The sequence below is a fragment of the Spea bombifrons genome, chromosome 5, assembly GCF_027358695.1.
Source record: "Spea bombifrons isolate aSpeBom1 chromosome 5, aSpeBom1.2.pri, whole genome shotgun sequence".
NCBI classification, from domain to species: Eukaryota; Metazoa; Chordata; class Amphibia; order Anura; family Pelobatidae; genus Spea; species Spea bombifrons.
This window is the reverse complement of record NC_071091.1, coordinates 69,441,843-69,545,440: the sequence shown is the minus strand read 5'-3', so window position 1 is coordinate 69,545,440 and position 103,598 is coordinate 69,441,843. Positions and strand designations below refer to the sequence as shown.

The 103,598-nt window shown below is 39.1% G+C and overlaps 3 protein-coding genes across 5 annotated transcripts; 2 read left to right on the top strand and 1 right to left on the bottom strand.

Moving 5' to 3' along the window:
• The first annotated feature begins 2,531 nt into the window (after positions 1–2,531).
• LOC128497171 (Y+L amino acid transporter 2-like) lies at positions 2,532–16,719 on the top strand. The gene is made up of 10 exons (XM_053467100.1): positions 2,532–2,689; positions 3,411–3,904; positions 5,119–5,244; positions 6,126–6,270; positions 8,271–8,394; positions 10,696–10,799; positions 13,426–13,522; positions 14,255–14,404; positions 14,522–14,705; positions 16,584–16,719. The coding sequence occupies exons 2-10, from the start codon at positions 3,445–3,447 to the stop codon at positions 16,661–16,663; spliced, it is 1,470 nt and encodes a 489-aa protein (XP_053323075.1). The 5' UTR covers positions 2,532–2,689; positions 3,411–3,444; the 3' UTR covers positions 16,664–16,719.
• Positions 16,720–33,457: 16,738 nt separating this feature from the next.
• Positions 33,458–89,930, top strand: RIPOR2 (RHO family interacting cell polarization regulator 2). 3 transcript variants are annotated; one of them, XM_053466708.1, is made up of 23 exons: positions 33,458–33,608; positions 57,151–57,277; positions 59,518–59,673; positions 60,381–60,459; positions 60,797–60,820; positions 64,693–64,746; positions 69,334–69,483; positions 70,270–70,333; positions 71,268–71,311; positions 71,837–71,962; positions 72,241–72,389; positions 72,637–72,766; positions 73,209–73,355; positions 74,590–75,252; positions 78,566–78,744; positions 81,179–81,347; positions 81,906–82,041; positions 82,726–82,887; positions 83,406–83,564; positions 85,034–85,236; positions 85,949–86,032; positions 88,371–88,461; positions 89,525–89,930. In XM_053466708.1, exons 1-23 carry the CDS (start codon positions 33,545–33,547, stop codon positions 89,623–89,625), a joined length of 3,261 nt encoding a protein of 1,086 aa, XP_053322683.1. In that variant the 5' UTR covers positions 33,458–33,544; the 3' UTR covers positions 89,626–89,930. The 3 variants fall into 3 exon arrangements, with proteins under 3 accessions (XP_053322683.1, XP_053322686.1, XP_053322684.1); XM_053466709.1 differs by lacking the exon at positions 33,458–33,608 and adding an exon at positions 43,526–43,779; XM_053466711.1 differs by lacking the exon at positions 73,209–73,355 and having other exon boundaries at positions 33,460–33,608.
• An 8,540-nt stretch (positions 89,931–98,470) lies between these two features.
• On the bottom strand, positions 98,471–103,174 carry GMNN (geminin DNA replication inhibitor). The gene is made up of 7 exons (XM_053466306.1): positions 103,070–103,174; positions 102,199–102,262; positions 100,707–100,802; positions 100,156–100,294; positions 99,606–99,688; positions 99,329–99,439; positions 98,471–99,007 (listed from the first exon to the last, which is right to left on the bottom strand). Exons 2-7 carry the CDS (start codon positions 102,253–102,255, stop codon positions 98,789–98,791), a joined length of 705 nt encoding a protein of 234 aa, XP_053322281.1. The 5' UTR covers positions 102,256–102,262; positions 103,070–103,174; the 3' UTR covers positions 98,471–98,788.
• Between the last annotated feature and the right edge of the window lie 424 nt (positions 103,175–103,598).

Sequence of the window (103,598 nt, the reverse complement as noted above, 5' to 3'; positions counted from 1 at the left end):
TTATATTAAGGGTACAATCACAAAAAAATATTAAAGTTTGTCTTTTATTTTATTTTTTCTATTATACAGATAATAAGCCATGACTACATCTTCATATCCATATGCATTCTCATGGCTTTTTGACTTCTTTGCCCCTTTGTCAAGCATGTGTTCAATCTGTTACAGTCATTCATAGCCACACATTTTTCACAATGAGGGAAACATCTCTGTGTTCGGCTGGGCTATTTCTGTCAGGCCGAGATTGTGTTACACTAGCGTTATCGTGATATACTACTACTACCAGATCTTTTTTCCCTACTAGTACCAAAACGAGGAGAGATCTGATAGACGTGTCGACTGAAACTAGATCTGTACTCCAAAGATGCAGGGATTCTTTGAAACCAGCTGCTGCATCCCAAACATAAATATAAATAACTTTAGTTTAGTAGTTTAGTTTAGAAAGCGGGACTTTCTTAAGATGTAGGTGTTTAAATAACTGACCATATTAATGCAAAACGTCTGCTATTTATTGTCCTATTTTTTTTGCTACCACAGCTTTGATCTCTGTTTAAGGACAGCCAGATTTTTTTATTTTTTCAATTTCATTTTAATTCCATTTTATAATATAATATGCCAAAGCACGCTAATAACTTACTTGGCAAAAGAATGAGGTGGCTCAATAAATTCCCTTGTATTTGTTATAGCAAGCAAAACACAAAAAAACTAAATTTATTTGTATTGTTTGTATATTAGTAGTGGCTCCAAAGTGAGCACCGTTACATCATAGGGGGTTTAAATGTTCAAACTTCTGTTTTCTTTTGTTTGTTTTTTCCCATTAACTATGGATGATATTGGTGAAGAAAATAATGCATAAAATATGTGAAAATGGCCATAATGGAATTCCCTAGGACTAGGTAATCTGCTTCACAGAAAGATATAGTTTTATTTAGCGGCTTTGAGATCTGTGAGTCCTATTAAAGGAATTGGAACTGGAAAAATTTGGTTTTAAAAAAAAAAAGTCGTTTTTAAATATATTTTGAAAGTAAATAATGGAGAATATAGATGAATGTGGGTTCAAATGAAACAAAAAGTAAAACAAAAAATATATAATTTGTGCGGGTACGCTAAATGACAAAGAGAGAAACTACAGTTGGACAAGGACATAGGAAAAATTTTGAAAATCCTGTTTAAAGTACTTAAAACAAAGCACTTTAATATGAGTTCTTTTTTTCACAACACTGGAGTGTCCCTTAAATGAGTTGAGCAAAGAACAAAACCTCCTAAACCATGATTGTAATTAAAAAGCATAGAAGGTTACATTGTATCAGTTGTGCCATCTAGTGGAAATTGAGATAAACGATTGATATGTTTACTTTGAGAGTTTAGCAAACTAATGTCAAGAATAATCTAATTCACATTACATGCTTTGTAGAGGATTTCTGCAATTATAAGTTGTTTGTTAAATAAAAGCAAAAATATGAAGGTGCAAGCCTGGGGTTAGTGGCCCCAGGGTGCAGTATTTCTTTGACACCCCCACCCCTGTAACTAACATGCACACATACAAACATGCAAATTCACTCTAACACCCACTTACTCATTTTACACTTACACATACATAATTACATACACACATTGTTTCTCCTACTTCCCCTCCCAGGCCCTACTAACCCTAGGCTCACCCCTGACACTCCAACAACATAAGCCCTCACATACTCATGCTGACACACACACAGACACACTGGCGTAACTACAGGGGTCCCTGCACCCCCTTGTCCCTGTCTCCTCATACCAATTCAAAATCATTTAGAAAGGGCCTTTCCAAACTTCTCCTTTCTTCTTACTTCGGTCTTCTTTCTTTGTCCGCTTCTCCCTGGTATCATCTCTGTGAACCAGACCTTCCTGAGCACTTCTGGGTGGGGTGGGGCCTCCGGGCACACCATCTTCTCAGATTGGAGGAACATGGGAATAGCTGTCCATGTGGTGTGCACCGTAGCCCCGTCCTTTTGTAGAGGTACTCCAAGACGCCAGAATAAGGCTTGGTTGCAGAGTCTCTGAGTTCACTGGAATCAGTCAGCCCAAACTCTGAACATAATTGTGATTACCTGATTGACTAGGTCCCACGTTTCAAAAGACTTGCTGATATCTATGAAGCTGGTGAGGACAACTATTTATAGTATTTGAATATGTATGAATGATGCACTATAAAAAAACTCAAGATTGGCCCCAGGGGAGGTGGGCTACCAGGAAATTTCCCAGTGTTCTGGTAGGCCAGTCTGGCTCTACTAACCGTTTGTGTGCACATAAATCTCATACACTTTTACTTTTGGTATCTCATATCACATTTATTGGGTTACAAGTTAAGCCATCTTGGTGCAAAGAGCATTTGCCACATAAACCATTTATAAGCTGCTGCCGTTGACCAAATAATTTAGCACTTTAACCTCTACTTTCATTTTTTTCTTAATTTAGGATATAGTGGAATAGTACAGCGTACATAGCAAATGTGCAGGGCGACCATACTCATTGAGTTTGTATTTTGCAACGCTTAACAAATAGGACAAAGGTTGATCATGCAGGATGCACGTGGGGTTGTGGACACAGAACCATCTCTAATATAATTGCGGTCATTGCAATTTTATTTTCATCAATGTGTTCCTCTGCGTAAAAGGAAGCAGCATCCATAGACATAGCAAAGGCATATCCTGGAGCAGTAAGTATTATTGACATTGAAACGTCTCACTTCTTGCAGATGTGTAGTCATTGTTTACTTGTTTAGTAGTTAAGTGAAATTTTGTTATATGTTCGATTATCCTTAGTTTATGTGTTTATGTGTATAACAGTTAATAAAAAGGTCTAAAGGATAAATTAAAATCACTTTATTGGCCAACATTTTAATTTAAATGTAGAAGATATGAAGATAATAACAGCTTAATATGGATTGATACAAATGTATCAATCCATATTTTTATAAAATGATGATCAATGGGCATCCTTACTTTAAGTTGTACGTAGGCTGCTTGTGCAAGCATGTCAATGTACATGGACAATGCTTGGATCACTCATCTGCATGTTCCTCAGTATACTCTTGACATGTCTTCTTGTGTGCTTGTCATCTTAACAAAACATGGGTGAATAGGGAATATGGTCACCATATGTTGTGTAAATCCGAGTGAGAAAGACCTTATAGGAATCCCTTTAGACCCATAATCCACAAAGCAAATGGGCAATCTGCCCACAGCTGTTATATATAATATTTATTAATATTATTATCATTATTATTATTATCTTTTAGTTATATAGCAGCAACAATTTAAGCATTGCATATAGTCAAAGGGTCTGACAAAACTAGATACATTCTATAAAGAGGGCCTTGCTCTCAAGCTTATAATCAATATATCAATGTGTCATTTTATACCATTCATTGTTTTCAGGTCTTCTCTTTATTGCTCTAAATAAAAAGGAAGGATGTTCAAAAGAAAAACGAAAGACAATATGGATGACGCCTCAAGTAACACTGTGGAGCTTAAAAAGGAAATCTCCCTTCTGCATGGTGTGAGCTTGGTGGTAGGAAACACCATTGGTGCCGGAATATTTGTGTCACCAAAAGGAGTCCTCATGTACAGTGGTTCATATGGATTATCTCTCATTATATGGGTTGTAGGTGGAATATTTTCAGTAATCGGAGCTCTCTGTTATGCTGAACTAGGGACAACCATCACTAAATCAGGTGCCAGCTACATCTATATAATGGAATCATTTGGAGGATTTTTAGCTTTCTTAAACCTATGGACCAACATGTTAATTATCTATCCTGCAAGTCAGGCTATATTGGCTGTTACATTTGCCAACTACTTAGTTGAACCGTTTTTCCCTACCTGTCATCTGCCGCAGACAGCCGTGTACCTGCTTGCAGTGATATGTGTGGGTGAGTATCTTTTCTATGCTATAAATTAAACTATATTATATATCTGTCAAGTTGGCCTTTGCATTTTTTTTAAAATGAACTTGACAAGTTACCAATTCTAGGTATGCTATGGGAAAATATGTAGTAATATTAGAGTTTCTAAGCTGTGACACAACAAGGATTGTCACCAAGATTCAATCCAAAGTTGGGTTAACCATTGACTCCGATACCTAATGTCCAGTGGGGAAAGCAGGAGCAACATATATTTATCCCCTGCTCTCTTGCTGGCCATCTGTTAAATCACATCATGGAGTTGGCCCCAAAAGAGAAAAGAGCGGGCCCCAAAGGAGAAAGGATCAAAGGAAAAGGAAAACATACAGTAACATGCTTATACACACAGCAGAATACTTACACATACTAACATATGTACTTACACATACTGCAACATACTAACATATGTTCACACACAATAACATACTTATACACAGTAACATACTAACAAATACTACACACATAAACTAAAATACATACACACACCATAACGTACTTACACATAGTAATTGACTGACATACTTACACACTCATACTAATATATTACACACACACACACAGTAACATACTTATACAGGTTAACAAACTTACATACATATACTAAAATACACACACATGTACAGTAACATATTTACACAGACTTACATCATTACACACACATAGTAACATACTACCAGGAAGGGGTAGGGTGGTGCCAGAACTTCTGCTCCCTCAAGGTCACACGCTATGTCTGAGCTCTGGGAAATTACATCATATCCTGGCACTCAGACTTGCTTCGGCCTGAAGAACGTGGCCCGAAGCATCAGCCTAGCAGTACACCCTGGAGGGGTGAAGTTGGTGTTGGGGCTCACGGGGGCCTCCTTTACACCAGTGTTTGTACTACTGTGGGGTCATGTGATTCATGTTACGTGACTCCACTTGGTGCTTCAGTTTCCAGGCACCTGGGTGCTGTCCACCCACAACACCTGGCTCTGTGCAACCCTGCAGCCAAGTGACCTGTTGTTTGTGCCACATATTGAAAATGTACTTTGTGTACTGAACTGTAATATTGGTCTATTGAAAAACATATTTTATCTAATTCATGGAAATACAATCATTCTGCACTTTAACATACGAGTAAAACATTTAAATCCACTGCTTCACTGTAATATAACAGCATTGCTTTTAATATTTGCCAAATTCAGTTTTTCTGACAGCTGTGAATTGCGCAAAGGTAAAATGGGGAGCATCTCTGCAAGTGGCAGCGACGTTTGCCAAAGTGCTAGCGCTGGTCATTATCATTATTACTGGAGTTGTTAGACTGTGCCAAGGTAAATAATGACAACCAGATTAATGCATTCTTTGCTTGTAGCTTGTGTAAATGTTTTGTTATCATTCTTTGCTTGTAGCTTCTGTAAATGTTTTGTTATCATTCTTTGCTTGTAGCTTCTGTAGATGTTTTGTTACGCTACTCTTTCTTTTTAATAGACTTTTCTGCTGTCTCTTTTAAAATACCTGTGACCCAAGATCATGCGCACTCTAAATAACCCCGCAGAAAGATGCTTCATGCTTATGTCATCAACATTCCTGGAAACCTCCTGGCGTAGGCTACCTGGAGCGCTCCCTCCTCTGGGGGAGTGGCTTCATGAAGGGGCAGGGATAACTACACATAGGGGAGGGGATGACCCCAGACAGACGTTAGTGGTTGGAGGCTGGGATTGTCCCTGGCGAGATGATGACAAGGGTGATGGGAGTTGTAGCTCTTAAAAGTAGATGCACCAGAAGTGGAAAAAGACTGCCTTACTTGTGGGTGTGTGTATTTTCAATCTATATGTTTCTTTAGCATGATTATAGAATTCAACCCCTTCTTGTGAATGCCTACACTGTGTTATGTTGTGTGCTGTCGCCTGCATGAGCTCCGTCTACATGTACATACAACCATATTGACTGGGTACATCCTCCCACTGCGAAAAAAGGTGCAACAACTCTCAAAGGGTTAACGTATATAAACCCAAATTAAATACATATATATATAAATATATATATACGCTCAGCCTTTGAATATTTTGTATGTAAATATTTAGCCTTGATAAATGTTGCCGATCTGCAATATATATATATATATATATATATATATATAATCACACTAATTGGCTATTGTTCATAATGTATTTGACAAGGGTATTGTACTGAATAAATTATGCGCTTTCAGGTAATACACATAATTTGGAAAAGTCTTTTGAAGGCTCCAAGCTGAATTTGGGATCTTTGACGATGTCTTTCTATTCTGCTTTGTATTCTTTTTCTGGCTGGGATGCCTTAAATTATGTAACAGAAGAAATGAAAAACCCTAAAAGGTACAGTACCAATTTGTGCACTCAATTTTTTGTACAACATTTTTCCTAATAATATTGAATTTAATAAAACAATTATTCATTCAAGAAATATAGGTGTCTATAATAACAAAATAACATACATTTAACGCATCGTGTGGGAAAAACGCGGGATGGGTTCTCAAGTTATACAGCGATTACAACTAATAGCAAATTCATATAAACAGAAGCAGGATAAATATTCACAAAAAAACTAATTCTCCATCACCAAAAAGCTTTCCTGGAAATTTAGGGAAAACATTTGGTTTTGGTGAGTATATATAAAAGTTGGATACTAAAACAAGAACTAAGTTTATACAACAGTCCACACGAAAGAAGGAGACAGGACTAAACTAAATATGTCATCGTGACTATACAGGTTCAGGAGGGAAGAATATATCTTTGACAAAGAACATACCTCTGCAAGAAGTGATAGTATAGATTTAAAGACCACAGTATATTAAATAATAAAAATTAATAATAATTTTTATTATAATAATAATTAAAATTGGACCATTCAAATGTTTGTTTTCTTGCATTCACCAAGTGCTGCGGTGACAAATTAAAAAAACATAATATTGATCAGGTGACTTACTCTTGATCTAGTGAACTCTCACAGTACAAAGTTTAACCGCTTAACAAATTTACTTTGAACAAAATTGAGATACCGTAAATTTATACTCAATCCTTGCTCATCAGTGGACAGTGACATTTTGATTGCATCATAAAACACTTACCGTTTTAAAATTCCAAACGCTACTAGAATTTAAATAAGTGGATTATTTTTAATTATATTTGCTGTCATCTGATAAATGAGTTGTACAGTTTTGTAATCTGATTAAAAAGAAAGTTTTATTTATCGATTTATATGATGTGCTTTATCAAGTAGCGCTAGAACTCATCAAAGATTCTAGCAGATGGGTTGCGCAAACATGAACATGTTGGTTACGTACCAGAGTGCCTTAACAATTACTGAATTCCCCTTATGTGCCAATATAGTCAACTCAATATCTGTGCATTATACTTAGTACATGTTCAGTAACATGAAACAGAAAAGTCTCGTATAGAGTCATTAAGTACAGAAGTCCATCAATATTACAGCTTCTTGGGCAAGTCAGGGAACATCAAAGGATCTTCCCAACCAGCTCATGCACCCCACTGCCCACAAAAGCAGGACAGTTCGAAAGGACAGTGGGACAGTGCCCAAAGATTGGGACTGCCCTATGGAGAACGAGACAGATGGGAATTACGTGTTGCTGCAGCATCAGTGTAGCCTCCTATTACCCCCTAATACACTGAAAACATCCAGAAGCAAACCCCTCTTCTAATTCTGTGCCAGAATGCCTTAACATTTGTTAATCTTATTAACTAACTTTTTAATGTCAGTTTCAATGTTGATGTTAAGTTTTGCATTCCCTCTTGTAATAGCGCTTCAGAATCTACAGGCACTCTAAATAACATGTAATGTAGAATAAAATGTAAAAGTGCTATATCTTACAGCTTCCACGAGGTGGCGGTATTACATACAACATCAATAGCACACAAGTCAATCATTCCATATAGCAAAAAGATTCATGCTATAAAGTAGTTAAACATGTTATGGACAAAAATATTTACAAAAAAAGAAGCAAATTTAATGTAAATGTAAATATGTCTCATACTGATTAAAACTTGTATGTTCTGCAGCAACAAATACAAGGATATCAATCACTGCACTAAATCACTGCAGGGGTGTAAGTACCAGGGACACGGAAAAAAGTTACAAAGTTCTAACATAGTCAGAAAATCAGGGGCTTTAAGTTCCCCGTCTAACAGGGTCAGTGCTGCCATATTCTTGGAGCCATAAGCCTGCTTCAGCATTAAAATTGTCAAACAGGTTGAAGTCTCTAATAGCACTGAAAGTTGTTCAGATTGATTTAACATCCCTTCCAATGAGAGGTCACAGCTACATGCTGCTAAAGAGATGCATTCTTCTTCTTTTTCAGGAATCTTCCATTATCAATGGTCATTTCTATGCCTTTGGTAACAGTGATCTATGTCATGACCAACGTTGCATACTACACTGAATTAGATTTGAATACTATCATGGATAGCAGTGCTGTAGCTGTGGTAAGATTTTATTTGTACAATATTCTACATCATCCTATTTTTCATGGTACCTTTTGGTTCATGTGTCTTTGGTACTGGTATATGTGTGATATCATAATAATATGTAGGTAGGGGCTAGGGTGACCACATGTCCCACATCTGCTTGATTATAAGTCAACCCTGATTATAAAACGACCCCCCTAAATTTGAATATTAATTTAGGGAAAAAAAGAAAAAGCCTGAATATAGGACTACCCTATAACAAAAAAGTTTTATTAGTAAATATTCACGTGTATACTATTTTTCATAAAAACTATGATTAAGAAAAATGAGCTTTTTATTTTTATTTCCTTTTATTTGTCAACCTGCCCCCCAGATATGCATTATACCCCCTTATATGCCTATCTGCCTTCCTGATATGCCACTCTGCCCCAAATATGCCTTATACCCCCTATATGTCACTCTGCCCCCAGATATGCCTTTTAACCCCTATATGCCACTCTGCCCCCCAGAAATCCGGATCTTAGTCTTATAATCTTGTCTTATAATTGAGAAAATACAGTACTTAAAGGGAGTCATCGTGATAAAGGAAGTTAGTTTATTTAAAAGAAGAAATACTACCACAAGAGGGTATAGTCTTAAGATGCACGGAATAGCCTTACAGCAGAAGCGGTAGATGTTAATACAGTGAAGCGGTTTAACCAAGCATAGGATAGGCATAAGGCTAAGCTAAAAATAAGATACATTGGACAGATTGGATGGATGGGCCCAATGGTTCTTTTCTGCCGTCACTTTCTGTGTTTCTAACACCGATATTCACTGTGGTCTTTCAATCAGAACTCAAAAAAAGTTAACTCTATTTTGGAGCGTCTGCAAGGCGTTATACAGACGCTAAGTGAGACTCAGCAGGTTCTGAAGACCCTTTGAAATGTATATATAGGGATATATTTTTATACTTACTACAGCTCAGCAATTGAACTAAGATTAGAGTTTAGTAACAAGTGAGAATTGTCTAGTTTTTACCTGGTTACACAAAACCCTCAAACCATTAGACTGTAAAATGTATTCTGGAAAGCCATGCTATGTAACTATGCCTCTTTTCATAAAGTAGCTATTTTTCACGTGTTCATTGAACCTTACCGTCCCCAGTTCCAGAATATGGCCTTGTTTCAGCATTGTCCTTTCTCTGAAATACGATGCCCTCCGGTACTTCCATGAATCCTTTTATATATTTGAAAGCATCCATTGTAACCATCTCTCCCCTCTAATTTTTACATATGAATTTCTTTGCATCCTATCACAGAAAACCAGTAGCATGTAATTATTACTTGTCTTTTTGTGAGACCTGATCAGTTGACTTAGGTCAGCAGTGAGTTCAAACTAACAACTCTGAGTCAGACTTTTCCTTCAACACTTAAAGGTCCTGTCCCACTTAGACAAAACATTAAGCGAGCTCTCTAGGGCATTAAGCAAATAAACTTTAGCAGATCTGCCTCTTTCTTCTGCATGTCTAACAAAAAAATGCAGAAACTTTTTAGAATCTTTTCCAATTTTTATGGGAACCGACCTCTATGGCAACAAGCTTTCAGTGTTGCCTGTGATATGGAAAGGTGCAGGGAGTGGTGGGACTGTCCTTAGAAATGGGCAAGTACAGAAGTTGGTAGGATAGGACGCATGGTCACCCACCGCCTTTCCCAAATAGCTAGCTTCGCAAGGAGGCTTCTTGGGAGCTCAATTGATTGTTCAGCTTCTTGGGCCAGTCAGAGGATCTCCCCAAGTGGCCTATGAAGAATCAGGAAGGTGGGGCAGCTACCTGGGACATGAAATCCAGGACTCTTGGGATGTATGTAAATGATATATATGAACACTGATGCTTTGCTAGCATCCATGCGATTGCCTACTTCTTCATTGACTTAATTGAGATACTATGTATACTAACACTTCCAGGCAGCGAGGAGCAAGACGGAAATGAGACCGTAACTAAAGCAAAAGTACTCCAGTAACTATAGCAAAATGGACTCCAACATGCATTACAAAATAAACCGGATTGGGACCGGTATTAGTAGTTATGGGTTACACTATGAAAAGCAGAGCTCATTATTAGCAGCTCCACACATAGCAATCAAAAAAAGCAACCACACTAGCTTTATATACTAATTTTGCTAATGGGGAAGGTAGGAAAGTGATGTGGACATGGTGGTCCGGACAGGTCTTCCACTGGGTTTTTACTTGATTCTAAAATCCATTGTGGTCAATGTTTCCCCTTGGAATTAACGTATGAAGTACGACCATAACATTTATTTTTGTATTTTTGTTTTATAGACTTTTGCAGAAAAAGTTCTTGGATACATAAAGTGGTTTATCCCTATATCTGTAGCTATATCATGTTGTGGGGGACTGAATTCAGTTGTCATTTCTTCATCAAGGTAAATCTAATTTATCTATGTAACTGTAAGGCACATGATGAATATATAATTAATTTATTTGGTGCATGCAGTCTGCAATCATTAATCTCCTTTATTTACATCTTTATTTACTGTGAAACACAAGTTATTTCATTCCATATCTTGCCTTGGGATACATTTGAAAGCGACTATCAAGAATTTTGAGATTATATCCCACGCTATTGTTGCATTACAGATATTGCTTAACAGACAATTGGGTCATATGATAAATAAATGTTTATCTCAGTACTTATACATACTATATCATTAACATGGAACATTTGCCTAGGGTCCACTATCAATAAAAGCCTTTCAGAACTTCTGGAAAGATGCTGCTGGCAGTTGCCTGTTTTTATTTACTTTTTTTAATTAACGTGTGCCCTGCTTTGTTTGTCTTCTTTTTTTTTTGTTTAATTTGAGATGATAAAAAGGAAGGCCAATTATGAAATAATTTGTCTAGGGTTAACCGGTGTACATTCAACCTACCTGAGAAACATAAAGGTGTCTTTTACTAATCCCTAACCTCAACACCAGTGCCAAGTAGGGCCATCATCCTGGGGGGAAAGAGAATACACCTGTTTGGGGCTCAGCCTTAGAGGGTCTACTCAGCCTCATGCTGTTATACTCCCTTTACATCCATACCATGAATACTGATGGGAGCCAAGGGCAGCCTCATTAATAATTGTGGCCCTTTTGAAAGTACAAAGTGCATTTTGGGACACATTTTGTGGTATGGGCCATGACAGAGGTAGTAAATTGATACAGGACCCAAATAATTCTGATGGTAGCCCCAGTGCCAAGGGTGGAAGTGCTCAATTAATTCACCATGTGTTTCCATGAGTTTAATCCATACTAATCTTTTAATGGGGACGTAACACAGCAGGACAACTAGCAAGTCACTTGTGCCACCAAAGCTGCTGTCTTTGTGAGGATTATGGAGAAGCAAAGGAGAGGTGGCAAAGAACATACCTAGGAACTCTCCAGAAGAAGCATTGTCTCCCCATATCTCCGGATCACTCTCCACCCAATTCCCCTCCTAATCCCATACAATTCTCTGCTGTTTGAGATTAGCTCGGCCCTTTGTATGCCCAACCTTGCTCACCCCAGAAGAGAGAAGATAGCCTAAACTCTGAAATCTCCTGGTATGGCAAAGAACCTTTTTGGGCTGGCCTTTGAAACCTCTTACTGAATGATCCGTGATAAACGTATTCATCTCATTGGTATTTTCAGCCCAAATTGGCTGTTAGAGAATAAACAGCATTAGGATCGTTTTTTTGGCTTAGTAGCGTCCGACGAGAAAAGCCTTAGACCAAGCATTCTGTGTCTATCATCTTCCTTTGATTATATGATGAGTATTACTAAATGTTAAAGAAGAACTACAAGCTTGGTGGTATTTCTAATGCAACTAGAGGTTGTGAATATGTTCTCTTTCAATACCCAGGACCCAGTTACAAACAGCAAGTCAAACAAATATGATTTAACACCCCTGTTCCTTTAAAATGTTATTACTTGTTGAAAGGATAATTTTCATTGTTACATAAGATTGTTTTAACAAAAATGTGAGTGATGACCTTGCCCTAGAATTGTATTAGCATTTCCTGCAGGCATTCTGTCAATTGTCAAAATGCATTTATTAAAGGCAACATGCTTTAATCTGCATTAATTAATTAATCATTGGACTGTGTGAGTGTAGATTAAAAAAAACTGTACATATTAAGGTCCACTAATGTTTCCAGATTAATTTGATTCATAATTCATGACCTTAGTATTCTTTATAGACTTTGCAGAATTTTTTTAGGCTGGCTGCATATCCCATTCGTTTGTTTCATTGCCACATAGTTGCTTTGGGAAAAAAAGTCCATGATGTTCAACTCTTTTAGGATTTTCCTTTTCCTGTTGATCCACATGAAGACAAACAAAACTCCCCACAAGCTATGTGTTCCAAAAAAAGTTGGAAAAACATTCTTGTCTACTGTGCACACCACAATCCAGACCAGTCTAAGTTCCTCAAGCATGGCCAGTCTGGCTTGTACTGTCCCACATGTAGAGGCAGAGCTCAATGGGGCAGAGTAACACAATGTTATGTGACCCGGTGGTAGAAATGCAGACAGACTCGGGCTTTAAATGTTAATTATTTGGGGGGCACTCAGCTTTACGTGGCTGCAAATCAGTTAGTTATAGTGGGAATCCAAAGTGACTGTTACTTCCTAGTGCATGTAAAGAGACGTTTTTTTGACCCATCAACAATTAATGCATATTAAAGTCTTGCTAAATCACTAGAGTTCCGTAACTGCAGCACATCATCCTCTCCAATGTCCGCATTTCACATCAATCAAATTCAGCAGGAGAGCATTCTGCACATGCGTATTGTTAGATCCCCAGGAAATCTCATATGAGCCAACACTGGAGCTGGCTGGCAGTGAGTATCCTATACATTTCCGAAATGCGTTCCATTAAACCCTCTAGGCATTTACCTACAAAGATGTTGGTTATAAGGTAACATTCAGCTACCATATACCTTTCTTTATCTCTGTTTCAAAAAAAGTCTTCATATGCCAATGTTTAGTAACGTGAATAAATGTACACACTTCCTTTTTTCCTATTCCAGGTTGTTTTTTGTAGCCTCACGAGAAGGACAGCTGCCAGACTTTCTATGCATGATCCATATATCTAGATTCACTCCTATTCCTGCTCTACTGTTCAATGTAAGCAATAACAAAAGCTAGAGTTTGCAGGTATGTTTGCAGGAGAGTTGCAGTCTCAACCCGCCATTCTTCATTATACATAAAGAAGGGCCAACCATGAGAAGCTGGCTCTGCATAATGCATAGTTGGTTATGTGAAAAGACTTGATAAATCTTACTGATTTAGCTGCGTATAATACAGACCCAACTGAACTCCTCTTGCAGGAGAAGTTATCTGGGGTTGGCAAATTGAAGCCAACTGTCCTGCAAACCACAAAAACTCTAGTGAACTTTAGTGAATAAGCCACTTAGTGTAAACTGAACATCCCATACATCAACACAAACCAAAAGGTATATGGGCTTTCAAAATAACAATACACAAATCCTTCTTTTTATTATAGTTAAATGTGTCATTTGCTGAGTATATAGTGAATAAGAAAAAATGATAATACAGTTACATGGCAGCATTCCAGACATAATGGTTTGTACTTATTAGATGTTGCGTACATGCTCTTAACACCGCCATGTATGAAACTGTTTAAAGTAAATTGTGCCGTCTTTTGAAAGGTGTTATGTATCTGTAATTTTCTAAGATTACGTGTTATTTTAATCCATTATTTCTAAGTAGGGAATTGTTCATCATGAAGAATAAAATAATACCCTTTAGAGTATTAGCTCATAGGCAATGTGAAAACATAAGTGTTATTGTGCTTTTGTATGTCACTAACATAGCCAACTTTTTGTTATGGTACAGGGACTAATGGCACTAATATTCCTGTGCGTGGAAGACGTGTTTCAGCTTATAGATTACTTCAGCTTCAGCTACTGGTTGTTTATTGGTTTGTCAGTTGGCAGCCAAATATACTTAAGGATCAAACGACCAGACATCCCCAGACCTGTAAAGGTAAACCACTCAACCTTTATTGTATGTCATGCTAATGATAGTCCATTCATGTTAATTGCAAACATTTTATTAAATTCTGCTTTCTACACTTAAAATAATTTTTATGTTTCATTGTAGCTGAGCCTCTTTTTTCCCGTCGTGTACTGCCTTTGTAGCCTGTGTCTGGTCATCGTTCCTCTCTACAGTGATCCAATTGATTCCTTGGTTGGCATTGCAGTAGTGCTCTCTGGGGCACCTGTATATTACATTTGCCTTTATCTCCCCCCTGAAAAACAACCATCTTTTGTAAGAAAATGTCTCGGTAAGAATTTTGTGTATAAGATCACTGTTTTACATGTCTAAGCATTGTCTGCTTCTAACGGTTATTTCTTCTAACTGTATATTTATTTGGCATTCCATTTCTGGATTGGCATCCACAAAAATGAACTGTACTAATGCTTGTGTTTGTATAGACAAGGGTATAACATGGTTCTTATGAATTGTATCATATACAGATGTCTTCATGGAAACCATAAATTGACATTATTAATAAAGAACTTTAATAGATTCATTAGTATTGAAACAGGAACTCCAGTTATGAAGTACCACCAAGAGAAATGTCACTTTGGCAGCCGAATAAAAATGGTCAATTTAGCTCTAGACTCCATAACCTTCATAACCTGATCACTCATCCTGAAACCCTACTCTAGAGTTAATAAGTAAATAATATATTCCGTGAGCTCAACTGTATAGATATCATCCTCCTGCTTACACATGAAAATTGTGTCTCAGTCTTCATGCTCGGTGCCAGATTTGAAGTCTGACAAATACAGAACTGCCATTAAGTAGCTTAAGAATAGGTAGCTAGGTAGTGTCAGTGTTGGGTGCAATTAAAACAGTACAACGTTGTTTCGAGAAGAGTAAAATAGGAGGAGCGTGTGAAAAGGCGAAATTAAATAGAGACAACATTATGGGATTAGAGATGGTTGAGAGGGGCATAATCTCCCAGGAGCTGAACCAGGGCCATACCAGAACCTGCCTTATTTTACTGAGCCCACAATATGTGGACTCCAGAGACACGGGTCTCGTAAGCAGTCCCGGTTAAGAAAGCTTGGGGTTGTTGCTTCCTCTACCACTGAGTGGTGACTTTAGATATATATACATATATGCACAATAAGCTTCTGCTGCAGGAAGAGCTTGGTGACCATGTATAATGTTGAGTTAAATAAGTGAGATTTCTGCAATGTCTCCTCACTGTGTAAAGTATTAATTATGCAGGCCCAGCTGAGCCCTTCTTATTAGAGAAATTTCTCAGTGTTGCCCCTTCGTACTAAATAGTAAAGTGAGGGAGTGGAAAGCACACCTTTCCTAACAACTCTCTCTGTAATAAATGGACCCTTTTATACGAGTCCCCCAACTGCTGTCTCCATTTTACCTTCTATTCATGTGGTATGTATTTAAACTCCCAATCCCTAGTCTGTCATTCCCTTGCTTATACGACTCCCAATCTGTCCTAAAATCTTTGACTCTTTGTTAGCCAGGTATTTCATCCAACTAAAGGCAATCTTCTCTGCTACCAAAACAATTATAATAATTTTCTTCTCCAAACATGTAAATGAGCACCCCGCTCGACACATTTTCTACGGAACTGTCCAGATCACTACAGCTAGAAAATATTGCATTTGGAATAATGCTGCCTCTACTGTTCCACAAATTTTAAAAGTACAAAAGTGAACGAGAAGTTTCCTGAAATGTCACATAAGTCATGACATCATCAGCAGGCATGTGACGTGCACATTTTTCAGAAAGAGCTAATTTTGTTTCCTAGCTCTTGAGATTCATCTCTGATGACACGGGGCAAGGTATCGCTAGTAGCTTTGAAATGTTTGTATTAATATATTTCAAGTACTTGGGGGTCACTTTGCTAGACGCACAAAGTAAAAAGCAACAGTAAAGAAGATGGGATCAATTGTATGCTGAATATATAATAAAACTACTGAAAGCTTTTTATGACTGTTGATTAAAGCTAGTCGCATGAGAGATCTGCCATAAAAAACAAGTCATTTGGAAGATATTTATAGGACACCATCAAAACAGTTAAATATAGTATTTTATGAAAATGTTTACAGGTGTGTCATTTGACTGTGTTTATGTTCATGAATTTTGTGTTTATTGTTTTCTTTACATCTTTTTTCTGCAGCATTCATCTCACTGTACACCCAGAAGATTTTTATGTGTTGCGCTGTACAGTCAACAGAAGAAGAGATGAAGTTAAAATAGCAAGCTGTTAGAAATTGTTTATTGTCATATTTAACATTAAAAGCCTTTCTGCACAACATGCAGTTTATTTTTTTTAAAAAAATTTGCATTTTAAAATAATACAATTTCAAAGAAATGGTCTGTTCTATTATACCCTCAAAACCCGGGAAAAGCTGCATTAAGTATGCGTTAATGTGTAATGCTTTGACAGGATATGCAAGCTTCATCCAGGGCCCTAGGCAATGGAATAGGTTGTCTTGTTGTTAATTCCTTTATAACTCTCCCAGTTCTATATAGGATGTACTATACAAGTATTGAAAAGATTAGTATGAATCCAGATGTGTTGTATTTCATTTCCTCTTCCTGTCTTGCTGCCATTCCATTGAACGTTAGATTCAGGGCTGGTGCAAGGATTTTTGCCAGCCTAGGCAAAACATAATTTTGCCGCCCCCTGGCTCCACCCCCACAACCCCTCCCATTCTGCCACACCCACATATACCCCACCTCTTTTAATGCTTGTTACTTAGCCTATAGGTGGTGCCGGCCCTGCCCATATGGTCCTCCGAACTGGCTGACTCTCTCCCACTCCTCCCCATAGTGTACATAGCAGACAGTGCAGGCTGCAACCGCGAGCCGCGGTCATTCAGTAAGCGCGGCTCGCGGCTGCAGCCTGCACTGTCTGCGCAGCTGACTGCCTCCCATCAAGTGACAGCGAAAGTTCAAAGGTTTTGACATTTGTTTACATTTGTTTATCAGAGATTTGTACGAATGCACAGTGTAGGCAAAATTTGTTAAAATTAAAGTTTGTAGGTATCCAAATGCACAAATCTACTGGCCGCAATATGTAAAATGTAGGATATGTCAGTAATCAATGTCCTTCTGCGAGTTTCTACATCCCACATACTGCTCGGTAATGCTAGACATGTGTTGGTCAGTAATATAAAAAGTTTACAGTTTGTGCCCTGCATAAAATTGCTCTTGAGGTCCTTAACAGACACTGTAAGGTTCTTTGATGTTATTCAACCTCATTACTCCGACAGCTTCACATAAAAATTATTTTGTTTGAAAATATTAAAAGAATATTCCCTGGGGGAAAAAGAAAATGTTTTTCAGTGTTTTAAAATGTGAAATAGATGTCCACAACAATACTTGTCAGTATAACATTTAACCGAACAGAATTTGTTCAAATAAATGGTGACAACGCTGTCAGCTGGTGTGTGGGCTTGTTTTGGAAAGAACTGAGCGATGTTTATATAACAGATTTTAAACAGAGGAGAGTATGAGAAAATAGAACAGCCACAGTACAAAGTAATAAAGACACAGTGATTTACTGCAGCACTGGCCCACTTTCATAGAGGCGGACCATATATAATATGATGTACTAAATTTACAGAAGAAAGAAGAAAAAACAATGGCCTCAATTACTTAGCACAATTATCAACAACAAAACGCACATGTACAGTCATTTATAAAATACTAAATATGAGACGTCAAAGACACTCCTACATCCATAAGTACTCGATTGTGGCACGGCACAAACAATAATGGATATTTTGATACAGGTACATAGTACATAATGCCAACAAGATGAAAAAATCCAGAAAAAGTTAAATCGCTGATAGATTGTGGAATTGCAGATGGAATTGTAGCTATGACACCCTGGGATGCAGGGATAGGCGAAAAGTGGGGAAAGGGTTACAACAAAAGCTTAATTGTTTAGTCTTTGAGCAAGCTGATGACCAACTTGCAACATTCTAGGACATTAACCTGTTCCCAAAGTAGTTTTTACAGAACACATTAACCCTCAGGCTTCCATGCGATTTCCTAGAAAAAAAAGTCCATACAAAACTGGGTGGTAGGAGGAAGAGACATAACTTGGCTGCACACTGCCCTAGACCTTACCCCCTAGGAATAATCTCTATGACCACTGTCTACCATAATGTGTTTCAAGATATGAAGGAAAACGGTCACTTTGGAGGCTCTGCAGTTTAGGCACAGAGCTTCACAGTGTGTATGGGCTGGTTACAAGTGAGATCTCTGATCTCCCCAGCTGGCTCAAGGAGCATTGGCGGCCCGCAAGCATGAAGGCCCAGTTATGTGGCAGAGGCCTAGGCGAAGAATATACCACTGGTTAGGAGAGGAACTACTTCTCCAAAAAGACATTGAGATTATTTTCCCCGAAGAAATCTAGTGATGTCTCCTCTGCACGATGCACTATGTATCTGTTTCTCCAGACTCCTAGCATTCATGAATATTCTTAGGAAAGGCCTCCCTGAATGACCTTCCGTGCCGTGTCCTTGTTTCTATTTGTCAGACTGCTTGATGCAAAATTATTCCATCTGCTGTATACTGTCTTTCCCCAGGTGAAAAGCAAGAAAAGGTTGCACCTGGGGTTCTCTGTTGAGTCCCACACGTAGCCGCACAAAGGAGGATCTCAGCAAAGTTGGTATATAGGACACTCCTTTGCCTCAAATGTACATGACTATGTACTTTACTCAACTTTGAAGCCCTATATGAAGTAGAAAACACTTCTGATGATGGTTCAACTGACTGTAGCCTATAGGGCCACACCTGGGCCATGTACTCCAGCACTGGAAGAATCTTGTTGCGTAGAACCCCAAGTATTTCGGTAAAATCTGTAGCTATGAAGAAGTGCAGCATGTCAGAAGGTTCCAATGCCTGAAAAGCATGGTCTCTTACTTCCCTCAGTTGACCTTTGCACCTTAATCTATAGTTAAATGCCATATGGCGATGCATAATTCATAAAAGTCAAACTGGCCTTCCAACCTTTTGATACAACTTCTTGAGATGTGATTTGAGAATTGTGTTTGCCTTAGTTAATTAAATAATAGGACATAGGCAGGAGTGTCTTTAATAATAATGGGGCTCTTGACATACCTCCCCTTGTGCCCACTCAACCTAGTCATACATTAAATGACCAAAAGTATATGGACAATCACATCTACATGAGCTTGTTGGACATCCCATTCCAAAACCATGGGCATTAATATGACGTTTATGGAGAGCCCCCTTCACACCCTTTGCAGCTATAACAGCCTTCACTCTTTTAGGAAGGTTTTCCACAAGATTTTGGAGTATGTGTATGACAATGTGTGCACATTCACCCAATAGAGAATTTGTAAGGTCAGGCACTGAGGTTGGAAGAGCCTGGCTCGCAATCACCATTCCGATACATCCCAAAAGTGGTCAATGGGGTTAAGGTCGGGGCTCTGCGCAGGCCTCTCAAGTTCCTCCGCACTAAACTTGTCACATTATTTCTTTATGGACCTGCTTTATGTTACCATTAACATTAGCCTTCACTGGAACTAAGGGGCCTAGCCCAAAACCTGAAAAACAGCCCCAGACCATTATCCCTTCTCCACCAAACTTTATAGTAGGCACTATGCATTCTGATAGGTAGCGTTCTCTTGGCATCTGCCAAACCCAGATTTGTCCACTCCGGAGAGCGGTCACAACCGCCACTGCAAGAGATTTTGCCACTTGCAAGATGGCAGTGCGTCCTTTAAAAAAATAAGTTTCCAAGAGGGTCTCTCCAGACATGTTGAATACAGGTACTGCATTTAACCATGCAAGTATGGAGCCCAGCTTTCTAATCACAATGTGATTAGTAAAATATTAAAAAAATTATAAAAAATGAAATGGAAATATGGAAAAAATAAAAATAGCTAAAAAAAATAAAAAATGTGGTAACATTTAAAAATAATTATGCAGGGGAACCATCCAGTCTAGCAAAATGTAAAAAAAAGTCCAAAAATAATGAAATAAATAAAATTTTAAAATAAAGTTTATTATTATGTGCAAGTGCTACAATTAGCGCTGACGTCAGTGTGCAGTCCTGGCCGCGTCCCACAAGGGAAGGCTCCGGGTAGCCGGAGCCGAGAAGTTTCCAGGTGTGCCAAAAACGTGCAAAAAAAAAGCAATAAAACATAAAAACATTGCAATGAGTAAAAAAGTTTTCAAATAAAATTTAGATAAATTAGATGATATGGTATCTGAACAATAAATAACGTGTGGGAACACGAAAAGGGTGAGAAGAAAATTACAGCTAAACACTAGCACCGCAAAAATGTTAAAACAAACAGCCTTGGTCACAAAAAAAACAACCTGGCCCTTAAGGGGTTAAAATCACCTAGCCCTTCAGTATGACCCATTCCACTCTAAATGTTTTCTATGGAGATGTGCTTAAAAGTATACACCTGTTCGCAATATGTGTGGCTGAAACACCTAAACTCAATAATTGGGAGGGATGTCCAGGTACTTTTGGTCAAATGGTGTACCTGCTGAAGCGCAATGGAGATTGGCTAATTCCTCCTCTGTGCATCACAATGCTTTGGGATATGATATCAGCAGGTGGTGCACAGGCGTTGAAGACCCTGGTGGCCATTGGGGGACACAAATGACAGATGATAAGGGCCCTTAGTTTAAGCCTGGGCCCAGGACAGCTTCACATTTTGTCCTGTGTTCAGGACGACGACATCATTCCTTTAAACTCATGCTCATAAAACATGCACAATGCAGGGCAGCAAATATTTGAATGCTGAGTTACAGGACACATTTTTCATAGACATCCCTAACAAAGGTAAACGTCGCCCACCTGCTAGGTTTTAAGCAAACTACTGTATATAATACGGTATATAATAAAAAGTAGAATCCTTAGTATTGTGTCCTATAAAACAGTGGGCCCTAACACCATCCTTTGAGGGCCACAAATAAGGATAGTTCTCTTCATATTACAGGTAATTGTGTAGTCCTTAAGGAAGTGTCTGGTTGTGTAAAGAAAATGTTTTTCAAATAGTTAAATTTATACTAGCGAAAGCGAAAGGAGAATTTGGATATTGAAATTCCAGAACTGCTGGAAGACAGCTTGTCCCAGGTGATAACAAGTTCTCCTACAGGCTTGTTAAAAGGCTTTTTAATTTATAAATCCACTTTTCACACAAACGTGCATTTGTCAAAGAAATTGATTCCGACCTAAAATATCTAATTTTTAAATATAACTATTGCGTCTAAAGAATATGTTTAATTTCCAAGAAAAAAGAAATTCTGCAATAATATTAAACTTACTGCAAAAAATACTATACAAATGATCCCTATATATATATTATATATATATGTAACACTATAAATGTGTGCCTTCAGGGCCACACACCTGTTTTTCATATGCATCAGAGGATTGGTAGACAGAATCGTTTAATATTAATTAACATGAATGATTAATGGAGCAAACGCAACAATGCTTTAGGAAAGTCACAGTGTCTAAGTGAATTGCGTGTATACGTTCTCTTTAACTCAGCAAAATTTAGACACTTTTATATCAAGGAATTTGTGCCTGAAATTGTTTTTTTTTAGTCTCTTTTTCTGGTAACAAGGCTTAATTACTAGCCCCTGATGGAAGAAATGACTCTCCCTCTACTTGCATAAAACATTTATGACACACAGAGAAAGAGACCTGGGGAAGAATATAACTATGGAGATAAAATAAGTGACGGGCAGAGAATAATTCTTGGAAACAATATTTGATTTTTGGTTTTGGTTTGCAGTTTTTTAAAGCCATGGATGATTTTTTTAGTTAAAATATTTTTATTTTTTTTTGCAAATGTTTTGTTAGTGGATATTTTACGACATCATGGGTGTTACTTCTAGACTGCGCTGGATTCGAAACCGACTGTGGCGAACAAAACGCAGGCACATCAACCGTAAGCAATTTTTATTTCTATATAAAAGGTTGCCGAGATCAATTGGTTGAAACGATGTATTTCTTTGGAGCATAGTTTGTTTCGAATTATGGTACTGCTGAGTATACAGTATACGCAGAACTAAAATTAACCCTTTAGAGCCATTCAGTGGCTGATGATTAGAAAAGAAAATATGTTATACCGAGGCTTCTACCAAAATATATATTTATAAACTACCGGCTTAGAAATATAATCATGGTTGAATTCTATATCTGTATAGCCTGAGCGTGACTATAAACCCCATAAAACTGTATATTCTTTGGGGTGATTTATTCACAATATCATTTTATATGCTTTTCTAGTTATACATCATGTGGATGCACATTAGCAAATGTTATGTGAGTCTCTTATGTTTTAAGTACATGGTAACATGGTACAGCTGCCAGCAGTCCCTAATTTCTCAGGGCAGTCCCAAGTTCAATTAATAGTGACTCCAATCCACTGTGAGAACAGTTTGGTTATGCCAGGGTTGGCAAACTTAACCATGAATCCAGCATATTTTTGATTTAAAATTTGAATCGTCCATTAGTGTTCTACCATTTTAATTAAGTTGTCTTCACTGAAGCAGAGATCTGTTTAAAAAAAAATGCTTCCCTCATTAGGACCTCACTTACCCATAATCTGGGTGACATAAATTAAAGCCATATTATTCTGGGTCTAGTTGCGTAGGATGCCAGAAACTCTAGGACAGGTCTTGGTATCATGCGGGTCAATAGAGAACAATTTTTGTCAGTACCCTTACTTTCATTGGTATGAAAAAAACTGGGTGTATTAAACAGGAAATGTAATATTTATGTAAAATCAAAATGCTTCCATAATCAAACTTGTGTCGATTTAATCCATAGCCCTCGTGTTATGTGAAAACAATATGGTAATGGATACCTGTGGTCTGCAAAGTAGAATTCTTGTCAAAGCTCATTAATAATTTCAGAAGCAAGGCTTCTAGAACAGTTTTTCATTTCAAACTCTACGCTGTAACTCTCTTAACACGATTATCTTTGTCTGCAGGTCCTTATCGCCTTGAAACTAGTTCTGCTTTACCAGGACACCTACTTCATGTTTAAATCACCTTGATTACAAGCAAAATATGTAATCTCAGTTATTGCCTAAATTATTAACTGCCCGCTATTCCAAAAATCTGTATAGGGCAAAATTAACAGTGATATATGTGAGAGCTATATATACATTTGTTAAGCTTGTGATGTCATGTGACTTAATATGTCATGGGTATATGGATTTTATTTTTATTATTTTAGTGACTTTGGAAGTTCTGCTATGACTTTTTCAGTTTCAATTTGTGTACGGCTTTGTAAATTATCCTCCCCAGACGGAAAGCCGGTGTGATTTCAGATGCTAACTCAATCACCAAGGAAATTTAAAAGTTTACGCTTTTTTGGACCTTCGTTAGATTTGCTTCCGCACAATGTATAGTTAAGTCAACAAGATCAGTAAATCTCCCCCACTAGGCGTTTAGCAGGGCCAGCTCAGTCCAATAATTCTAATCTGCAATTTCGGCGCAGGAAGCAAATTTCACGCAAGTAGAATGAAGCACCTTATTAAACAAATAAAGAAACATTTCTGATGACCATTTCCTTTTCCTGGGAGCAGCTATTTAAATTACTTGCTAATCTTTAATTTAATGAGGTATAAAATGATGCACCAGGAAGAACACAAATTCTGAAATACACGATTAGATTAAAATTAAAATATTAGACTGACTCCGTACTTCTATTGGCACCATATTTAATAGAGGATAACACGATCAACATGCCATTTAATTTTCTACATTAACTGTAGCGAGTAGTCTTGGTTTTTTATGAGCAATTAACACTTGGTTCATCTATGGTAAACGCAAAACCCTAACTCTTGTTCATCCTTGTATAAACCATGTGAGGCTCCGAACATGCTTGCATAATTAGAGAATTTATGCAGATTTTTAATGGTTTCGTTTTCATGTGCTCATAATACCCTGTGAACGGTTTTTAAGGTGGCCGAGCGATGAATCTTGCATTTATTGTCAATGATGGCAGAATCATACTGTGCTACTCTTAATAAGGGGTTCCAAAGTGGACCTCCTGGAGGCCAACCAAAAAACCCTCCAAAAACTCATTTTATTTTTCTTCTGTCATTCCCACGGGAGAGCCATGTTCCCAGGCTCACAACCCTGCTATGGAAGGATGGGGGGAGCCTTTTTTCTGCCCCTTGTTAGGTCGTTTTGAGACCATGCATCTACCTGGGAACAGTTTGAAAGGATCTCTATTTCAACCTGGGCAGGCTGTGCAGTCATCCTGTGCGGTGTTACATGTACCAGTGGCTAGCAGGGAGACATGGACATCCTATTCAGGCTTGTGTTGATAGGTTACATAGGTTATGGGACACACCAGGTGAGGTGTTGATGTAATGATTTCCCTAACACAATCCCAATTTTAAATAATCTACAACCATAATATTTGTTTACCTCTTCATAGAAGGCAATTAAATTAGTCTCACATGATCTGTCCTCCTTAAACCCTTGTTGACTCTTACTAATGATGAACATCCATGGGGGGATCTGCGGGGGCGAGAAAGACAGCTTTATGCCTCTAATTTCAAGGAGGAGGCAAGGTCGCGTATTGTTGCGTTGAGTGATCTTGCGGTACTACCGGTAGTGCAGCAGCTGACACTGCATGCAAGGTGCACTAAGGACAGGCTGATGCTTCACAAAGTAAGATAGATGTTAGTGTGTGTCTGGGTATATTACTGTGTCTGCTGGCCATTTGAACACTCCTCCCTCTGACCAGGGATCATCTCTACCCAGGAACCTATCCAACTTCCCCTTGACTGGATGGGAGCTCATTTGGTTAAAAAAAAAAAAAAAAAAGTCTACACACCCCTGCTAAAATGTCAAGTTCTTGTGATTTTAAAGAATGAGACAAAGATAAATCATGTCATAACGTTTTCTGCCTTTAATGTGACCTATAACGTGAACAATTCAATTGCAAAACAACTGAAATCTTTGATGGGGGGGGCTCACAATGACCTGGTTGCATAACCGTGCACACCCTTAAACTAATACTTTGTTGAAGCACCTTTTGATTTTATTACATCAATCAGTCTTTTTGGGTAGGAGTCTATTAGTATGGCACATTTTGAAGTGGCAATATATGCCCACTCTTCTTTGCAAAAGCGCTCCAAATCTGTCAGATTGCGAGGACATCTCCTGTGGCTGGGCCATTCCAAAATGTTAATTTTCTTCTGGTGAAGCCATGCTTTTGTGGATTTGGATGTGTGTCGTTGTCATGCTGAAAGGTGAACTTGTGCCAGAATTGTCTGTCTGGTGTTTAGAAATGTCCATTATTCCCTCCACCCTGACTATGGCAGCCCACCCCAAGCATCAGGCAGAACTCATGTTGGGGTGAAAAACAAAGAACACTTTATTGTGAAAACACACAGCCTTATATCCAAACTCAGATTAGGACATCATCACAAACAATACCCCACCCGGACAGCCCGGCGCCACAATCAGGCCTCCAAGCACAGCAATGCCCATATAACCTAAATTGTTGTTTTTGGGGTGATCTCAAGGTGCTCCATCTCCCAACCACCCTTCATCTGAGCCCCACCACCAGTGGTATATTTGTGCAAAAGCATGCTCTGGTGGGGCCAGGGGCATCTGAGATATTTAGGGTTCAAAGTCCTCTGCAGCCCTGGTTCAGTGAGAGCCAGTATTTGCTAGAAATTCCTGCAGTTCCTTTATGTTCCAGTTCTTGGTAGTGTCTCTGTTGTGCAATATTGTCTCCACTTGATGATGACTTTCTTCACTATGTTCCATGGTATATCTAAAGCTTTGGAAATTCTTTTGTACCCTTCTCCCGACTGATATCTTTCAACAATGATATCCCTCTGATGCTTTGGAAGCTCTCTGCGGACCATGGCTTTTGCTCTGAGGTGCAACTAAGCAAATGTCGGGTAAATCCTACTAGAACAGCTGAACTTTATTTGTGATTAGTCAGTCACTTTAAATGATAGCAGGTGTGTAATGACCATACCTGGGAACTCTCCGGGTTTGACCCAGAGATTGCCGTGTGAAGCACCGCTTCTCCGCTTGACACGCCCCACTTTAAATTTTTTCCCTTTAAATAGGGGTGTTTCACGTTGCCGTCATTGGGAACTCCCACCGATGTCATGGGACCCCGCCCCCTGATGTCAGTGGCCCGTCCTGGCCGCGTCCCGCAAGGGAAAGATCTGGTTAGCCGGAGCCCAGAAATTCACAGGTATGGTAATGTTTTAACATGAGTTTGAATGTGATTGGTTCATTCTGAACACAGCCCCAGTTGCACACTTATGCAACCAGGTTATTGTGAGGGGTTTTTTTTGTTTTTTTTTTTACCCCTCAAAGATTTCAGCTTGTTTGGCAATTGATTTATTCACATTATAGGTCACATTAACGATGGAAAAAGTTTTGACACTATTTATTTTTGTCTCATTCTTTAAAATCACAATAACCTGGCATCTTAACAGGGGTGTGTAGACTTTTTATATCCACTGTATTGATGTATCAGATATGCTGACTGTCTGTGCTTGTGTGCCTGTTGGTGTCAGTGTGACTGAATGTGTTTTTGTTTGCATAAGTGTCTACAGTTTATATGTGCGTATGTGTTGGTGTAAGTCTCTAGGGTCCTGGGTATGTTGGTGTATGAGTATGGGTGCATGTGTTTTTGTGCCCCTCCCGAGGTCAGGCTCTGGATCCACCACTGCTCACAACTCATGTCGGTTTTTAGTTCTGTAACTACCTGGCTAAAGATTTTTGGCCCTTCTTGAACATTTGTACCTCTTCTGCTTTACACTAGTCTTCTGGCAACATTTAAGATCAAAAGCATTGGTCTAGTTATGTAAGTTCTTGAACTATCCAGAGAAGTATACCATCTGGTCCTGCGGCTATTTTAAATGTATTTAGCAGTTTTATATCCTTGTTTTGTGTCAGCCAGCCACGTGATTCCTGCAAGCATTTTGTAATTTGTATACCTTGAATTAAAACTTCTGCCTTCTCCTTATTTTCAATAACCGACTTGCCAATTTCAGACTTGAATGTGCCGGCAGTTTACTTCCATATTTTTATTTTTTTGTCATTGTGCATTTAAAATAAATTGGGAGTTTGTCTTTTTTCTTGAAGTCTCTCATTATCTACTTTAGCCATTCTAATTGCCCTTCTGTAAATTTTGTTAGCATTTTGTATGCTGTTGATCTTTGATTTTATATACTTTAAATGCCTTTTTTGTCTTAATTTTAGACTGTTCTACAAAGCCACGTGGCTTTAATTTGTTAAATGCTTATCATTAGCCTGTTTTAAGCCTTTGTGACCCCAGAAAAAGTAAAAAAAATGTATTAACTATCACCATCCCAGAAAGTGCGAGATGACTACTCCTATAGCAGGTAAACGAATGAACGAAACATTGGGCAGTTTTTGCATTTCAATCTTCGTTTGTTTCATCGGAACCCTCCTTGTTGTAGATTCATACGAATGCACAAGAGAGACAATTTTCGTTCAAAACATGTTCATACGAATCATAATGCACAAGTTTAATTACATGATCTACAAAAAAATAACAAGCCATGTTTTGGAACTGCCTTCTGCCTTTCGAGATTTATTATTTTGCCTCTTGATACGCTAGGTTACGGAGTCAGTACGGATGGTTCTATGTTCTCATTTATGTCCATAAAGATATTGTATACAAAATATGGATGTTACTGTGGGCTTATTTTATTAATGGGGTCTATCTCCTTTTCTGTGATTTGCAGATTAATATATTTCTATTTTACACTTTTTGCATTGCTATGCAGACCACAATTAAAGGGGCAGTCATGCACAATTCTTCTTCCCTTTTTTCCCCCAGTAACTTTCCTATGTTGTTTTTCTAACATTTTAGTAAAATGTTTTTTTTTTAATCCTTTTTATACACTTGCCAAAACTTAAAAGAATAAATGGAATTCTTTTGGGAATCATTTTGTTTTCTATTTCATGCATAATCCTAAAAACTAACAAAACAAGTCAAAGGTCATATTTGAAGGCTGGATTTTCCCAGAAATGTGTTTCTTTAAACTCCATGGTGATTTGGGAAAGCCCCACATCATGAATATAAGAGATATCCTTGTTTGTATAATATTTGTACTTTTGGGTACAATGTGTTTTATGGGATTTGTGATTTTATACAACATAATAAGTATATAGTGGGAGGCATGTACTGTAAGAATAATTAAAGTTCTGTTTAATAATTCTCATACAAGGAGGTCCGTGTCTAGACTCTCACCTTTACATTTTGGGTAGGCCCCAAGAGCTCCCCAAACGGTTAAGTACAAAACAAACTTGATTTCTGTGTGTGTAAATAAGTGTTGCCTTTCATTTCAGTAATGAGGTGTCCAAACAAACTTCTTGCCCCTTTTTATACGTTTCTAAACAAAGTTCAAGGTGGAGTTCTTCTTGTGGTGGTTATCACATCAACCACAGATTCCGTTCTCAGGCACTGTTTTGTGGTTTTCTTGAAAGCAGAAGTAAACCCTTCTGCCAGTTAGTCTTGTAAATAAAAATGAAGGATCATGTTAGAGTGACCTCTAATTTATTTCTTCGCAAAATCCAGTTTACTTTTCTTCAACATCAAATCAGTGATGTCTTCAGGAATTGCATTTTAATAGTGCACAAGTGACCACATACAAAAATGGAGGAATTTTAACCTGATATGGACACAGATGGGGTGTCACTTGGTTCATTAATTCAACCACAAGTGTTGAAAAGCCTCGTCCCAGCTCCTCTGCATATACAGAGATGTAGCGCTCCAGGCAAGGTGGTAGCCATAGTGTTTCTAATACTTCCTATACACTGTACTTCTGCATCTTAACGCCCTCTTGATTACAACCATCTCTTCTCTCTGATGTCTTATAACTCTCATGTGTTTCCCTTTTTTCCCCTTAACTAAACTATAACTGATAAAAGAAAATACCATATGAACAATTTAAAAATGTATATTCTGACAAAATATAATTGGACCTTACAGAGGTTAACTCGTTTAATACTGTTGTCTTTTAATTTTTCTCACTTCCTTACTTTTTACTATTCACCCTTTCTTCCTTTTTAACCCCCTCAATTTTTGGGTTCCTAATAATAATGCCATCAATCCCACTGCAATCTGCACAGCATTGGACATCCTTCTGGTACTCATGACGGATTATAGGTGGGTCCATTGTAAAAAAAAAAAAAAAAAAAAAAAAAAAAAAAAAAAATAAAAATGGAAGGAACCCCCCCCCCTCAAGAAAGACAAGCCCAGGATATTAAGAGTAAGGGCTGCACGACTGGGCCTGTATTAACAATAAGCATGCTGGATAGGATTTAGGGGTCATCTAGGGGACACCCTATGGAGTTAGTTCCTTGTCCTGTGGGGTGGGGTTTTGGAGTGTCTATTTAGGGGACCCTCTTTTCCCGCCTCTGGTCAGATACTATCTACCAGCGTTATATAGCAGTGATCTGTTATAAAGCTGTGAATCCCCACCCTCCCTCCCCGATTAATTCACCTTTCTTTGTCTGACCGTGGTTTATGGCTGAATTTTAGAGATAGGTATGGGATGTTTACAATTGGCTGTTATGCCAATATTTATGTTTCCTTTACATTTCTCCACGGGTTCAGTCCCTGGGAGAATTTTGGAAAGTTAGGGTGTTCCGACCCAGCGGTTCCCGTTGGTATTTGGCGGGATATCCCTACAAAATGTTATTTTACAAGGGTTATGGTTTTATATGTTAATCAATGTATACCTATCTCACATTTCTTAAAATTATTTCTTGCACTTTTGTTACAGTAATAAAGCGCTGTGGCCTTACACTTTCCAACGACCTCATGTCTCCTGTGTTTTTATTGATGTATTTCGCTGCATGTTAATATATAGTGCCCGAGTCAAGAAACCAAAAACACTATCCATTAACTTCAAAGTAAAAGCATACTGTGGGTGCAGTTTGTTACAGGCTCCTGATACTTCGTCCTTTTCTTTACTAAAGGTGCATATTGGCGGCATAAGTACAATGAAACCAGATCATCTGGCAGAAGCAGTGAGCAGTCAGACCCTGTTCCTGCAACAAGATATCCCAGCTTTCCCTAGCTGCACTATTATTACTAGCTGCATTATTATAAGGCCTCTAAGGAAAATGAGTGAAGGCTGAAAAAACAGATTTTGCACAATCCTAGAGAATCTGTGGTAGATGACTCGTATCTGACTGTTCTGATTTTTATCTCCTCTTTGGTACAGGTTGGTTCTTATATACTCTAATTGTCTCCTATTACAAAATATAGCCTTTCCTCTCTTAGTTCAAGACCATTTAAGCCTTTCCAGATTTTTTTTGTTCCTATGTTCCTTTAACTCATTTGAGACTCCTCCCACCTTCTTAAGATGCTGAACACTTCTCTATTTTTGCTTTCCAATGTTAGGACCAAATGACGGACAAAATTAACTTTAATTTCTTCCTTTTGGAATTGGAAAGTTGGCTTTCACCACCTCGCTTTCCTTTCACCTGCTTCCATAGGACACTAGAATCAAATTGTCTGTCTCTGGGCAGTGTAGCAGCATTTGCAGTTTTAACTGGCTGGTATCAATAAAGGCTGCAATCGATTGCAAAACCCTTGCACACTTTTTCCTTTTTTTTGTCTTTATACTGTATATTCACTTTTGTAAGAGGATTTGTGAAATGTTCTATGGTTAGAAGCATTGGTACATCTGTAATTAGAGGATGTGCTATGCTAAGGATATCCGCCCTCATTGATATGCACTTTGATTTTCTGCAGAAGTTGAAAGCTGATAGTTGATCATTGATAATGTATTTTCTTACTTGGTACTTGACCTGAGTCTGTGTCTCAGTTTCATACAATCTTTCTTTTGTCATTGAAATCACTTTAGGAAACTGCATTTGTCGTGTGTGTGTGTGTGTGTGATCTAGCTCTACTATCGTACTGGACAAACTCCTTATCATACTATCTCCGGCAAAGAATGAAATGGCTCGGTCTTATTCGCCCCGAGGGGGGCCTCTTAGTAATGAAAGTCTATATGGGAAATTTTTCCCTCGTATGCGCTGGACTTTATTGGTATTACCATAATTGAGCAGGGAAAGTCACCAAAATGTCCCATGACTGTTTCCAGTGGTCTGCTAATAAAGTATGGCTTCCATGGAACAGGTGTCTGTGCTGATGGCAGTGGCTAGAAATTGCTAACTTTACTATTTAGCTCAGGTTACAGGGGAAATGCATTGTCTGTGGATGTCAAATCTGTTCCCAGTGCCTAACTACACCTATGCAGACTCATTATAATAATCTTTTATTTATATAGCGCCAACAATTTATGCAGAGCTTAATACAATACATATATTATAGGGCTATGACAAGACGAGAATTGACGGACTAAGACAAGCCAATACATTAGGTGAAGAAGGCCCTGCTCGCAAGCTTACAATCTAGAGTTAATAACTCTCCAGGCTTGACCTGGACTCGCTTGGTCCCTTTGCTCCTTCTCCAGGTAGGATAAAAAGACTTTGACCACCTAGATAAGTAAACTAGTCATGACGCCCCCTTTTATTAGATCACAGTAGAGTCACCAGAAATATTCAAAATGTAAATCCATTTCTGAACTTGAACATGCCGTACTTACTGTAAGTGAGAGCAAAATCAGAAATCACATTCCATACTTCCAAGGTTTTGCAAGCAATCATGTCAAGATCAGGTTTTAATTTCTAACTTTTAAATGTTTAAATTAGCATCAATGTAGTGTAAGATGAGAGGTTTTCTTCTACTTGAGCTGATGTGTTAATTAGTGAAAGTTTTCAAAAAAGGGTTTTATCTCTACTTCCTAGAGGTTCCACCTGAATCAACAGATATACATGTACATTTAAAGACTAAATGAATGGTGCACAACTACAGTCCTCGAGGGCCACCATTATTGCACATCCCAGTATGTGCCCCTTGAAAAAACATAGTTGAATATTGAAATTTGCTAGATATAACTTAGTGAATAAACCCCAATATGTCTATTACTTGTGCATTTTATTGACAACTTTTAGACAGCTGATGATTCAGAAATGGTGGCTTCAGATAACAATACACAGAGTATGGCAATTTATCTATATTAGTGATCAGAGTGCTGGGTTTGTCCACTGTAATTGGGTCAATGTTAAAATGTATTTCTTCTCCCACCAAGAAAAGATAATTTCCATATTTGTTGGAGGCAACAGTGGGCTGCTATGGGCTCTACTGATGCTCTATAAATGCAATGTAATGTCTGATTATCTCTTTTTTTCCATTTCCCCAGAACATGTGATAGCTGAGTTGCTCTCACTGTAAGGTGTGTTGTTTTAACTAGAAAACTTTCTCTGTTTCGAGGAACTTTTTTTCCTTTCATCTAATACTGATGTCTTAACTTCCTTGCATATGCGCTTTGATCAAAAAAGTTAAAACATGGAAACAGAATGTAAGTGCTGCGCATATTGGCTATGTAATTCATTGAAAATTGTAATCATCAGGAGTTACTCCAGGTCCAGTTACTGCTAATTCATTTTTATCCTGAGTCTATACAAAAAAAAAATGGCCCCATTAGAATAGTTTGCAACCTGTTCGTCCAGGGATTCTATTCTGCTAAAACTGCACAGGATATAGCTACAGTTTAATCCACAATACAATATATTTTTTTTTTTTAATGTAAGGTGCAAATGTTTAACCTGGCGTACAGACAGACATCCAAATTAAGATTTACACTTGGACAGAATTAATGAATATGGTAACTTTCTGGATGAGCACCACCGATATAAAGGACTTCCAGTTGGTACAGAATAGGTGACCTAGAAGTAATAGAAAAGGAACTGCTGATTCTGCTCGGTGGGAAGGAGAATATTGATTTACTTAATTTGTTAACCATGAGTGAAGACTTTCCACAATAGACCATTCCCTTTTGTATTGTGACATGTAACCGGCACAGTTAGTCATTACCACAAAAGACATAAAAAAAAAAAAAAAGAAGCTTCCTCCATGAGCCCGTTATCAGAAGTGATACGGATGTTGCCGCAGTCAGGAAGCCAGATGAAACACGCGTCCCTGCTGTATGTGTGAGCATTTTCCACTGAAGGTGCACCTGTGAGCTTCAGAAAATGATGTCTCCTGACGAAGACGATCACAGTCTCCAAGAAGAAGCAGATGATGTCTTTAGTGAAGGTAAACAGTCTACACACAGTCTTGCAAACAAAAACAGTAACTAGATTTTTTTTTTATTTAACATTTTTACAGGTTTCCTTTTATTAAATACATATTTGTTTTTAGAACATGTGTATGTGTATATGTATGTATATCAGGGCTGGTTTGGGGGGGGCACTAGCAGTCACTACAGATAATGCCCCTAATGTGTAGAAGTAATTAAGCACGCGAAGAATATGCAGATGATGTCTATTGGCATTCTAAAGGTATAAAAAGAAAAACTGCATCTCAAAAGGGATATTATAACATTATATAAATATATGCAGGGCCAATATAACGAGCCCGTCAGCGACCTGTTCATTAACAGAACTGTACAAAGAACAAGAGGTCACCCTCTGAGACTGGAAGAGCGCAGGTTTCATAGATGACAAAGGAAGGGATTCTTTACAGTAAGGGCAATAAAGGTATGGAAGTCACTGCCAAGGGAGGTGGTGTTATCAAATACATTATATGCCTTCAAAAGGGGTCTGGATATTTTTTTTTATTTTTTTTTTTAGAAAGGCATGACATACAGGGATATAAATAGAATTAATATTTTAGAGACATCCAGTTGCCTTTTGGAGTCAAGAAGGAATTTTCCCCCTGATGGCAGAATTCGAAGTAGCTTAATTAGGGCTTTGTTTTTTGCCTTCTTTTGGATGACGAGTAGAAAGGTTAGGTAGAAGGGTTGAACTTGATGGACTTAAGTATTTTTCAACCACATTTCCTTATTTACTATATAACTATGTGTGGAGCGACAAAAAGGGCTTCTTGCGTGAAGTGCTTATCTGGCCAAGGACTGTCCCTGTATATGTTAAAGCTTCCAATATGTATTGCTCATTTTTTGATTTATGATTAATATATAAGTTTATTTTGTTTTTGGGGGGTTTAAAAAAAAAAATACTCATTCAGGCAGCTCTTATGAGTGTGTCCAGTAATTGTCTGTAAATGTACACTGGTTGGGTGTGGCTGTCTTTTTTTTTAACCACAGCGGTTTAGGTTTTAATGTTTTCACCCACAAAGCTGTGACATTGCATTTTGTGTTGCTATTTTAGCAGAACAATAAATAGTTGTCATTGTACAGTTATATTAAGACAACAATTTACTATACAGAGCCTGCTCAGAAGATTTATTCCCTCGTCCCAACACACGTCTTATGTGATGTGTGTCAGGGCTTTGTGACCCGTCAGGGGAGCTTAACTGGCCTGGTCGGAAGCACTTTGGTCAATTAACTTGGGTTCAATCAGCCATGTTTTCACTAACCTTTCATAAACCATAATTTTTATATGCCCTAGATAGTAGTAGCAGAATTTGAAACCGGCCCCAGAAACAGATATCATTTTTAAAAGTGAATACCCTGGAGAAATTCCATAGGTTATTATTGTGACACTTCTGATGCTTGCTATTTTATGACCAAACTTTGTGGTAACTTGTTTTATGTCCATGTTAACACAAACTTTGTTATTGTAGCGGACTTCCAGGATATATGCAAGTAAATTATTATTATTATTATTTTTTTTTTTTAAAACCTCAATTCTGTAGCATCCCACATTCATAGGTATGTCATGTAATTGAGATATTACTAGGTCAATGTTGGAACATACACCATGCTTTTTTAGGTTAGGAACGGATTGTGAAGTCACATTTGAGTGTAGTAGTCCCATATTTTCATTTCTAGAAACGTATAAATGCCTTAAAAAAAAAAGTACAAAAACATGTCCCACATGCATTGATATGTCATGTTTGGAGTCTGTATAGATTCAAAGTTGCACACAAGTTTTCACAGATTGTGGGGCCATCTCATATTTGGTGCTGTGAATTGGCTCAATATTTCAATTTAATCCTGTAAAGCATTTTTGAAAACTAAATCTGAACCTGTTCATCCTTATGATGGGGTATCACTATATGAGTTATTACTATTCGTTAAACCCTTCCCACACAGTCTCCTCCGGTGGGATCTTTCGTTGCCCATGGACTGGCCGATTTCTGTTGGTAAAGCAATGTTTGGGGTTTTGTTAAGTAAGGGGATGATTTTTATATAAGTTTTACCTAACTGATGCTTTCTGTTAGAAGACAGTATTATTGTTGCATAAATCTCAGCAGAATTTCTTATTAATTTGTGGGTTTTCTGAAACAGGACAGGAGAAAATGGGATTTTAGGTGCAATATGATTTTGCCCAGAAAAGGAATTTGTGCCATGGACCAGGGGCGTAACTAGAAACCTCAGGGCCCCGGTGCGAGAATCTGTTAAGGGCCCCCCCACCCCATCTATCCCTTTCTCACTATCTACCCTCTCCCTCCCTACCCCCTTTCTCACGATCTACCCTCTCCCTCCCTACCCCCTTCTCACAGTCTCCCCTTTCCCTCCCTACCCCCCTTCTCACGATCTACCCTCTCCCCCCCTTCTCACGATCTACCCACTCCCTCCCTACCCCCCTTTTGTAGGTCACTTACCGTCAACTCCTGTGTTGGGAGCGTCAGGCGTTTGTCTCGAGTGCTGGTGCTTCACTGCTGAGCGCCGGCTTATGACGTCATATGCCGGCGCTCAGTGTGAAGCGCCGGCACCCGAGACAAACGCCTCACGCTCCCAACACTGCACTCTGAGCGCTGAGGCAGGCGACGGCGGGGAGCAAATGCATCCTGGATTTCTGTCAGTCAGGGGGGCCCAAGAGTTGCCCAAACGACCGCTCGGCACCCCTTGGGCCCCCCTGACTGGCAGAACTCCAGAGCCCGGTCGCAGTCGCGACCCCGGTAGTTCCGCCACTGCCATGGACACTATGGTGAACCATGTGGTGGTTCTGCAGCCAGGTATTGGGTAGTGCACATCTGCTGCTCCCCAAGCAAATCCCCCTTAACCCCTTCGCAACCAAGGAAGCAGGGGATACATCACAATAAATCCTATAGGACAAAGGCCGTATCCCATACGTCGCATGCTTTTTGCACCAGCAGGGCTAAATCCATCCTGGTGAATGGGAAATCGGCCTTGTGTTCTGCCATTATACTTTCCCTCCAGTGACATCACAGGGGAATCTCCATGATATGACAGATCCTCGTGTGGTCTGTAGACGCCACAATTGGTTCACCTTCCTAAATATCTCACTGAATGATCACAGCGTCAGTTCTGTCACTGTGCCTGCATGTATGCTGCAGCCCTATGTCTGAGCTGATTGCTGTGTAGGGAACCATAACAGATGATGTCACCAGAGACATCACAGGGGTTCCCCTGTGCTAATGGAGGTCCCTAGGGTCACAAAAGACCCCAAAGTAAAAGCTTCATTTCCAGTGCAGTCCCTTGCTGGTGGTACCTGATTTGCTTACTCCATGTAATGTAGAGACGTTAATTTTAAGATTGTCTTTACAGCTTGTCCAGCAATACTTTGTCCCAAATCTTGTAGCTATGTCCATGAATTATTACCTGTCAAAAGGTTTGTTTCATTAACCAGTAAATAGATCTTTTAAGTTAAATTTAAGCAAAGAATGAGCCCTAGAAATAGAAAGGGGGCACAGATGTTTTAATGCGTGATTGATGGCCCCTTTCAAAAATGGTGTGTAGGAGGCATGTAAATGTGTTTTTAAGCTTAATGTTCCCATTAATGCATACGCTGTTATGTGAAGTACTTGTTAGCTTATTCTAGCTTTGCAAATGTAAGTGATAAGTTTAATGTATGCAAGTTGGCAAACCAAAGATAAGGGGCCTTTGTAAATAGCAGAAGGGAAGATTACAATTTGGGGGCAATTAGCAGGTTTCCTGCTTTTGTTTTTCATACACTTAGCACCATCCCCCACTCACATATCTAATTTGGAGAGACAATAGGGCAATGATGCCTAAATTCATGAGCATCTATAGTTGGTCTGCAGATTTGGGCCTGTTAGTATGAGCGATACGATGCCGCATTATTTGATAAAACCATCCTTTCATTAATGCAGTTGTCTGTGTGAGTCAAGTTTCTGATATTTGCATTTTGGTGTTTACAGCCACTGCATATGTATATAAACTTTTTTTTTTTTATCCTGTCCGTGGAACAAAAAAGTTGAAATTGATTCTTACACGGATTTTTTTCCCCTCCTTCTCCTGTTTACTACATGTTATTCCTGAAAACCAGACAGTGATTAAGGAGGGATGTGGGATTGTTGTAAATCAACCAAGTAACCAAACTGGATTGATAATTGGGTTCAATTTCACTAGACGCACCCAAGCATGATTATTGGTAGCCCTGTTGAATCTGAATATGAATTAAATAGAACCTGTCTTCGAAAGTGAAGTAGGCTTAAAGGTCTCAAAAAGCGGCAGATGATTCAGCGATCTAAAGAAATTCAAGAACAGATGACAGTCATTGGCATCCATCAGTCTGGAAAGGGTTACAATGCCATTTCTAAGGCTTTGGCGAACCATAGTGAGAGCTATTATCGACAAATGGAGAAAACTTGATTGAAACAGAGATCCAAGGCAAAAAACCAAGGCTGACCAAAATGAACACACAGGCTTGTGTCACGTTTGCCAAAAACATCTTGATGACCCCAAAGATGATGATTTTGTGGACTGATTTTGTTCTGTTACATCAGAAAAATCTTTTTCTCTATATGCTAATATTTGTGCTCCTTTCACATTTTCTTTATATTCAAAGGGTTTTCTAGGGCATACAAACTAATTCTTTAACTCCACAAGATGTCTACTGTAACTGGAGATTTCTCTTGAGGCCCCGGCTGTATTTCAGAGTCTTTGGAGTGATGACCTCTTCAATGGATTCATCTGTGAATATTTAAGGCTTATACACACAGCCACACCTCGCCGTCTGCATGAGGCCACGGGGTGGCATTAAAAATAAATGGCTCTTCGTGCACTTGTTTTTGTAATATGAGAACCGGTCCATGGTGTCTATTCTCACCATGATCAGCCTTTGTGATCAGTGTTGGCCTAGTAAACTCTTCTCTTCTGTAAGAAGTTTGTGCAGGTTTTAAAGATTTTCTGTGTGTGTCATAAACACACAAAGTAAAGCCGAATGCCATGCATGGTTCTATCCGGTTAAGTTGGCGTAGAGGCGTTGCTAGGCACCAGTTTGGAATCTATAGCTCCATAGGGAAAATTGAATACATAGAGGATTCGTGAGGAGATGCCATACCCATAAGGATGAAGTACTCTTTCACATGCAAATCCATTTAATATGGCTAATACCACAATGAGGAAGCACCGTGCGACAATTACAGCTTATATTAACATGCTGGTCCTTCGTATTTATGTGGGGGAAACATGTATTTTGTACATCATGCCGGCTAATTGTCCCTGGGATCCACAAAAAAAACTGTTAACCAGAGCATGCAACATAAACCTATAGTATTTGCAGCTTTGTATAAATTGCCATTTTATATTCCGCTAAATGGGATTTGCAGAAAGATGCTTTAGAGGGTTACTGATTTAAAGGGAAATCCCACTCAAAACAAGAATGCGTATTAACCCCTTAAGGAGCTGTTTTTTGTTTCTCATTTTTGTACTTTTTTGACAATGGCTATTCTTAATGTTTCTGCTGCGCTCATGTTTAGCTGTAGTCTTATTCTTTCTCATTAACTGAACCAACACAAATTACGGTATATATATTTTTTTCATGGCAAGATGGACTTTCTTTTACATACTATTTTAATCATATCATCGAATTTACTATATAAAGTTGAAAAATCTTTTGCTCATCTACAAAAGTAATAAAAAAACATCTGGTAAATAATATTTGTCCTGAGTTTAGAAATACCCACTGTTTTTATGTTTTAGTTTTGCAAGTTATAGGGAATTAAGTACAAGTTACATATTGCGATTTCAAAAGTTTTGGGGGTGTTTTTTCCACCCTGAACCTTGTAACCCTGACCCCATGTCCTATTTGGGACACGTTTGATGCCAGCCAATTTAATTTACCATAATCATTCCATGTATTTCTGAAAATTACGACACCCCAGGGTATTTCAAATGCTTGTAACGCTTTCTGTCAGGATTTTTGGGATGATTCGGCACCAAGGTTTGGACATAAAAGTAATTATTTCCCCTCATCTATGAATGTGACATCAATGGAACATTATTTTTTTGAATTTTTTTTATATTTTAGTTGGGCTCCATTGACCTGCATGGTGATTGCAGTAACTTTTGCTGGAGTTGTTTGTGTGCGTGATTTTTTTAATGCTTTTTAAGCTCATTCAAACCCACGAGGTGCCAGGTATGTCGTCAAGGGGTTAAAGTATTCTGTGAATACTTCAGGAGAAAAAAAGAATAAAGCATCTGAGCTAGAAGCTCCAGCTGCTCGCTGGTCTGAGAAATACTATCACTGATTGGCTGCCTGAAGCAGCCAGTCAGTGGCAGGAGTGTGTTCACATTGAAATGAGAGGAGTGCTTGCTGCGCGTTCAGCAGCGTTCACCGAGGCAGCGTGTGAGTTGACTGTAGGCAAGTTTATCACATGCATATTGACCGATCTCCTGCAAGCCAAAATGGCTGGGGTTTGGGAAATGGGCAAATGCTTTTCTGCAGAAAGTGTACATGGTGACTTGAGTGTCCCTGGGTGTAATACCCATTATACCATAGGCCACACAGGTGGTGGGTAAGGATTTGAGATCCATAAATCACGTGATATATAGATTAATAAGTGTATTGTGTAAAAATTCAGTTACTTTCAACATTCTGGTGGGTTGCAGTTTATAAGAAATGTTTGTACAAAAACAGTAAAGGCTGCTGTGCAGTATCTGGGATACATTGGTGGAATGTTGAAAATCAGTAGAAGAAATGTAGTTATTTTTCCTGTCAGTATATAAAAAAAAAATAAACCAGAGACACAAGTGAGGTAGAAGCTGCAACCCTACAGCTGCCTTCCTCCGTGGTTCCTTTAATCATATACAACGAAGGTAGCTCTACAAAGTCACCTGCTAAAATGTAGATACTTTACAAAACTGTGTAGGTTGTACTTGAATACCACCTTGTCATTGCAGAAATTCAGTGTAAATTATCTGGGACCTAACTAGTTTAATATACTGTTACTACAGTGTCTAAGGACATCTGTTTCAAGCTATCTGAGCAGGGAGAATGATGTCCCTGTAAATAATAAAGACAAAACTGTTATCGTATCCACTCCAGTTGTCTCGAACCCAAGCCTTGGAAAAAATGAAGACCAGTTAGTGCACCATTTCCCATGCCTATGAACTGGAGAGGCTACTCCTACTCCCATTGCCAATTATTTTCCTTCGATTCAGCATCAATAGCCGTTCAAGTAAATGGTTGCTAATGAATGGAAGTTACTGCAAGATCATGTTGACCTCACTGAAAAAAGCCCCCTCACCCCCAAAAATACGTTTCTTTGATACTTCTTTTGTTTTGTTTTTTTGTAGTGACATGAATATACTCGTTACTTAGGCGGTTGTTTTGGGGCAAAAAACTTGACATTTTATAAAGGCAATCATAATGTAAGAACTCCTAATTTTACCAGTGAAAGCTAATTTGAGATTAAATTCTTACAAAACAATATGCTAATAAGAACAAAATTTATATAAAAACCTTTTATGTAAATAGTAACTAAAATGTTTGCAAGAGTATAGGCTCTTAACGTAAAGGGTAGACATAAACCCACTATTAATACATTAATAGACCTGAAAGCCTAATAACGACTTAAAATTGAGTAAAGACGCACTGTGGTAGGTTTGAAAATAGAATAGTGGAATTGCTGGAGGCAGAAGTTATTCCCTAGAATAATTAAAAGGGATAAAAGTGCTTGCCCATAAGTGATATTAAATTTTTATTTCATTTTTTGCACTTGTTACGCTTACATCATTTGTGCCCTGCTTGAAAATGCCACAGCAGATTGCACTTGAATAGAGTGAATAATTTATAGGTAGCGCTATAACAACAACTGCACAATGGCAGCTTTTATGCCTGTCTAATTATGGAACGAACGACGGTGCATTATCTGGCATTTTCCACTGAATTAGCAAAACAAGATACACAGGGAGCGAGAGAGAGAGAAAAAAAACTTGGTCTCCCAATAGCAGACATGATCTCAGTATAATTTAATGCTTTGGAAGATCAGTATGGGACTTGGCATGGACAGGATGTTTGTTTAGAACTATCGAGCGTGTTTCATGGCTTTAGAAATACATTAGTGTAGCTTGATGCCCTTTATTGTCCTATGGAAATACAGACTATGTGCATCAAGGGCTCTTTTTAATTTTTTCCAGTTGGTCCTATATGGCGGATTAACAAGGTTGCCCACTTATGTTGGGCTTTTCGTGTACGCAGCTATGTGTTTACCTTTAAAGGGACACTCTAGCCATCACATGCACTTCAATGCATATGGTCGTAGTGTCCTCTTTAAATTAACAGTGTTTCCCTTGCGGATGTATGATTTATCAGAATATCCCATCCCCAGCTCTTTGGCTTGCTGGGGATGCATTTTTGGGCAAAACATAAACAAATTGCAGGAAATGGAGGGGGCGGTGTGCTGCAGATGTTGTTTTTTGTTTTTATGGCTAACATGCATATTAAAATAGTTACAAAGTACTTACATTTTCATTAGTGAGGCTGTATGGGACATTGGTGTCCCTTTTAGCGAGGAATAAAGAAGAATACCGGTTATAGCTATTTGGAATGTAGAGGATGTTATAGAATCCCGTTATCTAGTAAGAATCACATCTCTAGTAAAGCTTACACCGTACAGGCAATAGATCCACTCTGATCTGATAACATGAAATAATAATCATGTGAACATGTCAAATCTGGAACTGCCTAAAAGTAACTGCGCGCTTTAACTTAGCAGTCCACTTTTGCAAATCTTTAAAAGTAAAACTGCACTGTACCCTAAAAAGTTGGCACCGTTTAAAAATTATATTAGACAACCTGGGAAGGATTAAAGTGAATGACATGGGGTCATTTGAAGAATATTGCTGAATAATGGCCCAAAATGTTCCGACCTGGTACACAGAAATCAAATATGATGCTTTTTCTTTTTTCTGGACCTTAGTTGGTCCTTGTTTAATGCTCGAGATATGCTTATAACTAACCCATGCATGTTTTAAATTCCCTTAACTGTTTCTTCAAGGAGTTTACTCCAAGCATCTAACACCCTTTCAGTGAAGAAATTCAGTATCGCATTACATCTAAACCTCTGACCTTCTAATTTTAGACTATGGCCTCTTATCTTGGCACGTCTCCTCTTCTAAGATATACTTCCTTCCTGCCAATCCCTTTATTTTAAATGGTTCTGTGCTGTTTTTCTTCCTAGTTACGCATGTCACCAGTCATTGCTAATCAATTTTATTCTATAAACATTGCAGGGTTATTAGAAGCTAATATCTCTTTCTCCACATAGGGGTCTCCAATACTATACGCAAAGCAATTTCTTTTAATGGCCCACCACTGCTTTTATCCATACCGTATGTACGCGTTACATAGTAAATGCTGTAAAATAACACTTCATCTCTGAAATCTGTCCTGAATTTCTCAGTGGCTAACCTTTCATCGCTTTTATATTAGGAACATCTGTTGCTTATGATCTCATCATAACGCTTAATGTGTGGTCACAATCAGAAATTTTAATTTCAATTATGTACTGTGAAAAGCAGGCTAGCATCGTCGTGTATGGCCGCAAGGGACGCTTGAGTGGGAAAACAAAAGATCCAATGTTTTGGAAAGCTAACACCTACGTCCGAGTACTGACTGGGTCCTTGGAAATTTATGTTCAAGCAGGCAAGCGCTGCAACTTTTTGTTAGAGGTATGAGCAGATTTTTTTTTTTTTTAAATCAAAGCGTTGCTCTCCTTGTTGCCCCTGAAGGGTTAATCAGCACACATCTACTGGCAAGTGAGGGTCTCAGACTTCCCTAAGTTGTGATGACACCAGTCAGGCGGAGGCCCAGCCTCTCTTCTCACCCCCTCCTCCTTTCCTCCTGCTCTCTCTCTCTGTCTCTCAATATAGTATCTCCGGCTAGCAGTGTGGGTTATACCAGCCACTGAACACAAGCTGCTGACTGATCTCTTTTTTTGGCTCGAATGCAAAAATTAAGCCCCGGCAGCCCAGGCATGTTGGAGGTCTAATCCGCTACAATGGCTATAGACTGGCTGGAATGAAGCTTTGTTGATAAGCGTAAAACTACACTGCTAAACAGGGCTATCTGCGTCCACCGGCACACTGCAGGTAAGGCGAAGCCCACTGTGTTAGCGGATGTCCTGTCATTTCTGCATGATACAGTGTAGCGTTTGTTAGCCAATAGGATCACTGAAAGAAAACCCAAAACATGAGTGAGATTAGGTGGCATTGGTTGCATGTAACTTTTATTAGATCATAGGAAGCCATGTATCCTTGTATGATTGGGGCAGAAGTGGTAAATCACTGGATACATCATGCTTTCTTTTTCATTGACGGTTTCTTTTTTTTTCTTTTTTCATATTTTTGTCATTGTATATAAAAATTTTGGTTAGAATGCTTGGTGATGGATTACAAAGTCAGTTTGTTTTTGGAGAGACATATATTATAAAAAAAAATTGAATGTTTGGTACATTCTGCTTTGTGACTTCACAGTTCTTCCAATTAACCATTCCAAATTTCTATTTTTCTGTATGGTTCTACACGAATAACGGATCTAACAGAGGCGGTATGCGCTTCATTTGCGTGTCTCTCTTGAGACCCTGAATCTAGTTACTGTGGTACTTATTAGGTCCGTTTCTACTTCCTATGAAATGAATGGAAATAATTTTAACTTTTTATTTTGATTGTATATAAAGATTTGTTTTTATGCATTAGTTGAATTTTGTTAATGGATTTTTAAGGTAGACAGCTGGTATATATATAAATACAATTTATTTATATAATATATATGTATCTATATATCTATATAGATATAGATAGATATATATATATATATATATATATATATATATAATATATATAATATATATGTATGTATATATATAATCTCATGTGGCGTTATTGCAAATCCATTGAATGACTAAGCAACCAAGGACATACTTTGTGTTTTAAAACCAAGAACATGGATGCTGTCATAAAAAAAACAAAAAACATGGAATTCTGTGTTACAGAACTCACCCCTTTATTTGGGTCATAATGATCACCCCCCCCTCCCCCTGTAATGAAGCATATCCAATCTGACTTCGCTGTCCACAAATATGACAGGCTGTTTGGATAATGCTAAATACATTGCTCGATGATGCACAATGTTAATTGTTTGTTTACTAATTAGAGAAATCTTAAAGCTCTGGTACCCCCTTCCTCTAATCAAGAGATAAAGTTTGCAAGCAACCATATCTCAAAATGCATCAAACATCATCTCTAAATATGCGTACAATGATATCGGCCATTGGATCCGTGTAAAAATGCTGGGCTTTATGTGCAGGGTGGGCATCAAAGGTAGATGGTTCATCAATATGTGTCCAGCAGTGCCAGGAGAGGCTTTGCCGCCCTAGTGTTTGATGGGTTAACTAAAATGTTTCCTTAGTCTTCAGGGTCAGGCTTTATGGCAGCTCGCAAGGATGTGCCTTGTGATGGCCAGAAGCAAAGGCAGTTTATATTTTGAGGTTTGCATCACCAGATTTTGTGTTTTGACTTTTGCGTGTATTAGTAATATAAAAGGTTTATTATGGACAGAGGGGCGAAAGTACTAAGCTGTATTAAAGTTGGCTTCTATGTAAGTACATAATATACCTGTAACTGAAGGTGCGCTGCCGTAGCGGGTACTTGTGCTTTAATGTATGGATATTGGTGGCATGTTTCAGAAGGAACATTAGGTGAGCCAGTGGGGGACCGGTGACCGGCTCAGAGGAGCAAGAGCGACCTTGCACTCCAAATCTCATGGTGCCCTTCCAGTTTTGCAACAATGCATAAAACAATTTGCATCTTTTGGGACTAAACCGTTTGCTTTTTAAAATGACCTTCTTGCTTTGCATACCGGTCTTTGAGCTGTGTAACTGTGGAATGAGGCAGGTCTCTGCTTCTTTATAGATGATGTAATCTCTGCCTCCTTGTGGGCTGCTTAAACTTCAGTGATCTGGTATGATGTAATATCCTTGCACTGCCAGGAACATAAAAACTAAATCTATAAAGAGTTTGAGTTGTGCAGTCAGATCCATGTACTCTGATGCTTTTGTTATTTGTGCCTCAAATATCAGCTGTGATTTATTTGCAATATATAGCTGTCTCAACACTCAACACACAAATGGAAAAGCCTCCCAAGGGAAGTGGTAGAGGCTAATACAGTGAGGGAATTTAACATGCGTGGGTAGGCACAAATCTATTCCAAATCTAAGATGGGACCAAGAACTGATTATGGTCTTTATATCTGGAAAAATGGGCAAACTATTTGGGCCGAATTACCCGCAGCTAGTGGTTTTAGAGTGTAGAGATCATCCAGTAGGATGGTCCCTCATACTATCTCCCTGCACACTGTGTCTGACTGATCCAGTGTACAGGAAGTGACATCACATTCACTTCCTGCATGCTAGATTGGTCTGCACACAGCAAGGAGGAAGAGATACTCACCAGATAAGTGGTGTGGGCAGGGGCACAGGCAGGCTGTTTGGGGGCACTGACAAGCTGTTTGGGACAAAGATTGTGCAGATAATGGTGGCACTCACAAGCCTTGTGGGCAATGCTGGCACTGTGGGACATCATGCTTGATAAAGTCGAGGGCCATAGGGCAATTTTCCCACCGGGGCTCTGTGGGTTTTTTTTTTTGTTTTTTTTTACATGCCATTATTGAAAACGCTCACCGTTTTTATGAATCATTTCTTTTTCTTTTCCCTTGAATAATTGTTGCCATGGCATAGATTCTTCCCTTTAAGGCCTGTGTATTTAGGTAGCATTTTATCCTACAACATAAGCTCTTTTTCCTTGACATACATTCATTCTCCATTATCTATAGGTTCATATGGCAGGATATATTCATGAATCAGTTATGATTCATACCGAGTTTGTTTCCTCCAGTACATCACACAATCCGTTGTTATGTTTTCAAGCATTATTCCTGCTATCAACTTCAATCCTACCTGCATGCTTGACTCATACATTCTGTGCCACCTATTAGTGTCATGTTTTGCAGTTTAGTTCACTTATCAGCTGTGAATTCCTATTCTAGCATGTGAGTTTGTGGCAATATCATGCTGTTGATATAACTTCGCTCCAGCATGAATGAAGGTATTTATGAAGAGTTATAGTAGAGTGGACAGGGCTATATCTTCATCCATCATGGAGATCAGCATCAACATTGTACGAGGCTCTATGTACTTTTAAGATTGCGTTTTAGCAGATGTTCAGACGTTTTGGAACAGATTGTCCTCTTTGGAAAGAAAAAAAAAAAAAAAAAACCTCTGGGAACACTTGGGCAGAGTGCCAAAGCACCTATAAACGGAAAATGTGTGTAGAATTTGCAGAAATCATGTCTATGTCTTTAGTTAATCTTGCCATTTTTCCATAAATCCCAGCATTGTGGGGCATACAGGTGACCATAGTCCCAAAGAGAGAAAGAAAGAAAAAGAAAAAAGGATGAGTCCAGCTCCATCATATTTACGTTTGGCCCCTTGGTACCATTCTCAGCGAGTGGCATTAGGTGGCCGTTCTCTAGATACAATGTTGTGTCTTTATTCTTCCCATTATAATAAATGGCTTAACATCGCTCGTGGGGTTGTTTGTAGTTGACCCTAATTGGTGCTTCTTCAGAACTTTATCTTGGAGTTGTTTTGATAGCTCCTTGGTCTTCATTGTCCTGTTTGTTTATGTATACTCTCTAACAATCCCTTGGTAACACACTAATTGTACACAGGTGGACTCATTAGACTAATTACATGGGTTCTGAAGGCGTTTACACCGAAGCTTATTTAAGGACATCACAGCAAAGGTAGTGAATATATGCTTGCTCACATCTTCATGTATTATGTAACAAGTACATGAGCACTTTTGAGTGAAAGCAATAATGCTTAAACAAACTTTTATAATTTTTATGCTCGCTTTCTTGTAGTACTTTGTGGTTGTCCTTTTATCGGTAGCTTTGAGAAGAAACAGGCCTATAATAGATTCCATCTGTTGGCTCAGTGAAAGGTACCTAAGACTTTCTAAGGGTGTATCCTATGGAACTTTTTAATACATTTTGTTCTCGAAGATTCAAGGCACTATTGCATCCAGACAGCTTTAAAAAGAAAAGGGTGTGATTAAACATAGCGATTTTTTGTTGTAATGTTGTAGAAACGGTCATTGCTGTCTTACAGATGTATGAATAATGCCATTGTACAGGTCCACGGCATATGATGGTGCTATATATAAAACCATAATAGTCTTAATGTTCAGCAAAATCTAGCCAAGTGGCTGTACTTCAGGTGTAACCTTTTGTCGCGGTTGCCCCCCAACCCCTTTAGCTATGGATGTAATAGGCGTATGCGGTAATGAATGTAATAAAATGGCAAGGCATATGATTACGTGCGTCTTAGCTCAGAGCAGCACTTTTAATCTGAACTAAAGGTTGCCTCACTAGGGCCATCCATCTTGACCCAATTTGCTTCTTTATTGCTAGCCACTAACATAGTCCACCCCTTATAGAAGCTAAAATGTTCCACACTTTTTTTTTTTAAATAAGTAAAAAATAAAGCTGTCAATCATTAAAACATTTTGCTGCTCTAACGAATGGCACCCTAGGTGTCCTGAGCTTTTAAGAAGTGTTTGTGTTAATTACCTTGTACCTACTGCCACTCAGCTGTAAGATGGATCGGTAATGCACGCTGTTGGCATCAATTAAGATGTAGCGTGCAGATTGGCACGTATATCTATGTAATCATTCCATCTATTCATGTAGAGAAAGAGGGGTAAGTAACTGCATATAATACATCACTCTAATCGCATGCGTCAAAGCACTCGCACACTCTCTTGCGTTGAGCGGAATTGTTTTTTTTTTTCCTCTGCGTAGGTTGCAGAATTTTATTAGCAGCTGTTACGCAAGAACATTAGTGTATGAAAGCAACATGTTTTCTGTGGAAAATGGGCATCTTGTGTTCAATGCATAGAGATGAGCACAACAATATGATTATAATAGGTACTTTAGCTTCAATTGCAATAGCATTTTTGTTCCCTTCTCACTGAGCAAAGATTAGTTAATGATGTCATTGCCTTTAATGTATTATAGGGTGTTTGCATCGCCGACATACGTATATAGCATGTGCTGTGTGAAGGTGTTAAAGCACATGTAAAGGAATAACAATCCCGGCATGTTATGGTGGCCAAAGCATCTTTGTTAACATTATCCAGCAACTTGGCCTCTTATTCTGAAGGCGAATGTTTCATAATTATCATCTTGGCACTTCTAGGATCAGGTGGGCGGTTGAGAAGAACATGTAATTTACTTGCATATTGGGCTTTTGTTTTGCATGTTGGGGTTTCTTTTCTTGTTTCAGTGAGAAACTATATTGGTCTCGGGACTGACAGAACTGCTGGGGATGCAAATTGTATTTATTAACCCCTTAATGACAAAGCCCGTACATGTACGGGCTCAAAATGCATTGTTTTCAATGAGTGTTGGGACCGCCCATTGTCCTTAAGGGGTTAACAAAGTAGTTTTTCTGGGGGAGATGCTTCTTTTGCATGTGTGATTAAGTCCTTGAAATTTCTTGAACGTAACCTCACAGACTGACCTCAGTGTTATGTAGGGCCAGCTCCATCCTCCTTGAGTGTGAAACTTGTCTGGGTTTCATGACGCTCAATGAAATCGAGATAAAACTGCAATAAAGCCTTCTAATGCTCATGTGCGTCCGCAGTGCCACAGCGCTGGCTGCAATAGAGATCAATGTCTCGGCACAGATCTCTTCTACATACGTCTCCAATTCTCCCTTGCAGTCCTACAGTTCCTGCATGATGACAGCAGATGGATAAGATGTTGTGCAGTTCAGTGACTGCAAGATTTTTTGGCAAGTTGTCTGCCTGCCTCAGCCTCACCACCAAACTCTGGACAACAAGCACTGTAGGGTAGTATGGTTTTTGTTGTTTACTTCAGCTTCTTAAAGAACGATGGGGAAACGATGATGGAGAACATGTGGATGTGGCTACTGGTGGTGGTGGCAGGGCTTAAAGATGAGAGGGGTATAGATAATGTTGGAGGCATGAAGATGATGAGGTGTGTGAGGCTGAGTATATGATGCGTATGATCAGTGGAAAGTTTGTCAGTGTGGTTAATAGGGGTCAGTTTGTGTCCGTGTGGAGAAGCATGGTAAGCATGAGTGTCAAAATACTGGTGTTGGGGAATTAGAGGGTGTCTTAAGACTGCCCACATGTGATTTAGTCGGACGCCTTATTAATACTTGGAAAAGCTTTATTGACACATTACCTGGAAACTCTTCTGATTTCACTTCTCCAGGTAGACCCAAATCCTCTGAGTTGCAGGAGTGGGGTCCTGACTCGCCCCACTCGCTGCCCATTTCTCTTTTAAATAGGGGTGTTAGCATGATGTCATTGGGAAGGTCCTGGGCGCATCGCGCAAGGGTAGGCTCTGGGTAGCCGGAGCCCCCATGTTCCCAGGTATGCACATTAGATAGCCTAATTCATAACCAAACCAGAAGTCTTCCAATACACAGAAGGGTACAGTCTACAGGTAGTGCAAGGAGGGATGCTTATAAAAGCTTCACGAGACGCGAATAATGATCACACATGCAACTCCACAAGGGATATTAAAATGACAAGCTGACCCAACAGCTGACCCAAATAATTATAATACATCTATACTGCTGTATGACCACTATAATTAACATATAAGTACATTGTACCATATCACACCTAATTAGATTTGCCATGTATAGTACCATGTGCAATAAGGGTCGCCAGTGTAAGAAAGGTGGATACGAATAAAGTGAGGGGGCTATGATGTATGATGAATGTGGTAGGGCCATGATGAACAAAAATAAAGCACTAGGGCTTAGGACCCCACAGTTATGTGCCACTCGTACAAAAATAGCACTGTGGGGTTTATAAAGCCAAGCCTGGACAAGAAAACCTAAATTGTTGGGTGCATAGCCCTGAAACTAATAAAACACCTCCTATTTTCACACCAAGCTGCCAAACAATTGCAGGAAACGCTCCCGTTGAAATCTGTGGAAGTACTTTCTGAGCATCCCCCTCCTTGGGTGATATTTTATTTCTGCCATTCAGGGATACACTATGCCGGCTGCGGCTTGCGCTGAGTCGGTGTGAAGGAGGGACTCAGAAGAGGCTTCTCCACTCTCAGGCAATCGGAAGAGACTTCTCAACTCTCCTGAGACCTCCTTCACTCAGACTTTTCATTGAGGCTGCCCGGGACATGTGGTCACCCTCCCCATATCTCGCTGGCAACGAGTATCCCATGTGCCTGCGGGCTGCAGTAGCGTGTGCGTGTGAACGCATTACCTGCAACCGAAGTAGTTTGAGTGTGAAGCAGGAGACATCAGTGGGAAAAAGGACTTTTATATACATTAAGGTGCATATGGTGGTTGGAATGTCCCTTTAAATTTTGCTACCTTTTCTACAAGTATTTATTTCCGAACAGTTACTCTGTGATCGTTCTAATTTAACTGAAACCGACTTATGAGAAACTTTTAAACTATATGGCAAGGCCCCATGAACAAAAGCGTTCTGTATTATAAAAATGTTCCCATGATGATATTGCCCATGAAATGGGTCATGTGTTTTACATTATTCAATCAAGTTGAGATTGTGACATGAAAAGGTTGGCCACCACGTCATGTCATCTCTGCGGCGCTTTATTCTGTATGGGAGTTTACGTATGGTTTATGTGAACGTCGGACCTAATCATCATGGTTATCACATCCTCCTCGGGCTTGGCAAGTGCAGAGTGCCAGGAAGGGACTTTGTATGCCTTTCAGAATACTTCTGCGCAGGAGTCCATTTTAGAAGTTGGCATCGGTGTCCTTTCCAAGTCCACCTTTTTTGTTTGACCGGCCTACTTGCCTTTTAAAATGTATTTTCCCTTTAAACACAAAACCTGGCACAATTACCCTAACAGCTTAGTTCCTTCACAGAGGAAGGAACAAATTGAAACTGACAATTCCTTGGAACGGGTGGAAGGCTTGAAGCGCACACAGTTTTCTGGCAGCCATTTAAAGCCTCTGAAATACAAGTGCCCAGTGCGGGCTGAAGCTGGCAGTGAATTTGACGGAGAGAGTCGTTCACCTAATCAACATTGCCCAGTATTGACGAGCAAGCCGTTATTCCCATTTAACAAGCGCAGTTTGGGCCTCCAAGCCAGTGACCTTTTTGAGGTCCCTAATTTAGCAGCCCTTTTCCGCAGCAGAAAGTCACATTTGGCAGCGTTACTGTAAGGCTTTGTCAAAATCAATTTAATTTTCATTGTCTGTTTCTGCACGGTGTGTGAAACCAAGTGTACCGACTGCTTGTAACACTGAGCATAAATGTGTATGATGAAAAAGTTTTCTTAAGGCATGTTTTACCTGAATCTTTTGGGTTAAAATGCAGCGCAGTCCCAATGATTCAGGTCCTTGGTAAGCAATATAGCTGTGAAAAATTAGATGGGACTCTAACTTGGGGTACTTTGGCGATCAAGCAATATATGACCATATGGTGTGACAGAATCCCCAATATTATGCCTTAGTTGATACATGCCTTTTATGCTTTTTAGCTTGTGAGCGCCCCTACTTTGTATTTTTTTATACTTGGGTTACCACAGATTGAAATCTTTTCACATTCCGCTATAATGTATGTTTGTGACACAATAAATGGAGTTTTATATACTGCAGGACAATTTTTGATGGTACAGCAAAGCCACTTTGTTTTGATGTATTATTATTATTACTACCATTTTATTTATATAGAGCCAACGGTTTACTCAGTGCAGCTTACAATGAGTGTATTCAAAAGGGAATGACTAGACTAGACAGACAAACCAATCCATTAGGTTATACTAAAGTCCGTCCTGTCATGATTCACTTTAGTATGAGACTATGAGGTCATGTCGTTCTACGATCAGCAGGAACATTCCTTTGGTTGCCATGGGAAACGTTGCACCAACCCATTTTTTCCACATAAAACCTGGCAGTGTGTTTTAAAAATGTTAAGTAGGAAGAGTGTATGGTGGAGTGGAGTTACCTAAAAATCCTTACCCTTATGTGTGCATCTGGAACATATTCAAGGATCCTGGTGTCCAGTGGCAAAGCGTGGCTCTGTGGCGACATCATATTTTATCAAAGAGCCTTAATTTTAAAATACCCTTTTTAAGGAAATGATGTTGAGGTTGTTGAATTTTCATCCCTTTATCTGATGGTAAAGAACACACAGTTGCCTATTCTGTTAAGTAGTGCACCACTGTTTAACGGGGCACTCCAGCCACCCTATGCTAGCATGTGAGAGCTGAGAAGCCCCTTGAAGTTTCCGTTCCGTATTCATTTGCCCCTGTGACTGCCTCCCGGTGAACACGTCTCCTAGCACGTGATATATTTACCAGCAGACCGATCCACCACTGGCTGAACACTGCCGGTGGGGGATCTATTGAGACTCTGCGTACATTTTGTTGAAAGATGTCCCACTGGTTTCAATTAAAGCTTGAAGCAGCCAATCAATGGCAAGATTAGTCAGACCATGGATGAGGCGGGCATCTGCAGTTGAAGAGCTGCAGCTTCTACCTTGGGGGAAACTGCTTAATTTTGTTTTATATATATATTTTTTTATCTTAATGCCTGAAAAATGCATATTGAAGTACTTTTAAGTTAAAAAAAAAAAAAAAAATAAGCATTCTTCTTTTGCGGGGATTACAGAGAAAGTAATCTGTTCCATTTTAAGAGACCCACACACATGTTCCGAAGCCTGGCTGTGACATACAAAACTCTGAATTCTTTGCTTTGACAAAAATGCTTGGTCTGTTTCCTCTGGCAACCGTATCCATAGCAACGAGGTTATCAGCAAACACAATATCAACTACATTAAATTGCTGTCATTTACTGGGTTCTTAGAGGATTTTGTCAGTTTTGTTAGCTTCAGAGCAGGTAAGAACATTAAGCAGACTATGTATTTTTACGACTGTGAGATTTGTCCAGTATACCGGGCATAAGACCACCTGTTTGGACCTTAAACAGCCCAGGAAGGTGTTGACCTCCATCTTTTCTGTGGACACCAGTCATACCTAAGAAGATACAGACATTGTATATACAACCATTGTATATATGATTTTTTTTTGGGGGGGGGGTGTACTGCTGATTATATCGCTTTTTACGATGTTTTGCATTAATAAAGGATGTTATTAAGCCTTTAGTGAAAAATAGATCAGAAACCATTTTGATTGTGAGTACTGTATATTAATGCATGTTTGAGGGGAACAGGCTTTGAAAAGTAGCTTTTCAGTAGAAAAAAATAAATAAATAACTAGTCATGTTGGAATTCCAGGTCTTGCTGTGTTTGGGATTTAGAAGCTCGGTTGCTAGCAAAATCCTAACTGTTGTAGTCTGGGGTCTGATAAGCAACTCGGTAACTGACAGAACAGGCAGGTGTGCCTTGAGTGACTGGCAGCCATCGCGATGTTAGCACAGATTAGTACAGAGTTAGCACACCTTTCTCAAAGTAAAACATTGTCACATCCAAACCCAACTCGATAACTCCAATATGAGGTCTCGGCTGTGTGTAACCATGGAAACCAAGCCTGGCAGCATACGGATAAGTACTCGGAATTACAAGAGGGAGAGTGGGGGGGAGCAACAATTAGAAGGAATACATATATATATAAATTCATGTCTAGTATGGTACCTCATTTCCAGGACCTAAATGTGAGTGGTGTGTATAAAGGTATCATTCAGCTTGTTAAAGTAGATCTGTTACTTTTCAGTTAACGGTTCTGCATACTTAATAAACATTTAACATTTAGCATGGGGATTGCATTAAAGTAGCGCAGTTCCAAAAAACCCTTTTCACACATGAGGATTATTCACTAAAGGGAGTTGTCGTTTTAACTCCGTGGCTTTATTATACATTATGAAGTCCTGTTCCCAATAAATTGCTGCTGCCAAGAGTTTGGCTGGCCCTGTATAATGCAGAGTTGAATCAGTGGGACCATCCTGTCTTGTCTAAAATGCATCTACCAGAAGATGATGTGTGGACATAATGGATCCAGTCATCATGTAAATGCTGGATCATGTCCTGTTGCTCTACGCACCCTGTTGGCAATATGTGATGTGATGTTGAATATGATCTATACTGGCCCAAAAGCAGAGCCCAGTTTATAGAGGTCTATACATGGACCCAAGAATGTCCCTTCATTGGTGCATCATTGATCGATATGTCGGAAACTACTTTATAGTCATCATTATTAATATCGCAGGTATTACAGGTAATGCGGCTGAGCTTATTTTCTTCTAAAATAAAATATTTCTTACAACTAATCTTATTGATGCGCCAGCCTGTACCACAATTTGTTAATCTCCGTAGTTTTTATTCTTCAAATGTGAATATAAATTGAGTTGGCTCTTGTAGGGTGTGATTAATATGGTGTAGCAGTTGCTACCATGGAAACCTTTTTCTCCTGGCACACACAATTTCATACGGAAAAGAGGCAATCATTGAAACGAACGCTCAAAAGAACACTTTTTCCCTTTGCTTTTTTTTTACCCTGTGGTTTGTGTTCCACATTTAACAGATTAATTGCCGAGGAGGAGACTGCAGAGCTTTTCAGCTGAATTCCTCCTCTGCAGTGTTCTGGAGAAAACTAGGATCATGTAATCTAAAATAGAATTAAAGGGGAAGTCCCACATTTTTTAATCTTGTGAATATCCTGTAATTTTAAAATATCGTGTCATTGACTGCAAAGCTATATTCTTATACCAGCCTGCAGTCCGTGTAAGTTAGTGGTGCGTTGAAGTGGGTCAAGAGGTTTCTTGAACAAAATGTTACATGAGATTCCTTCAGATATAGCGGATTATTACAGCTACTATGCCGTTTAAGATTTTTTTTTTAAATTGACCCGAAATAGTGACCATACGGTACGAAAACATGCTATAAAATGCATCTTGCACAGAAAAAAATATTCTTTAATGCAGCTCTGCTGTGTGACCTCCGTTAACAGGAAATCTGGTCTCCGTACGCTGAATTGTGTCTCTATAAGCTATATAGAACATTTAAAGGCATGGCCTTTTTTAACAGTTCTAAATCAATAATAAAACGCTACACGACAAACCATTCTAAATGTTTTCAAAAGTTTGTACTATTAAGATTGATGTCCTATGTACCTAATTTTATTCTACAACTCCTAGCCTCCTATCGCTATATCAACGTATGGCTCTTGCTACACTCAGTTTGCTCATTTAATAAATGGATAAATTGTGGGAACTGGGAAGATGCTTTTCATTATTATTATTAAAAAAAAAAATACCTTTTTAATGAATACTGAATACAATTCTAAATGTTATATCCCTCCCACATACAAGGTCAATGTAGGAGAGAGATAACATTTAGGATTTTATTCAGTTTTCATTAAATGTTATGTTTAATTTATTTTATTTTTTTCACTTGATCTTGTCACGTATTAATATACAAACATATTTACACGCGCACACACACACTGACATACTTACCTCTACCTTTGTTGGCTCAGGAAAGGCTCTAATCCCTCGCAGACAGCCCATAGCTCCCCAAAACCCTAGAAAGTGATTTGGTGCCCGGGGTTTGCCAAGTCCTGTCTTAAATGCAAGTCTAAATTTTGAGGCCAAGCAACATGCTGAAGGATTTGTTTATAATAATCTGAAACCTTTTGTTTTATGATTAACTAGTATTAGAATAAGATCATTTTAAACGCACATTTCAGCAGTTACATGCGCGTAATGCATATGATCGCCGAGTGCCCCTTATAAATAATGGCTTTTTGCAGATAGGGGTTCATTGCACCCCAGCTTTTTTATTGCAGGAGATGTATCTTGAGCACATCTTCTGATCAGTATTGTCCATTCGGATACAATCAGCCACCAGCCAGCCCCTCTGCTGGCTCGCACAAGTTCCAGGTGGTCTACTGAAAACCCCCTGTGCGCATGCACAGAAAGTGCTTCTGTGGGTTACAATTGGAGCACTTTTTTGCCAGTGCCTGGCTGTCTTAGGCAGCTAAAACTGGTGCAAAATACAAGAAGAGGGGAGGGGGCATCCGCTGTAGTACCTTCAGAAGGTAAGAAGGCCATTTGTGAGTTACAGTTAAGGTCATTTTTATTGGGGCTGTAGAGGACATTAAATTGTCCCTTTAAATGAGGATGTTTCCCCCTAACTGTTGTAAGCAGAAGATGGCTGCATTAAAATAATAATAATGATGATAAGCTGTGACCTAGAAAACAAATTGACAAACCTGGAAAATCCTTGCCAAATTATATCACCATTTTGTTTTCTTCCCTAAGGTCTGAAAACATCATTGCAATGCAGAATCTTTGTGTTCAGGTTCCTCTTATCAGCCAAGAAGAACATAAAAAGCCTCTCTAGCTCATTGTACTATTGTATGTCTATACAAAGAGAGCCTGTGCTGAAGATATTTGTGATTTTGTCTTGCAGGCATACCTTTCAGAACCCCAGATATCATGTCTGTTGGCTCTCAGGTTTTACCTCCCGGAGGGCCTAATGGCATTCTTAGAAGTCAGTCATTTGCAGGCTTCAGTGGCATTCCAGAAAGAAGATCTAGGTAAGAGTCTACTACTTTGCTTAGAGGAGGCCATGCACTTAGTTGTAAAATATACATATACGACTTAGATGGGTGTTCAATTAAAAAAAAAATCTGCATAATATGTAATAATATTGTGCTGTTCTGTATGCAGTATTATTCACTTAAACTGTGACAAAAAAATACATGCATAACTGAATCTGTGTTCCATAGCTATATTCTACAAATTTAGTTTCTGGTGTTGTAAGGGTTCAAAATGGAACTTTTTTTTTTGTTTTTTTGTGTGTTTTGACACATGGCTTGCCAAAATCCCAGTTGATGCATGAACATGACAAAAGTAGGTTTTGTGTGGAGAGTACATAAATACAAATTGAATCATTTCTACTATGGATAGAACGCTGTCAAAATCCTACGAATGAGGTCATGTGTCTTTCTTCCTCTTAACGTACAAGTCAATTAAGCTGACTGATTAGAACGTATGACGTTAAACTTGGATGGCTTAATCAGTTTGCATTTAGGCTATCACAACAATGTCTAGTTTAGCTTATCAAGGACCATACTGTTTATTTTTTTTATTTATTTTGGAGGGGGTGTTGACAAATGGCTTGCCAAAATCCCAGTTGATCCATGGACATGACAAAAGTACACATTTGGATTACTTTACAGTAAAGTTTTCCGAAATACAGGCATATCTTTTTCTTGTGTTTCTGGTGAGAGTACAATTTCTCTCATTTATTACTGTGCCAGGCAGATAACGTTTGTCAACGTTTATCTCGTCTTTTCTTCTGTTTCTATATGATATTGCTGCTTTGTGTGGAAAGTACATAAATACAAATTTAATAATTTCTACTATGGATAGGACGCTGTCAAAATCCTATGAATGAGGGCATGTGTCTTTCTTCCTCCTAACTTACAAGTCAATTAAACTGATAAATGAAGTTGACCAATTATAACGTATGACGTTAAACTTGGATGGCTTAATCAGTTGTCTGATTTGTCAATAAACAAAATAGTTTTGATATATGCTTTTTGCCGTTTTTTCTTTTTAAACCCACTATTAGGCTATCACAATAATGTCTATTTTGTCTTATCAAGGACCATAATAAGACAGTGCTGGATTTCACATGATGTTTTTGGCCTTTTCTTCAAGGTTACAAAGAGTCTATTAAACTGTATATATTAACACGCATGATATACGGTATTACACACTGGAAAACTGCCTGTGAATAAACATAGCAAAAAGAAGAATGCATGTTAAAGTAACCTGCGCATTATTAAGAATAAAGGACATTTCTGAGATAGACGCTGCAGCTGCCCTCCTACTCTGTGGTCCACTAGTTGGCTGTATGAAACGTGCATGGAAACCTGTATCAATTGACCATGCAGCTGTCAAATGCATTGAATTGTATAGGATGGTGACTGTCCCGTTAAGAGAAATGTAGTTTAGGCAGAAGTGGTTGCAACCTTTTATCAATATTATAATAACGATGATAAATCGAAAAATGAAACGTGAGCATGAGTAAAATGGTCTTGTGTGCCGGGTCAGTTCCTTGTCCTTCATTTGGCTTGTGCTATTAATGTCTTGTAGTACCACATGTGATATTTTTGAAGGCAGCTGTTCTTAAATCATTCTGGAATTTATGGATTGCCCAGTTGTTCTGAATGTTTAGAATTCTTAAATCAAGATTGTTTCGATTGAGACTTTGCGTACCGAGGCTGTACAGCAGAGGCTTTGCTAGGTAGAAGCTAAGAGGACTAAAGCCATAGGTTCATAGATTGGAAATATAGGAGAATACATCAGGTAAGGAGGAGTCATGTGTAATGTGTGTATGTGTTGGGTATGTTTTTTATAGTGTGTTTCGGTGGGGTGAAGTGTTTAGGCCCGTGTGTATATATGAAGGGCTAAGCCTAAAGCTAGCATGGGCTCAAGACCTACATCTTATGTAAGAGAAACGTTTTCCCCTGCATTATGCACTAACCAAAATTGACGTATATGTGTTCAAAATGGTTGCTGTGCCCTAGTAAATGTGTGTGTGTGTGTGTAAGAAAATGTTTGCTTCTACTTTGATAAAGTGGCACAGTATGTATACCCTAGTTAGATTATTACACATAATGCTCATATTCCGTATCGCTGTATGATGGAGCAAACACGCACCTGCAGAACTAGCAGACTGTCTAGAGTATGCTCATTGTGTTCCATGTTAGAGGATGTCTCTAGATATTAATGTTTTTGTTATCTTTTTGTTCTTCCTGTTTTACAGATGTAATTCCTTCCTGGGGAACGCGTCAGCTCCCAAAAAGCCACAAACCAAGCAAAAGAAAATGCATAACCTTGGTCACAAAACCAGTAGTTCTTCCAAAGAGCCTCAGCCAGAAAGAGTAGAGGAAGTGTATGGAGCCTTGAAGGCTGGGCTTGAGTAAGTATCATCTAAATATTATTTAAATAATCTGCCCCTACGTCCAGTTTGTGGAGACCCAGACATGACCAGCCTCGTGAATAGACGCCATTAAAGTGCCACGGCTATGATCCCTCCGATTCCACCCTCTTCTGAAGCCATATGCAGCTGTTTCATGCACACCTCTCCATCTTCAACCTTTCTAAATAATCTTTTATTCAACTCTATATCTACAACACCCACCTCTTTAATTGTTGTTGCTCTTGAAGTACTTCTATTCTTCTTTCATACATTTCTTTTATACCCAGCCACATATTCTGGCCTTCACCGACTAGGTCGGGGGCAGCAGTGCCCCTGCCTCAAAACAGATTGCCCTTTGGTGTGCTGATGCTTAATGGGCCCATTACAGGGGAGATCACTAACCTCCTCAACTGGCCCATTTACAGACCTCCATAGACTCCGTTATTTAGTGTCGTACCCTGGTGCTCTGCTGGAGGATGGAGAATGCAGAGTGGGCAGCTGAGGGCTCTGCCCTGGGTTAGTCGTAGGGCTGCGCCAGACGTAAATATACCCATATTAACGATCCTACCTTCTAAGCAAATTTTACTCTCTAGCTGCAGCAGTATATGTGGACTTTATCTGGCCTAATGTTACCATTAGTAGTAGGCTGCTGATTGGAATTACCTATTGATTTACATGTCTGCAACGTATTTGATTTCTGTTGATAGTGAATATCTGGAAGTTCACCAGACAGAACTGGACAAGCTGACTGCCCAGTTAAAAGACATGAAGAGAAATTCAAGACTGGTGAGATATTTCAGTACAATACAAACTTAAGCATTGTTCTGTATCTTGCTTGTTAGACATTTATTTTCCGCATGTGAGAGTATGTAAAAAAAAAAATATATATATATATATATATATATATATATATATATATATATAATGTGTGTGTGTGTGTGTGTGTGTGATTGACATATGCAATTATACATGTTGGCATTAGTAGCTATGTAGGATGATTCTTTTTTGATTAACAACACTATTCCATTAAAAAAAAAAAAAGGTTGCAAACGTCATTCTACAAGTTTTGTTCTTCATATTATTAGGACTTCGAAAACAAATATACATTCTTTTTCTTTTGCAGGGCGTACAATACGACCTTGATAAGGTAAGGTGGTCTTTTTTATTATGTTTTAAGCTATTTGTTTAAATCTGCACGTTACACAGATTTACAAAATAGCAGACATTTGTTTTTTTATGTTTTTATAAATTCTCACATTACTATGCAATTCTGGTAAACATTGGAAAGTCTCTCAGGAATATCGGTACTGGTTTATGGATTATCTGCAATTGGAAATCTGTATTACTGCCCTGGGTTTGTTTTTCCTTTTTCTTTTCCTTCAGTACTCTCTCCTATGTTTTTGCCCTGAGACGTTTTGGGGCGCTAAAGCAAATGATGTCATAACTTGATGTTAGACATGTGCAGGTTGAAAGCTCCAGGCAACTGGTAACTAAGTAGGACTTCCAGAAGCCTTAGGGACATTTTTTGTTGAGTTTTCTCAAGAAAGATAGATATTCTTTAGAAAGATCTAAACTATCTATGTGAGTCGTAGCTGCACAAAAGTCAATAAGTCATTGGAAGCAAAAGGCAAGATAAAAGATGTGACAGCAGATAAAAGAAGCAACATGACATATTGAGGGGTGGGTGCGCGTGACTTGAGTGGAGGGGAGTGTAACAATACTTGCATAGAGGAAGGGGTTAAATATAGCAATTGGTTCTCAAGAACTGCAGATGTTTTACGTATTTTAGGCAGATTCAGAGTTGTTTTGTTTTAATGTCACTGGTGGTCTATCAGTAAACTATCAGTTTAGGTTTCCTTGCAGTGAGATGAAAACTGCGACTTGATCTACGGATGAGAGGCCAACCCTAGAGTGTTTCTGCTGCAAGTAAGGTTACGATGATCCGTGCCTTATTGCTATTAGAAGGTCTTTTTGATTTAACGCTAGCTCACGTTTGAGTGAGTAAACACCCTGATGGCATAGGGTAGGCATGCATACGGCTAGATTAGCTGGTGTGGGCTCAAGCCCAATGCCTGTTAGTGCAGAAGGAGAAGCACGAGCGAGAAGCAGAGTGCGGTTCATGGCGTAAGAGATTGTAAGCACGTCCTCAGTGCGTTTGGAAGAACACACAAGAGTCTGGGGCTTGGCTTAGCGTTGGTTTAATTCAAGCTATGCCATAGCTGGCTCAACCAACCCTAGGAATACAGTGACAGAAGAAAGTAACCTGTGGTGTAATAATGAAATGGCTGGTTGAAATTACACAAAGAAAACATTTTTTAACACACCCTTATATATTTACACACTTTAATTTAATTCATAAATGGTGTTCTGCTGTTCAAATGTACAGGAAATGCGCGTTCCATCCAAAGAATTGCCATCTCTATTTGAATTTCAACATTTCCTTCTCAGAAAAATCTTTAAGATGTCCTTCCCTTTTTCTTAAAACCACATTCACATTTTGTTGTGTTGAAATATTCAGCTCTTTCCCATGTAATGAATTGGCAACCAGGGTGTGTTAAAATTGTGTAGTTATACTATATTATTGATATTATGTATATAGTGCCAACAATTTACGCAGCGCTTCTTAAAACACATATATTCAAAGGGTATGACAAGACGAGAATTGACAGACTAAGACAAACCGATACATTAGGTGGAGAGAGCCCTGCTTGCAAGCTTACAATCTCTTACCTTCACAGGACAGTAGTACTATGGTTAATGCATAAATACGGGTTTCTAAATACCGTATTGGCTCGAATATAGGCCGCACTTTTTTCCCCCACTTTAAGTCTTTAAAGTGGGGGTGCGGCCTATATTCGGGGTCTAGCGCCCGACGCCCGTGACTGGGCAGGATACAGATCCCCCGCAGCGGTGCAGGGGACCTGCATCCTATTCCCCGATATGCTCAGACAGCCTCCCCTGCCAGCACTTCCCACGGGGGGGGTGCCGGCACGGGAGGTTGTCTAAGCGCATCGTGCGGACCGTCCGCACGATGCGATTTACCTCTGCCCACTCCCGACTTACCGGAGCAGACTCCCGGGTGTCTTGCGGGGCCGGTGGGAGACATCTACGCAATGCGCGTATGCAACTTCCGGTACCGGCACCGGAAGTTGCATACGCGTATTGCGTAGATGTCCCCCGCCGGCCCCGCAAGACACCCGGGAGTCTGCTCCGGTAAGTCGAGGGGGGGGGCAGAGGAGGACAGTGGCAGCATATCTCGGGGGGGGGGAGGACAGTGGTAGCATATCGGGGGGGGAGGAGGAGGACAGTGGTAGCATATCTCGGGGAGGGAGGACAGTGGCAGCATATCTCGGGGGGGGAGGACAGTGGCAGCATATCTCGGGGGGGAGGAGGACAGTGGCAGCATATCTCGGGGGGGAGGACAGTGGCAGCATATCTCGGGGAGGGAGGACAGTGGCAGCATATCTCGGGGGGGACAGAGTGGCAGCATGTTTTTTTTTTGGTGCTTTTTTAAAGAAAAAAACTTTTTCTTTAAAAAAGCACCAAACTTTTAGGGTGCGGCCTATATACGGGGGCGGCCTATATCCGAGCCAATACGGTATCACCATCAAGTAACACAAATACGAGCGTGGGGTAATTAATCGGTGTTAAATTATTTGCTCAAAGATTTCATTGGAATTGACCTGTCTAATTACTATTAAATAATGTTGGTGTCTAGTCACTAAAGTTAGAATTGTGGTTCAAGAGGGGCAGAACTGGAAATTATGGGGATAACAGAGCTAGAACACAATACAAATGGCTATTATGCAGCTGTCTGAAACATTTAATTATGCACAGAAAATGACACTATTTTTAAAATTATACATACATTTTCTAGCAATAGAGGATAAACTACTGTTGATGTACATTGAAAGGATATGTTCATTTAAAGGGCATACTATGTGTGTGCTAACACACAGATACTTGTATTTTTTTTTGTGAGCTGCTACTGATAACGTTGTGGGGGAGGAACTTTTGCTTTGTACCAAAAAAATAAATGAATTGTTTGGGAGACAAAAGATAATAGCTGTAACAGGCAATAGCTGGCATTAGCGTTGTTAATGACAATTTCCATTGATAGGTTTAGTCCACAGAAATACAAGCTTCCTGAACTAAAGGTGTCTGCTGCGCATGCAGGGAAGCTGTCTGTGAAAGGGACACTCCAGCAATCATATAGTTTGACAGCTGAGAGATCCCTTTAAATTTTCATGATGTCCCCCTTGAAAATGCACGGAAGAACGCTGCAGAGTATGCCCCATATGCATTTGCCTACTTCCTCTGTTTGCAAACAGATCTCCTGACGCGTGATATACGGTATTTACTGCCACCACTCCATTATTTAATGGGAATGTGGAAAGTGTTCCTGTGCACTCAATGGAGTGCTTTGTGGCTCAAAACATCACAGAGAGCTGCAGCTTCCGTCCAGGGCCGTTTTTAATATTGCTTGCTTGAGCTTGCAGGCAAACGGGGAGGAAATGTATGTTTATGGTTAAAGGTATTGCTTATCTGTTTTAAGGAGCCACAGTACACACAAATACAAGTACATGCACTACATGGGACGTGTAATCATTCATGTCATGGTGATATTTTTGTGTGTATCTTATACGTGATCGCGTAACCACAGAAGATGAAGTTTTTGTTTTAAGTTTTTCCGCATGAGATGCATGCTGCAATGCTATTTTCTTCGACACCTTTTAGAAAGACAAATGCTGAATTTGGAAAGGTGTATTCACTAACCTGTATTTTGAAGGCGTTTATAGGTGTTGGACAATTGCCTGCCTTCACAATGCATTTTAAGGGCTTGTCCTTCAGGAGGGGCTGAGTAGGCCACGTGTAATGAATGGAAAATGTGCAGATTAAATATTCCTACAAATTTATGAATACAGCCTTTACGCCCCTAACGGTATATTGGTTGCATATATATATATATATATATATATATATATTATAATATAATTTTTTTTTTCTCTTTTCTTTCAGCAAATCAAGACAATTGAAAGGTATATCAGAAGACTGGAGTTTCATATCAGTAAGGTAATTAAAAGAAAATATTAACATAATACCAATAGAATTAGAGGACAGGAACTCGCAGGTAATTCAGTGAATCATGCCTACATGCCTAATGCACGGACAGTACCTTCTGCAGGATGTTTTATCACGATTCAGGAAACATCCTGTAAAAATATCAGATTTAGGTTTTGGATTAGATCAACTAGTAATTAGATCAGTTCTTGTACAATACCAGTTATGCATAATAAAGTGCAGATGTATTGAGAGTGCTGGGAGAGAATAAAATGCTAAATAGATCAGACTGGAGAAAACCATCCATAAATCAAGGTTTAGGGAGACTCCTCTTCAAAACCTTTTCTCATGCCTCTTACTGCGTATCATATTCTGTCAACTAGCACAGAGAAGTGCCAAATGGCCATTAAAGAGCCATGTATAAAAATAGGCCTGTCTGTCACCATTTAGCCAAGGAAACACTCACTAGCCCAAGCATGCCAACAACCCTTGATAGGCTTATCTCTCACTTGCACCTCCTTTCTTTGTGATGCCACGCGATCATATGGTGTCCATAACCTTTTGAAATGATCCACAAATCCATCCAATTCCAAGAGAATACACCCATATAAAAATATATAAGCACTATGCTTTTATCATGTAACATATGTTCTAGGGTCCAGATTTATTAAAGAACAGAGGAAAACAAATTACCTAAACCGGATTAGAGTCTCCACAAAACTAATCTGAAAATCATTTAGCTCTCGGTTTTGCAAAATGCCCCATTTGCAAAGGTTTTTATTGCCTTTGTAAATGTTTGCATTATGGCAGCGACAGACCTCCCGGATGTTTACATGCTGTATGACTGGTGTGTGTGTGTATATATATATATATATATATATATATATATATATATATATATATATATATATATATATATATATATATATATATATATATATATATATATATATATATATGCAAAACTAGAACTCTTTTTCCATAAAACAAAAAATACTACAAATCTGCACATTAAGAATAAAAAGCAATTGTCAAGGAAGTCGATCTTTTTGGCGAGTGTTTTTACATTGACAAACCAGTCTTATCTTCTCTTATGCAGCCGTATTTAAATGGAATACATTGCTAAATTGGTAACTGATTATGACGCACTAGTGTTCCTTTTGTGCTTATCCCTGCTTGCCAGCCCCATAACTCCTTTTTTTGTTACTATAAATAGTTGTAAATGTTTCTAATAAATGCCAGGGTTTAGTTTCCAGCTTCCTTGCATATGGTCACGGTTTGAGCGTATGACGCGTGTCTTTACATCTGCACAATGATGCCACCTGTTGCCCCACATCCTGTTTGAAGCCTACTTCTTGTTTGAAAGTGACATGTTACATATTTTCTGGGGGGTTAACTTCAACTAGGACATGAAATGTTTTTGGAAGTCAAAGAAATCGCTACAGATTTTCAAATATCAGAAGTTATAGGAAACTATGTTGTGAAAATAGAACTTGAAAACTACAGCGTGCCCTCCTCCTACCTGGTCATCTGGCTCCATGCCACTAATGCATCATCTATTTCCACACAGAAAAAATTAAACCTTTTGAGAGTTGCTTCTAAAGAGAATAAACCTGTAATGTGTTCCAATTGGAAATCATGTGAAGAACAAGAAAAAGAAACCAAAACCATATTATGTTGTGAAAAATTTGCGGTTTGTTAAATCCATAGAGCAGAACTACAAATGTTTTGGGTGTTAGCACCCATTGGCAAAGGGTTTCTATCCCTCAACCCAACATATACAAAATGCCCAGATTTAAAGAGACCAGCCTGTCATGTTTGCGGTAAGCCCTGTCCCCTGTTCGACGCCAAGTCTGACCAGCGCTGAAGACCCAGACATTTCAAACCTGGAAAAAGACAGAAACAGCACATAGCTGTAGTAATACAGCACTGTACAGAAGAACCAAAAGTGAGTGGGTCAGCGAAAGAGCCCTGTCTACTCTGATATCAGGAATCATTACCTCGCTCTGTATAATAGGGTCCTTACTCATGTTGGAGTAGTAAATGTCCCTATCGCCACCTCTAGTAAGTGATGCTAGGTGGCCTAGTGCTTGAGTTGTGAAGGGTTGTGATGGTATTTTCTAAAGTGCCTTGCTTTACATTTGCTACAGTGTAAAAATGTAAAATCAGAACTTGTGCAAGCACTTCAGAAGAAAGTAATAGGGTAAAAAATCATAGGCATAAAATTTGACGACAATGAAGGTTAATACACGTATAAAAAAAAGGTTTGTAATAAGCACATTAAAATAAAATAAACCTAATGTGTTTCGCCTCACTGGACTTCTTCGGAGCCAAGTGTTACAGTGATGACCCTTTATACAAGGCGAGCGGAGTGCACAATTCATAGGCAAATGCCAACAAACCCCCGCTGCTTGCAGAAGACAAAAAAAATCATTGTTAGGAAGGAGGTGACGAATGGTATAACAGCTAGAGATGGATTATTGCTGTTAAGGGTAGTGGCACCCCGCTGGTTAAAGATAATAGGAGGAAGTTGTGGTGTAGATGTAATTAAAAAGATGAACAGAGGAAAGTGGCCTCGCTAACAGGTGAACAGCAGTGCTTAAACAAGCGTGCGTAAAAAATGTGTCCAAGTTCACGTTAGGTTTATTTTATCTTTAATGTGCTTGTTACAAACATGTTTTTAAATCTATTGACCTTTTTATATTAATATGGTTTAAGACTTCATTGTCCAAATAAATTTTATTTTAATAAATAACAATCGCACCAGTTCCAATTGGAGAATACACTCCATGGTGTTTGCTTAGCTGCTCCTTTTTACGGTGCAAGCCTACATTGTAAGTGTTCATTCTTCCAGTTCCCACTTGAAATGTCTGGGTCTTTAGCGCTGGTCAGACTTGGGCTCTGATGTCACAAGGGTGCAAGTCTTACCTCACTCTTTAAGTTTAGGCATTTTGTATCTGTTGGGTGGGCGTTACACCATGATCGAGGTTGCAGCATGAGTTATCAATATATTTTTGGAATAAAAAATATCTGTTAACAGGCTCCTAGCATTCAGCCCCCATTTATAAAGTAAAGCTACTACAATCTGTACTAATTGGGAGTTACTTTTGTAGTGCTACGTCTTTGTGTTTTTGATTGACACCCATTTGCAGAATGTTTCAAAGGAGGAGAGACTCTGTACAGTTCTCAAATTCTCAGACCGCTGCCACCCCCTAACCTGCAACATTGCCATACTTCCCACTCGCCCTGCACCTTAAAAGACCTCCATGAACCTATAACTCTACAAAGTGGAAAAGTGAAGATGTGTACTAAAAATATTCTCAATAAATAATGTCCAGCAATAAAAACACTGTGTGAAATTACACACTCTTAAGTAGCAAGATCAGTTCTCCTTCATAAAACCTCTATGCCTTGTCCCGCAGTGAAGATGCGTATTGTGTGAATGCGTATGACAATTAATGAATTCATGTGTGGATGAATTGCTTGAATGATTTGTAAGACTGCATTAATGAATGTGTTAATGATTTGTGTGAATGAGTGAGTAAATGCAAAGATGGTACATAAAGGGTGGGCTTTAACAATAAATAAATAAATAAAAATGGGCTGCTCAGGCTTAAATGCCCGGGCCTATTTTTTTGTCCCAGTCCGGGCCTGGTCTCAACCTTCTGCCCTGATTTTGTCCCAGCATAGAACGACCATTCGCTAGCCTAATTACCACATGGGGGTAATTGCACAATTGCAGGAGCAACACCAATAATACAAGTTCATCCTTTCCTCACACACTAAAGTGCTAATGCATTCCCTTGTTATAATCCATGGAATATCACATCTCTCTTCCACTGTTCCTCCTTTTCCCACTACATTCTGTTCTGAACATTGTTTCAAAACTAATTTTTCTATCCCTTCACTCTTCGTCTAAATTTGAGCTCTTCGTGTTTTGCTCTCTGTATCTCTACTACAAATATGTTCCTTACTGCTCAGATGACTTGCTTCTCTTCAGTACTTCTTCCTATCTCCAGGACTTTGCCCACGCTGTTCTTATACTCTGGAACGCCCTATCTCGTTCTGCCAGGCTCTTCCCTACCTATTCTAATGTTAATTCCTCACTAAAAACTGACCTACTCAGTCATGCAAACTATCCTCCTCGTACCTAATACCTGCAATCCTGAAAGAAACCATCTGTTATCTCCACATGATGCCCCTATTGCGACAGCACTATGGAATCTGCTGGTGCTCTATAAACAAAATAGAATCTAAAATGTTAGGACAAGATGTTATAAGATTAAAAGCTTTGATGTAACATAAGTAGGTTTTACTGTGAAGAGGTAGGCAAATGGTAGCAGAATAGTTGCGGTAATCGTGAGCAAATTTAAACATGCATGGGGTGTGCTTAAGGTTATCTGGAATATGAGACCAAAGACTAATAATATTATTTGAGGTTTTTAGAGCAGGAAATATGGGCAGACAAGATGGGCCAAATAGTTTGTATCTGCCGTCAAATTCTGTTTCTGTTTCCAATTTTTGTATTAACTCTCTTGCGTTTTTATTTTTTTTTTTTTTTGGCTCTTTTTATTGAAATATGTATTTTCTGTTTTCCAGGTGGACGAATTGTATGAGGCCTACTGCATCCAGAGGCGACTGCGTGAGGGAGCCATTAAAATGAAACAAGCCTTTGCTGCATCTCCTTCTAGCAAAGCAGCACGGGAAAGTTTAAGTGAAATAAGCAAAAGCTATAAGGAGTATACTGAGGTATTTTATTTAGTGTTTCGGTGTTGCAAAGGTGTACCCTCCTGGCACCCCCACTGTGTGTGTGTGTGTGTGTGTGTGTGTGTGTATGTACAGTAGATATAATATGTGGGGGAAACAAAACATTTATAATGTTCTTTATTAGCAAAAGGTCATGGAATCCTATTGGTGGAAGATATTCGTTTGCTGTGACACAATGCCAAGCAATCAGAACATATCTAATTTCAATAGATACAATGCATAAGTAGACTTGGTTAAATTATAAAGTGAAAGAATAACAATAAAGTTCAATGGCAGTGTTTTATCATTCTCGGGAAAACATAAATGCTTCTCACTTTGATTGCATAATACCAAAGGAATCCATGGTACCTACTTATGTTGCTTGCCAACTCCACTGGGGGCTCTGTCCTCCCAGACCTGTGTGCCGTGCTCCCAGGTAGCTCTCAAACTGTTCTTTAGGCAAAACACAGTTAATGTCACATAATTGTTTATATTAATTTAATATCTCACTACTGCGTTATGTTGTCATGTTCAGATGTGTTGCACCTATTTCATTTTGACCTCATTGCTTATTAAATTGCTATTGGCTGTCACCTTGACAGTGATTCGCCTTTAGCTTGTTGATTACTATGATGGCAAGTCTACTTCTATACAGTAATGTCAAGCCATTAATGACAATTTCATTCTGTGTTTTACTCTAATCGGTATTGACCTTTTTTTCTACACGTTAATGCCATCTTTGCAACGTACAGAAATTAACAATATCCCTGTGTGTATTGTCATTCACAGAACATGTGTGCAGTTGAGGCCGAGATGGAAAATCTCTTAGGAGAATTCTACATTAAAATGAAAGGTAATCCCTTTTCCTTTTCTTTTTTCATTTTATTTTATAAACTGATCTCCCATTAGGATGATGAGAAAGTAACGTGCAGATCATAACTAGAGGGCTTGTGATTACGAGTCCGGAGTCCTGGTCCAGGATTTTGAATGGTTAAAGCAGAGATCTGTATGTCTGTGGCAAGGACTTCTTCTTGCTCCCTTGTGGGCTCTGACCCATCAGTTCCTTCCTCAATGCTTTACAGTGACTATTGAAACTGTGGGAGATTCCTAAAACAATGATGTACTTACTGGCTGAACCCGTGGGGACTTGCTCTCCTAACGCCCTCGCTGGCAATAGAGACTGTTCTACATATATCACCATATGTGGGGACCTCATTCATCAGAGGAGATGCATGGGGTGAGAGGTCAGGCAGCTCCTGCATGCTAAGCCTCCCAAGTATTTTAGAATTGGAGAGCTTCTGCAGGAAAGGGTTCACAGTGGAGCCTAGTACTATGTAGAAATCCCCTATTAGAATAGAACCAAACTTACGACTCGGTAATGCTATAGCGACGTGCTTTTTATAGCCAGCCTGACCCTTTGTCTGAAGTTCAAAGGGTGATAAATATACCCATTGACCCCTTCTTGTTTATTTGCTACAAAACGAGTTAAAGTGTGGTGCTGGCAATACCTAGCTTTGCCCTAGAAGTTGAAGTTGAAAGTAACAATAGTTCCAAACGTTTGCCCAAATATATATAATATATAATATAATTCTACACACGCTTAACTGTGCTTAGGAACAAATTGCAGTATGTGAATGGTTGCTGCCATCTAGTGCACATGCAAATTAAAACACAGAATTATTCTGGATGATAAATAAATGACTCTTAGAAGCAATAATTCAGAGCATTGTATAGTAATTGAAGGGGGCATAATAGCTTACTAAATCTTTTTTTTTTTTTCCACATAGGCTTAGCTGGTTTTGCCCGACTCTGTCCAGGAGACCAGTATGAGGTGGGTGACCTTCTATTTTACCACACAAAGCAATTGTCAGTTCCTCCTTGTTTCTTATAGTTTTGATTTGGTAGATAGACTGTCTGAGTATTGGAGTGTGGGTTATCTCTTCACTTAGATGGTTTTTGTATTTGTATAAATGGTCTTCTAATCAGGTTCAGAAGATAAATTCTTCTTCTGAGGAGTCGGGAAAGCTATTTTACCTGGAATTGCTCTGTGGCAACATGTTGGGGAATTCCATGTGTGTTTTTGCTAATGTTGTTGTATGGTCTGAACAAGCACATCGGCTCACATGTAAAGACTTGGTTCTCTAAAAATATTATCAGGCTCAGTAGAACAAATATGGGAGCCTTATATTTGTTATTTTGCCAGCGTTTGTGTGTTACAATATAATGCTCTTCTGAATTTCACGAAGATTCCAATGTTATGTTATATGTAAAACCTGTTAATGTTAAAATATTATAATAACACTTAGACTACAATTCCTTGTGTACCCTTTTCGCATTGTAACTCTTTTGCTTTCAGATTTTCATGAGATATGGACGCCAGCGTTGGAAATTAAGAGGCAGGATAGAAGTTAATGGCAAGCAGACTTGGGACGGAGAGGAGATGTTCTTTCTTCCTCTAATTAACAGTTTCATTTCAATTAAGGTAAATCTCTTGAAGATTCTGGAAAAGTTGGTCTGTTTTTTTTTCTCATAAAGATTATCATAGGAAAATTGTATTTTTCTTTTAAGACAGAAGGGTTTAGGTTACACTGCAGACTAGGTACTATAAAAATCCCTAAATTCAGAACTCAGGGGCACTTTGACCATGGACTTTGGCTCGGTCCCACTGAATAAAACTGTTAAGAACCTTACCTTAAATACGTATCAAGCCTCTGCTTTTTATTTTTCCAGTTTCAGCACTATGATATATTTGTCTTCTAGGTGACAGAGCTCAAAGGAATTGCTACCCACATGCTTGTTGGGAGCGTGACGTGTGAAACAAAAGATTTATTTGCTGCCAGACCTCAGTCTGTTGCTGTTGACATTAATGACCTTGGCACTATCAAACTTAACCTTGAAGTAACCTGGTGGTGAGTAGCTTTAATCTAAATGGATCATTTCATCCAAAATTAGCTGAAAAGCTTTTGCTCTATTGTCTTTGTTACGACCCTCTCATTTTGACCTTGAGAAACTTGGCATTTTGTTCAGCTTTTCCCTATTTTATGCCTTATAGTATGCATGTTGTATGATTTAGTTTCGCCATATTTTGCAATAGTGCAGTGTGTTTTTGGTCTAAATGATACTTTTTGGTAATAGAACTATTCTTTCTTTATACAGCCCATTCGATACAGAGGACCTGACGCCGTCTACTGGCAATGTTAATAAAGCCGCAGCGATCCAAAGAAGAGTCTCCATATACAGCCAGGGTACTCCAGAGACCCCCACCTTTAAGGAGCATTCCTTTTTTGTAAGTCTCTCCCTAATTTTCTGAATAAATCTTTAGTGGTGAATTTTTGGTTTATTGCTAGTTCTTCTGTTTATTGGAGCGTTTTTTCCTTCCTGCCGATACAACCCTATTGTTGAAATGGGAGAAGGTGGTGCTGCATATTAAAGTAAACAAAAAAAAAAAAATAATCCTGTGACTCTCTAGTTCCAACTGTTGAAATAGTTTTTATAAAATTTCTTGGATGGGGAACCTTAAATAAAAATGGAATCAAAGAGCTCTTCCCTTACTATGCTAATAATATTTACGTTATATTTGTGAACTGCATTCCCTCGCTTACCTGCTTGCAAGATGCCTCATAAACAGATCTGTTGCCCCTCTAACAAAGAAAATAATCGAAACTTTAGCGCTTTATTTTTTTTTCTTTTCATTTACTAACAATGCATTTGCTTTTAACCTGCTAAAGAAATGGCTGAACCCGCCACAAGAGAGGCTGCGATTGTCCATTGTGGATGCGCTACAGGAGACTTTCTTTGACAAGCTCCGGCGCAGTCGCTCTTTTAGTGACCTACCATCTCTCAGGCTGAGGCCTAGATCAGGCCGAGAGAGATACGTGAGTTATGACAGAGCTGATCTGTGTGCTTTTTTTGGAGTTCTGTGTAATTTATTTTTTCCATGCATGCACTGCGTGGCCTTTTCTTCCATTTTCGTATTACTGTATAACTCCTGGGGAAACATGCATTCTACAATTTTGTGTCTATGTAACGTTTTTGTCTTATCTGGAATTAGTCATTGTTGAGCAGCTGGTGCCTTTGTACTTAGGAGTAGGAAAAATTGCTTCTATAATAAGACTTTAGGGTGTAAGGATCATAAAACCAATGAATTTTCTTCTATATTTACGCTTACATGCACATGTGCTTGTGGTGCCCTGATTTCTGATACCAAGGATAACCAAGATACACCCTAGTGAGCCTCCCAGCTACATCTTAATAAAAAAAAGCTTCTATAATAAACTACAAACATTAGATGTGTTTATTAGATTAGTAATGTGCATATCCCAGGCAAGTTTCAGTTCAAATATCCCCAGATCTACGTTGATAAATTTGGTAATCACGCCATCTTGTTAGGGAAATAATTTTTTGTTCAGCGATTTTATTATAGATGAAAAATAAGGATTCCAGATGTTTCAGTAACAAGGGCTGGGCTGGCCCTGCACAATGCTTAGTTCAAGAAACCTTCCTGATTTAAATAAGCTTTATACAGGGCAATCTACAACAATAGAGATGAAGTGTTGTCTAGTAGAAGGTACATTCTGTAGTAAAGAAATTGCAAATGAAGTAGAAATGATGGAAAATGCATGCTGTCAGGTCTCTGAGGTCCTGGTCCTGGAGATGAAGTTCTCTGGCTTTATAATGTAAAGTCGATGAAATAATTCTGCAACTTTCCTTCAAACTCTTCTAACTACTTAAGTAAATGAAACACCAGTGTCACAAAATATCTCTGCAAATGTTTCTAATAATCCTGCAATAAGTAGATTTGACATTAAATGTAGTACACATATTATAAGACTTTTTCGTCTGTATTTAAAACATCTGTAAATAAATAGACACCCATATATTGGTGTTTGTTAATTTCCACAACACTGTCCAAAGGTTGGAGCCATTTCTGGAATTATTAAAAATTGTGACAGTTGTGGTATCTGTGGTTGTTTTCCTGGTCTTGGTTTTCTGTGAAGCTGCTCATTATCTCTGTAAAGTGTTCTAATGCGTTGGTTTGTCTTTATCTAGAGATGTACAAGTTCTGTTGTGTAACATTTACTACAGATGTGACTTTTCTTTCCCCCACAGTCCAATTTGCAAGATGATGTTTTTGATGTTGCTGTTGACTCCATCGAGAAGAGGACTCTTTCTTTAAGTTTTGACGACTTGCCTAATGGTGAATGCACTCCTCCCAGATCAGCTGCATCATCCTCGCTGGGCTACTCCAATCCTGAAATCACTGTCACTCCACCAGAGCCTAATCTTAGTGACCTCTCATCAGACGAACCAGGGGACTCAACTTCCCAATCTCAAGACAAGCGGTTCCACACAGAACATGTCAGTGAAAGTGAAGAAAACCTAGCAGGAGACGAGGCAGACTTCTCTACTTGCCAAAGCCCCACGCCTCATGCGGACGATGATGTGTTCGTGGGTTCAAATGTCTCGGTGTCAATCCTACAAGACTCAGATGAGGCTTCTGAGCTGAAGCCCGTGGAGTTGGACACCTGCGAAGGAAATATCACCAAGCAGCTTGTAAAAAGGCTTACATCCTCTGAAATTCCTGCTATTGCAGAAAGGCTGCGGTCTGACTGCCCTATGGCCAATGAATCTGAAACAAATAGGACCTATTTAGATGGAAGCTTAGAGGAGTCTTTGCAAGGCCTTCTACTGACTCTGGAGCCTTGCAAAGACCAATACACCGAATACCATGAACTGTATCAAGAAATAACACATCTAGAGGATGTTCTCAAAGTAAGTGATTGCAAAACATCACTTTGTCTTTAAATTCCCTACTTATTTGCAGTAGCACCATTCCTGTATTATGCAAGTGACTTGTCAGTTAATACCATTCTAAACATGCTGGCCAGTGAAGGCCCATGAAAGATAGCCGCCATTGTACATTAGGGCACTTTGTAGATGCTTTATGGGATTAAAAAACACTGTTGCAAATTTCTTTGGATGCAAAATCGCCATCTAGAAACCTTTTAACCCCTTAAAGGGGCTCAAAAAGTGTGCAACATTGAAATATTAAGCCACTGCTTAGTATTTTGGGCCTTTGTTTTTCAATACACGTACATGCTCAAGATGTTCTTAGATCTGTTTTCAGTGACCACCTGTTTTTGCAGCAACACTTTTAAAGAGATAATTTTATGTGCATACAATATACATATTTTGGTTTATGCAAATGTGAAACCTTAGGTGAATATCTACAGAGGAATCTTGTAACTTGTTTTTTGTAGTAAAGAAATGCCACATTACACTAGATATTTGCTTTCCTTGCGGGAACATTGCACCTCTTACCACACACACACACGTTAAGGTTTATTATTGTTTGAATTGCTTAGTAGGGTATCATGAAAAGTGGGTTCATAGCTCTACGTTAATCACATCACTTCTCTACCATTTTCTCCATTGCATGTTCCATCTAATGTTTCACATCAATAAAAGCATTTTAATACTTTTCTTTTTTTTCATTTTTACATCTGTTTTTATTGACTTGTTTGTGGCTTAATGGAAGAATTTATACTACTAATTACCGTATTTGCTCGATTATAAGACGAGGTTTTTTTCAGAGCAAATGCTCTGAAAAATACCCCTCGTCTTATAATCGGGGTCGTCTTCTAATCAGACCTCAAATAGAGGTCTGATTAGGAGACTAAGATCCAGATCCCCCGCACCGCTGCAGGGGACCTGGATCCTCCTGTCGTCGCCCCCCCCCCCCAATTTAACGCCCCCCCCCCCCCAATTTAACGCCCCCCCACACACACACACACTTACCGGTGCTTCCGGAGGTGAAGTTGGCAGCGGGGGTTTGTATGCGTCCGTCGCAAATACCTTCCCCGACTGTCAGAGATCAGAGTTCCCCGCACCGGTGCGGGGAACGCTGATCTCTGACAGCCGGGGAAGGTATTTGCGACGGACGCATACAAACCCCCGCTGCCAACTCCACCTCCTTCCGGCTGCCGCGGAATGAGACGTCAACCCGCTGCCCCGGCAATACAGCAGGAAATTGGAAGCACCGGTAAGTAAGTAAGTAAGTGTGTGTGAGTGTGTGTGTGTAGGGCATTTCTGGAATGCCTTATACCCCTATATGCCACTCTGGCACTTAGGGGGTTAAAAGGCATATTATGGGGCAGAGTGGCATATAGGGAGGTATAAGGCATTTCAGGAGGCAGAGTGGCGTTAAGGGGGCATTTAATAGAGCACTCTGCCTCCTGAAATGCCTTATACCTCCCTATATGCCACTCTGCCCCATAATATGCCTTTTAACCCCCTAAATGCCAGAGTGGCATATAGGGGTATAAGGTATTTCTGGAGGCAGAGTGCTCTATATAATGCCTTATACCTCCCTATATGCCACTCTGCCCCATAATATGCATTTTAACCCCCTAAATGCCAGAATGGGATATAGGGGTATAAGGCATTTCTGGAGGCAGAGTGGCACATAGGGGGTCAAAAGGCATACCATGGGGCACAGTGGCATATAGAGGGTTAAAAGGCATATCATGGGCCACAGTGCCATATTGGTGTGGCAAGCCTGGGGGCAGATGTGCGAAACTGGGGGACAGGTTGGAAAATACAAGAAATAAAAACAAAAAAAAATATTTTTCTCAATCATAGCTTTTATTAAAAAAAATAGTTTACATGAATTAACATTTACTGGTAAAACTTTTTTCCTTTAGGGTCGTCTTATGTTCAGGCTTTTTCTTTTTTTCCTAAGTTAATATTCAGATTTTGGGGGGTCGTCTTATAATCAGGGTCGTCTTATAATCGAGCAAATACGGTATGTTTGTTTAGTAATGTTAAAACAGGGCTGATAACCGTGGTGCCTGCAATTTACTGCGCTATCTTACCATGACCTATCTAGATGAATCCCTTGCGAGCTCATTAAAAATAAATAAATAAAACTAGCTCTTAATATGGTGGGTCATTCCACATACATTTGTCCAACCCATACGTAAAATGCTTAAAGAAACCCTAAAGATTTTTTAGCATTTATTACACACGTCAGCATTCACCTTCTTGAGTGCTACTTTTCTTTCCATTTCACCATTACATACGTTTTTAACGGGGCTAAGGGCACATTGTGAAGCACCAGAGCCATTGGGATTTTCCAAGAACTATCATCCAGAAAACCAATTGGCAAGAGAGCCTAGCGTCGCTAATCACCAGGGCATGGATTGCAAGTGGGATTGATTGAGGTGAAAATTTTAACTCTCCCAGCTCGCTGTGCATTATGGAGACCCAACCTAGTGGCCTTCAAAAAAGCTGAGTTTGTCCTATTCTAACAAGTCGTGCAACTTTATAACTTTGCATTAGCTAGGCCAACTTTGCCCTTCTTGTAGGAGAAGCTAATTTCTGTTGGCCCTTTATAATGCATTATTAAAAGGTGAGTTGAAGTGCTTTAGCAAAAACACTAAATATATATATATATATATATATATATATATATATTATGATTTTAAGGAGATTATTTGCTGAGTAGTTTGTAAATCCAGAGAATGGTTAAATGCGTTGGGGTTTGTTTGATAAAAGTGGTAAGATGATACCTTTCACCCCACCTAGTAAACTATGTATTCTGCATGGTTTATTTGCCTTTTGTCTAACGATAATATGTGGGAAGTAATTGTTCAGGAACATACATATGGCCCTGCAGCCCCAAAGAAGGGGAGGATTTTTAATAAGATTATGTAAATATCTACTCTCTCCCATTTTTGCACCCTCCAGAAGTAACCCCAGGCATACGCGTAGTAGAGTCTGAGAAACTAATGTGTAAGAAAATAATTGAACGTCTGCATTTTGATGCCCGTAATACTTATGAGACCTAGTAGTGGTTTCATATACCAAAGTATTGGAGGTATGTGAGGTGAAAGGATCAGACTCCTCAATCTTTCTCTAGGGAAAAAAGTAGCAAAAGTGCCAACAAAAAAACACTATAATAAGTAAATCATGCCCGCTTACACAGAACTGGGCTCCTCAAAGTGAACTGGGTCCTTATTGCCCCATGTTTCTCTGTCTCTTGTTAAATGTTACTATTCTTCATTGGTGCCTTCTACCTTTTCAGTGCAAACCAGCTGTAAACCGAAGCAGGTCTTCCAGTATAAGTCTTACTGTTGAGAGTGCTTTGGAAAGCTTTGATTTCCTGAACACCTCCGACTTTGATGATGATATCGATGACAGCATGATTTGTAATGGTGGAGTACCAGATTCAGTCTTTTCGGACGCAGAAATGGAGAAGCCAAGGTAAGCGTTAAGAGTGAGCGCCGACACTAATAAAAATAACTTTCACGCTTACATTTTAAAGGACCTAGTCTTCAGACATTCTAGTTTTTGTAGTTTTTTTCAATTTCCCCCATGTATCTTTGTTAACCTCTTAAATCAATGTACTGGAATAAGCTTGTTAGTAACTTTAACAAAGGGTCAGCTAAATGCCCCACGGTGCTGGCTTTTCTTTTATTCAGTGAAAGGTTGCCTGCTTTGTGTGTCTTAACTAGTTTTACTTCTGACCCTTTCGTGACGTGCATTTAGTAGTTGTTGAGCTTTGACATCTGTTGCTTGTCCAAAGTTGCCCTCTTTCTGGCTTGGTCATTCATTCCTTTCCCTTTTTTATTCTTTCTTCATTCTGTCATTAGATGCCTGTTACATGTGAGATGTATAAACTCACAAGAAAACAAATAATTAATCAAATGTGGGCATCTTCCAAAATGCAGGGAAGCACTTTATAGGTGATGGTCTGGGGGGGGGGGGGAATGGAGGTTCACATCTCATTCCCACCAATTTTCTAGTGGTAGACCCCAAATAAGAAAATACTTATTGAACATAAATCAGAAATTACATGTAGATCCCATCATGAATATACCTCGCCTTCATCTTACCTATTAAAATCTGTAACTGTTGTAAAGCAGAATATGAAACTTTGAACACATAAAAATCGTCAGACAGTGGTTGGGGGAATTGTGCTACATATTATGTTCTAAACAAACTAGACCATAAGTGGAGGCAAAAATGTTTTTATTGTAACTGTATAGCTCTGCGTTTTACATTGAATGGTTATACATAAACAGTTTTTATGGTCAAATGTTTTTCCCCAGGTCTTCAATAATAATGTTAAATAGCTTGACTAGTATTTTATTTTGTCATTTTGACATATCGTGTAAACTTGAGAGTCAGTTAAGCAAGTTTTATGAGTATTTTCAGCAATAGGCAACCCCATGAGGGATCTCCTGGGTGTAAGCTTTGGAGGGAAAACATGGTGTGTAATTTTCTCACGGTCTTCAATGTCATGTCATTCACACCATGCTATTCAAATATTACTAAATGCATATATAACTTAGTGCTACTTCACAGGCTGATGTTTACACCTTACATATAGCACAGCCCGTAAAGTACATAAGGATACATCAGTTTACAGCAAGAACCCTCTGCTATTTTGAGATTGATCGTTGCCTTTACAACAATGCCTAGGGAGTAATGTGCATAATATGTTGAAAAAGAAGTGTTTTGTAAAGTATCGAGTCCCCCCAATAACAGCCTCATTAACCATGATGTAAACAAAATGAACTTGGAAAATATGTCATCAAGAAAAATGTGCATAAGATATACCCCCAACATGTAATGTCACAGAAGAACATGCACAACTTAAGGAGTTTTTAACAGCATATCCCCTGTACCGTAGGCTATAGATACTTAGAACATAGGGACGCTAAGAAACCTACAATCTGATATTCAAAACTGATAACCCAGAGCATCGTGCTTTTGTTTATTCCACAGAAAATGTGTTATAGACTGAATAGGCTTACAGCTATGTAGGATCTATTGATATACCTTCCAAAAGACTGTACGGGGTAGAAGAACTTTAAAGTGTGATAGATTTTTTTTTTCCCCTAATCATACATCATTAGTTTCCTAACTATACTGCAACACTACAATAGACAGAAGGTGGTACAGGGTAATCATATGTATCATTTTGTAATATTTTACTTTTGACTAAAGACCATAATGCAACACAAGGTGTTCACAATGTCGTTTTTACATGGCCACTGATGATCTCAAGTATTTGTTTTATTGAATGCCTCCATCACAGGCCTCACAGATATCTGGTCTGACAACTCACATTTGCCATGATGACTAAGCAGGACCTCAATTAATTTCTTGGTTTGGCCTCCAGAAACTCCTGACTAATGCAGCCATATGCCTTCATGTCCCTGATGGCAAACCAGCTGTTCTCAAATTCGGCTATTTAGTTTTTTTTATTTAGTTTATATTCAAGTGTTTCAGCGTTTCTTTTTTTAATTCAGAAACATAAGTTTCGTTAGTGTAGTTGAATGTAGAGTTACAAGCAGACAATGGTACATGTATCTGCTAATCTGGAGGTTCATGTTTCAGGGCTTAAAATGCAAAATTAGACATCTAGCGCACAGGTCACCCATGCAGACCTCTACCTGACCATGTTCTGGCCACTTAACAGACATGTGGAGGGAAATTCATGTATTAATTCTGTTTGCTCATAAAGACGCTTTTACTATTACTCGTACTTCCAGCAGTCATTGATGTAGAAACAACTCTAGATAGGAAATTACTGTTGAGCATTGGGTCTTAACAATGGCCTTGGTATAGAAGTGAATCTATTCTTTGTGAGGCCAAGCGGATGACCATGTGTCTATTATGTGTGTTTCAGTTGCAGAGCTGAACATCCCGAGGCCAGAGGACACCTGAGTGAAGCATTAACAGAGGACACAGGGGTCGGGACTAGTGTTGCCAGTAGCCCCCTGCCACTGACTACTGGAAATGAAAGCCTTGATATCACACTGGTCAGACATTTACAGTACTGCTTTGATCTCATTCAGGTATGAAGCACACACAGCGCACATTGCATTGTTTGCTGTTCGATTATAAGTGCTAATTTAAAATGAAATGCTCATAAATAGCGCTGAATAAATGATAATGCTTCATATACATTGAAGTATTAGTAATACCACAAGTGATTTTTCTTAAATTGATTTTTGTTCTCTAGCCACATTCTGATTTTGCGGTAGGATATTCAAACCATAGTGGCTCCCCATCGCGTAGATGCCTGTGGTTCCTGCAATTTAGATCTTTCTTTATTCCCCATATTCCAAACAATGCTTAGATAACTATATTGTGATCTGAAACATCAAAATAATAAATCTGTTACAACCCAACACTAAAGTAACTTTTATATTTTGGAATTACATTTGGTCTACGATTCTGTGGAATACCTTTCAAAACCTATTTTTAATTTGACTGCGCCACCTAGCTTTAAATTGATGTTTAAAGTATATTCAACAAATGTATGTTTTTGTAACTGTGGATTAATTCCGCTAACGTTACATTCGATATTTCTAATAAAAAGAAAACCCTTTTTTTTGTCTTGTTAATTATAGCAAATCATTCTATCAAGTCAAGTGCTGTTTGTTCTGAAAGACTTATTGAAGAAACTGAGTAAGCAAACTCAAGTATTGGCGCAGTTGTCTGAAATCAGCAGAGAAAACATGGGCAACATGAATTCTCTGGTGGAAGGTGAGCGGGTCTGTTGGTCTGTGGGTCCATTACTGTAGTAGGGTAAGAAAATTGGAGGTGTAGATGTTCCCGGTCTCACTGTAATGCTAGCAGGTAACTCCCTCGTGTTACTTCTGATTACAGCCCCGGGCCGTTTCCGAACTTTCCGCAGCTATTTTCAATCGTAGGAATTGCATGTTTGGTTTCGCAAGAAGCTGCTGATTTGCTTATCAATGGAGCTTTTGTTAATATAATCCTGCCTAAACTTGGATAGTTACTAAACAAACATACTCTCATGTGAAATCATTCAGAACAGTTCAGAATATAGAGCCAGACCCACCAGATCGGTAATCGATAAATGAAGATAAAATTGAAGAATTATCTGGGAACAGCAACTTTGAAATGCTTTGAAACGTGTAGAACACATTGACATTCTCGTACAATGGTATTTTCATAATGCATTTAATCCTGTTTTATCATTAATTATTTTACTGCATGTCTTAGAATAGGATGTGCAAACACAAGTACTTCACAGGCTGCCGTGTATCAGTATATTACTTGGGATCACTTACATGAATATGAAAAAAAAAAAAAATATATATATATATATATATATATATATATATATATATAATATAATATAATATAATTTTTTTTTTTTTTTTTTTTTTTTTTAAATGGCATTTATTTTTCTGTCTCTTGTAGTAATCCCTGGGTTAAGTACTATGCCATCACTACTGTCCCTTTGGACAAACTGCTCCACTTCTCTACATGCGTACCATACCTCTGCAGAAACCATGATCAAGCAGTTGGATGCTAATTTCGGCGAAGCCATACATGCAGAGCACCCAGGTCATACAGAAACAGGTATGAGTCTATCCCCACTTTTCTCTGGATCCCAAGTTCGTCCTACATTCATTAATTTGTTAAAATGTTTATTCCACTTCAGAATCAAATATAGTCTGATTGTGTTAAGATTAGGGGCTGGTTACTAGGTGGTTTAACCAGACCTAGCCCTGTTGTTTTAATGCTGATGTTGCCAGTTACAGCTCTTGGTCCTTTTTGGAGGACTTTCTTTATTTTGTAGGCAAGTGCTTGCATGGGCTAAATGAACCAAGCGCATGGTCTGGCTCAGCCCCAGTTTGGCTCATACCACACCACAAGCCAGCTCTCCCTCTCTGAAATCATGCAGACCCCCATGCAAGTGTTTTGTAACTGGGACTGGCGACGGAAGCCATCCTACCTCCATGCAGTAGACTCCAATACCTGAAAATTCTTAAAAGAATCGATGCTGTCTTAATCTGTGCTTAAGTGCAGCACAAATGGTTTTGTGATCACGTGCTGTTCTATACATGTCAGTAATTTTTCTGTATTTGCATTTGTAGTCTTTAGGATGCTGGTAGCGCAAATCCTGGACAAGGGAGAACATGCGCTATCCACTAACTTGTCATTGGAAGTCATTACAGTTTTCCAGTACCATGATTTTTTCACAAGCCATAATATCACCGATCTTAAAAGCTATTTGATCCAACTTGCTAAGGAAGGTAAAAAAAAAAAAAAAAAGCGTGTTGTTGTAGATTTTAGTGGTTTAGTGGGACCAGTGAAATTCACGATATGGCAATATTTCAATAGTATTTCTTCTTTCTTATACCATTTCTAACATTCCAATACTTGCGTAGGTTCACTATAACTTGTACATTTTGCCTTATGCTTGGTTTATGGTCATAAAGACAGACTGTAACACATAAAGATGAAACGGACTGTTTTGACCCCCCCATTTTGTAGCCCAAGCTGGAATCTTTAAAATGTCCCTGGAGATAAATACTTCAAACCTGTCGACCTGCTAGCCTTAGGTCAGACATGAGTGGCCTGATTGGCTTGTCAAACTCTCTAATAATTGACAATAAAAAAGGTAGCTGTGATGTGGTTCCATTTATCCCATTTCTTTTCACACAGACTTGCACAGAGAATTACACACCCAAGGAATAGATAAATCATAAAAGTAAATTATGGCTACTTCATTTTTAAATGTCCCTGTCCCTTTAAACAACCAGTATGACATGGTACTCATGTAGTTATGTCACAAAGAAGGAGAATAGCTTTTTAAATTACAAGATCTAAACATTGAGATATATTTCAATACCAGAACTATTAACCTAAATTGGCACCTGAAAGAAAATTTTTAGAGTACTAGGATAAGTAAAGAGAGAACCACATGAAACCAGCAACCATAGCAAATAGTGGACTACCTTCCCAATTTCTGAATAATGATGTATTATACCCCTTCCTAGATCCACACTAGAAAAATCACCCAAATCCTTAAAATGAAAGCATAAGCCACAACAGACTCTCACATACTTTCCTGTAGCAGAAAACAGTACTTAAGGCTTCCGTTTCATTGAAAGCCTCCCACTGCCCTCACACCTATAGTTTAGCGTTACATTATATTTATTTATAGAGTGTCGGTGGATTCCATAGCGCTATTCCAATAGGGAGATGGTGAAAATAAGGAGCAGTGTTAAAAAAATATTACACAAAATTGAAAAATACTTTCTCTACTGGTACATAAGAGGGCCCTGCTCTTACAAAGTTACAATCTGTTAGAGAAGATGTGAGCCTCTACTCCACTTTCAAAATGGCCAATAGTGTTGACACACATTAAGACATACTGGTATGGAAGCGGAAGGCCGTCCTGCCCTTGAGATCTTAGTCTATTATGAGGCTGAGGCAGAAGGCGATGTGCTGTTTTGGCGAGGATGATTGTAATCAAGGTTATGTGTAGAGTCAGGGGTGTAGACATATTTAAGGTGGGGAGAACAGACTGTTCCCTTCAGAATGCAGGTTGGGGGTATGTAGAGGGTAGGGTATGTAGAGGGTATATTGTATGCTTCTGTCAATTATTGGGTATTTGGTAGGTATTAAAGTATAGAATATTTAGTTGGCAGTCAAAACAAGTGCAGCACGGGTATATACACAGTTATACTGTAAATGATACATTCTATTTTTATTGCAGCTTCAGATGTCCAGATGCTGCAAACCTCAGCTGACCCATTCTTGTTGCATAAAATTACCGATTTAGCTGCCTCTAGTTTGCCTCCTCGACAGGAAATCTTTGCAGCCTTGACGTCGCTCCTAAAAGAGAACGGGAGTGATGTTTGCCAGGCGTTGTCTGTACTCTCTGATGCTGCATCAAAGTCAAATCAGTTCAGAGAAAAGGTGGGTTGGAATAAGTTGTTTGTCTTGCTGTGCAGTAACCATTACTTGATGATAATAAATATATACCCGTATGCCAAAGTGGACATGTCTAAGACCAGCATATAAGGCGTGTTACTTTTTGATTCCTTACCCATTCCTTCATGGGCTCCATCATTTGCAGATGCCTGGTATTTCAGCTTTGAGGATGGCAGAAGGTTGGAAGTACATAGATCTTGTAGGACAAACTGCAGGACAAACGCCATTCACCCATGTAGACTCCAACATTGTTCATGGTGGACATTTACTGGGGTCTGTGGTGGACAATTAAATGATGATCTGTGGACCTTCACAACCCTTGCCACGGATGCTGGTGTCCTTTTACGGACACTTTGCCTATCCCTGCAAGCCAGTGAATCTGAGAATGGCATATTGCCAAAGTTTCTCTACAAGTGTGGTGAGCAAAGAGTGACAAAAGCCCTCCACTATACAGGGAGCAGGAAGGGCCGGCCATTTTCAGTTGAAGCTTTCTTAAAATAAAGTTCCGTACAGCGCATTATGGCTGTGCACTTCAACTTATATGTCATTGAACATAATGTTCCTCAGCTAGGAATGCTGTTCAATTTCACACGAGATTTGAAAAGATTGTCTTCATTATGTAGTCGATATTACTTTTTATGTTCATTTTTAATATGGAATGCCATGGTAATCTTCTTTTTTCTTTTCTTTTCATCAGGCTCTTTTATACTACTGCGAGGCCCTAACCCAACCAGAAATTCCTTTGCAGAAAGCTGCGTGTATGGCTCTCCAATGCCTTCAGGTGAGACCTCTTACTGTTGCAGCTCTCGTTATTTTATACTTTGAAATTAGTGTATACTGTACCTAAAATAATTAACCACTGATCATTTTACATCATACATGTAGGTACCACTAGAACGGGTTGTTGTCCTCTTCTGCGTTTTGCTACTAGGACCAACTCTGTTGTTTTGAAATGGTAGTAATAGCTTACTGAATATATTTTGGACAGTTAAATGATGGAATTTAGTATAGCTATACACTGGGTAAAGTTTTATTTATTTATGTTAGAAGGAAAATAAGAGTTTTATAATCCAGATATAGCAGAGCAGGTGTAAAATAAGTGTGCACTCAGAGCTGTAATTCTAGTCCCATCAATTTATTGTAAGTAAGAAAATCCATTAACTTTGATTTAAATTATTTCTAGCTTTCTCACAGTGTTCGTAGTGTCATTTTTTTATGGCAAGGGATCAAGTAATTTGCATTCCTTTGTACAATAGCTCTGTGTACAGTTCAGCAAATATCCCATAACACTGACAGAATTGATAGAAGTATTACCACCACAGAGCTAAGGTGAGACAATGGTCGTGGGAAAAACATACATTTTGCAAACCTTTGGCCTGCCTTCAGGTGCTGGATGTAGAAATGTTAGTCTCTGTTCTCCTTTTTTTCTTTGCGTTAACTACCTTCAATCAGTCTCCACAATGCAGACAATGTTACAAGAAATAGTACTGGTTATAGCATCAGCGAGGTTAATGTGTATGTGTGTATAAATACACGTGTGTGTGTGTGTGTGTATATTTGTGTGTATACATACATACATCTATATATATTAGATTGCTGACATCATGTAGAACCAAGGGTGAAGTGTACTTCATGGATCCCTTCGTTCTGTTGACCGGCTGACTAAAACTTTCGCAACAGAATAAGATCTGAGGTTCTATATGTGAAATAATTTTCAATAAACCAATTTTAGGAAACCGAAACTGGAGGTACCAACACAACATACAAGATGCAAATGAGGTCACTGGGCATTACTATTGATTAGTGAAACATGGCAATACAAAATAGGAAATGAATTTGTGAATTAAATTGAGCAAGTAAAATGCATTCTTATTTTGCTTTTGAATTAACTTTCTGTAAGTCATAAAAAAAGATGTCTCTGTAAAGCCACCTTCTATACTTCTCTTCTGTTTGGCCGTTTGAAATGTTAGGAAGCATGGATGTAGACGGTATCAGGAGCCGGGTAAGGCGGTGACAATATTTTGTCTTTTCCTAAATGCCCCTGGTGACTCTTGCAGGACCTGTCTCAGTCTCACTTTATGGCCACTCATCCTCCCCCTGGTTGGGACATATGGCCTTAGTCTGGTAACTGCACTTAGCGTGGGCAGTATGTCTCAAAAACCTGTTCTCCCAGATGGTCAAAAGCACATAAGGTATTAACTCTGCACAAACACTGGGACATTATTTATCTGCCTGCAGCAATACCCCAGCAAAAGCTTTGAAGGTGTAAATCCACCAGAACTGCCTCTAACCTGATTACATTTGGAGGCGAAAAATGTAAACGACATATTTGTAAATGATGGATTGTGTACTGGCTGCTCCTCGCTTTCTTGGACGTACTTGATGATAATGTACATAGACATACAATTTGCCACAGTGGGAGATCCAGATGTTGCACGGATATCCATCCATGTGCAGATCTCCAGTAAATGTAAACGTGTGGCCTTTGAAAGAGTACTGCCTACCTACTAGCCCCTTGATTGCACTTATTTCTAGCTCATCAGAGTATCCCTAGTGTCCCTGCCCTCTGCTGTACCTTGTCTGTATGCTAAGAGATGGTAGGGATTCTTTCCTGCCTTTGCATCGCTAGGTCTACATATTTCTGGCTTCAAACAGCTGGATGGCGGTTCTTCAAACTACTTTGTACGTGGCTGGCACTGCTTTATGTGTACCGTGTATTTTTTGAAGTCCTTTTTAATTGCCAAAAAAGGTTGTAATCTGTGTGAATGGCCTGGCTCCAGGTACTTGTTGTGGGTCTTTCACCTAGTGACTACTAGTATTTACATTACTCTTTAGAGCTCGTTCATGTAGTGGCTGTCTGCACTGCTTCTTTCTACATACGTTTTATACAGCAGATTATTTTGAAACAACTATGCACTAAACTAGTATGAATATTTAGAAAGAAAATCCCCAAACATTGGTGGTAATTGATTCCCAGAGCTAAAAATCCTTACTTTCTAAAATACATGGAAAGCAGCAGACCCCATGCCCAATAGAAATTAGGTGTTCTGCTTTTGCTACAACCGTGTGTCCTCAGGGATACAATACAAACGTATAAGTGTTTCATCGTCTCGTTTCAGGCTACAGAAAGCATTAAAATCCTAGTCACGCTCTGTCAGTCTGACGATGAAGGAATTAGGAAAATCGCATCTGAAACATTACTGTCTCTAGGTAAGTAATTATGTTTTGTTTTGTTTAAAGGTCAATGTCTTTATGTTTCCCAGTAACAAAAGTTATGGCGGGTAAAGGTGATGGAAATCCCTTCCACCTAAAATTAAGGGGTAGTAGAAGCATCATTAAATACTCATCTACAGACACCAGACAAGCCAGAAGGCTTGTTTTTCCCCCAGAAATCTCATGGTGCTGCCACAACCACAACAAATTCTGGGTTTATTTTTCCCTACATTAAATACCGTGGTATACAGAGCAATGCTTATGACTACATTATCTTATCGTATCACATAGTTGCGTCAAAAAAAAAAATACAATGCACAGAATAAACACAATTACAACCTTCAAAGACACAGCCAGTCTCTTGATGGTATTACAGTAAATAGTATAATCAGTCCAGGGTTTTGCTTAATGAAAAATGAATAATTCTGTATCCAGGGGTTCCAGATTTTAAAGAAAATATTAAACTTATAATTGGCTAAAAAGAAACCTTTTTCGATGCATTGTTGATGTATTTGATTCTGGACAATTGGCCACTGTCTGTTTTCCTTTAGTTTCTTACTGTTGGCAGGTTCATACCCATAAAGAGTTGAATTGGCAAATATTTCTTATTTAAAAACAGACAAAGTACATTTAAATGTAATAAAGCTGTTGATATCTGGGGAGGGAGAACAACTTATGTCTGATGGTACACTGAAGGCTTTTTACCAAGTACTTTTGTTGCAACTCCAACACAATGGAGATAATCTGATAGATCAAGTAGGGCCCTTTTTGTTGGCATTGCCTGGCCCATTTTGTTACAATAAACCACAAAGAACAACCTTGGAGTTAACAAATCTGTACCTGCTTATATGTTATTGGGTCAAGCGAATATTCACTTGTCTTCTATACTCTTTACTTCTATAGACCAAGGCAGCCACAGGGGGTGGATGAAGGAGCAAAGAGTAAACAAAATAATCTGTCAGGATACCAAACATGGTTTCTACCTGGGGACTGTAATGATTCATATATTCTGCCAAGCATACATTCTAATGTCCATAACGCTGTTTTTTATGCTTATTAGGAGAAGATGGGCGACTTGCTTATGAAAAACTTGATAAAGTCCCCCAGCAAAATCCCAACACAGGAGAGCACCGTGAAGCTGCTGTTGCTACAGCTTTTTAGCCTTCAGTAACCTCTTGATGACCAGTATTAAGAACCATTACTGCCTTTAGAAGATGGTGATGTATTCCAATGGATGCTAAGAAAGCCATCTTTTGATCACTTCTCCCACTGCGATGGATATTCTCCAGTGTGACTTTGTACCCAAACCCTGAGCGTCGTTCTTGAGCTTTCCTCTTGTTTCTGCTCAAGGCCCACCTTTGTGACACTGATATTGACCACAGCACTTTTTTTGGGGCCAAACTAAGAGCGTGCCCTCTGTTTGATCCCCTGCTTGACCGGCAACACTTACATTTTCATATTTTAACGCATATTTGAATGGGAATTCAAAATATACATCATTTAGTAAAAACTATTTGATATTAACCCAAGTCGATATATATTGCTCAATCCCTATTGTTTTTCATTTTTTATATTAAGCTACTGATTTTTTTTTGTTAAGTCAGAGGGACTCAGGATCGGATTTATCAAAAGTGCATTAGAAAGCATGAAATGGTAAAATTAAGGGTGACATATAATGGTTTCTAGTTACGGAGCCCAATGGCTGCGTTAAGGTATATGGATTGAATATTACTTAAGATATTGGCCATTTTAAAGAAATTGACCTTTAATGTTGGGTGTGTGTTTTTTTTTAATGTACACATTCACAGGATCATATTCTTTCATATGTATAATTTATATGCCTACCTGATTGCTGTGATGAAATGATAGATTTTGTAGGCGTGATGGGGGGTCAGTACCATGTCCTGACCATGGTGCAACTATGGAATTGCTAAGCACAGATGTGGAGTGCCTATATCTTGCAGTGCTGGATAATAAAAAAGACTACTAGCCTGGTTCCTAATCCTAGTAAATGGAAATAAAGCCATTGAAGCATTCAACACTGCTAATAGAATTTATTTTAGTTTTCAGTAATGCTCAAGATAAATCCAAAAAATACAAGCATTGCCTTTTAAATACAGGTACATTTTATTCTATAAAAAAAGCTAAATAAATGTTTAATATGTGAATTTAGAAGTTGCATGCTACGTTTTCCTAACTTGGTTAGGTAGTTATTTTTTCAGAGAAAGTCAAATACAGATTATTTTAGCTGTTGTGAACTACTATTTATATACCGTATATATAATCCCTTGCCAGCTGAGAAAAACACAATTTTTCTCCAAACTGTTACAAATCATTATGGAGGGTAACCCCAGCTCTTGTTTGAGTAGAAACTTGCCAGGGTTCAGATTCCAGTTCATCTACAAACCTGTTGTACTGATTAACCTCAAAGTTGTAGTCCAGGAACTGCTTTAGATCAGTATATGTCTGCTCTGTAATTTGCACGATAGAAGGTACATTGTTATTACACATGAAATGTTATTTTATTCTGAAATGCTTATTTGTTATTGCCTAAGCCATTCCCTTATGGTCTATTTAATAGTTTATTGATTCTGACTATACGAGTAGATGTTGATATTTTTGTACTACAAATGAGGGAAGGTGAAATGTACTGTTGCTACTTTAGAAATATCATCGAAACTTGTTAGGTTTTCATTCTGGGGTAACCGTGCGGTGACCTAGTCATTTAATGCTACATATGACTGCCTAGTTTGGAACTTTGCAAACCATCCAGTAGACATTTGGAGATGCTCTACAAAGATGCTCTACAAATCCAGAATTCCCCAAGGGTCATTCATGAAGCTTTTGAAGCTTAAGTTAGAGGGAATGCGTGGGGTTGGCTGTGGGTGGATTGCAGGTTTCTCAACCCTGGAAGCTGTCTACATATCTTACTTTGAACTAGACTGAGTCTAGATGTGAGTAAAGGCTACAGTAGTGTTTACTGAATGCCTAAAAATTAAGTTTACCAAAAACCGCACGTTGAGGCTATTGACATATTCAACTGACCTCAAAGGACTAGTTGTTCTAAAAGACAGCACAACTCTTGGCAAAGTATCACTATAATTATTTGGTCGTTGCTAACAGTATCCCTTGTAATGTTCTTTATCACCATCTAATAGCGTGGTTTCGTGACTTGGTCGCACTGTGTGCACCAGGATGGAGATTAGAGGTTTCCAGATTACTTTTCATAGCTTTATTGACCTTTCTGATGTAACTGAGCCTGTTGTATCTACTAGACATCATCTAACAGTATATCAGTGAGCATTCCTGAAGTCCAAGCACAATCATCACTTCAAATGTGGACAATACCCACCAATGTGAGGCATTGAAATGGGGGTCATCTCAATGACCACCAGGGTCTTGGTAGCTGCCATTGTTTTTCCATATAAACTAGGACACATCTGTCAGAAACCAAATGGGAAATCCAGTTTCAGATGACTATTCTAAAGTAGCGACATGTTTATACCTAACTACTGTTTTAAATTTGGTTGTTTTATAGCTATTGAACTTGGTTTTGTTGAAAAAATGTTGTATTAGTTTTTTTTTTAATTTAAAAGACTTTGTACTGTTTTGTATTTTCACAGTCTCATTTGAATTCATTCAGGGATTTTCTCGTTCTACTAATGTGTACTGTAATGTATAATGTAAATAAATGTTGGAACTGCTTGCTGGTTGTCAGCAGATGAAAGTGACAGGGAGTCTGGCTCTTATGCTCGAACAGTGCCCTTGAAGTCAGTTCTCTTTCTTCAAATGTCAACAAAAAGAAAAAAGGTTTTCACGCACCTTGATTTATGCACGGAACGTCTCTGTGCTTTGATACTGCCAAGAGTAACTGAAGAGGCATTGTTAGCGGTAAAAACACTCAGGTTGGCGAAATAGTTAATGTTTTGCAGAAAAGTTCTCTACTGTGAGGCTAATTAAAAACGTGCTTATCTCTTTAAACGTGAGTTTCCGGCAGATGTGTTTCAGAGAGAAAGTTATCCTTCAAAAACTGCTTATATTTATTTGATAGTATAAAGTATTTACATATTATTGACTACAAGGTCCGATTGTACGCTGTTTGACCTTTTTTACTTCATTAATCTGAAGTAATGCTGTTTCTCGTGCTCTTAACACCTTTACTGCCAGCAGCGTGAAGCCTTGCTTGCCTGTTGAAGGGGTGACGTCCCAGTGTTAAATCCTTACCGGTGTCCTGTTCTGGTGCATGAGGTGATTCCTTCTCCGGACTGACCTGTGCTATTGTGCCTTTTTGAGATCTGCAGTATTTGTACTGGGCCCCAATTTCCATTGTGTATAAGTTACAATAAAGACTATTTTTGAAATATTATCTCAAGTGTCTTTCATGACTTTTATATACGGAAAGCACGGTTCATGCGTGACATTGAAAACGTAACTATTAGGTGATCGTTTTGGTTTCTGGGTTTTATCTGTGGAGACCGAACCGATTCCCTTAAGATCTGGCTCCTTTTGACTTGGCTCTTGGAAGCAACAACCAACCAATCCAGAACTAAAGAAGCCCTTATAGAAACATAGAATTTGACGGTAGATAAGAACCATTTTATTCACCTAGTCTGCCTGTTCTTTTCCGATGTAAGGACTCAAACCTTAATCAGTCCTTGGTCTCGTCTTGCATCTCTACCACCAGACCAGGTGCTTCTCAGACTAAGACATCCATTTGAGAGGTAAGACTATCGCATTACTGGCTATGATGAAAAAACTACATGTAAATGCATGGTCTGTTTCGCTGGTGGGAGCTGGTTGTGCCCGACGGAGATGGCTATTGTTTAACTTGATGTCATTAGTGTTAATGTGTTATTTCCTTAAGCCTTTCAATAAACATCCCTTTCTCATTGAACTTCAAACACTGCTGTGAAATGTACATTTCATTTAATCCATAACAATACCTTTTGGCTGTTGCAAAGGTGAAGCGACAACTTGGATGAAAACTATAAGCTGGGTGTTACAACATTTAATCTTTTTTTCAGGTTACCGGCTAAACTACCGTGCAGCTCTTTATTATAAGAGGCACATCTAGCTACCTCCTATTCTGCACCCCCCAACCACACACACCATGTGTATTTGCCTCTTTCTCTGCCCCCCAGCTCCTTGGCACATCTATAATAAATGTCAGTAAAGTACATGGTTTGGCTAAAATGTAGGGTGAATGTTAGAATATAAAATGTTAAATACATTGCTGTTTTAAAGTCGGTATACTGGTTTGTAATGGTAATCATGAAAAAAATAACCCCCCAATGTAAGTAAGCCACAATTCTATTATTATTATTATTCATTTTTTTGTGAGGGTAATATGCACAAAAAATTACCAAAACATATTGGCTTGCATACCCCACATGTATAGGTTTTTTGTGTTTTTAAAGTACACACAAAGCGAAGTTGGGATATTAGACTGTGCATTTAAATACATAACCAAGACGGGTTATGTATTTAAGATTGAAAGTAACCTATAACAACTTCCTGGCCACTAAAACAAGCCATGGATAAGTATACCCTTTTAAGTGTGTACAGTAGGGTTACCAGATTTCCCCTTTATCCTGGGGTGCTGATACAAAATATAGAATCTCCTTTAAAATCTGAGTTCTCATGAGATAATTTTTATTCATGCCCCCAGATAAAGGAGGAATCAGCTTCCCAAATATAATGGCAATAATGCACTTGAGCACAAGAGATGTGAAGTGGACGTACTGTCAGACCACAAGCTTTATGATTATCACTACAATTATTGTGGGGTTTTATATTAACAGGAGAAAAGCGGATGTTCTTATACTACACGCATTCAAAGGGTCTGACAAAACTAGAACTGACAGACTAAGACAAACTGACACATTAGATGTAGAGGGCCCCGCTCTTAAGCTTACGCTTGTAATTAATGTTACTTTCCAATTCTCTTTGCATGTGCAGTGTTTATTATGTGATAGTGTGCAAGGTTCAAGAAGCACGGTCCTGTAGAGTGATCAGAACACTGCACAAAATGTATTTACTAAAATGATAAGAAGGAATTGTTAATGCATAACCTTATCAAAGATAAAAAATATTTTTTTTAATAAGTGGCCATGTCTGCAAGCACCACGCACATAACGCAAAAACAAATTTACACAGGAAGAAAGAAATTGAGTCTTGGCCAAACGGCTGCTTGATTAATGCCTGATAGATCAAAGAGCACATGGAATGGTACCATAAGGCTGAATTCATCTATGGTCATGCTGTGCAGGGGTATAAGTAGGTTTTTTGGTCACTTCACCAACCAACTCCTTACTTTCTATGGTGGGTCCAGTGGTGGCAGTAGAGGAGGCATAATATCCTTGATGTTTAGAAGTAGGTAGGTTGTGGATGGAATTGAATATTCATGGATGTAACCATAAGAGCCGGCTTGTATTGGTCTATCATGATATTGGGGAATGTCTCAGTAGGCTGCTTGCCTTGAAGCTAGACACCCAGAGACCTATGGTTAGTTGCAGGTTCACATAACTTCATGTACCCCTCACATATCTATAGTCAGCATTGTGAGGGAGTGCAAATGGTAAGCTGCTTGAATAGTACAAACTAATTTGGCCTCCAGTATCATCTATATGCAGATGATACCCAAATCTACCTGTCTTCTCCTGATCCCTCTCGTCCCGTATTACCAATTGTTTGTCTGCTGTTTCTTCATGGATGTCACAACGCTACCTGAAACTTTAATCTTTCTAAAACTGAACTCATTATCTTCCCTCCTTCCATCTCCACTCCACTACCTCAATTCTCTATCACCATTAACACCACGACTATCTCTCCTACTAACCAGGCTCGATGCCTTGGGGTCATCCTTGACTCTAACCTCTCCTTCATCCCTCACATTCAGTCCCTCGCCAGATCCTGCCACATGCACCTAAAAAACATCTCTCGCATCTGCCCATTCCTCACCCAAGAATCCACAAAAACTCTGGTTCATTCACTTATCATTTCCCATCTTGACTACACTCTTCTGGTCGGCTCTCTCCCCTGCAGTCTGTCCTAAATGCTGCTGCTAGGCTTATCTTCCTTGCACGCCGCTACTCTTCTGCTTCCCCACTCTGTGAAATCCTCCACTGGCTCCCTATTACCTTTAGAATTACATTTTAAATCCTGGTACTATCATATAAGGCCATCCATAACACTGCTCCTCCACACATTTCTGCCCTCATAAGCAAATACTCTCCTACTCGAGCCTTACATTCTTGCTATGGGCTAAGGCTCTCCTCACTCTGGCTGCCCCATATCTCCGGAATCTACTTCCACGAACCTTCAGCATTCACCCTCCCAACATACACGAAACATCTCAAAGCTCACTTCTTCAGTGTAAATTTCCTGGATATGATTTGGTTCTTATACTCCTTGATTAGCACAATTTACTTATACACCTGGAAAAGACAACCCCAAGGCAGGACTGTTGTGATATAAAGGGTTTGGGCCCCTACCGGGAGCTTTTTTATGTGAGATAAAGGGCCAGCCATGCTCTTCCTTAAGGAGAACCTCACTGAGGTTGGACCTTCCTAAAGTACAGTGAAGTACAGTGAAGGCAAGATGTTTCAAAACCCAACCCTCCCTGTAGTGAATCCTGAAACAGAAAACCTGAGACTACTGTATCGCTATCTGGAATTAGGCAAACTATCCAACACCATTTTGTTGGAAAGGGGAAGAAAGTGGGGGGGGAAAGGATTGCCTCACTCAATATTTACCTACTCAGTAAACGTATAACTGAAAGAACCTAAACTAAAGTCGGCGGAATCACGATAAGGTTTGTAACTTATTACAAACAAATGTGTGCATTCTCATTACAATCATAATCTCATGTAAGATCAGTATACACAAACCTGAAATATTACGTTTAAACATATCGGCCTTTGTGCTGAATGGGAATATTACACATGGTTTTATCTGAGCTCTTTTTATGTGCTCTAGGCTGCTATACAAACATTTTTACAGAAAGGCAGTACAGATGTTTTCCTCCCCGTTTATTCCTATAATAAAGAGGAAATAATTGTAGTATTGATGTAACCAGTCATTGCACAGCATCAAAAATTATTTGACACAAAAATAAACAGTGTTATACATATAAGGAGCTACATTTCTTTGTATTTTAGTTGGTCACAGGAGGTCCATGTAGATAAAGCCAACTCATTCCAAGAGCGAGAAAGGACATCCAGAGCCTCCCAGCTGCATACTGGAAATCACAGAAGTCTCATATTCCAGAAGGTTGCTATCAAAACTATCTCTGGTTAACCTTACTGGTGACCACTTAGCCTGAACACTTCTAGGTCTAGACTTCTTTACTCAGCCAGGATTGGCTGGCAAAGACTGCAGCTGGGTCCAGAATAATTGATGTAGATTCCTGTCAAATTTTCCAAAGTAGATTTGGCCCATCAACATATCCTACAAGATCCTTTGGACTGCGGCTTCCGGTGCACCTTTCCTCGTTAGATCTCCACAATACTAAGGCTACAAAACAGCCACCATCTCTGGGGCCACAACCACCCTAGGATATTTCTCAGGACTATCCCTAGTGCCCATTGTCATGGGACGACTTGTCCCAGGGCTGGGTACACCCACCAAAACGGGTTACCCAGGATCCAAGACTCCGCAGTCATCCCTTTCAGTGCTGATGAGATGGAGCGGGACCGTAGATCCAATGGAGACGCGCTGAAACTGTGGCTACCCAAAGCTGAGCTACAGTGTTGCTATTGTCCTGGAAAGGGCAATAAGCTATAGCAGCCCACCCCAAGCATCAGACAGCACTAATGTTTCAAAGAAAACAGGAACAGTTTGTTGGGACAACACACAGCCTTATGTACAGAACTATCAGATAAGGACCATAATCCCATCAACCAAACAATAACCACCCAGACAGCCCGGCACCCCATGTATTTCTATGGCCAACAATAGCCACCTGGGGCGACTGAGGGAGTGGTGTGAGCCAATAGAGAGCTTAAGGTCTAATGATGCTATGTTCAAAAGAAGGATGTGATCAAATGTTTGGACCCTGAACGACAGCATTTGCAGGCTTCCCGGGGGAATTTCCCAAACTCCAGTGCCCAAAGATTCCCAAATGAGCTCCCTCTAACCACCTCCAATTGTTACCCACAACCCCAAAAATGAGAGAATGTTTGACGGACAACTGGCATCTGTAGCGAGTCTCAATTGTCAGTGGGTATTGCTTAACTTCATGATGTTCCCAGCTAGGTCCCGGTTAAGCGCAGGAAACGCTCTGCTGGGTTTTTAACATTAGGGCATGATTTTACTCCTAGGAGGAAGTTAAGAAAACTACAGATGGAGTAAACAGCCTTCTGCAGCCCAAGTATCTTGACACCCACCTGGGAAAGCATTACCTAAATTAAGCTTCCAACAAGATTACTATCAGATATAACTAGATCTGCATGTGTTGGTTTAGTACTGGAATAGAGGTCTATCCAGCTGTGTTATCTCAAGCCGTGGAAGTCTACGGACCAGCACGTGCAGAACATGACACTAATGTTTACATTAACTACCTTTCAAGCCATCAGCCTTGTTTAAACCCAAACAGGTGTAAGCTTAAATTAAAGGTTATGCTATAACATGGTTTAGAAGCCCAAGTGGATTTGTGGATTTCTCTCAGGAAATTAAGGTGCCACAAAGATTTTAGGCTTCCATAAAAAGGTGAGCTTTCACAATAGTTAAACTGGGACTACACAAGCCATGGGTTTTTAATGCAGTGTTCTTTAAAACCAAAACTTAAGCATCATGTGTAAGTCTAGGTTTGAATGGAGGCTGGTGTGTGCTTTAAACATGAGCAGTACGTCAGGCAGAATGCATAGGTAAAGATCAAGACATCTACCAGAAGCTTAAAAGCTTATGTTGGGAGTTTTTGAGGAACCTAGAAACTCATTGTTAGGAATGGAACAGAAATCCCAAGTTTCAACTACTTGCAAACTGAAGTTTATTGAAAATATGTACAGTCACCTCAGATAAAGGTCAACAGATTAAAAAAAAAAAAAAAACTATTTACAAAAAGTGAAATACACAGTATTTACCGTTACTACAAGCGACCGGCTGGATCAGGTTACTTGTAAGAATTAAAAACTTTAGTGCACGTTAGAAGTTCAGCTCAATGAAGCATTGCAATGCTGAATTCCCCATAGCACTTAAGTGGAGATGTCTAGTAGCACATCCCAGAGGCAAGGGCACTGGTGTAATGGCAGTTTCTCCTTGTCCAATTCACTTAGCCATGTGACATGGGCCCTTTAAAGAAAGTCATGTAATCTGTGTGTAGTCTTTAAACAGATGAATCTTCCATGCTGGCATCAGAGTTGAACTGCTGGCCCTCCTGAGTATCTGCATCTTCATCAGAACTGAACTGCTGGTCTTCCTGATCATCTGCATCATCATCAGAATTTAATTGCTGGCCCTCCTGAGCATCGGCATCACACCTTGCTTCTTCCAAGTCAAGATTCTTAAGGTCTTCAATACTTTGGGGTGCACATCCAGTCAATCTCTAAATGAGAGAGAAACCTACTTAATACCATACCATCAATAAGCAAAGCTCAAAACAAGTTTTATATCTGACACCAAACACAATGCACCAGTCTTTCCTCCTAAGCCTAAGCTCTGTTGGGGGGTAAATAGCTCAGGTATTTCAAGAGTACTTTGTTATGTTCCGTTTACTACAGAGGATGACCTTTTCACTAGGGGACCAAGACAACAGCACATGAAAATCCTTCAATTTCAAAGGCTTAAGGCAAGCTTCTGTTTTTTGCCATTTTTAGTTGTATGCCATTTTCATTCTAGATTGAAAGGGGAATCAAACAGAACTCACCTCAATCAAGCTGGCCATAAACTGAACATGCCCTGCAAGCTCCATTAGCTCATCATTTTCCATCTTCAGGCGCTGAATTTCATCATCTTTAAGGTCAATTTCTTTGTGCAGCTGTAAATAAAAATGCATTAGCCAATGTGCCGCTGAAGGGTTTCAAGACTAGCAAGTGCAGTTTAATCAGTAAGTAGAGTGTACATTCTTGAAAGAAATTCAGCAAATCCCCACATCAAAGTCGGCGACAGAACCGTTTTAGCATCAGGCATTTGAACAGACTTACCTTTTCATTTTCTTGTAAGATTTCATAAAGCGCCTTTCTTCTTTGCTCTGCAATTTCTTTCCAGTAAAGGCTACTTGGCTCCTCTGGTGTTGAAAAAGAAACCTCCATGAGTTACATGTATAACAAAGAGTTCTTAGGCAGAGTGGCCACAGGCCCATGATTTTACAGTATTAGAACAGGGTTGGCCTTGTTTAAATGCAGCGACACCATGAAGTTAAGAGGTTCAGCTGTCTTGTTAACATGACAAGTCATAAACCTTGTCTTAATGAAATAGTAGCAGGATGATTAAGACACAACTGGGACTGGCTTCACAAGAGCCACACCGATGTGCTATGAGCTGCTCTGCACCTGGATAAAGTTTCACGCTTCCCAGATGTAGAACGCTAGTCATATTTATGTAGTTGGGAGATCAGTTTATAAAAAGCACCAGTATTCTTTACGAAGTTGGCCTCAAGCAGTTTTGTACTGTGTTCAAATCTGCAGGGTACTAAACTGATATTTCTACCAGATGGTATACCGCTTGGTTTTGGTCTAAAGATTAGAAGCATACCTTTCACCATAAGTTCGTAGGCTTCTGTTGAGCATTCTTTATTTTCCCCTTGCTCTGGATCAACAGCAACTTCCACTTTTGCCTTCTTTGAAGATAGCTGGTCATTCCACAGCTTTCTTTTTGTAGAGTTTTTAGAGGGCTGTAATGGGTTTAACTTAGTTATAGCATTTATGTTTAAATGTCTTGCTTCATAAACCTAAGCAGTACTTGGCATTTCTATAGTTTGTCTTGATGACCATGCTAGGAGAAACTAGAATACATTTTTTTTTTCATAAAACAGCATTTTCAGTGATACTGGTAAACTATGGTGGAAGTTCCCCTTTATGCACAAATATTAGATTAAAAATCACACCTTAACTGCTTTTAGGAAAATGTATTGACATTACACAGATTGCAATAAAAGGCATGGGATTCACCAACGATTCATTAAGTTTTGTTTTTTTTACTAGTCTTATATCAAGATGAAAACTGGTTAAGGTTTGCATTTATTCATCTGGTGTACTTTGCTTATACCAGTCCACATCTAATTGCCCAACTCCAGTAGACCTTACCTCTTTATCAACTCTTCCAACAAGATGCCCAGATGTGGAAGGCTGGATAACTTTAAGAGTCCTTCTTGGAGCAGCATTTGCCTTATCCAAATAGCTCTGCAAAAAAAATAAAAAAATTAAGCCATGTCAACATTTAATAAAGTTAATGCTAGTTATGCCAAGTTGAGCCATTGCACAACACTATTCATTGTGAACAGACAGCTCTTTTGAGACCAAACTAAGTTATTGAATACACTACCTATACCGCCAGCATGCTATAGCAAACAAAGCAGCAAAGGCAAACAGGTTGGAAGTGTAACACTACTTTGCCGTGAGAAAGTTACTTAATATGACACAAGACACAACTTTCCCACGGTCAGGTTTTACTGGTGATTATTATCAGACTGTCACTCTACAGAACAAATGCTAAAGACTGTGGGAAACTGCTTTGCTAAACATGTTGGCCATTATTTAGAGTACTTCAAAGTTACGCATTAGCTCACATTCTCACCAAACTGCAACACTTGACACCATGGCTCATATGACAATATGACTGCACATGTCTAACTTCTCATAGGAAGTTACCTTTAAGTGTTAAAGCCTATATTTGTACATTTTGTTTAATCCTACAGATTTCTACTTACGGCACTGCAACAAACACCTACACCCTAGACTGTTAGTGCATAGATACACATCTACAAGGTAAAGTTTTAAGCCTTATGTCAGCATCTCTTAAAGTGTAATTATAAGATGGGAGAGACTGGAAGCATCTGTTACACTACCTGAAGCCTTATTGTTTTAAAGTAAAATTCCATGGTGTGCTTAGTTATCAGTTTATGCCTTTACATTAGGACTGAATGTGGTGTGCCCTTTATTGGACAGCATGCTAGAGCAATGCTTTGTTTCAGGTGGAATTAGGCAAGCTTACCCCTTGGAGCAAATGTTACCAGCACTCCTCTGTCTGATACTGTAAAGGTTTAACCACAAACTACCAAGGCTCACATACTCAAATGAGTGATGTATATGGGGGCTCTCATGTTGGAGTGTTGCTCCATCATACAATACATCACCAGTATACCTCTCTATAAAGCTCTGCTGTTAATACACGCAAGTGTGCTGTTCAGCTCTAGTGTATAACAAGCTACTCCTGCAAAATCAGATACACCATTCAGCATGGTGTTGTGCATTTTAGGTGTCATTTGACAGGACGGACCAACACATTTACGGTAACATAAGTTATATTACACACGTAGTGCTACAGAATTCACTGCACGGAGCCTTCAAGGCAGGAGGGTCAGATTCCATTCAGTCCTCCCCATCCCCCTCAGCACATGGCAAAAGGCATTAGTGCCGTAAATCCCACAATGCAGCTGCATATGTTGACAATACTCCATGTACAGTCATCAGTCTTGAATTGTAAGCGTTCAAAAAAAGGCACATTACTTTTTTGACAACTACATATTGATAGTCTAAGATGATTCATGTTTCTTCTAGAAGATAGTATTCGAATTACCTTGATTGACATAGTAGGCTTTTCATTGTCCGCACCACGTTTCATTTTGGTATTCATTTCTGACCTAACAAAAAAAAAATAGATACAAAATTAGTAAAGATGTTCAAAATTGCCATATGCACACAGGTTAGTGCGATGACCCAAACAATAGCCAGCAGCACGATCTCCGCTTACCACCATACAGATATACATTTAAACCAATGACCAACAAGACGCCCGCTGTCTGGGAAAGACAGTCACACGTGTAATAACAGCCAGGCCACGGGCACTTTCATAGATCATTGTAACTACCTACCTAGGCATCCGAATTCAGAAAATAAGGGCGATTAACGGGATTTTATAGAGAAGGCTAATGATTCTTGCCGTTAAAGGCTATGTTTCCGTAAGTCACCCGTCGCGCATACAGCTAGGTGCGTGTGACAAGAACCGTATGAGCGGACCGCCCGGTTATGTAATGTAAGATCCGAACCGAGAGGCAGGAGACTGGGCCTGTATCGTCAATGATGTCGTACTAAACACACACGACACAGCCAGGGAGGGGATATCTCAGCACCTCCCCGACAAAGCGGCCAATGGCGAAGCCAAGTCCCAGACCGCCAAATCCCAAATAGGTGTATCGTGGCTATAGGGGAAAATGGTGCTTTTGCACGCAATGCAGCTACCGTAAAACACGGTAACAAGGGAGAAAAGACACCTTCCCGCCCAAAGCTGAGGTACCAACACAATGCAACCAAAACATGGCTACGGCGCCTACACCGAGGCCAGCAACCCCGTGTCCGCTCGCAGGCAACACAAATATCGACAATAACGCCCGGTGGGCCGCGTGACTGTCATAAAACAAGTTTAAAACAATAATCGGTCCACATCGTACCTGCGCTGTTTCCTGCCAATTCAGCAACGATCCCAAAACGTACTGACTCAGAAGAAATCTCGCGCCCCACCTCCTTTTATACTAAGTACCCAACAGGTCACGTGATTTCCCTTCCCGCCTCCCGCGCCTGGAGCGGTTTGTTGTCAGCCTTTCACGGATAGGGGGATATGATTAGTGCACAGGGGTGACTGGGTGTCATTGTGTGGACGAGGAACGGATTAATCCTGGGGCTGGGAATGATAGAATCCCGAATATACACATGTGGAACCGTTTCGGGTATCAGAGTGAGCGATAGTTTCAGGCGAAATGTGACTGTTACATTGTAAACAAGTACCGTACTGCTTTGGCAGAAAATCACGCATCGGCTTAATTTGCTGCGCGCCTAATGATGTGACGCCGCAGATTCACCGTATTGCGTAGAATTATGAGATCGCTTTATGTGATTGTAATCCTGATAAGAGTTATAGAAACGTACCGAGCTCCCGGGTGATATATAACAAGAAGTCCTTCCTTTATGCTTTCAGTACGT

Excerpts from the sequence above, each read along its gene's own strand:
- LOC128497171 (XM_053467100.1), top strand. The coding sequence starts at position 3,445 with ATGTTCAAAAGAAAAACGAAAGACAATATGGATGACGCCTCAAGTAAC. Across the intron at positions 3,905-5,118 it reads GCTTGCAGTGATATGTGTGG|TTTTTCTGACAGCTGTGAAT; the intron begins GTGAGTATCTTT and ends TGCCAAATTCAG. Across the intron at positions 14,405-14,521 it reads ACATCCCCAGACCTGTAAAG|CTGAGCCTCTTTTTTCCCGT; the intron begins GTAAACCACTCA and ends GTTTCATTGTAG.
- RIPOR2 (XM_053466708.1), top strand. The coding sequence starts at position 33,545 with ATGATGTCTCCTGACGAAGACGATCACAGTCTCCAAGAAGAAGCAGAT. Across the intron at positions 64,747-69,333 it reads TGGAGTTTCATATCAGTAAG|GTGGACGAATTGTATGAGGC; the intron begins GTAATTAAAAGA and ends TCTGTTTTCCAG. Across the intron at positions 82,042-82,725 it reads CATGAATTCTCTGGTGGAAG|TAATCCCTGGGTTAAGTACT; the intron begins GTGAGCGGGTCT and ends TGTCTCTTGTAG.
- GMNN (XM_053466306.1), bottom strand. The coding sequence starts at position 102,255 with ATGAATACCAAAATGAAACGTGGTGCGGACAATGAAAAGCCTACTATG. Across the intron at positions 100,803-102,198 it reads AGCCTACTATGTCAATCAAG|AGCTATTTGGATAAGGCAAA; the intron begins GTAATTCGAATA and ends TTTTTTTTGCAG. Across the intron at positions 100,295-100,706 it reads TTGGAAGAGTTGATAAAGAG|CCCTCTAAAAACTCTACAAA; the intron begins GTAAGGTCTACT and ends AACCCATTACAG.